The sequence below is a fragment of the Enhydra lutris genome, unplaced genomic scaffold (assembly GCF_002288905.1).
Source record: "Enhydra lutris kenyoni isolate GAN:26980312 unplaced genomic scaffold, ASM228890v2 scaffoldscaffold10, whole genome shotgun sequence".
In the NCBI taxonomy this organism is placed as follows: domain Eukaryota; kingdom Metazoa; phylum Chordata; class Mammalia; order Carnivora; family Mustelidae; genus Enhydra; species Enhydra lutris.
The window spans coordinates 43,477,245-43,579,247 of record NW_019154094.1 but is presented as its reverse complement, the minus strand read 5'-3'; the positions used below and the strand labels follow the sequence as shown (position 1 = coordinate 43,579,247).

General features: G+C 46.1%; 4 protein-coding genes across 13 annotated transcripts in view; 2 read left to right on the top strand and 2 right to left on the bottom strand.

The window, feature by feature from the left end:
- Positions 1–6,235: 6,235 nt before the first annotated feature.
- LOC111144037 (rhodopsin) lies at positions 6,236–11,471 on the bottom strand. Its single transcript, XM_022498107.1, has 5 exons — positions 11,017–11,471; positions 9,111–9,279; positions 7,656–7,821; positions 7,316–7,555; positions 6,236–6,471 (listed from the first exon to the last, which is right to left on the bottom strand). Exons 1-5 carry the CDS (start codon positions 11,375–11,377, stop codon positions 6,361–6,363), a joined length of 1,047 nt encoding a protein of 348 aa, XP_022353815.1. The 5' UTR covers positions 11,378–11,471; the 3' UTR covers positions 6,236–6,360.
- A 6,910-nt stretch (positions 11,472–18,381) lies between these two features.
- On the bottom strand, positions 18,382–88,883 carry LOC111143870 (intraflagellar transport 122). 5 transcript variants are annotated; one of them, XR_002640345.1, is made up of 30 exons: positions 88,782–88,822; positions 81,274–81,340; positions 79,676–79,760; positions 74,981–75,059; positions 73,002–73,078; positions 70,827–70,893; positions 69,727–69,873; positions 68,309–68,485; positions 66,306–66,381; positions 59,278–59,469; positions 58,984–59,122; positions 57,549–57,751; positions 56,480–56,617; positions 54,953–55,117; positions 52,656–52,853; positions 47,981–48,121; positions 44,510–44,563; positions 40,672–40,833; positions 36,379–36,545; positions 33,816–33,987; positions 32,430–32,532; positions 30,377–30,517; positions 29,204–29,298; positions 25,714–25,814; positions 23,580–23,745; positions 22,485–22,596; positions 21,551–21,676; positions 19,799–19,878; positions 19,307–19,467; positions 18,382–18,845 (listed from the first exon to the last, which is right to left on the bottom strand). XR_002640345.1 is itself a non-coding variant. In XM_022497860.1 (30 exons), the coding sequence occupies exons 1-30, from the start codon at positions 88,820–88,822 to the stop codon at positions 18,756–18,758; spliced, it is 3,726 nt and encodes a 1,241-aa protein (XP_022353568.1). In that variant the 3' UTR covers positions 18,382–18,755. The 5 variants fall into 5 exon arrangements, 4 of the variants coding, with proteins under 4 accessions (XP_022353568.1, XP_022353569.1, XP_022353570.1 ...); XM_022497860.1 differs by having other exon boundaries at positions 19,307–19,471; XM_022497861.1 differs by lacking the exon at positions 68,309–68,485 and having other exon boundaries at positions 19,307–19,471; positions 88,782–88,883.
- Positions 88,884–89,140: 257 nt separating this feature from the next.
- LOC111144268 (methyl-CpG binding domain 4, DNA glycosylase) lies at positions 89,141–98,251 on the top strand. 6 transcript variants are annotated; one of them, XM_022498499.1, is made up of 8 exons: positions 89,141–89,396; positions 91,017–91,243; positions 91,655–92,464; positions 94,876–94,958; positions 95,036–95,170; positions 95,750–95,899; positions 96,391–96,494; positions 97,432–98,251. In XM_022498499.1, the coding sequence occupies exons 1-8, from the start codon at positions 89,304–89,306 to the stop codon at positions 97,507–97,509; spliced, it is 1,680 nt and encodes a 559-aa protein (XP_022354207.1). In that variant the 5' UTR covers positions 89,141–89,303; the 3' UTR covers positions 97,510–98,251. The 6 variants fall into 6 exon arrangements, with proteins under 6 accessions (XP_022354207.1, XP_022354206.1, XP_022354204.1 ...); XM_022498498.1 differs by having other exon boundaries at positions 91,655–92,484; positions 94,884–94,958; XM_022498497.1 differs by having other exon boundaries at positions 89,184–89,392; positions 91,013–91,243; positions 91,655–92,484; positions 94,884–94,958.
- Positions 98,252–101,017: 2,766 nt separating this feature from the next.
- The window catches only part of LOC111144103 (EF-hand calcium binding domain 12), a 17,305-nt gene continuing 16,319 nt past the window's right edge, over positions 101,018–102,003 (top strand). Inside the window, 2 exon segments of the mRNA XM_022498233.1 lie at positions 101,018–101,038; positions 101,040–101,084. Coding sequence (XP_022353941.1) covers positions 101,018–101,038; positions 101,040–101,084 — 66 coding nt within the window.

Below are 102,003 nucleotides of genomic sequence, written 5' to 3'. Positions count from 1 at the left end.
GGGGAAGTGAGGACGCTTAAGCCAGAGTCCACTCACTTGGTAGAGGAGTGCATGGCAGAGACAATAAGTGAACCAGGGGGCCACCTGGCTGCCTCAGGTGGTGGAGCATGCGGCTCTCAGTCTCACGGTTGGGAGTTCGAGCCCCACATCGGGTGTAGAGCTCGGGGCTCGATCCCAGGACCCTGAGATCATGACCTGAGCCGAAGGCAGTGGCTCAACCCACTGACCCACCCAGGCACCCCTAGATAGATAAATTTTTAAGATGAAAACTAATGAACCGGAATGAGTCTGTGGAATACGCTCCCCTGCCACCTATGTGTGTGAGCGTATGAGTGTGTGTGTATCTGTGTGTGTGTGTAAGTGAAGGTACGAAAGAAGGTCTGAAAGGATTCACACCAAGGTAATAGTAGTGCTTTCCTTTGAGGAGGGTGTAGAATTTGCAGGACACAGGTTTATTTAGTTATTTCAGAGAGAAAGGAGGGAGATTCAGAGAACAAGTGGGAGGAGGGGCAGAGGGAGAAGCAGACTCTCCAGCGAGCAAGGAGCCTGATGCAGGGATTGATCCCAGGACCCTGAGATCAAGACCCGAACTGAAGGCAGACACTTAACCGACTGAGCCACCCAGGCACCCAGAGGATTCAGGTTTAAAACACCACTTGCATTCTTCTCCCTATAGTTCTTTATTGTTGGGATTTTTCCAGACCAGATGTCTGAATTGAGAGAGGCAGTGGCCCATCAAAGTGCTCTAAAGTGAAATTAGGAAGCACTCCGTCGCCTAGCACCCTTCATCGTTCTCCACTGCCCGTAAAGGGAAGCTTGACCTCTTGAGTCTGGCTCACGGAGCCTGTTTCCCCTGGAGCCCTGCAGCCCCAACCACTGTGGCTCTTGGAATGGGCTAGATTGTTAAGAGCTGGCCTTTCTCCTTTGTGTTCCTTTTGTGTGTATGTTGGATGGATGCAGAAATGGCCCCAATTTTTCACCCTTGCCTGTGTCCATGTCTATTTGCATGTAACTTTGCAGCTCTTCTCATACTCCTTAAGTCTGAGCTGGTCTTGTGACTTGCTTTGACCAACAGAATACAGTGGAAGTGATGCCATGCCAGTACCAATCCCATGTGAATAGGCCCTGGCTAGTTTGCTGGATGCTCAGAGGCCCACAGCTTAGGCACCCCTGTCACCCAGCCCATAGCTGGCCCACCAGCCAAACCTTCAGTTGACCAAAGATGCTTTAAGGAGCCCAGCAGGGATTGATCAAGCTGAGTCCAGATCAGCAGAACAACCTGGCTGACCCACAGAGTCACAGGCAACAATACATGGTGTATTGTTTTCAGCCACGAGGTTTGGGGGTTGTTTGTCATGCACATGAGCTAACTGATACAGTCTGCCTAGAGGGCCTTTCTTCATCCCCACCCACCTTCTCTGGATTGTTTCCCGTTCATCCTTTCAGCCTCAGTGTAGCTCAGAAAAGCCCTCCTTGACCCCTTAGGAGGTTAGGATCCCCTCGTCTGGTTCCAGCAGTCCCTGGAACCTCCAGCACTCTGAGGCACAACTCTCCCACACTAGCCCCTGGAGGGCACGGGGTGGGGGTGGGCAGGGTTGTGTTTGTCTTGTTCCTGGTGGTATCCCTGGTGCCTAGAACAGTGCCTGGCACACAGTAGGCACTCAGAAACCACTGCTATGGAACCCCAGTGCCAGAGCCCAGCCTGGCTGAGTGGAGGGAGGCCTGAGAACCATCTGCAGGAACCATGTTAGAGCAGGAGGCGAGATGAGGCAAAGAGGCACATGGTGCTGGCACAAACAGGGGCCGCAATTTTGATCACATTGTGGGGAATTTCCAAGAATTGAGAAATAGAGAAAGACTCAAGAGATACAAACATTCCCACAAGCTTCAGATGAAACCCTGCTCCTGGGCTGTGCCAGAATAGAGTTTTGCATTTGGAGGGAAGAAGTTCTAAAATGCGCTGCAGATCTAAAAATTCTTCTAGAGGATTGCCTTTTTCCAGGGAAATGATAACTGTAAGGTTCAGGCTGCTGTAGAGAGGAAGGCTGCTCCGTGTACTTACGTGACTCCTACTGAGGCTGGTGTGGGATTTAAGTCAGGCTGACAACTGTTTTACCATTTTCGAACCCTGAGTGGGGGCCTCCTACATGTGAACCCTCTCATAAGCCTGAAGATTACAGTTCCAGACTTTTAGAAGCAGCAGCAGAGTGTTAGTTTTGTGTAACTCTAGCCCCTGTGGCATCAAGGAATTGGTGACTTTAGTCAATGAATGCATAGAGGGCAGGGTGGAAATAGTAATAGCTACCATGTTCTATGTCCACGTACATTTTTATATTCACTATTTTATTTATACATGAAGAAGCTAAAGTTCAGAGAGGACCTGCACTAGATCTTCCCGAGTCCAGAGGGTGGGCTGGAACCTGGAAGCTCTCTGTTTTAGTGACGAAACCAGCTATAACTCCAGAATACAGTTGTTTAAACAAAAAAACATGAAATCATTGTCTCATGAGACTCTTCAAGAGTGAGTTGTGCAGGGCTGAAAGGCAACATGGGACACCCAGCCAGGCTCCTTTTTGCTTGCTGCTGTGCTATTCTCTGACCACAGATTCTTCCTCATGAAACAAGATAGCTGTTGCAGTTCTGGTCATCATGACAACATTCCAGCCATCAGACAGGAAACGAGAGAAGGGGAGGATGCCTCCATTCTCTGAAATGTGCAACCCAGAACTGCACATACCATTTCTGGTTATACGCCATTGGCCAGACCTTAATGTCATGCCACTGCAGACGCAAGGGAAGCTGGGAGATGCTGTCCCGTGCTGGGTCGCTAGGTGCCCAGCTAGAACTTGGGGTGATATCACTAAAAGAAAGCAAAGGGAATGAGTATCGGGGGCAGTTAGCATTTGCTTCTGCCTTTCCCGACACCCCTCCGTTATATTAATCTCTTGACTACCACCCCAGGGGCTGCTCCTTTGAACTTGGTTCACATCTCTGGGAAGGAACCTCGCGTTTATACAGTGTCTACCGTGCATTGCAGTTTTTACAGCAATCATCTCGTTAGTCTCTATAGACAATTCTACCAATTGGGATGAGTCTCCTCTTTAAAGTGAGGGGCCTGGAACCGAACGAGGTTTGAGGTAATGGTCCGAGGTTGCATGACTGGGAAGGGCACCCACTGTCTCTCTGGGGGCACCCTGGGGTGTCAGGAGTGCAAGTCTCTACTGAGGGGGCATAGGGTAGGCTGCCATCAGGCTTTGCTGCCTTGGTGGTGGTACCCAGGTGGGAGGATCGGTTCATGCTCTCTGCTCCCAGAAACAAGATCAGGGGTGAGAGAGCTCTGTGTCCTTGAGGCTGGCCAGGTCACAGCCCAGACACTTGCTCCCTCCAATCCATCTCTGAGTCCCCAGGACATCCTGGCCCAGGGTCAGCTTCCTTAGGCCGGGTTGAATGAAGATATGATTGTATACAACAGGCGTTCCATAAACCAGTTTGCCACCTTGAGCCTGGAGATAAGGTAACACCCTCAACCCAAGCTAAGCCAGCAGCTGTCGGCCTTGGTATATAGCAGGTGACTGTCGAATCAATGATAAATGAAAGAGAGAAAGAGGACTTCCTCTCTACCAGGAAAAAAACAGAGACTTTTCTGGTTTGAGAGTAAATTTTTTTCTCTGGATGTGGGACTGAAACAAGCATACCACTCGTCAGAATAAGTACAGAGATGGGGTGGTGAGGAAACAGGGCTGTCCACAAGGCAGGGCAGCAGAAATGCCTCTGTCTCTCCCACTGCCTAACACATCGGAAATGGAGTGAGACCTGTAGGACCAGCCACGGGAATCTTTTTTCTCGTGTCTACAGTGTGGGAAAGAGGCCTGGTATAGCGGGCCATCACCACTTAAACAGAGGCCAACCCCTCTGGGCCACTGTTAGTTCTGCCCACCCTGTCTCTGGACCTCCTCCGTCTGGTAACGACACCCCCCAGGTATCCCTTGGGCTCCTTCCTGTCCCCACCCTCACTCAGACCGTTTGGTTTATGTAGGGATGGATGGGCGATGGGGGGGTGGGGGGGGGGAGGGTGTGCTCAGGTGACCCAGGTCTGGCCAATCAGAGGATGGTGTAGGGGTGATTAGGTGACCCTGGCCTGGCCAATGAGAGCCTTACCCAGGACCTTTGCTGGAACTGTCAGGGAAAAAGCAGCTCACTTTCTGCAGGGCTTGCTGGTAGGTGTTTGTGCTACCTCTTGGAAATAGTGAGCTTGTGAGTGGGGCCAACACAGGGAAAAGTGTAGCCAGAAGGAGAGATACAGAAGTCTGAGCACATCTGAGCCCCTGCATCCAGCTGTGCCTGAAGCCCTGGGCGTTTCATTTATGGGAGCCAACCCTGAAGAAATCCTGACTGACATCACTGAGGGAGGCAGAGTAAAGAGGGGCCACAGTAGGGATCCCAGCTATCACCTGCTCCAGCCCCACCGTGGCCCTGAGGACCTTTCATCTCAGGATCCAGCCATCCTTTCCCACCTTGGAGGTTGCAAGTAACTCTTGGGACTATATCTCCATTCTTGTTCCCCCTTGTGGATGATGTTCTCAGTAAGGCCAGCTCTGAACTGAAGGCCCAGTAATATCAAATCTCCCACCGGCTGCAGTGTGCCAGGAAGTAGGCTGGCCACATGAAGTTTGCAGTCCTCTTAAGCTCGGTTTAAGATTCCCTTTGGCATATAAGGAGACGCAGAGAGATGACAAAACTTGCCTGCAGTTTCACAGGCCACCTGGGTCTCTGTGACTCCAGAGTTGGGGCTTTTCTTGTTTCCAGGCCTGCTCCCTCTACCCCCACACCCCTAAGGGGCTCTGCTGGTTGCCCAAACCCGGCATCGTGGGGGTGAAGGGTGGGTGTGGGGTGGGTGCAGCCCAGTTTCAATCCACTCTGCAGATAAAGAGCTGGAGAGCAACAAAACCACCACCATTAACCCCGAGTGTAGGAGCTGAGCTTTCAACGTCCCAGTTTGCCCAGGGTCCAGCAGAGCTGTGGTGAGCTAGAGCTTCCGGCTTCCGTTACGTGGAGCAGGGGCAGCTATGGAGGAAACTCAGTTCTGATGCAAAGAGTTCTGGTCAGCTTCGCAGCAAGAACTCTCCAGAATGGAGAATGGACTGGAGCTACTAAAGACAGGCTCACCCAGCAAGGGAGCTGGAATCTGGGACCGATGAACATCCCCAGGGAAGGTGGGCCCATCGGAATTTCCAACTTTTTGTTTGTTTTTTAAGCTCCTTGAGACAAGGGTAACTCAACTCTTCATTAAGTGTGGGCAAGTGAATGAATATATACGGCCTCCAGAAGCTCCAAGCTGGCCCACAGTTGCTGTGGCCTAGTTGCTGGACAAGAGAGTGGGTGGTTTGCAGAAACTGAAAGAAAGGCCCAGCTCTCCCTCAGCTGTATTGGGAAGGGGAAGCACCAGGCCTGGGGCTCTAGGCCAGAGGTGAGACCCTGGGCCTTGGCCCTAGACTCCACAGTCCCCTGACGTTTTTTCAGTCTTGATGACTGCATTCTGCGTTCACTTGACTCTCCCCCTTTGCAGCCCAGCCATCAGCCCTGGTCTGGCCTTCACGCCTGGCTAATTTTAAGAAACCTGCTGAGGCTGGATGCTTAAGACTTTGCCCAATCTCAAAACGGTCACTATCAAGAGGAGATGATCATATTAATTAATTAATTATATTAATTTATATTATTCGTAATGTTAACTACAATCTGTACAGCCCTTTACCATTTACAAAGTGCTTACATGCTCTCACACACACAGGCACCTGCACACACAAAATCCTATTTGATTTCACAGCAGCCATGCGTTGGCAGAGCCAGGGATCTGGGATTTCCAGAAAGAAAGTGAGGCCCCAGGGAGGGAAACCAGTGCTCAAGGTCATCAGCTGAGGGCCAGCTGCTGCTAAGGTGGTTTCGAGAGGATAGATGTGCTCTCCCAGCCCATTCATTCCTTCACTCATTCCTCCATTCATTCCTTCCTTCATCCATCTAGCATTTATTAAGCACCTACTGTGTGCCCCACTCTGTGCTAGACAATTATCCCTAAGCCGGAACACTTTTCCAGAGAGCAAGAGTTCTTTTGTTCTTGAGAGATGAGTTGGGGGGAGGAGGGACAGCGATCCCATGACCCCTGGGAACTCAGGACTCCAGATGGGGCGTTCTGGCCAAGTGGGGAACCTCATCTTTCTCTCCATAATAATAATAATAATTTTAATTCAGGGAGCCTGCACAGCCTGATTCCGACAGGCCTGGCTCCTGTGGGGCAGCTGTGGCTGGGGCTAGGTGTGGGGAATGGGAGACTTCTACAGTCGGCCGTAGAGTCCTTGGCAGGGCTTAGGCCGGTGCCACCTGGCTGGTCTCCGTCTTGGAGGTGCTGGTGGAGGCCTCGTCATCACCCAGTGGGTTCTTGCCGCAGCACAGGGTAGTGATCATGCAGTTCCGGAACTAAAAGGCAAAAGACACGAGTCAGGGTCAGGGTCCGCTGGAAGTGTATGTAGCAGACTGTGGTGGTTGGCAAGATTTGCCTCCAACCCCTTCCCTGCTTCTGGCCCTCCCAGGATCCACGCCCCTCTCAAATCTGGCTCCCTGGAGGGAACTTCGTAAGCACACGTGGCCCCGCCCCAGAGATGCCAGGGACCAAATCCAACAGGGTTTTGCTACTCATGACCTTCTCTGGTGTCCTCTGTGTGCCAAGGGTTATTTGTAAGTTATCTTATTTAACCCTAGAGTTTAGGAGTTCGCCCTTTCTAGGAATGAAGACACTGAGGGCCAGAAAAGGGCATGACTTGCCTAAGTCACACAGCTAGAATATGAAAGCTGAGATTTGAAACGGATATGCGTAACTCCAGAGACCACGTTTTCCCCCACTGGATCATGGATTCTGCAGAGAAGTCACTGGTCGATGTTTAAATAACTGCTTTATCCATTCATCCCTCAGCATAAGACTTAGCTCTGTGTTCAGCTTTGTGGAGACTGGCACCATCGCATTCCCAGGCTTGGGACTTACACTCTTTGACTTTTAAAGTGGGTCTCCAGAACTATCTGGACTGGCACCTCTCATGCATCAGAGACACCAGGAGGGCTTGTTAGAAATGCGAGTTCCTGGGCCCACCCCAAGCTTCTGATTGTGTATTTCTCCCAGATGACGCTGATGCCCTGGGAGATACCAGTCTCCCTGCCTGGTTTTGCAGGTGGAGTGACTGAGGCCCAGTCCGGGCTGTGGCTTGTCCTCTGCAGGCAGTGCCTGCAGCCTGGGGCCCCTGGACCCTCTTGCCCCACCATTAGGCACCTGCTTGTTCATCATGATATAGATGACAGGGTTGTAGATGGAGGAGGACTTGGCAAAGAATGCTGGGATGGTCATGAAGATGGGGCCAAAGTTGGAGCCCTGATGGGTGAAGATGTAGAATGCGACGCTGGCGTAGGGCACCCAGCAGATCAGGAATGCGATGACCATGATGATGACCATGCGTGTGACCTCCTTCTCAGCCTTCTGTGTGGTGGCCGACTCCTGCTGCTGGGCAGCTGCCTGCAGGGACACAGGGCCTCCTATCCAGAATCCCTTGGGACAGGGGCCGGGCTCATCCCAACCAATGCATGCATCCCCAGCGCCCGACATGGGACCATACCTCCTTGACTGTAAAGACGAGTTGGCCATAGCAGAAGAATATGACGATCATAGGGATGGTGAAGTGGACCACGAACATGTAGATGACAAAGGACTCGTTGTTGACCTCTGGGTTGAGTGTGTAGTAGTCAATCCCGCATGAGCACTGCATGCCCTCTGGGATGTACCTGAGCACCAGGGGTGTGCGGGGCAGGGGGAACAGGAGAGGGCATAAGGGACACCCACGTGTGAGGGACTTGGGCATAGGCTGCAGCCGGTCAGGGCCCTGGCTCGGCCAACACACCTGCTATGTGGCTGGTCTTGCTCTGGGCCTTGCTTTCCCTCTCTATAAAATGGATGTGATGAAATACCTGCTTGGCTTGGCTGCGTGACTGTGGGGATCAAATCAACTGAGATGAGGGGTTCAAATGCACCTGGTGAAAACTGTGGTTTGGTTGTACAGCAGCCATGGTATCCGGAGATGGCCTAGTCTCTTGCCTAGCAGAGCCCGTATACCGCTGACCTGCGCTGGGTTTCCTCACCAGACCTGCTGCTCCCCATGGCTGGAGGCCGGGCCTCAGGCTGTGCAGGGCAGAGGTTGGTGGGGAGAAGGGAAAAGCTCCCAAACTCTGTATCTGAAGCAGTTTGTATAAACCAGGGTCTTACTGACAGCGTAAGGGTGTCTTCTAGGCCAAAGATGGGCACACAGGTTAACTAAGGGATCTTTGCACATTTTGTAGAAACAAGAGGTCCCGGGGCCATGTGATTTTAGAGGATGGTGACAATGGAGTGGCCCGAGTGGCTGTTGGCTGTGCCTGGGGGGATGGGACTGGGCAGGACTGGAGAAGACAAGGGAAGATGCTGGAGGGGGCGGGCTCAGACCCAACAAGGAACAAAAAATTGACCCCAGGAGGATGAGAGAGGAGGGAAGGGAAGAGAGATTTGGAATTTCCTAGAAGCAGAGGGACGCGAGGCCTCTGGGAACCCACAGCCCAGTTTCCCAAACCACTGTCCTCCCGTCTCTCATCTGAGCCCCATTTGGAGATGATGGACTAGAGGCTGCAGAGGACCAAGTTCCCAGGGGCTACCATGTCACCACGGGCACTAGAAAGACTTGGCCTCCCCAGGTGCTGAGGCCCAAGGTCAGAGGGAACTGCCTATGGGGCAAAGAGGATTGGAATCTGGCCCTGGCTTAGTTGAGGATTAGGGGCAGAGCCAAGGTGAAGGGTTGAGGCATCTTGGATTCTCCTTGACATGGGGGCTCAAAAGATGGGACCAGCCCCCATAGCAGCATTAGGGTCTGTTTCTCTCTTTCCCTGCCCTAAACCCCTCCCTTGGGAGAGCTAGCAGGGTGGGCATGGGGGGTAGGGGGCATATAAACTGGATGCCCAGAGCAGACAGTGCCAGCTTTGAGTCCTGGCTGGGAGACCCTACAAAGACCCCCTGGGGACCCTTCTTTTCTACTCAGTGTCATTACCTGGACCAGCCAACGAGGGGGGGTGCAGCACAGGCCAGGGCCATGACCCAGGTGAAGGCGACGCCCATGATGGCATGGTTCTCCCCGAAGCGGAAGTTGCTCATGGGCTTACACACCACCACATACCGCTCAATAGCCAAAACCACCAAAGACCACAGGGCAATTTCACCTGCAAGGCAGTCAGGGATCAGTCAGCACACCACCCACCTGGACCCTGCTGTCTGTCTAAGCAGGAAGCGCTCTTCCTGGAATGGAGAGGGCAGCCAGGAAGGCAAACTAGGGCAGGGCTGGAGCCAGGACCAGGGATGGAGAGGCGAAGGGGCTGTGGAGCAGAAGGACCCAGATGCAGAAGGAGAGTGAGCAGAGCGTCCCCTAGGAAGAGGAGTTAGTTCAGTAAGGGCTCTGGGTTCGTGAGGAATGGAAAATCGGATCCCAGGGTCATTGTTACACTGGGAACCCCGTAGGGAGTTTTTACAGAAGAACATGTGCTTTTTGGGGTGACAGGCAGAGTGCCTGTTGGAGTTGGAAGTCCTTCCCTCCCTTGGAGAATGAAATAACCTGGGTCTGTGGGTCCACATAGGTAAAATCAGGACAGAATGGGGGGATTCAGATATCACCCCTTAGAAACTCAATAGGGAGGTTGGCCATAGAATTTATCAACCAAACCGGGATGTTTCTGAGAGAGAAAGCGAACACGACTAATTATTACTCCAGTATAATAATCGTAAGCTGGCACCAACCCTACAGAGATGTGCCTGTACGTGGCACCTGCCTCACCCTTGCCTTCTAGCCAGAGACTTCCCAGCCCACTTCCAGCCTTTCTGTGTGGGGAAGCTCCTTCCCTTCAAAGAAACCCCATCCACAGGAAGGCATTACACTGTGTGGTGATCTGTAACTTTGAAGGATGCTTTTGAATAGTTTCTTTGACTGGAAAACCGATGGGAGTACTGCAAGAGATAACAGACCCCATTTAGCAGCTGAGCAAAGAGAGACCCGGAGAAGGGAAGAGACACATGCAGGGATGTGGGAGGGCAGTGACCAGGGCCTAGGTCTTCTGGCTCAGACCAGGAATGGGCCCCCTTCTCTGGGACACACAGCCTCTTAGGCAAGCAGGAGAGAGCCGAGGGCAGCTGGCAGAGCCTAGCACCAGCCACAAGGACTGCTCGGCCTCCTCGCCTCCTCTCTCCTTTACGTGTCCCCGACGCTGTTTCAGCCCCATTCCCAGGGAATCTCTAGCCATCACTGGGTGTTTGTTACCTTTGATGACCACAGATCACCCAGCGGCAGGCCACAGGCAGGGGTGAAACAGGGGTCCCATATACAGACAGACCCTTCTCTGCAGGTCGGAGAGATGCCAGTGGGGAGAGACTGAGCCCACTGGCCAGCACAGGCGGATTCCAGTGGCTGGAGGACTGATCATCTGGGATGATGATCATCATCCCATCTGGTGGGACAGGACTGTCCCACCCTGGGCTGAGAGCCCTGAGAACAGGGATCTGTCCTGCCCATCTCTCTTCCCAGTGCTCGACATGGGTCTGACCCAGCACAGGTGCTCTGAGGGGAACAGAACAAGGCCTGAGGGGCCATTGTGATGTGGGCTGGAAACTCAGCTCTAGCCCCACCATAGTGAGACCCCAGCAAGGCCCTTGACATCTCTCATGCTCAGTTTCCCTGATATAAAGTAAGACAGCAGCACCACTCTACACGAGATCAACTGTGCCCAGGGCTGCCCTCCATAAACAGCCTAGTGTATCATCACTGATGCTGTTTTCAGATCAAGCAGATAATGCTGACAGATGTAGGGGGGAGAAGGCCTCTTAGCCACCATCCCCGGGCTGTCTCCAGATCCCTCTGCTCCCTCTGGCTCCTGCATCCCCCACCCCGTCACCCCTACCCTGGCTCATACCGCCCAGCGTGGCAAAGAAGCCCTCCAGATTGCATCCCGTGGGCCCGAAGACAAAGTATCCGTGTAGCGAGGTGTAGACGGTGGTGGTGAAGCCCCCAAGGACCATGAAGAGGTCGGCCACGGCCAGGTTGAGCAGGATGTAGTTGAGTGGCGTGCGCAGCTTCTTGTGCTGGATGGTGACGTAGAGCGTGAGGAAGTTGATGGGGAAGCCGAGCACGATCAGCAGGAACATGTAGGCAGCCAGCATGGAGAACTGCCATGGCTCGGCCAGGTAGTACTGCGGGTACTCGAAGGGGCTGCGCACCACGCCCGTCTTGTTGGAGAAGGGCACGTAGAAGTTCGGGCCCTCTGTCCCGTTCATGGCTGCGGTCCTGGTGGCTGCCCCGAGGGCGGCTCAGACCCAAGAGTGCTGCGGAGGCCTGAGCTCGGCCACCCAGGGCTCTGGCTGGACAACTCCGTGCGCTGACCACCCCCCCAGCCCTTTATAAAGTGACCTCCCCTCCCTAAGCTCCTGGCTGAATCAGCACCTGGGAGATTGGGGGCGTTATTAATCATATTAATCCCCACTGCTGCAACTGGGGGACCTAATTGGCTTCCAAGAGGGGCCAAGGTGACTCTAGACAGAAGCCTGGGGCCAGAGATGGGAGGAGCTAGGGGCCCTGGGAAAGAGCAGGAGGTCCGCCCCCAACTCTTCTGGTCCCCAGGAATCTCTGCTCCTATCAATCTGGTGGCCATGGCCTGGCATTGGGACCACTGGCTCCATGCCATGTCTCTCTCACTTCATGTGAGCTGGCTTTGTCTCCCCGCTGGACCACAAGCTCCCTGAGGGTGGAGGCCCTGGTAGTTCTCTCAAGTCTCGCAACCCCTCACCCAGCTCCCTACCTATTTCTTCCCCACCTGTCACCTCCTGGCTCACTCAGGTGCCGGGCCCTGACCCTAGCCCATCTCACCAGATTATGAGCTCCGTGAGGGCAGGGGCCATGTCCTGCCGGCTCTGCACTCTCCAGGCCAGACATACAGCCCGGCACAGCCCAGGAGCTCAATAGGTATTCGGGTTGGAATTCACTCACTCTCTCGTTCATTAAATATTTATGTACAGACCACTGGGGATACAAAGATCCAGAAAGGAGGAGGTGATGGGGTGGGGAGGACTCTGGCGTGGGAGGAACAGATACAGGGTGGGGAGACTGTCTATAAAGGAGAGGCGTCTGTGGAGGGGAAGTTTGGGTGTTTGCGGAAGGGGAGTATTTTGCTAGGTTGCCAAGTGGGTGAGGCTGAAGTCAAGGGCTGGCGGAGGCTTGAGGCCTGTCTGGGCTGAGGCTGCACCTGGACTGCAGGGCCAGCTGTGGTGGGTCTCGATGCCAAGCTGAAGAGCCTGGGCAGCGGACAGTGGCTTGGGCAGATCTCAGGGGTAGAAACATGGCTCAAATGCACCCAAAGATATATTGGAGGAAGTGAGGACAGAACAGGGGAGCAGGGAGAGGGTGACTGGAGCAGGAAGGGGACAGAGGCTCTCAAGGCTCCTGAAGCAAGGCCTTGCATCCAGGAGGTGGCTATGTGCCAGGTGCTGTGCTGGGCACCAGATTGCTGTCGTGAGCAAGGCCGGCTTGGTCCCAGCCTCCTGGGAACTCCAGTGTGAAGGCTAGGCTGAGCCTGGAAACAGACCTGGTTGGACACTGTAGCACACAGGGCACACCCAGGGACATCTGGTCAGTCTGGGCTGGGTCAGTGGGTCTTGGAAGCTGTGTGACAGGTAACTCCAGGAGGGCAGGTTCTGGGGGCAAATGGAGGCTTGGCATGGACAGGTCCACCCCATCAGTGAAGGGAGCACAGCCATGCTTCTGAGGAATGATGTGAGGCAGATGGGAGTGCCCAGCACAGGGGTGCTTGAGGACCACCCTCCAGCCACAGATGTGTATGGAGCACCTACTGTGCTCCCCAGACAGTGCTCAGCTCTGACAAATGCCGTGGAGAGGGATGATATCTGCAAGAAGTATCGTTCTGTGGGGTTGTCAGGGCTTGCAAACAAACACATCCTGAAACCAATGGAATAGGAAAAGTTCCGATTGCCACCCCCTCCAACACACTGTCATTTGGAGCAGCCCGGGAAGGTGAAGTTTGCACAGTGAACTTGGTGATGGAAGGAGCCAGTAGGGGATGTGTCCCTGTCTCCAAGACTTCCTTCTCTAAGATTCTCTTTTGAGTAGTCCCTTCCCACCAGACCTATTCACTCAGGAGAGTACCCCCTTCCCTCCAGCCCGCCTGGGGCTCCAGATCCTGCCTGTCCCAGGTGGTGTCAAGGCTTGCATATGGGGGGTGCTGATGAAATGTGTGCCGGTGGAATGAATGAGTGCAGGGAAGGCATGGGGGTGCGGTGTGACCTCTCGAAGTTTAAGGTGCTGGCTCAGGGATTAGGCCCAATGCTAATGAGGTCAAGGTGGAGGGTTTGATTCTGACGTGGGCCCCAGTAGCCACATGGAGGGAGGAGCCCTGATTCCCTGGGCCAAGACCAGCCCAAAGACCAGCCCACACACAGCCCTGTGAGCCCCCAACCCTAGACCTTAATGCCTTGCCTTCACCTCCTCCTAATGCTTAGAACACCCTGGAAACTTCTATGTTCTGTTCACATGTTTTTTTGTCCATCTCGCAGGCTGTCATCTGAGTAGGCAGGGGTGGAGGGGGTCTGCCCAGCTCTCAACAGGGTTCCTGGAGCCGAGCGTGGTCGCTGTAAATCATTTCCCCATGCACTGGAGAGAGCTGGGATTTCTGTCTGTTCTGTTCACTGGAGTATCATCCTCAGAGGCTGGCACATAGTAGGTGCTTAGTATTTGTGGATCAAGTGAGTAGATCTAGGTTATCTCAGTCAGTGCTTCCCTCTCTAAGTCTCAGAGTTTAATGACCCTCCCTCACAGGACCATGGCCATGGGGAATTAAAGGCCTCACAGGGTGACATTGCACTGTATTCTGTGAGGGACGACAAAGAACCTTTTTTTAAACTAAAAATACTCCTTGTTCAGAGCAACTGGCTCACAGTGAGCAGTTAGTCATTAGAAGTCACCTCCTCTGATCCTCCCTACTACATTGCACAGGTGGAGAGACTGAGGCAGTGGGTCCGTGGCCCAGGTCATGTGACAAATCTGGGCTGTCACCTGCCTGGCCTTGCCTCCCTCCCCACACCAAAGACAGCTCTCAGGAAAGATCTGCTGCCATTCATACCATGGTATAAATGACCAAAAAAGGGTTGTGCCGGGCTGATGGGAAAGCCACTAGCCTGACTCACATGGGCCTAGGGCAGCAGTGGTGGCCCAGAGGGCAGAGGGTGGCACTGGATTCTAGCCTGGGGAGGCTTCTGGCCTTTCTGGCCTCAGTTTGTTTGAACTAGGAAACCTTGGGAGATCCATGCCCACCTGCTGGGTAGACATGACCTGCTTTCCCACCAAGGCCCAGTCACAGACCTCCTGACTTTACAATTTAGGTGTCATGGTCCCCCTCAGTTGGGCATGGTCCCTTTACACTTACCCTTACATCTGGACCAAGACTCTGTAGGCACATAGCCTGGGTGCAACCCAGCCCCCTCCCTTCCCTATGCCTCAGTTTCCTACTCTGTTGCCTATAAGTGATCAGTGACCGACAGTGTTAGCCTCTTAGAGTCTAAGTCAGTTTACAAAGGTCGGTCTCAGTTTGCAATGCACTCCTTGGTGAGGACCCCAAGTCTACAGACGAGGGCCCCCACTCCATCCCACTGGTTTTCTACTCAGAAGTGATCACTATCAGCGATGGTCTTATTTGTCCCCTTACGACTCACTGCCCACCTCTCCAGAGTCCAGGGCTGGCCTCGCCTGTACTTTGCTGCATCTGAGCAGGCAGCTTGGGGTAGCGGCTCAATAAATAGTTGTCAAATGAATGGATGACTCCTGGCCCCTCGTTAGGAGGTCTCACTCCATACCCTCTGACCACTGAGGAAATGGGGTCGGAGGGTTAATGTTCCTCAGCAGAGCCAGAAGTGAACCGGCTGTCTGACTCCCCAGTCCGAGCTTTCTTCTCCCATGCCAGGTGCTCCAGAGAGGGCCCAGGAGCACACCAAGGGACAAGTCCCCAAGTGGGTGACTTTCTGAGCCATTGGCCCCTCAGTCAGGCTTGGGGATGATCTGTGGAAGTGGGCAGCTGGGGGTGGCTCTCTCTGAAGATGGTGGCACCTATCTCTAGGTTTCTTGAGCCCGGCCCCCTTGGAGCCCAGGTGCAGGGCTCTGACTTGGCCATGGAGGATTAGGGGCTTAGCAGGTAGCACACAAATAGCTCTTAAGCCTCCGCATAGAGGTGCTGCTGCTTCAGCAGCTTCCTCCTCACCCCCCATCCTCCCCCACTCCTCCTCCCCATCTCTGCTCCCTGGCTTAGCCCCACCTGGCTGCATCACCATGGCTGAGTGAGGCCTTGGACTGAGTTGAGAATGTCAAACGGAAGAAAGGAAGGAGACAAACTGACTCTCCTCCCCTTCCTTCCTCTTCTCCTCCAATCCCACTTCTTCCCTCCTCCCTCCCTGCAATTCCCTCTCTCTCTCTCTCTCTCTCTCTCTATATATATATATATATATATAATTTATTTATTTGACAGAGATCACAAGTAGGCAGAGAGGCAGGCAGAGAGAGAGGAGGAAGCAGGCTGCCCTCGGAGCAGAGAGCCCGATGTGGGGCTCGATCCCAGGACTCTGGGACAATGACCTGAGCCGAAGGCAGAGGCTTAACCCACTGAGCCACCCAGGCGCCCCATTTCCCTCTTACCCCGACATTTGCCAAACACCGTCTATGTGCCAGGCTCGGGGCTAGGTGCTGGGGACACTCAGATAAATCCTATATATTCCCTGCCCTCAAGGAGCTCCCAGTTTTGGGGGCCAGCTAACAAGGAGATAATAACCATGGGAGGCAAGGCTCTGCTCCCAGGCCCAGTGCTGTGGGATCCCAGAGGAGCAAGGTGTGGAGCAGGACGGAGGCAGGAGGCTTAGGCCGGGGGACAACTGTCCAAGGCACAGGGAGCAAAGGGCCAGCTGGCCTGGGGCCTAGGGCCAGGGAGGGCAGGCCTAGGAGTCTGGATGCTAGCTGCCTGTCAGTGGAGAGGGTTATAAGCAGGAGAGGGGTATGATCAGATTCCCATTCTAGGAAGATGTTCTGGAGTCTGGGTGGAGTGTTGGGATAAGTGCTTGACCCAGGATGAGAGCTCTGCCCAGTGCAGACCTCTTTGCTGAGGCTCCCACTGGCCCTGAGGCTGGCACAAGTGGAAGGTTGCCTGGTATCTGCCATAGGCAGATGGGGCCTTGGAGATGGGACATCTCTGTACCTGTGTGAGAGCCATGAGGGGCTCCTGGCTTCAGTAGCCTCACTGTGGGTGCATGGGGGACACCCAGCTGGTTGAGGCCAGGCTAGGGCCAGGCCCACCTAAGGCCTGGCCTGGGGCTCTATCTGGGCCACACAATCCCTCTCTTCCTATTTCCTTTTTCCAGGGATGTGGGCAGTGCTGGGGACTTGGGAGGATCAAGTCCCAGCCTGAACAAGCAAGCTGTGCAGTCTCCAGCAGCCATGTCTCTCTCCAGGCCTCAGTGTCGTCTTAGTGAAAGGGGCATTTCAACATCCCACGGTGCCTTCCTTGTAGCATGTGAAGGGTCGTCAGGCTCCTCAGATGGAGACTGAGGCTCGAGCCTCAAGGTCAGAGCGGGAGTACACCCTTTTGCACACATGAGGAAACTGAGCCTTGGAGAGAGAACAGGCCTGGTCAAGACCCCATCTAGTCTGGGACAGGGGAGATGCAGAACAGAATGCTTAGGTGTAAAGGCTGTGCCTGGGTATGAATCCTGTCTTGGCTCAGTAAGTATTTGTTGAAGGAAAGGAGAGAATGTTGCTGAGCCTCAGTTTCATCATCTGCATAATGGGCACCCTGGAGGCTGTGGAGGATTAAATGCCTGGTGTCTGGTACTCAGTGAGCATTTGACTTAAAGGCAGCTACAGGGATTGTTTCTCAGACTCAGACCTTGAGAGCTCAGCTTCTCGGGGGCAACAGAACTTGGCATGGCACAAACTGGTTTTTGTGTTATTCAGCTGAGATGATGCATGCTGGAGTCTCAGGCTGGGCCCCTCCCCCTGCTTCTAGCCACGGACCATCTGATCTGTCACTGTGATTGACGCCTGTTGGGTGGCTGGGGCTGTTTTCTCTCTCTCCCCTCTTCTTCCCAGCCATATGCAAATGATTTTAGTTCAAGTAATGCGCTAATGGAAATCCTAACACATTAATAAATGTTTAGCAAGAGAGAGAGCATGCATGATCGTAAGTAATTAGACACTCAACGGAGGAGTTCTGTTGGCACAACTGTCTGGCTCTCTTTATTTTCCTCCATCATCTCCAAAGAAGTGCAGAAGGAGGCAGGGGAAAGAGGTAGGGCAGGGCCAGCTTCAGGACTCACCGCTGGGTGGTCTCTGTAGCCGCTCCCTTCTCGAGGTCTGTCTTCATCCCCCCAGTGGGGACATTTGTCCCACTCTGCCCACTTCACAGATGAGCTGTAAAGTATCAATATCTGATCACCAGGGTGGGTTTCTTATCTGACAGCCCAGTTCTCTTTCCCTGCTGTCAGGACTTTGCACAAAGCTCTGGATCATTGATACCTCTGGGGCAGGTAGAGTGGAGGGCAAAGGGAACAGGGGTCTCAGGGCAGGACAGATCAGGGGCTTCCATTCCACCCAGGGCTGGGTGAGCCCTTGGGCCCCGTACCTCCACCCAACCCCATGGCTGCAAAATGGAAATCATAACCCTTCCATCACAAGGCTGGTATGAGAACGGAGACAATATATGAAACTTGGCTGGCACAGAGAAGGTCCCCAATAAATGTCAGCTCTCCCTCCCCAGCTTCCCATGTGCTACTCACTCTTGCCCTTGAGCTGCTGAATCAGACATTGTTGATGCTCAGGGGCAGGGACCTTAGCAAAACCTCAAACAGATCCACTAGCTTCAGGACCTGGAGGGAAGGGGAAAGCCTCAGTGGGGTTGCGGCCTCTGTGGAGCTGGGGGAATGGGGTGAAGGAGGGGGGCCTGGCCATAGCCAGAAAGCAGAGGGTAGGCTCCAGAACCTCTGAGGAGAGGCCCTCTTTGCCATCTTCTTTGGAGCCAGGAACCTCATTTTCTGGTCAAGACGGAGCCCCACTAAACCAAAATAAATAAATACCCATTCCCCTACCCATTCCCATATTGCCATTTCGATTAGATTACATTTTAAGAGCAGGCAAACGTAATGTTCCTCTCAGATCAAATTAGAAACAGGTGCACTTTTGCATAAGGAAATTAAGTTGCAGACAATATGAAGATTTGCTAAAATGCAGACACTGATGAAAATAAGTAGCCCTTTTATTTGTAATTATTGAGGCAATCTGTTCGCAAAGTGTACATGTTAATGGTCTGACAGATCTGTGGACTCCAGCAGGCTGCCACGAACAACTCAGAGCCTTTCAGAAAGTAACAGATTTTTTTCTTAGAAAATATATGTACATTCTCTTCTCCATCTCCTGGTGCTATTTACAAGGCCTGAAATGCCATAAATAGGAATTCCGTGGTTACACAAGGCCCCTCCCTAAAATACACACTTGATCTGGGCAGAAGACACATTCTGACAGTTTAACTGTTTCAGCTTAACTCTTCTTCCTTTGACAGCCCAGCCAAGTGCGAGGTGGCCCTGGTGGGAGCGCTGGTTCTGAGGGGGCCAGTCAGGGGCTAGGGTCGTCAATGCGCCTCCGACAGTAGGGGCAACAGGTATGCTGAAGCACCAGCAGCTCGTAGTCCTCCGAGTGGAACATCTGAGGGGAAAAGGTCATGACCCAGGGCCAAGGCCTGAGCCTGGCAAGGACTCCCACCCTTCCAAGGGGAGGAGGCTTGGCAGTGAGTCAGGGCTAGAAACACCAGATCTAGAACACCTTTGTCTGAGGAGTGAAAGGGAGGGGGAGAAGGGTCTGGGGTCTGAGGCCCCTTTTTTCTAAGTGAAATTCCAAGGTATATCACACTTGCCTGGGCCTTCCTGGTTAGGGGCAGGTACAGAGAGCACAGGGTCAGGGGTAAGCCCACTCCAGACAGCATTCAGAACAGAAGTGAGAAGAGGGAGGGCCTAAGGATGGCCGAGTCTCTTCCCAGCTCGGAGCCCTGGCCTTGGGATCACTTGTGCTCCTCCCAGATGCCAGGTGTCTCCAAGGGGACACTTGGGAAATGGAAAAGCAGCAGAAAGAAGAAACTGGTAGCCACGCAGGAGCTGTAGGCACGGTACCTGGAAGCAGGAGGGGCACATGGTGATGGAGGCATCCGGCAGGAGCGAGCGGAAGTACTGCCACTGCAGGGGTGGGGGCCAGCGTTTGATGAGGACGTCCCGTCGACTCATGGAGCGCAGCACCGACCGGTTCACCACCACAGGCACAAACTCGGAGCCACCTTGCTGTAGGATGGGCAGGTGGAAAGCAGGGGACACCCGTGCTCTCAGCCAGGGTGACATGTTTATATGAGTCACGATCCCAGAATCTTTGGGGCAACCAGGGAGGACCCCAGAGACTTCCCCTGCTGGGTACCTTCACAGAACCCTGCCAGGTCATGTAGCTCCTGCTAGCCATCTCTAGTGATGGGGTCCCCGCCACGACGACTCCACTGCGGCCCAGACAAGGAACAAGTCCGCTTCATGCCCAAGTGTGTACAGGAGAAGGGACCTCTGAACCCCCACCCAATAGGCCTCATGCACCTCCATAGCTCATCAGAGAGGTACCCTCACCTCAAAGCTCAGCTTTGCCGTGAATGGGTCATCATCTCCCATGGAGTCCACAGTCTCATCCAGCCTCAGAGTTTGGGAATCTGGAAGGGTCTGGTCAAGGACAGAACCTGAGGCTGAGTGGGAAATAGGCCCCACCCTGCACCCAATGCTTTTCACAGGAGCTTTCTGTGGGCCTGGTGTGTTTCTCCATGACTCTGTCTATGGAATAGGTTTCTAGATGGAGGAATGGAGGGAGTGCAAGCCAGGGAGGAGACAGCTCTGGACACACAGAGGCTGGGACCAAGCCCCAGTGCCCAGGAGGGAAAGGTGCTCTGATGGGACCTTTGCTGCCCCACACAGACCACACCATGGCCCACAGGGGCCTGACCAGAAGCATCAAGTGAGCAGAGACTTTGGGCCTGCTGTGGGTGGGAGTAGAAATAATGGGCCAGCTGGAAACCAATGCCAACAAACTTGGCAATTCCTGGAGAAACACTTAGTAATCACCGGGTTGCCTGTAGGCACTTGAGATGGACTTGCAGGTCCTATTTCACGGAGAAGGAGGTGAGTGCTCCTGCAAATCCTAAGGCCAGCTAGACCAGGTTGAAGGTGCTAAGGAGCTGCCTCCTCTGCCAGGTGGTGTCAGAAGAGCTGATATGAGGCCAGGGCGGCTGGGGCTCCCACAAGGAAGAGTCCCAGGGGAATGGAGGCTGCTGGTGCCGAATCAGGTATGAGATGCGGTCCCACCAGGCAGCAACAGCCCAGGCAGAGCATCTGATTTCTGTCTCCCATCTTTGGCAAACAACTCCCTGGCTTTTCCTTTCTCCTCTGCTCCTCAAAATGTAAAATGTGGCCCACAGACCAGCGTCATTGGCATTACCTGGAAGCTAATGGAAAGTCAGGCTCCCATGCACCCAGACCTGCTGATCCAGCTGCTGTGTGCTAGCAAGGTCTGCAGGTGCTGAGTGAGCACAGTCACATGTAGAAGCCCCATCCTGTGTCCAGGTGGGACAGTGAACATGGTCCTAGCCAGAGGGAAGAGCTGAGGTGTGGCCTTTGACCCAAGCTGTCCCAGCAAGGATGTGCCTTGTGGTTTTGCTGTCATTCTGGGAGGAATGTCAGCCCTTTCCACGGACTTTAAGGCTGATAGGATGCAGGGTTGGTACTGCTGGTGGGATGGGGTGGGTGCTGCCAGAGAATGAAGCCACTCGAAGGACAACAGAGCCGACAGGCCAGGAGACAGCCTCCCACCAGTGCCAACTGAGCACCTGGATCCGGCTGAGTGTCCAAATATGGCTAGGCTTCTTTACAGCCTTTTGTTTGCTCAGCTCGATCATGGTTTTTCTGTCTCTTGTACACAAACGTGACCTGACTAGAAAAGATGATACAGACATCATATGCTGTGTTGGTTGCTCATGAGCTTTGTGTTGCCAGAAGGACAGACAGTACCTTCTAGGAGCCAGGTGGGTGGGAGGCCCACCTGGCAATGAAGCGAAGGTGACTATCAAGGCACCATCTCCTCTTCCACATGCCTCTTCTGGGCCTGTGGGCATGTACTGTCCCCTTGGTGCCTCTGTGCACTGGCCAGCTCTCAGCCTATTGCCAGCCCCTGTCCCTGCCACCATGCAGGCCTCTCCAATCACTCAGCAGTGGCCTGTCATGCCCATGCCTCCACTGGGCCAGCCATCCCCAAGCCCCTCCTGCCTCCTGTCTTACACCCAGGCCTCATGCTCAGTTGGCACACACAGGAGTCCAGCTGAGCATCCAGGATACTGTTGCTTGTGATCTCTTGCCATTTGTTCTCACGCTTGTGTCTTGGTGCTTCCAGGTCAATAAGGGAAACAGCTTCTTCATCAGTGATCCCCTCTTCCAGGTAGAATTCAACCAGGTGCAGCACTTCTAGAGGGCACAGGGCATGGGGAAGGCCATGGGATGGCTGCCTCAGGGGGAGCCAGGGCCTGGGATGCTCTCGCCAGGCAGCATGAGGGGAGGTGGGAGCAGGCTTCTCACCCAGCAGCAGGCTTCTCTGTAAGCAAGGAGACACAGTAGGGCCTCTTTCTGCCCACTGCACGTCTGGAGGAAGCAGGCATGTATGCATGTGTGTGCATGTGTACATGTGTACATGGGTGAAAACCAGTGGCCTTTAGCACCCCTTCTTCCCACTAATAGCCAGATGGGCTCCTCTACAAGGGAGGAGGAACGGCCTCTGCCTAGCTACCTGGAAGGGGTTTCTGATTCTTTGTCAACGTAGAAAGAAGTGGGACTTAAGAGCCCATCTTATGAAGGGTTTAAAGGGGCGGGGGGTGGGAGGTTGGGGGAACCAGGTGGTAGGTATTAGAGAGGGCATGGATTACATGGAGCACTGGGTGTGGTGCAAAAACAATGAATACTGTTATGCTGAAAATAAATTAAAAAAAAAAAAATAATTACTAAAAAAAAAAAAAAAAAAAAAGAGCCCATCTTAGCCTTCCAGACCAAATGCCCAACCAGTGCCATCTAGGGCATTTATGTCATGCAAAGCCCCATACCAGGCTCTGAGGGGTGGGTGCTTCAAATTTGGGCAGCACTGGGTCCTATTTCTGGGAATCCTTTGTGACTGTGCATCTGGTGGGGTGGGTGTCACACTGTCCCCAGTTTACAAATGAGGACACGTGTGGCCAATCAGCAGCAGAGAGAGCCCAGCCATCCATCTGCACGTCAGACTCACCATAGGAAGAGGCAGAGAAGACGAAGGGCTGGCGGCAGTTGATGCAAACGTTGCCCAGGTTGTTCAGCAGCGGGTTGTTGGTGGAGCAGCGGTAGCACAAGGGCACCAGCTCCTAAAAAAGCACAAGACCCACAACTGCCTGAGAGCCAAACCCAGAGTGAGGAAATGCTCCCTACTCTGATTTGTCTCCTGGGGCCTGGCTGCCAAGCAGCAAGGCTACCTGTGTGGGTGGGAAAGGGGCACCGGGCTTAGGACTCTATGCGTGGTGACTCAGGATAAGGGCCTACAGAGGCATCTGAGGCCCTGTGACCTGGGTCCCACTGCCCTGGACTCCTTCACAGGCAGGGCTCAGCAGCACATTTCTCCAGCAGGAATGACAACACCACAGCCACCACACACAGGATGCTTAACACACACCATGTACCCTGCCGCGCACATTATCTGGGCTGGCTATTTATCCTGTGGGAAAACTATTATGTATGTCCCCTTTGATAAAGGGGGAAACTGAGGCTCAGAGAGATGGGAGACAAGGCTAGGAAATGGTGGAGCTGGGATCAAAACCCAGGTCAGTTTGATGCCAAGTCTCTGCTCTGAGCTTGAAGGAGACAATTGTGAGAGACAACAGGTTAAATTGGAAGAAAGGTGGCTGGGGCACAGCTGGGCTACAGGTACCTAGAAGAGTGATAACCTGGTTCCAGAAGAAAGAGGGGATGAGGTAGAAGCTCCTAGGATGAGGAGAAAGCAGAGCCATCTGGGCATTCAGGAGCAGAGGGAGGTTAAGGGCAGAGCAGCATGGGCTGGGCTGTAGCCGACTCAGAGTCTGATGGGAGGGCTAGGCAGCAAGGGAAGGCAGGGCTCTGGAGCCCACAGGGGACAGGGGCTGTGGCTGGAGCAGAGTTGGCTGAGTAGAGAATAGAGGTGGCAGAGAGGGAAAAGCAGGAGTCAGCAAACCAGGGCTTGGGAAAGGGAGGAGGGCACAGGATCCTGAGACCATTGTAGCCATCTTTCAGATAGAACCCGGCCGGGAAAGAAGGCATCAGGGGATGTCCAGGAAGAGGAGTGGAAGCCTCTTGCCTGAGAGAGCTGTGCCCTCACCTCGCTGTCATGGAAGGGCTTGGAGCGGATGGTCAGGCTGCCCAGCTCAATGGACTTCTGGAACCTGGTGGGGATCTGCAGACCCTGCAGCTTGTCATAGGCATGTCGGGCCAGCTTGTAGGCACCCAGGGCTTTGCTTTGCTTGGCCAGAGTGAAGAGCGTGTTCCTGAGGATGATAGGGTTAAGGACAGCAGAGGCCACACTGGGCCCGAGAGCTGGCACTGCCTATCCTCAGGGTGAGCCCTGTGTTGGCGTGCAGCTGGTGCTAGTGCCAGGAGGGCACAGGTAGGAGCCTGAGGAGTGCTTTGCTCACTTGTGGGATGTAAGTGTACTTCTCAGATATCACAGCATAGGGATTTTTCCAGAGATAAAGACAGTGCAGTTTCCATTAATATTTTAACCTTGCTTAGGTTAGATGAGCAAGCTGATGGCTCATCTTGTACCCTGAGTAGGCCAAAATGGCTCTCCCCACCTCACTCAGCCTGCCAGCCAGGTCCTAGAATGCCCAGCACCAAGTGCCATCCTGCTCTAGGCTTGCCAGGTGGGGCTGGTCCCAGACTCCCTGTGGAGCTCACTCAGATCCAGCTCAGAGGCCACTGGCTGCAGGGCACTTCTCTCTGACTGCACTTCACCAAGAGCCACAGTGATTTCTGAGTGGCAACCTCCCCTATTCTCTGAGACTTTCCCCTGAGCTCCTCAATCTGAGGCCCCAGGCCTTTGTGCTGGATCCCAAGTCACCTTAAATGCTGTCTGCACCCAGGCCAGGCCTGTCCTTCCTTCCGTGTCCCGCCTGTGGACCCCCTTCCCCACTTCTTCCTGGCAAGCCTCAAGTACCATGTCTCCTTCCCACTCTCCTTCTTCCTGATGCTCCTGCTCCCCACAAGCCCAGTGTGGCTCCTTCCACTCCAGAAGTTACATGGCAGTAAGCTTTCTTGTCTATGTCTCCACGGTCACTCCTCAAAGCCAGGGACCATGTCAGGAGCCACTTCCAGGTCCCCAATGAACAGTATAGGGTGCAACTTAGGGCAGGGGTTCAATCAAACAGAACTTGCTGGAAAGACTGGGCACAGGTTCTCAGGCTCCAGCAGGTGTGGCCTTGGCCACACCTCTGCAAAGTTCTCAGTCAACAACGTACTTCTTGGTTCCCCTGGAATGTAAATGATGGGCCTGGAACCTTTAGAGAAGCCACTTCTCACCGATCAGTACCTCTGAGGCCTCTCCTGGGAGGGTCTTTTCCTTACAGAGAGAAGGTAGGGTTGGGGCTGGGAGGGGGCTGAGAGAATATAAGATTTAGAAGAGGATGGGGAAAATTATGACTTTTATGACCTTAAAAGATTTTGGTCATTTCCTGGTAGCTTCTAGAAGCATGGGTCCTCAGCCTCCTTCTTTAATGGCCCTTACAGTTCCAAAGAAGGTGAGGCCAACTCACATGGAGGCCCTCAGGCCACTACCTCTCCAGCCTGACTCCCACCTAGGGTGGGCTTCAGCTCCTCCCGTATGCCATGCTTACTTCACCTCTGTGCCTTTCCATGTGCGGGGTGCTCCCCCGGAATATCTACTCTACCATCTTCCCTGGTGCCTCATGGGATAGATGTCAGCTCTTCCAGGCAGCCCTCCCTGACCATGGCCCCAGCCTTAGCTACATTCCACACGTGGACATAGCACACATCCCACTGAACTAAGCCCTGACACTTGTCACCTCCTCTACTAGATAACAGCTTTGTCACCTACCACCTGCCCGATGTCTAGGGCACAGCAGGTGCACCATCCCCCAGGCTGAACAAACACCCTCTAACCTGCCCCCCAGGAAAATGCCCAAGAATCCAAGAGCTTCCTATATTTCTGTTATACCCTTATTTATGGGTTCCAGAAGGGCTCGGGCAGTGGACTGGTTAGAGACCCACAGCTGGGCTAAGCCCAGAGAGCCCTGGAAACTAATCTTCTCTTGGCAGGGGCCCCCTGGCCTCCCTGGCAAGCTGCTTCTACAGTAAAACAGTAGCAGCAGGACAAACTCTCTCTCTTCCCTGAGGGCTATGGGAGATAGGGAAGGTTCTGCCAGTAAAGTGCTCTGGAAAGAGCTTCACAGGGGCCATTAGACAAGAGAGATGGGACAGAGGGTGGGGTGAAAGGATACACTTTAGAGATGCCCAAAGGGGTGTCTTTGGTCAGGCTGTGTAGCAGGAACCTGGAGATGTTGAAGAGGGTTTCGGGAAGATGGAAACTGAAGGGCTCCTCCTGCAGTGAGAAAAGCAAATAGGGATTGAATTCCTCAACGAAACAGCTGCTGGGACAGGTCAAAAGGCAGACAACCAAAAATTCTGAAATATTTCAGTAAAAGAGCAGCTTCCCTTAATGAGCATCTACTATGTACTGGGCGCTTTACAGCTGTCTCATGTGGTCTTTAACAAAATTCTGTAAAGACGCACTTTCATCCTCACTGTACTGATGAGAAAACAGGCCCAGAGAGATGACTTGCCCAAGTCACCCAGCTAGAAAAGAGCCGAGCTAGGATTCAAACCCAGGTCTGATTCCAAAGCCCAAGAATGCCTCTCCTTGGCTGTGTTGCCTCTGGGGTGGGTTATGATTCCATTTCCCTGAGCACTTCAAGTTGTCTCCAATGAGTTCTGAGAGAGAAGACTTTTTAGGCAATTTAGGACATGACCAGACCCTAAGCATGTCTTTAAATGGAGGCAGTTAACTCTTCGGAACATGAAATCGTGTGCCTCTTCTCCACTCTCCAGCAGTAGTCTGGCTGCCCAATGCCCACCAGATGTGCACATGTGCCGGAGCTCTTCAATTACTCATCCCTGCACCCCCAGCACCCGGCACAGGCCCTCACAAACCAGGCACTAACACACACAAACAGGTCTTCTGTACCTAGAGGCTGCCAGAAGCTCCACACAGTAGACCATGGGGAATTTTCTATCATGAGGGGGTCCATAAAAGGTTAAGAATACCATTTTGAAGGGATCTGGCACATTGTATGCAAACTGAGACGACTGGAGATGACCAGATGAAAGCAGGCCAGCTCTCCCTCCCCTTTGAGCACTTACATGACAATAAACTGACATTTCCTGAAGGGTCTTACTAGGCTGTACTCCTCACCATGCCAGCAGGACTCAGGCCCTAATTGGTCTAAATTTGTGAGGACTTACTTTACACTACTACTTGGTTTGGGAGCCCAAGCATTCTCTCTTTAGCTCTCATTTACATTTCTACAGCCTCTGTTAGTTCCAAGAACCCAAGAAAACCTGAGACTGCATCCTTTTCTGGGTGAGAGCCAGGGTGAAGCCTGCCTCTGGTTATATCGTGGTAGGTATGGAAGCTAAGAACCATCCCAGGAAGAATAGAATTGGCTGGTGGCAGAAGGGTCCTCAGAACTAGCGCCTCTCCTCTGGGAAGGAAGCCATTATCTTATGAAAGGTCTGGTGCTTCCCTTTGCAGTCTGCTCTGCCTCAGAGCTGCTCTGCTGGGCCCCAATGCCAAACGCTGAAGTACCACCCACCTCCATGCCTCTGCACATGTTGTGACCTCTGCCAGGAATGCTGTTTCTTCTCCTCCTCTTCCCTTGCCCCATTCTTACTAATCTCCCTCCTCTTGGCTTAGGTTCACTTCCTCTAGGAAGTCCTCTTGGTCCTCTTAGTTTTTCCCTTAAGACAACTGGGCTACACCTGCTTGTTCATTGACTATGAGCTCTTCAGGGGCAGGGATAACATCTTGCTCACCACTATGTCCCAAGGTCTCAGCAGAGGGCCTGACACACAGAAGGGATTTGTTGAATGAAGGAATGGCCCAATAAAGTCTCAGCTGGGATGAACAGCCAGATACCCCAGCTGGTGTGAAGCTGCTACAAGCTCACAACTGCACAAAGGTCCTGGAGCAGAACTCAGTTGTTACAGAAAAGAAACAAACAGCCCAGCTCCAAAGTGGTTCAGACAAACTGACACTGAGCTGTGGCCCTGACTTTCCAGCTGGAGCTGAGTATGGGGTCTTTCCCAGTGAGCACCTGATAGAAATAAGAGGCCCTAAAAAGACTGTAAGGGACGATGAGTTCCCTTGAAACCACTGACCATGGTATGGGGAAGAGATGAGATGAAGGATTGATAGCTGCAGAGCCTAGCAGAGGAGTCTTTCTTACCAGACTTTCCTCAGAGACAAAGAATGTGCCGAGCACTCAGCACAAATGTGGGGGAAAGAGGTGCCCAGTGTGGAACGCAGGGCTCTTGAGATGGTCAAAGAACTGCGAAATGTTCTGCCCATGGAAAATTGGTTGGAAGCCTCCATGCAGGGCAGGAAAACAGCTGACACTCATCTGTGTCAAGTGCTTTTCCAATATTAACTCATTTAATCCTCACAACCCCACTGAGTAGGTACTATTATCACCCCTACTTTAAGAGAAGGAAGCTGAAGCACAGAGGCAAGTAAACAACTCGCCAAGGTCACACAGTAGAGCTGTGTGGCTAGTGGTCTGCCTTCTCCAAGTTAGAGGGTGTGGGGGATCAGAGGCTAAGAGCACAGGCTCTGGAGCCAGCCCATCTGGTCTGGTCCTGGTCTTATTTAGTATTTGTGGGATCTCTGTGTTTAGTGCCTCAGTTTCCTTATCTGTAAAATGGGGAGTAAATAAATGAGTAAATAAATTGATACAATAAAGCCTTCAGCACATTTCCTGGTAAACAGTAAGTCCTCAATAAAGGTTGTTATTGGTATTATCCTCCTGGCTTATCAGCACAGGATAAGCTCACCCTGTAGGTGCTTAATCAACATTTGTTGATTGATTGAGGATACACAAAATGAGGAGGCTGATAACAAGCTACCACCTGTTCCCCATTGTCAGGAGATAGATTTAAAATGCCTTAATCAAAAAAATCAGGGAGTGACTAAAAAGAACTATTTGGGTCTCTGGAGATCAAGCCCATGCTCCTTCTTTTTGGTAGAGAAGGAAATTGAGAGCCAGCGAGAGAAAGTAAATAGCTCAAGGTCACATAGCAATTCAGTGGCAGGGCCAAGAATAGACCTCAGGCCTTTGGTTAGAGATGGGGCTTCACCCACCTAGAATGGAACATCCACCCTTGATCACTTTATTTTTATATTTTGTAAGATTTTGTTTATTCATTTGAGAGAATGAGAGAGAGAGAGAGAGAGCGAAAGCCCGGGGGACGAGCAGAGGGAGAGGGAGAAGCAGGCTCCCTACTGAGCAGGGAGCCCAATGCGGGCTTGTTTCTTTGACTCTGGGAATCATGACCTAAGCCAAAAGCAGACACTTAACAGAGTGAGCCACCCAGGCGCCCCCACCCCTGATCATTTTAGAGATAACTCTTTGTCTGGCTAACCTAGAATCTGCCTGAATTTTACAAACATAAAGCCGGCACCTAGAAAGTCCCATTCTAGCTCTGGCTCACTAATTCAGAAGCCCACAGCTTACAACAGGTCAAAGGGTAACTAATTGAGGAAAATCAAAGTCCCAAACTTTATCTCCAAGGAGGAGACCTGAATTTCTTGGCAAGTCATCCTGTCCAGTGGGTTTACTTTCCATCCAGAGGTCTGCTGCTCTGTAAGATGTGCCCAGGGCCCTTAGCTCAGTAGGCAGGCACCCCCACCTGGCCCCCATATCCGGACCACCTTACCGTGTACCGCTGAATGGCATGGTAGCCATGGTATAGCTCGGCCAAGTGCTGGAAGTGGCGAAACTTGTCAAGCATCACGTCCTTCTGGGCAGGGTCTGGGGTATGCAGTGTCGGGGGGGAGGGTGGCAAGAGGGGGAAGATGGGTCAAGCCATGTCTACAAGGGAAAGGCAATGGCAACACTGCCAGTGTCAGCTCTCCCCCAGTATCAAGACCTGTGCCAGGGAGACTGACAGAGACGCAGTGATGGGAAAGGTGCTGCTTAGGAGCTGGGACTGCCCCAGAACAGGGAAAGTCTCAGATGGGCAGAGCATGTGGCCATGAAAAGTCTGAGTACATTTCTTGCAGGCTCTCCCAGATGTGACACTACAGCCTATCAGGTCATTCCAGTGGGGAGCACCAGCATGAAAAGGGTGATCACTGGTGTGCAGACATACCAGAGGAGCCTGGCATGGAGGATGAGCACATGTCAGCTCTACTCATCTCACCTCCAGCCTCTTCCCTCTGTGCCAGGCCTTATCCAAAGCACAGACCACTGGCCAGAACAGAAATATGACACCTTACACCTGGATCTAACAGTTTCCAAATCATAACCACAGCTTCTGTGAGGCTCACAGCAGCCTTATGAAGAAAGTAGGATAGGATTACCTCCAATGCCACATATGGGGAGGTAGAGTTTAGGAAGAAATTGTGACTCGTTACAAGTCACCTAGCTGCCTCCAATTCCAGTGTTTTTCCCTCAGTGCATCATGGGAAGTCTCAAGAAAGCAACATCGAAACTATTTTCCTGCCTGGAATGAGTGAGAATCTGGAGTGTGTTACTATAAAGTGATCTCTTTCTCATCTTTCCATTTAATTAAATTTTTTAAAAAAGTGCTCACCTGGGTCTGGTTATAGGCTCCCAGGTAGCAGGGGAGAGAGATGTTTTGAATTAGCAACACAGGGCAGGACATCCCAACCATAACCCCAGGATGGCCCTCATCCTATCATTAAACTTATGGGCAAACTGGAAAAAGATGACACACCAGATTATGCTGCTGCAAGACAGGGTTACGGACAATACACCCAATAAACAAGCCCAGGGCTTTAATTAAAACGTCCCAGGTCCTTCGATGTTTATCTTGGTGCCAGAGCAGGGCTGGGGAAAACAAGCAGCCTGGCTGATGTTTACTTACCTTGAGCTATATCGAGGCACTGCATGGACAGCATCCAGTAATAATAGGCAGCGTCATTAAATCTGCTCTCTACCACGGCATTGTGTGTGAGCTGCTCTAGCACCCGGACCGCTTCCCGCTGCCGCCCGGCCTTGTGGAACGCTGCAGGGGCACAAAAACACACAGTTTAGGGACTGGGATGGAAATGTGTAGGGCTTGCAAGGGGCTGCTGTAGAAGTAGGACACTCACTGGGAGCATCTGCAGCACTTCGTTGCTGGGATGCGCCTCTCAGGCCGAAGGCTATAAATAACAGAGGCTACATCCTGAAAAAAGTGCAGTGAGACACATTCCTTTCTGGCTGGGAAAAGGCAACTGACTTTGGAAAAGCACGGCAGAAAGAAAAACCTCAGGGCCAAATTGCAGGGTAAAATCTGAGGATGGCACCAGTGAGGTCTTACCCTCACCCCATTCCGGGCTGGGACAAAGTTTTGTGACATCCAGCGTGACACTAGTAGCACCTGACAATTGAACAGGTTTGGTGGCTTACAAAGTGTTTTTATTGTTGATTCCTGTTGGATGGTCACAACAGACTTATGAAGGTGGAAGTAAAGTGGCATACCCAAGGTTACTGAACCTAGCCCCATTCAAGTCCTCCATCAGTCTTCAACTGTGTGCTTTTTAATGACAACCTTGAAAAATATGGCTCGGTTCTAGCAACCAAACATTTGTGAACACAGGCAAAAAAAAAAAAAAAACCCCTCTCAATAATTCTTATAACCATTTAACAGAAATTTCCTGAATCTTGACTATGTGGCCAGACCCTCAGGAAGTTGGGGGCTGCCAGGGAGGCATGTCTAGCTGTGACACTTGCTCACATGTGAGCACTCAGATGATCCAAATCCTCTGCTTTAGAGAAGGAAAAGGTCTGGCCTTTGTTCCAAATCTCATCTCCAATCTCTTGTCTGAGTACCAAGTTACTATGGCGATGGAATCTTGGAAGGGCAGACACAGACAGATGGATAGGTTGATGTGTTTTGCCCAAACATGCACATACTTCAGCAACTGGGTGCTCTGGAAATGCTAATGCAGAAGAGAACATGCTGCCTTTCAATGGGGGCTTTTAGCAGAGGAGCTCCAACAGGGAGACATTTGTTCCGCAATGTGTCCGGAGGTGGCAACTGTTACCATATAGAAGTGTAAATGAGATGCTATGGAATACGACACACCCAGCTTCAATTAGAAGACTTCCTAAGGAGGCAGTAAGACCTAGTCACAAGAATCAGGTTCCCAGGCAGACAGAGCCTGGTCCAATCCTGGCTCTGCCATTCTCTCTGGCTTTGTGACTTTGCAGGGCACAGTTAGCCTCGGTGTCTCTGCAGGGCTGCTGGCAAGGTTCTGGGTTATGGAGTTAAGTGCCCAGCTACTGCCTGACACAGAGAAGGCAGTCACATTTTAAAATTGCTATTACCAGTTAAAGCTCTATGCTTCCTTTTGCTCCTATCTCAGATATTGCCATATGTGGGGTACACCCCCCTTAACCGGTAGAAATGCCAAGGAGCAGAGGACACTTGTTTATCTGAGCCAAATTACTGTTTGCGGTAAAGGAAAGTGGCAGGTAACACCATGCCGGACACTCTGTGGGAGTTCTCATATTTTGTCCCCAGCCCAGCCTGGCTCAAATTCCCACTTGCTTGCTGTGGGACTTCAGGCAAATCCCTTTACCTCCTCCAACCTCAGCTTTCTCATCTAGAAAACAGTACCAACATCACAGGCCTACTGTGAGAATTAAGTGGGAATCTACATCTGAGTGTACAGGGCTTTGCTCAGAGAAGAGACAGGACCTGCCTGAGGTCCGGAGGCAAGTGAGTGATGGACCCAGGTGTGTCCAACTCCAAAGCTCATGTTCTTTCCTTTGCTCCCTAGTCTTTCACCAGGAAACACATCACATTCACCAGGATGAAGTCATCCATCTTCAGACCTGTGATGGGAGGGGCTTGGCAGCCTTTCTAAAATGTGGGTCTTGGCAATACCATCTCCTGCTCCTTCTGCAACGTGCCAGTCTGGGTGGCCTACCTTTCTGGGCTTCCTCAAAACGATCATTCTCTGCTAGCCACTGAGCATAGGGCACATAGATGTCATCCTTAAATTCGGGATGCTTCTCACCCAAAGCAAAGGCCTGGAGGAAGGAACAAATGCATTCTTAAAAAAGCAGCCCCCACAGCCCCCATGAAAACATGGCACTTGGCTGAATCCATTAGGGATGTGTCATATTTTGCCAGGCTGACAACTCAGAGGGAGAGAGTGCCTCCCCCTACCACCACCCCCAGAAACGCAAAAACAAATCAGCTCTTTGAAAACAAAAGGCAATTAACAGCAATATGCAAGCGACTGGATTCAATAACAACACAGTCTGTTTCTGGACCACAGAAGCAGCCCAGAATCGGAAACATTTTATTTTGAGGGTTTGCGTAGGCTCCTGTAGCACTGCAAACAGATTTCTTTTAATTGCAGATGACACCTAAGGAAACAGAATTGACATTATCATCATCACTGCTTATCAGCTGTCAAAGATGACTGTGGACTTGGTGCTGTATGGGACCCAGTCACTGCTTTATCTAAGCCCCAAGAACCACCTGTCAGGCCAGGAGAAGTGGAAATGAGTCACGGGGGACAGTATGTGGCAACAGGGAGAAAGTCTGCCTGATGCATGGTAAGGACTGAGTGTTTCTAAGATGCTCTAATTTATGCTGCTTCACAAATCTCCTAATAAATTTATCCTGAGAAGCCATTATTGCCTCTGTCCTTGGCCCCACCTCTTCTCATCAGTAACCTTGTCACCTCACCAAATGGAGCCACTCAGAGGGCAGAGAAGAGTCAGACAGCTTTATTCAGAAAAGGTCTTGCTGTGGCTCAGTGGGTGGATGGGTGGGTGAGGTGGGGTGAGGACCATGGGTGCAGCCCCTGATCCTCTCAGGAATGAGTCCAGGTTAGAGGGAAGAAGGAAGAGAAATAGCTGTCCTTGAAATGGCTCTGGCAGCCTGCACCTGGAGAGTATGGGTGACATTTTCTGTCAAACAGCACCCAGCAGGTTTTGAATGTTACACAAGTGTGTCTCCATATCAGAGATCTATCAGCCTGTAGTGCTGGTCACAAGCAGCTCAGACCAACAGCAGGTACAGGGCTGTCCTGCTAACTCTCACATCCCTGGTGTCTATCACAGGGCCAGCATGAAGCCAGCAGTGCATATTTTCTGAATGAATGAATGAATGAATGAATGAACGAATGAATAAATGGGCCTCTAACACCCTGGCTCAGAGAATTCAAGTGTTAATCTCCTAATTGCCAGGCCAATGTTCATTCTCACGGGGGCAGCTGCTCTCCATCCAAAGCCCAAAAAGCACCCTGTGGTCCAGGGCTCACGTGGGGCCCTCTACCCCATGAGGCATGCTCTGCCCTCACCTCATCCCAGCGCTGGGTCTCCACATGCAGCTGAACCAAGGACTTCAGGTCACCGATCTTCAAGTAGGTTTCAGCAGCATAGCCAGGGTTATCCAGCTTCTTGAAATAGTAAGCACACATCAGGAGGGGTTCCCGCTCGGCCTTGTCCAGTTTCCGGGCAATGTCAATTAACCTGGAGAGGTAAAAGCACGGGGAGGAGATAGACTCCTATAACAGGAACCTGATGGAAGAAAGCAGCGTGGGCTTTTGGGTCTTCTTGAGGGCAGGCTCCATGTTGATTCACATTGATGTCCTCAAAGCTCAATATGGTGCCATGGACCCTGGTGGTTATTAAATGAGTGAATATATAATCCAGAGACATTGCCCAGTGACCAAGAGTAGTTGCCTGCTAAAGGACACTGTCTCCCCCACTTTGTGTGTGCCTTTCACAGAGTCACTATCTATCCAGCAGTATCTGGGGATAGAAACAAACATCTACTGATCACCTACTGGTACCAAGCACAGCACCAGGAGCTTTCACATGTGTGATCTCATTGAATCTTCATTGCCCTAACAGGCACTATTATTCTCATTTTACAGATGAGAGGGCTAAAGGCTAGGTAGAGGTAAAGTAGCTGCTCAAGATTTTGCGGCCAGGAAGTGGCAGAATGCTCTTTCCACACCGTTTCAGGAATTCTCATAGGAAAGCACAGGTAGAGGCGTGAGAATTCTTCAGATGACAGGACTTTAGAGGAAGAGGCATGTGTGGAGCCTGCTCTGACCTCTGGAAGAAAGGCCTCTTGGAAATCTTGGCTGTGCCTCTCTTGCTGGTCAAGGTGCTGACCACATGGGAGGTGGGGTGGTGCCACAGGGACCTCTGGGGCTCACCACTTCTTCCCAGTGGTAACTGGCCCTCCCACTACTCGTAGGGACATGGGATGGGAGTGGATGAAACATGCTTGTTCCCTCTGGTCAGGATGGGTTTTTAGAGTAAAACCAGCTCTCGGGGGAAAGGGGCTCTACCCAGCTTGCTCTTTGTGAAAAAAGAAGGGGAAGCAGCTGTAACAGATCCCTGTCTCAGACACAGGCAAGCTCAGGGAGGCCTGTCAATCTGCACTTAGAATAATAATGGCGTCTAAAAATAACATTTCTCAGCAGAGAAAGAATACATTTTTAGGGAAAGGTGGCACGTCAACCCCTTATAGCACCCCCCCAGCCCCACCCATCAAACCAAATGTCCCTGGAGAGGAGGCACCTTTTATAGCTAGACCTGAGAAAAGGACGAACATGCTTAAATATCTCTTTCCTGAACTAGTTAGGTATCTCCAGGGTAACCTGATACATGTCAGTTGCAAATGAAAGTGACATGAAAAACCAGAGGGGAGAGAGCAGGGCCACAAATCTGCCTGGCTCTCTTCTGTACCACTCCTTTCGTGAAAAGAATAATTGGGGGGGGGGGGGGGGGGGGCAAGATCTGTATCTTCAAGAACCTTCATTCTTGTACAAGAGAAAGATGGGGTGGTAGGTCACATACATATGGCATGTATATGAAGGGCATACATGGCATCTACATGGTGGGGTTCAGGGAAGTGACTTAGTTATTAACCAGCCCTCTCCTTCCCCAGGTCCTGCCTAGGCCACCACTACCTACAGACCACAGTGTGGCTTCCAGAATGACCAACAGCCTGTAGGGCTCAGACTGAGCCACCCTCAGGAGCTGTTCCCTCATCTGTTCTTTGCTGGCTATGGCAGTGTGCACCTGTATGTGTACACACACATACTCACACACACGTGCACATGTGCATGTGTGTGAAGTCTACTTTCCTTGACTGTGGGAGGAGGAGGCCCTCCCCCTGGAGGTCTGATGCTCTAAGAGTCTCAAAACTGAATCCATCGTCTCTCTGGGCAGCCCCACTGCATGCCCGCCTCTCTTCTGGGCAACTCCTGGTTTGTGCTGTCCTTTTGGCTTCATGCCCGACTCCTTCCTTACCACCCTCTACTTCTTAAAATTCAAGGCTCTTCATGCAAAGACCACATCCACGGTACCTCCCATGAGAATTCTTGTCTCCTTCCCTGGTGTGCTTTAGAAGCATTCTTTTTCTTTTTTAGTTCCTACTATTACACATATTAGGGGCGCTGGAATCAGCCAAGTCAGTTTGAAGCTCAGCTCCATGGTTTCCCAGCTGTTTTGCCCTGTGTGATCACCTGGTTCTTGAGCCTTGGTTTCCTCATTTGGAAGCTGGACATGGAAACACCACAAGCTTAGGGTGTGGGGGAGAATCAAATGCCTATAAGATATTGCAATGTCTGGCTCCTACGGAAGGATCAGTGAATGGCAGCTCTAATGCCTGGGTACCTCCCCCTATTTTTCCCCAACCCCTGACCCTTTCCCCAGGGATTCACTAAGCTACTCAAAGGCAGTGACTGCCTTGTTTGATCTCTGTGTCTCCCAAAAACCTAGTTACTATTACATTTGGATTATGTATTTAGAGAAACATTTTTCCCCCCTTGTCAGTCAAAACCAAGAGCTGACATGACATGACATGCTGCCAAATGCTTCCTGGGGCAGGGACTGAAAACCCACGTGTCAACCCAGCCATGGTCGCCGCTGATCTCTATGGCCTTGACGTGCTCTCCTGCTGAGATATACATCTCCACGGCAGCTTTAGGCTCATTGATATTTCTAGCCCAGTCAGCCTGTTTGGTGATTAGCATCTTTGTTTCTTTGGGGTCTCCAGATCCAAGGAAATCCTGAGGAAGCACAACAAACAAAAACACTCCGGATTAGAACTTCCTGCTGCCAGCATTACGTCAGACTGCCGAAAGCTAGAGCAAGGAAGGGCTCTGTTTGGCTGAAGTAGGCATTCAGGATGCAGGAGTGAGCCCATCGCTGTATGGTTGACTGGGGGGCAGTCCCAGGTGTCAGGGAGGAGTGCTCATAGGCTGCCCCACAGGTGCTCCTTGGGAGTATGGGACAGTGTCAAGGACTACAGCCCTGAACGTTTCCTGCCCCTCCCACTAACAGACATTTGTTCTTCAGCTAAACAATACTTTCCGGATTCTTTGGAGTACTGTACACAAACTCTGCAGTGTTGAGATTTTATGATCAGGTTACTTTGTCTCTCTCTCTCATACAGTCAGATATATGAGTGACTATTCCCATATAGTGACTCTACAATCTGGCTGCCTAATTTTGAATATCCAGACCTACAATCTTTATTCAGATAATAGGGATGATACCCACATGCCTTGGAGTGAGGCTAAGCATGTGGTCCCATAAACCTAAATGGACAAAATGAGGTACAGAGTTCTAGGGGAGCCCCTCTGTGCCCTCTCCTCAACTACCACCACACTAGAAGTACTGTTCACATCTGTTTTCTGATTCTGTTCACATTCTGTTGCCTGAACTTAGGGCATCTTCCCATTTGCTTCTCCCCCCATTATGTGCCTAGAGCAGATAAGGACCACAAGTGTTCTTGGTTAGTTACTTTCCAACTGGATGATATCAAATCCTGTTCTGATATCGGGTCTGTAGAGGTGGGGCAGCAGGATGCCATGGGGGTGGTGGGGAGATGGGGGGAAGAGGCCCAGAGGGAACCTGGGAAGGAAGAGGTAACAGGGGGCTTCCCTGACTGGCATCCCATGGCTGGCATCCCTGGGTTAGCCCTTGCATGCGTGAGAAACAGCTTCAGAAAATCACCTCTTTTCAGGATATAGTTACCCCAAATAAATACATGGGAGTTTGCCATAGTTGAGGAAGCTTTGGTGCTGCCATTTTTAAAGGTGGGGCTTTTCAAAAAGGGAAATTAAGAGTGCTTAGAGCCCAGATCTGCATTACTAGTTAGAAGTGGTTTGTCTTAGGAATAATGTACCCTGCAGAGAGTGCACTGTGTCAGCCTCACAAAGTATAAAAAAAGCATTCCTTTCCCCATGATTAGCACTCATTTGTCAGGAAAGTACAGTCAATGTATGCTAAAAACCCACTTGAACAATTAGCTCTCTCTTTTTCCATTTGCTTTCAGGGTAATTGTGTAGCCCCTAAAATAATATATTAGATGGCCTAAGACAACCAACTGTTGTAAGGGGAGGAAAGGGCATCATTTACCCTGATGCTGGGGAGCCAATAAAAGACAGGCCCATCTCGCTGGTCTCTGGTCTCCCTGGAGTTCACACAGGGGAAGAAGCTTAGAAAGCATGCACTGGCAATCTGAAGATGCCTAGTTTAGACCATTATAGACACAGCCTTTACTCTTTTGGCAACTAGTACAACATATACTGTTTATGCAAGTGCAAAGCTGGAAACTCTGCTAACCTGGTTGGTTAAATGAGGCTAGCAGCCAGAGAAAACAGGCATCATAAGAGAACAGAAATGTCCTTCACAGTGAGTGCTCAATGGACTTGGGGTGACTATAGTGAGAAGGGTCAGAGGCCGCGAGCAAGCCATAAATTTGGGTCATCAACAAGGAGATCAGCCAGACACACAGCTCACAGGCTAGAAGGAACCACCTCCAGCCCAATAGCCCAACTCAAGGAGGTCTGACCTAATTGAAGCTGAGTCTAAATGATTCCTTCGAGGCTCAGCAAACTGGGTTTTCAAGGGTTCTTTGGTTCCATGAAGCTAATTTACATGTTATCTGGGGCCACGGCAAAGACTATGTCCTGGAGTGGACAGAAAGAGGCTGTGCTGAGTGATGAATGAGACTAAACAGTGTTCTCATGCTTGGTGATTTTGATAAGGACATACTACATAAGAGTTAAGAGCATTATAATTCCCTTTATCACCATATAAACATGTCACTTATCCGGAAAGCATACAATTTATTTGTACGTGGGAATGTAATTTAAAAATTTTCTGAAAACCAGATTGAATCTTGGGAAGCAATTTTCAAGTAAACAAAAACATGCCATGTTAATAAGCACTGTATTCCACTCCCCCCCGCCCCCCAACATAATGTGTATGTACACATTTCCTCAAAGTCAGACTATTGGGGGGGATTGAAACAGAACCAAATTATTTGGAATTGCGATCAAAAATTAAAACCAAAACAACCCCCAGAATATTTACCTTCATAGAGAAGCAGACCAGATGGAGTGTGTAAGTGGGCTGCATTTCTGGATGGGAGACTGCGGATGCACAAAGCCCACCCAAGGTGTGAGGAGGGGCCTCAGTGTAGGGAGAGGAGTGGGGATCACTGGGGAGAAGCCTGAAGACTAGCCACTCTGTGGTCACACTTAGCTCCTCTCATTTTCCCAGGCTTTCTATAGTTTGGCCTTTGCAAAGGGCTTCCTCATACATTATTTTGTGCAATTCTCAGAAATGAGCTGAGCTATAGCTATGTCACCCTGAGAAGAAAATGGAAGCTCAATAAAGTGAAGAGGCCAGGAAGGACCCACAGGAAGGACCAGGACTCACACCAGCTCACCAAATGTGAAGGTGAGCACCACAGCTGCCTACTGGGAGGTTTCAGAGGCTCCAGGAAAGGCTGCTGGTTCTGAAGAACCACCACATCCTGCCATTCCTAATGCCCAAATTCCACTCCTAGGGATTCAATCCTTTAGTTAGGTTTTGTCCTTAGTTTAAATGTTGTTATTCCCAGGAAAAGACATACTGGTTTAGCTGTTCTCAGTATGAATGCAGTGTTAAATAGTGCGTGTGCGTGTGCATGCGCATGCGCACAGTGGGAGTATCAGGGGAGGGTAAAAAAGTGGAAGAGGACAAAGTGGGGGAACCTCAAGCACTTGGATCTGGGGGATGGGGTGAAGGAACCATCAAGGTGAAGACATAGGCTAGGACCAAGGTGCTCATTTAGATATTAATGACCAGAAACTCTGTATCACATCACAGTCACAGAGATGCAACCTTCAGCCCCATGATCTCACAGGTGGAAGATAAAAGAGCATAACCATCTTTGGGAACAAAAAAGGAGAAGAAAAAATGGGGAAGATTTTCCATCTTGAACTTGTGAGCTAGATAATTACCATTAATAGCCACTAATTGGTTGTGGCTGATGACTCACTTAATAACATTCTGAAGCCTATCCTGACAGTACCGGGAAAGGCAGTTTAACAAAGGCATCTCTGCGGAAGGAAGAGCCTGGTTGCTCAGTGCACCCAAGACTCTTTTCACCTTTCATTAGTCTGAACTACAAATGGCTTGATGGCTGGGCTCCCTAGTGGGACTTGTTCTCCCACAAACCATCAGGAGCCTGCTCTAGGCAAACCCCTGTCATGTACCCAGATCTGCTGGGGACTAACCTTAACAGAAGATCTGCAAATGCAAGGGAAATCACCACCACCACCCATACAGATGCACCCCCGGGGTGACAGGAAGCACACTGTGCTAGTACTGGAAGGAAGGGACTTTGTCATGGTGTCTCCAAAGCACAGTCAAGAGCCTAGTACCAATAAGAGAGCCGGCCCTTAGGAAACCTTGGGTGAAGTGAACCATACTGTCCCGTATAACAATGATAGAACCAACTTGTACCTGAGAATACTGAATCTCAATGGCTTCTACAAAGGTTTGAGAGAATTTGTGGGAGAAAGACCTGAAGCCCTGAACCCTGAACACTTAATGAAAGGATCATGCTGGTTCAGGTTCACTCTTCAGATAGTCCATCCAGCTCTGTCACTGACAAAGGTCTGAACTGTCATACTCTCTTGTCCCTCTGATGTCAGCCTAACAGCTGAGTTTTAGGCCAGCTTAAACCAGTGGCCATTGATGGTTCCTTTGTTTGCCAGTTTGCCCAAACCCTTTCTAACAAGGCAGTTGCTATTTTCCATCCATATCACTTCTTGGGGTAAACACCTTGGGCAGCACAGTGTTAGAACACTGGTGGGTTCCATGTTGCAGCTTGGGCCCAGGATGTGGCTGGATTACCTTGGCATACTCAAACATGCGGAGGTCGGTGTACATGTCGAGTGCGAGGTTCTCGTGTCCACTCCTCTTATACAGTTTGGCGGCTTCATGGAACTTCCCCTGGTAGGAAAACACATCTGCCAGAAACAGGTCATTGTTGGTCTCTCCCCGCTTCTTCCTCTCCTGGAAAAATTAGAAGCACAGGAAATAGCCTCTGCAGCCATGGCAGGAAGCAGCCTTTACAAAGGTTAGATGTTGCTATTTCAAGTTAAGCCCCTGGGCCTTTCTGCTGGAATCTCCATTTGGCTCCTGGGCTGTTGTGTCTCTCACCTAGGTTTCTGGTGGGAATGCCTGACAACAAAAGCAGATTTTTTTCCCAGATGAATGAAGATCAAAAGTAATGCAAACTTTTGTTTGTTTAATGGAAATTCCTCAGGGCTGCTTTCTTGTATATTCTTCCAAGGAAACAACTGTATAGTTAGGATTGTGTGTATTTTTTGGTAAGATTTATTTATTTTAGAGAGCAGGAGTGTGCATGCATGCAAGTGGGGAGGGGCGGAGAGGGAGAGAGACATAAAGAGAATCTCAAGCAGACTCCTTGATGAGCACAGAGCCAGATGCAGGGCTCTATCTCACTGTCCATGAGATCATGACCTGAGCTGAAATCAGAAGTTGGGCGCTTAACCAACTGAGCCACCCAGGTGCCCTTACATGGTGTGTATTATCCACTTGTTGGTGGCTCCTAAGCTCCCAAGATCTCTCATGTCCCCAGGCCTGCTTTAGCCGAGCTGTGACCCATGATAATGCAGACAAGCAAAAGTTTAGGGTCTCTTCCCAAGAGGGAGACTAACAAAACAGGATAATGAGCCTTCATACGCCCCTGTCTCTAAAGAGAAGGTGAGTCACATGCTGAGCATCCACTAGGTGCTGGTTATTTACCTCCCACAAGGACCCAAGTGTGAGTGGTACCACCCAAGTGTCACACTGAAGGAAGCTGAGATTCAGAAGAGAAGCAGGTCAGGATCATACAGAGCCGGCATTTGGATTCAGTCTGTCTGACTCTAGATGCTCTTTGTACCACATAATACCACCTTCGGAAACAAGTGACAGTCCCCAACAACATACCTGCATACACACACACACACAGATGAGCTGCACTGAAGATGAAGAGAAGGAACTGGCATACTCCTTCCTTCCATGTTAGGGAACATTCATTAGTCTACAGCTCAAGTATTTGTAAACACTCAATAGCACCCAATCTCTCATCCCCAGCAGTTTCCTTTTGCTCGTTTTCTAGCAAGTGTATCACAGTGAAGGAAGATGAGACATTTAATCAAACTCCCAGACAAGCTGGTGACGTTTTAACAGCTGGAGGCAACATGCTTTCCCACTGACAGAAATAATTTTTTAAAAACCCAAAAAATCCCAAAAAAAGCAATAACACCCCCCCCATAGTTTGGACTAATCAGTCAAAAACACCTAACTCCTAATTACAAGGAGTGAATCAAAATCTTGCAGTGAAATTAAAAAAAATAGGTTTCACTAGGCATGGAATTTAGGCGTAGGCCACAGAATACCACCATGATCAGTAGAAATGATTTACATATATTCAATATGTATGTAGCCATATGGGCAGATTCTCTTCCTCCTGCTATCAGTATAGTTATATCTCCCCTACCCCCAAGGAGCCTAGCAAGGAACCTTGGTTCTCTGGAATAATGCCAAATGCCCAGAAGCTACTAAGGCCTCAGCGCAGCCAAAATGGATCATCACTTGAAAGCAGTTTGCTCTTTTTCAAAAGACAATTCTTACAAGTTTAACCAACTACCTAGCTCATAGCACACCAGAAGAACTAGTAAGACAGGACCTCAGTTAAGACATGATAAATGGTGAGCAGTGGTCTTCACAGAGGTCAGTTACTTTTACATAGAGAACATGTCCCATGGCTTCAGGTTAAGGCCCCTAAAACCAGACCAGTGAATTTCCAAATGCCAGCCCCTGAGAGTAAGCAGTACTGGGCATGACTAGTAGACGGCTCTTCACACATGCATTTAAGTAAGCAACTGAAGTTACAGATGCTCCCTATGACAGTACTGGGGGAGAGGGCAGGTGGGGAGGGTGTGCATCAGAAGCAACTTCTTAGATAGCAATATGGCGTCAAGTAAAGATAGCTTGAGCTTGGGAATTAGACAGAAGTGGCTTTGAGTTCCAACCAAGCTTTTGCCTATGGACCCTTGGGGACGTGACATAGCCTTTCTAAGCCTTAATTTCATTATTTATCAAATAGGAATAAGACAGTATTTGTGCTTCATTAAGTCAGTGTGAGGATTTAAAATACAGCTGACCCTTGAGCAACACGAGTTTTAGGGGCACTGACACCCACACAGTTGAAAATCGAGGCATAACTTTGGGCTCCCCAAAATTTAACTACTAATAGCCTGCTGTTGAATAGAAGCCTTACTGATAACATAACCAGTTGAGTAACACAGATTTTGTGTTGCATGTATTATATATATCACATTCTTACAATAAAGTAAGCTAGAGAAAAGAAGATATGTATTTTTTAAAAGATTTTATTTTAAAGTAATTTCTACTCCCAATGTGAGGCTCAAACTTACAACCCCAACATCAAGAGTCACCTGCTCTACTGACTGAGCCAGCCAGGTGCCCCAAGAAAATATTATTAAGAAAATCAAATAGGATGCCTGGGTAGCTCAGTCAGTTAAGCATCTGCCTTCGGCTCAGGTCATGATCCCAGGGTCCTGGGATGGAGCCCCATATCCGGCTCCCTGCTCTACGGCCAGGGGCGGGGGCGGTTGCTTCTCCCTCTCCCTCTGCCTGCTGCTCTCCCTCCTTGTGTGCTCTCTCTCTCTCTCTATGTCAAATAAATAAATAAAATCTTTAAAAAGAAAAGAAAATCATATAGAAGAGAAAATACATTTACAGTACTGCTGTATTTATCAAAAACAATCCGCAAATTAGGTGGACCTATGCAGTTCAAACCCATGTTGTTCCAGGGTTAACTGCAGTGTATGCACTGATCATGCATGGCGCAGAGAGCAGGCACTCAACAAGTGGTGACTATTCCTCAGCTGAGCAGTCTGTGAGCTCCTGCAGTCCTCTCTTCCACTCATCTCTGCCCACAAGACTCAGTACAAGGCTTGGCCCATGACAGGTGTTTATTATTCTGAACTGAATTACAGGGACAAGACATTTGCTGATTTCCTCCCTGATTCCATATGGGAATTCAAATGTATCTCGCATTCTCTTAGCCTCACAATAAATCTGCTCAGGAGAAAAAATATGTACGCCTTTTTACAGACAGTCACAGGAATTAAGAGTATTATCTACAGTTACCCAGCAAATGGTGCTCACAGAGCCAGCCTCTTTAGCCCACTCCAATCCACATGCGCCCTCCCCAGGTCCCACTGCCGTGGGCAGGGAGCAGATCATGTGCATTTGGGAAATGCTTCCTACACTGGCATATTGTTAGAGCCCTAGAGGATGGTAACCACCTAAAAACCACTGCAGGTATGAAAACCAGTTGTTGATTTAGTCCTCTCAGCAACCCTGGGAAATCGACCCATTTCAGATAGAAAACAAAACTCGGAGAAATTAGGGACCCAACTGCCTCGCCCGCCCCACTACCAAGTGACAAACTGCACTCCTTGCTTCCATGTGCTATCTCCCTGACCCACAGCATTTTGTATCCCCAGAGCAAGGCTGTGGCCCAAATGCCCAGACTCCAGTGGGCTCTAGTTATGTGCCTTCAAGGCTCTCATCTGCTAGAAGAGCTCCCTATAAGCCACTGATAGTGAGTCTGCACTTTCTTGAGAAAGAACAACATTTTGTCTTTTACCTCAATGCTGTTGATGAGCTCTAAATATCGGAGGTCTTGTACTCTGGTGAAAGCCTACAGGGGAAGAAATAAAAGAATGAAGTCAGCTGCTTTCTGGGCTTCAAAAGTGGGTGATTGGCTGGGGGTGGGAAGTCAAGCTTTAGAAAGTAAGCCAGTGAAGAGGGAAAAGAAGCAAGCATTGATTAATTGCCATGTGTTCAGGAGGGTTATACCACCCAGTGAGGCACGGCTTTATCCCTGGGATTAGTCCACACAAAGAATAGCAAAGAAGTCCTGGTTGCATCAATCACTTTGGGATTAGGTAAAACAAAACTATGATACTGCAGTCTGTGATGTGGCCTGCTTGGAGCACTCTCTATGCAAAAGAGAAGAACAGGGCAGTCTGATGCTCTGAGGCAGTGTCATCAGAGTGGGAGTGGGGAAGATGTACTGACTGAGCAGAGACTGCTATACATCTTGGTGACTGGGACGGAAAGCAGGAGACAGCTATGCTTACCAACAGTGCATAAATACAAGGCACCGAGAGCCCACAGTACCAGCACAGAGGAAGAGGAGGAGGGGAAAGCTGAGAAGGAATAAAGATGGTTTCTGGAAGGGAGGGGGAGGTTAGGGAATAAATCACTCCACGTCCCTGGAAGGCAAACTCTTACGTAAATCTTAAAAGTATGGCTCTTGCCTTGGACTCACAGTAAAGCTAAAGACTTTAACCCATGGGCTGCTAGAAGTTTCTAGGCAGCCTTTCTCAGGAAGATTGGTGTTAGTTAAATCTCTTTTGGTGCTTTCTAACTCTGCAAGGGGTTTAGAGGAATAAAACCCACAATGTCAGGCTGATCTTCACGTAGCTTTGCTGTCAATGTTTCTACCCAGGTGTGCTGCTTTACAATGTCCTATTTGAAATGGGCTGACACACACCTAGAGGAAGCAGCAGGTCTAGGAGTCCCTGAATATGAAATGTTGAAGAACCACCCTGGCCACTTGCAGCCTCTACATCGCTGCATGACATCCCCCATCCCCAAAAGACTTGAGGAAATGAGCAGGTCATCTGGCCTCCGGCTACCTCACAGATGACCCAATTCACAGATGAACCCAATGGTTCATGCTGCAGAGCAGCCATCCTGTCAGGGACTGGGGATCCAGAGGTGAATATGACCTATCCCCCGCCCCATTCAGGGGTCCATGTTCTCAGAGGGGAGGCAGATAGATTAAACAGATCACTGAATCTCCATGAGCTAAGAGTATGAACTAGATACCCCAAGAACACCAATTCACTCTCTGAGCACAGGTAGTGGCAGAAGCCAGATTAAGAAGAGCATCACAGAGTAGGAACGGGCAAATGGGTATTCCTGAAGAGGGATTTTGAAAGGGTAAGGTAGGCATCACATGAGCAAAGGAAGGCCAAAAGCACTTGTGTTCCCTGATGGAGGTCTTATAAGCTATTTTCTAGATCTGGGCTTCCTTAAAGCAAAAGGAAAGGGGAAACCTGGAATATCTGGCAAAGGGGCAAAGAGGAAAGGAGCATTCCAGGTGTCATTCCTAGCTCTGAGATTTTCCAACTAAGGGCCCCTGAACCTATTTCTTCCCTGTCTCTAGGCTCCCGATGTCTGCCTTATGGAAAGGGGCAAACTAGCTATGCCTTCTCCAAGTTCTTTCTAGTTCTGCTCTGCTAGGATTCTAGGATTTGACACTTTAAGAAATCTGTTTCTGAGTTCCTTCGACCCTCACACATTCTGCAGAGTCAGGGGTGCCCTGGTCAGCGTGGTCAGAGTCACGAGGCCCATGAATAACCTCAGCAGAGGGAAGTGTGGGAACAGGGAAGCATCTGCAGTTCCGTTCACCATGGCCATCCTGGGCGCTAAGCAGCGCTCCCCTGCCATCTAGTGGGAACACCAGTTTATTGTTGGAACCACTATACCTCTCGTGTGCCTGAGTGACTTGGCAAAGCAGAAAAAGAAAGGCTGGGGATTTGGAATTTGGATAAAATAATCAAGCTCTAGTCTATGGTCAAAATCTTGTGGCTTTAATACAATAATTTCTATTCTCAGGGAGTGTTTGGGGAATACATGCTGCGAATTAGTGTTAAACAAATGAAGGGTTATTCCAGTTTTGATCCATTCAAACATTTGCTGAGTAGTCAACCCCATGCTGGCTGAAATAAGCTCAGATAGGTGTTTAGTTCTTGGGTGTGAGGATATGACAATCTCTAAGGAAGACTTTACATTTCATTCCAGGCTGAAAACAAATAAAACATAGTCAAGAAATACTTTGTTATTCTTCATTCCTCCTGACATTTTGGTAGGGGAGGGGGCAGGAGAGGGAAGCTCCCTCCCTAGAATGCTTCCTCCCACCTCTGAATTCTTACAGCCCTCCTCTATGACCAGTTTTCTGATGCGTAGTTGACATAAGAATATAATTAAATAACAGCAATTTTACTTGTTTTAATAACAGCTAGCATTTGTATAACCATTGCTAGTTCTGGAAGCCCTTTTACAATGTGGTAGTTGAGCTTAATGACCCTGTGTCAGGAAGACAGGGCAGTTAGCATTTTCACCATCTCCACTGCAGACATGGGAGGATGGAGTCTATAAGAGAAGTGGCTGGCATGGGGTCATCCAGCCCATACACAGAAGAGCTGGTATCTGGCCTTGGTTTCTCTCTCATGCCTAAAGTCTTGACCTAGCATAGGGTGGGCATCACATACCCCTGCAATTCCTTCCCTGCATGCTCAGTAATATAAGCAAAAGAGTCTATGATCAACTGGCTCTGGGAGATAAAGAGAGAAGGGAAAAGTAGAGGAAAGAGAGTTGAAGGCCATTCCTTTCCTCCACCTCAGGTTCTAGATGAAAACCCAATTAAGAGCTGGGCTTTTTCTGATGTGTGGCAAGGGGTCCAATGTTGTCAGCCTTTCTGTAGTTTTAATATACTGGCCAGGAAATGACACCATGATCGAAGCCATGAAGGTATGTGGGGAGTGACACTGCTGTCAGAATCAGAGAGCTCGACCATCTCTTTGATCATACCTAGCAGGGTACAAAGAAAAACAGCACTGTGTAATAAATGGCTAATACCAGTAAGTGCTCATACCAATAATAAAAGCTACCCTTTATTGCATCCCTATTATATGCCATGCTTTCAGCTAGGTGCTCTACCTAATGACAGCTAATAAGGGTGACAGCTAGATACTATCAGATGTTTCTCCTGTATCAGGCTTTATAGACATTACCACATTAGACCCTTAGAACTTTGTAAGGATGGGGTCAATCATCACCCTAATTTTATAAATGAGCAACCTTAGAAATGAGTTACTGGCCCAGACTCAGGAGTAGCTGAGCTGACATCTGAATCCAGGCCAGTCTATCTCCAGAGCTCACTACAGTATGCGTCTGCCTCTTCGTATGTCACCTGGAGTCCCTTTTGCCTCCTCATGGGACCCTCTAAGGGTCAGATTCCAGCTCAGGCTGACTAGATGCTTACCTTCTTTGCTGTTTCAAACTCTAATCCTTCTAAAGCTTCCATAGCCAACTCACGCCAGTCAGTGTCTGTCACCCCCAAGCAAGCAATCTGGTAGGCTTCTTTGAACATTTTCCTATCCAGGTACTGGTACATCGGAGCAGACTGCAGGATTTCATCAAAAGGAAAGAATTGTTTTCAGAGCAATGGAAAGAACCAGATTCACGCAAAGCCTGACTCCAGATGTGTGTCACTGACTCAATTATAAATGCCCACAGAGAAACACCATAAAGATTAATCAGTGCTCTTCTCACGCCACACACACCACGTGCCTTCCAGTCACAAGCCCCTTTCATAACCAAAACATAGTGTTCAGCAGCACAAACGTTCCGTCCTTCACTCTACCACCAACTTTCCCCACCGCCAGGTCTGCTTTACCACAAGATATCACCCGTGTCTAGAATGCCCTTGCTCCTCCTCACCCTCTGGGAAATACCTATTGGGCTCTGAAGGCCCTGTTAAAATGTCACTTCCTCTGGAAAGTCTTCACTGACCCCTCAAGGAAAGGAGTCTGAGTTTTCTCTGCCTTTTATCCAGATCTCAGTTGTGCTCTAATTAAAGCCCCTCTCCCCAAGTATGGGAACAACCTGAGGGTAGTGGTGGGGTTGTACTAACCTCCCCCAGCAGGCCCTCAGTCTAAGTTTGCTGGAGGAAGGAACAACCTTACTGTGAGGAAGGGATTTAAGGATGGCCTCTTACAAAGGGCTGAGAAACCATCTTACCCAAGAAACCTAAGTGATTTGCTTCAGGTTACCCGGAAAGGCACACCTGTCTGAGTTCCCTGGAGCTGGGAACCTTCCTGCTTCCAGATGGGGCTGCCTCACTGTGATACCTGTGAATGGTTCCTAATAAATTCTCTTCTTAGGTTTACACACTCCTTTTGGATCTGTCCCAACAGGTCTGTGTGGCAGGTTATCAGTCCCTGACTATAGTCTGAGGACTGAGAAGTAGCACAGGGAAGACCTGGGGCTGGAGCCTGGGGTCAGCTGACTCTGGGTTCTGAGCACTTTCCTGGCACTTGGGTATGGGGTATGTGTATGTGCGTATACATGAGAACAAGTCTGATCTGTGTCTGCCATCCTGAATAACCCAAGGCCCTACCCTTGTTTTAGGCCAGTGTGCTGAAGGGAAGAACTGAATCTCTCCCAGACAGTAGAGATCAATCAACCAGTACCTCATGCTAATGGTTCCCAAATGTGAAGCTGGGAGTGCTGTTTTCTCCATTCGGGGCCTTTATCTTTGAACTTTCCTGTCTCATTTTTTAGCTTTTGAGTTGAAGGATTTCTTCTTCTTTCTTAGGCCATTCTGCCCTCTTACAGCAAGATGTGGCTGCTTTGGAGTGCTCATCTTTTCTCCCATACCATTCCACCTACCCTTCCTCTATTTAGTGGGATTGCAGGGTATGGACAGGGGAAAAGCTGAGCCAGAACCCAGGCCTAAGCTCAGCCACATCCTAGCTGTGTACTTTTTTGGGGGGTAAACTGATTAACTTCTGTTTAAATGCCCTGACCAGCTCGTAGGATACCTGAGGCAAACAAGAGACATGCTCAGTACCTCCACTGTATTTTCTCAGTACCAACTCCTTGCATCTCCCCAACTCTCCAGACTTGTTCCTACCCCTAACTTTCCCCTGTCTCAAACAACCTCCCTGCTCCTCTCTGACTTCCCAGACCTTTCAGGGCTCAGATCAAGTGTCACCATCTCCTGGAAGCTTTCTCAAACTCCCCATGCATAATGAACTCTCCTTTCTGAACTCTTTTAGTGAGCACCCTCAGTTCCAATTTAGTTCTGTTTTGTAGTGTTTACTGCTTTACGATGGTTAATAACAGTAGGAATTGGGCCAGACAAAACCTGAAAGATAGGTTTATTTAACTGCACAGAAAAGAAGTAAGTCCCCAAAGAGTGAAAGGAGTTGCTCAAGATCACAGCTGGTTCAGGCGGCAGAGTCAGAACTCAAAGCCAGTGTTCTTTTCCCTAAACTGCACAACTTCTTGCCATGCTGAATGCCCTGTGAGACTGGAATGGGGACTTGGACAGGCACATCAGAATCGAGGATACGATGAATGGTTAACATTTGGGCTTGCTTGGGAGGCACAATCTGAGAGTGGGAGTTTTAAAAATATCCTAACTGAACAAATGCCCTCTGAGTTCTACTTTATCTCACTGTTGCATTCCAAGCATGAAGTCACCAACCGCCCGAGAAGCCTGACTAGGGCTTGCCGCCCTACTTGGCAGCTCTGACAAACCAGTTCTTGCACAAGATGATGTAAATTTCAAAAGGAAACCAGAAATCCCCAGAGTGGTTCTGATGCTTTCTCCCTCCTCTCTAGGCCAAAACCACAGGATGGCTGGAGGCAGAGGCAACAGATAAATAGCCTTTGTCTTAGGCTGCCTCTCCTAACCCTTGGCAGTTCTGACCCTGCTGCATCAGCAGGATGGGCTTGGTGAAGCCATGAGGATGGGGGGGACTGGACGGGGACTCTGGCTTCTGAATTGTAAAGGCTTGTCAGTGGAAGCCCCAGGCCACCCCTCTGGCTCCTCTTGGCCTGCCAAAGTCAGGAACAGCAAACTGCATTTATCTTTGAGGTCAGGATGGCAGTCTTGGGAGAAAAACTTTTAATCAGCATAGCCTGTTTGGCATGATTAAGGAAGACTGGATTTCTGGTGGATGTGGTGCATGGGTTTGGGATGGGGAGCAGATGAGGACTACAAGGAAACAGTCCAGCAAGGGCTGTTCTTGCCCCTCCTCCTCCTGCCACTTCCACCCACCTCTCTCCCTTCTTTCTTTCTGTTTCTTTTTCCTCAGGTCTGAATTCCACTAACATTTATTGAATAACTGCTCTGTGTCAGGCACTAATGATTTCTTCACAAATGAATAACAAGTACCATCAGCTTAGAGGAAAAAGCGGACCCCAGCCCCAGCCTTTACAAGAAGCCAACTCAGGCTTTCAATGACTGTGAAGGTGGGGAGATCCTGGCTGGGCTGAGGACAGAGGATCTCACTGTCCTCCCAGCCCTTCGAACCTTCTCTGAAGCCCCTCAATAAAATGCCCTCCACCCACATCCAGAAAAATGAAGTTCAAGGGCAATCTAGAAACATGTCTAAAAATATCTCAAATGTACATAACCTTTTATCCAACAATTTCACTTCAAGGAATTCACACCAAGACGCTAAGGTGGGCTAGGTACAAAGACTTGGCAAGAAAGATGCTATCTACAACAGCAAAAAAGCAGTAAGTAGCGAAAATGTCCAATGAAAGGTACTGGTTGAGTAAGCTGTGGAACATCTATGTGATAAGATAAAAAGCAGTCATTAAAAACAATGTGGAGGTGGGGACAGCAGGGAGGCGGGTGTGGTTATAATAAAAGGGCAACCCAACATCAGAGATCTCATGGGTTGGTGGCGGTAGTGACAAGAACCTACGCAGGTGAAACATTTGTTCTGTAGTTTTGCATACTGTTAGCAATGGGTAAGCTGGGCAAGTTGTACAAAGGATCTCTGTATGATTTCTTACAACTATAGGTCAATCTACAGTCATCTTAGTATTTTTAAAATGCTAGAAGTACATTTACTGAGGTGGAGTCATGCTTCCAGTAGACCGCCGAGAGAAAAAGCCACACTGCTAGCTGATGGCCAATAATTCATACAAAGTGATGGGTCTGCAATATGTACATGTTAGGTGAAATTGGAAATGGCAATAAAGGACAGTGATTAAAAATCCCTCTTGTTTGTGGTCCACATTCAGTAAAGGAAGTACAGTAAATCAGGTTTCATTTATAGGAGCAATATTTATAGATAAGAATCACAAAACAATTATTTACAGTAGATTCCACTTTTGTTTAAAATGTTCATATAAAATTGTGTACTTGTAATTGTATATTCTGTATATATTACATATACATACAGAAAAGGCCTGGGCGGGTATGTTCTAAATGTTTAAGACCAATTCCCTCTTGAGGTTGGGATTCTGAGGGCTAAGCCTCTCCTTCGTGCTTGTCTCCACTTTATGGCAGTTCCACAGTGAGAATGATTCACTTGGGGAGCAGACAGGCAGCTGGGACAGCTGGGACTAGGCCAGCCCTGACTTGGGTTGCTAATCTCTGCCCTCCCATCTATGTTTCTGCCCTCCCGTTTGTGGTTCCAGGCCCCCATTACTGTTCTGGCCTCCTACTTGAGGTACTTGTGGTTCCTAAGACCTCAGGCCCCTTCCCCATCCCACCCATATCCTCTTTCTCTCACACACACCACCCCCGCTCTTGCACCTGTACATACACCCAGCCACACTCCCAGCTTTGCTGGCTTACTCCACTCTGCCCCATGCACAGCTCTCAGTGAAACACACTCTGAAGACAGACAACCCTGAATACCCTCCCTGTCCCAACCAGGAAAGGGGGATCAGAAAGAAATGGAGGCTCAGTGAGGTGGAGCTGTTTGGCCAAAAACATACAGGTTGTACAGGGTGGACACAGGGTTTCAGGTTCTAGTCCAGAGTACCTTCCATGACATCATAGCTGCAATTCATCTCTCTTCCCTCTCCCCTCACCATTCATCCCCCAACCCAATGCATCTGTGAGGGGCCTGGCTTTCCTGGTCTTGCCCTGCCACTCACTGCTGACAGCTGACAAGCGCTCCGGTTACCTGTGGCACCTCCACAGCCGACATGGAGAAGACATGGAGGCAGAAGATCTTGGAGCCATTGTAGCCCACCACAAAGCCCTGTAGCTTCTGCTGGTGCACGGGGAAGGTGCTGGCTTTGATGTTGAGGTAGCCTCCTCCTGAGAAGCAGAGCATGTCCTCACACTGGGTATTCCAGGCCACGCTGTTAGCATTTGGTTCCTGAGGGACAGGGATAGTGAGGACCCTGTGACAACCCCCTGGCTTTTGATACCATTCCTGCACTCAGTCAAGCACTCTTTCTAAAGCCTGAATCACACTAAATCGCTAACAGTGGGAGGGGGGAAGCGAGGAAATGGGAACTAGAAGAAAAGGATAGAAGCACAGAGGCAAAATCCTCTATGCACTTGTTTATGTTAGAAATGTTTTAAATAAACATTACTTTCAAAAAAATTATTATCCCAAATATTAATTAATATTTAGTGAGAAAATGAGGGTATACACAACTATGTATAGAAGATTTAAAGGGATATGTTCCAAAAAATTAACAGTGATTGTTTAGGGGTGGGTGGAATTGTGGATGCTTTTTATTTTTTAGGTTTTTTTTTTTTGCCTGAAATTTCTTTTGGTCATGAACATCTATTTTTTTTTTTATAATAAGAAAAAAAGTGCTATTTTTATATTAGAAAATAATGCATTATCTCTGCATTTTAAATTCTCACACTGTAGAAATACAGTCACCCTGGGAGGCACCCCCTTCCCCCTACCTTCTTTCAAAGTTTTCTGCTTAGCTCTGGAACCCCAGGGACCAGCAGGTGTTCATACCTTTCTGCCTAGAATCTTTTACAATGTGTGAATCTTTTATAATGAGCCTGGATTGCTTTTATAATGAGAAAAAACAATATAGCTGTTTTCTTTTGCAGAGGGCAGGAGCAGCAGAGAGAAGAAAAAGACAGCTGGGAATGTTTATGTCTCCTGGCAAAGTCTGAGAATCACCTTCCCTAGCCTATGACAGAACCCTCAGTGGGAATGGGGAAGGACACATGCCCTTCCATTCCTACATGGTTCTAGGCTCAGGCACAGATTCACAACTGGGGGCCTGCTAACCTACCTACAGGAGGTGGCTGTGAGGCTGCAAGAAGTTAACAGTTCGGGCCCTGTTTTGTACCAGGCACTGAGCTAGGTACTGTGGTACATTATTCTGTCCTATAGCATTCTGTGAGGGGGCATTTACTAGTTCCATTTCAGAAGTGAAGAAAAATTTAGGCTCAGAGAACTGTACTGACTTGCTGGGTATCACACAGTAAGTGGTGAGGGCAGAACTGGAGCCCAGGTCTGTCTAAAGACAAAACCTGTACTCTTGTTTCCCCCTTAAGCCCTCTGCCCTGACAGAGGTGTAAGCAAGCTGTTATTTACTAGAGTCAGCTTAGGCTAGCATTAGCCAGGTAGCCCCTTCCAACTGACCGAGGCAGCTCCCTACCCTCCAGCATCCCTCTGCCCTGCTAATTCTGCTCCCAAGGACAAAGAGGAGCCCTGAGAAGGGTATCTTGATCTACCCATTAAAACTGGGAGACCTGTTGTGGTTGAGGAAGCCAGACAGGGGAAGTTTCAACTTCAGTGGGGGAGCTTGCTTCAGCCAAATGGGCCCTGACCTCTTACAAAAATCCTAAAGAGGCAAAGAATGGCACTGAGTATGGCAGAAAGCCAGCCAGGAGCTGGGCATAAAGCCTTTGGGCTCTCTTCTCCAGTGACACACTTCTACCAGACATAGGACCAAACAGTGTGTAAACAATGCTTATCTCCTAAAACAGTTCACATTCTGTTGTCTCTGAGAGCATCCTTGTGAAACAACTAGAAGAGTGGGCTTCCCCTCATCCTTTCCCTTCTTTCAGATGACAAAACTGGTTCTTTTTCTTTACTGTGTCTTAGGTCACTTACAGATACAGGCAGACCTCCAACTGGCAGGAAATACTTTTGCAAAAGAATCATCCTCACGTTAACCAATGCACTGACAGCCTATCAAGTGCCCCACTTAGATTTCTTTCTGTTCACAGGAAGAAAGGTGTTACTTGCCCATCTCACCTACGAGGAAAGCGAAGTTCAAAAAGGCTTACCCAGCTCCTGCAGCTCATGTGTGGGAGGAGTGGGCTGTGCCCTGGGACCTCTTGGGCTCTGTGCCCATGTTCAAAGCCTATACTCCTACACATCACTGCTCCTCCCAGAGACCTGCCTGGGAACCAGAGGGTGAGTGCCTCCTGCAGGGACTGGGAAATAGAGGAGGCGTCAAAGGACTTCGTCCTAGAAACTCTCTGGGATTTCACCTGAAAAAGCAGCTCCTTGGTGTGGATGTCATACACCAGGCATGTGTCATTTTCATCCACCACAGCCAGCTTGTTACGGGAAGCACTCATGTCCAAGCAGCGCACGGCTGTGGCTTGCTTTAGCAGGACAATGGCAAAGAGATTGTCCACAAAGATCTTCAGGATCTGGTGAAATTTCAGAGAAAAAAAAAAGTGTGAGTCACCATGGCAACAAGACCCTGGAACTGCACCAGGCTGTTGGAATCCCATGTGTTCTATAAGAACAACTCCCACTAACTTCAACAGAGGCTCCATGCAGAGAAAAGGACTTATCGAAAGAATGGGAGCAGGGGCTTATCCTTAGGAGACCAGAAATGTGGTTCATCAGAGGTTGCCAAAGTAATGATCGGCTCAAGATGTGACAAATTCACTTGAATGCCTGCTTGACTGGGGATTTGTTAACAACATTACCCAAGCTGTGGGATTAGGAGACACCATCTAGTGAGATATGAGTCGCAAACTAACATAAGAAGAGGCTACTTTAAACACTGATAAGACATCTGGTATAACCATAGCAAAATAATGATGATGATGAGAAGGATGATGACAGCTATCAGTTATTGACTATTTCTGACAGCCCTCTGAAACATAAGATATTATCCTCATTTGTAAAACCTGAGCCTCAGAAAGGCAAAGTGACCTGCCCAGGGTCACACAGCCAGTGAGTAGCTAAGCACTAACATGACTGCAGGTCGACCTGTCCCCAAAGTCCATGTTCTCAAGCCTCACACTGGAAGTGACAGCGGACAATGAGAAAGATACAGACTTTCTATCCCTTTGGTATTGCTATCCTGCAGCCCCCACTAATTTCATACTCCATGACTTCTGTCCCCAGGAAAGGCCTGATAAGCTTTAGCCATAAGCCATCTGCTAGACAGCTTGGCTCTCAGGCTAATGCAGTTATATTTTCACTTTCATATTTCCATGAAGCCCACTTAGAACTTTTCTTATTTTGAGCAAAGAACACATACACAAATCTGTTTAACTTTGTATAACCTAGATTTTTCACATCTATATGAGCAAAGGGCCCATTTTTCTTAAAACACCTAGTAATAGCCTGAGGACCAGCACCTTCTAAAACACAAGCTAGAACACATTGCCTTAATCCATTCATTGCCCTAATAGGGATGTGACCTAAGAATAAGCTCTGCCTCCCTCCCTAGCAAGCCACTGAAACTGATCTCTAAAAAACATCCCATCTTCTGGGTGCCCTTAAACTCACTGATCCACACTATAGGCAGCCCAAAAGCCACAGTGCCAACCCTGCCAGAATGCAGCATGCTCTAAGTCTAAAGTCCACTGCATCTTCGGCTTGAAGCTGTCCTCAAAAAATAAAATTCTGGGCTGCCCTCCAATGTGCCTACAGTGAATGTGGGGTGGGAAGCTCTTTTCCTGTCCCCAGGAAACCACCTTGGGGTCATAATGAGTCTGGTCCCTATATCTGTATACAGATAATCAGCCTAATGGGAGACATATGGGAGCACTCACCTGTCCATTCTTCAGGCCTACTAACAGACCTTCCCTTCCGGGAGGGCCACCAATCACCTTGATGTAGCGAATGAGAGACTCCATCTGCCACTCCCGCTCCTTCACTCCACTGAAGGATAAGCACTGTAGCCGTTTCTCCTAGAAAGCAAACCTAGCTCTGCATGGATATTCAACAGGGTAAGTGTTCCCAGAGCTGCCAAGGAGGTCTTCCTGCATGTGAGGGATGAAAAATACCTGCACATTCATTGTCTGTTGAACCCCATCTAGTCCCCATGATTGGCACTGTTCATTAATCCTTCACATAAGTCCTCACCACAGAGCACAGCTTAGCTTCACATCTTCTGTGCAGACCTCTGGGAAGCCACAGAGGCAGCATCCAAAAGCACACTTTTTTGTCACATCTGTAACTTGTGATACCTCTAAATTGCTTGAGTTCTAGACTTTCAGGGAGATTTTAATTGTATTTTACATATAGTGATTTCTAAAGGATTTCTTCCACTTTATCACTTTCAATAGTCCTACTTTTGTGAAACTAAATCAACCTCTACTTTCAAGAAAGATGCCAGGCTGGCCTTCCCTGAAAGTATTTCCAAACTTCTCTTGACATCGCCCTTGACATTTTGTAGGAAGCTCTAAGTTGAGAAATTTTTTTCTGTGAAAAAAAATCTTTCAGAAAGTAAAACTTCCTTTACTCTTTTTGAGTTATTATATATTTTTTGTTGTTTAACAAGAAAGATATCACAAATTTTTACGTGTGTATGTTCACCAAAAAAAAAAAAATGACCTTCATTTCCATCAATTTATGCTTTAAGTCATTCAAACATGTATAATTATAGGATAATAAAGTAACTTGCAATACCAAAAGTTATTCTCCAGGTATGGTCCATGACCTTCTAGTAGAGTCTAACTCCTCTAGATGTCAATACAATTAAAGCAATGAACAGCTACTGAATTTGATGGAAAGAGACTTGTTTCTTGGTGCTCAATTTTTAAACCCATGATTTGGGTAACCTACTCTTGGAGGAAACATGAAGAGGATTAAGCCCGACCCCTCCAACCTGCTGCCTACCTGGCAGAGGATGATGTGATCGGCACACACCACCAAGAGGTTGCATTCAAACTTCTTGATGATCTTCTCCTTCACCCGGTAATGCATATCTGATGAGTCGTCTGAATACAACTCATAGATGAGGATTTTCTCTGGCAGTTGGATAGCTAATCGATTTTTGTAGATGGCAATCTTCTTGACAAGCTCTTTGCATTTAATCCGAACTGTCAAAGGAAAAAAATCCAGCTCTAGCAAGAGATTATTAAGTAAGGTAGAAGGCAGAAAAATTAAAAGCTATCATTTACTTAATGTTACTGGCAATTAAAGGAGACACTCTCATCAAAAAATCTTTGCAGAATGTCTAATACGTACAATCAGCTCTACTAAACATTGGGATCCAAAATCATATACAATCTTTGTGGCCCAAAGCTTAAAACTGAGTATGGAAAGTAAAATTTTTAGTGCTACCCTCACTTGCTGAATTTAAGTTCAAACTCCTCTGCCAGCATTAATATATTGCCCCTGATGATCAGAAGTCCATTTGGATGACCACCCATGCCTCTAGCTACTCCCCACCCACCACCCTTGACAATATGGAACTGCATGTAGTTTCTGGTATATACTAGGCTCTCACACTCTAACTGCAGACCAGATAGAGGAAATGTCCCCAGAAGAGAAGCTGGGGAGCTGCCCAAGTGGCTATACCTTCACCAGCACAATTGGAATCTTCAACCAGAGGTGCTCCCAGATGAGAACAAAAGGATGCCAGCTGAATCTCTAAGACAACCCTCAATGTGTATTCCTACACACAGGCACTGGGCAGGAGGCTGTGGCTGGTACATCTGTGTATAATTACTCTTGAAATAAGTGGATCCTTAGCCCATTGAACCAGCATGGCAACTTAAGTGGATAGTGGATGAAACTGAGGTTCAGACTGACCGTGCTAGGCCTAGAACTTGAATCTTCTGACTAAACTTGTGGTTACTGTCCCTGCTTACCCCTGGGGTAGGGACCCATCAGGAGGCAAGTGGAGATGAAGATGAAGTCGAGAAAGAAGCCCTCCAGTATCCATACCAGAGAGGATATAGGTCCACAGAGACCCATGCAGCTCAGCCACCCTGGCTCTGAAATGCTATACATTATCCTCCCTTAGTCAGAGGGTCCGTGTTCCCCTTAGAATTACCTGCTGCAAAATTATGTGAGCCTTTGCCTCCCCCTACCTTTTTTTTGAAGAGAGGGTTTATTGCTCTCCTTAGATTCTCAAAGACATCTATATTCTCCCCTTACCCTCCAAAAAATAAAAAAATTTTAAAAAAAGCAAACACCAGTGGTCCAACGAGTTTCTGAAAGATGAGGAGGTCCATTCCCTCTCATTTCACTTGCCCTATCAGTAGCCCTCTCAACCTACCCCTCCTCCCAAAGGTTGGAGGGCAGAGGGGCCATACCTGCCTTTTACCTTTCTGCTCTGTGATCAGGTGCTGCACGATGACATCAGTCATGCTATCCCTGTAAGCATACCGGTCCTTGTAGAGCCCATGGACAGTACTGAAAATAAGCTGGTAGAAGGAAATGGTGCCATCTTGGCAGCCTACCACCTGCAGGGAAAGAGAGCTGTTAATTCCTAGCTCTCTGTGGAGAGTCTACCCTCCCAGTTGCCAGGAACAAATGTCAATCATCTGACTGGCTACACATGGCTGATGTCTGTGCCTGCTCAGACAATGGCCCAACAGAATGAACTTCCCCTCCTTACCACATAGTTGGAGTCAGGTTTCACTTTACACGTCCACACCCAGGAGTTCTGCTCCCCAACAGTCCCAAGCCGCACTCCATCCTTGGTGAAAAGGGATACTTGCTTGTCTGACCCTCCCAGCAAAATGTACTCCCCTTTAGTAAAGTAGCTCAGGCAGCAGGGGTCAAAGTTCAGTGACCGATCCTTCCCAATCTGAGGAAAGAAAACACACACCAAGGGAAAAAACACTCCTGAATCCATAATATTCACAACACAATTTAGGGCTTTTCCTACCAATTTTAATGAGGGGAGTCAAGAAGACAAGGGCAAGCTAGGCATTACCCCCTGTGGGATTCCATCATGAACACAAGCTAGTCTCCTCTGGAGCACCTTACTCCATCCCTCCACATAGTTGAATCCTCCACTGCTGGGGTCGCCAGCATCTCCCCCAGTCCCACTAGCTGCTCCAGGTGTATGTCTTAGCTCCTCAACCAACCCAGACGCAGAGATTGGGCTTTCTCCCATAGGCCTTGCTTCACACACAGCCCTTGCAAGGGTTCCATTGGTTCCCCTCAGCTTCTTTCTTCTTCCTTTTTTTTAAAAAGTATTTCATAAAGCCAAATATATCTAATGTTAAAAACTGTCCTCTATTCTGAAACAACAACCTTTCTACTTCTTTTTATTTAGATATAATTCACATATCATACAATTCACCCATTTAAAGTATATAATTAATTGTGCAAACATCATCACTAATTCAGAACTAATTCTATCACCCCCAAAAGAAACCTTGTACCGATTAGCTGTAGATCCCAATTCTCCTCTCTTTTCCTCCCCCTGGCAACCACTAATATACTTTCTCTGTCTATAGATTTGCCTACTTTGGAGATTTCACATAAATGGGACCACACAATTTGTGGCCTTTTGGGACCAATTCATCCATATTGTAGCATATATCACTACTTCACTCCTCTTCATTGCTGAATAATATTCTATTACATGGATATACCACATTTTGTTATCCATTCATCAATTAATAGCCATGCCTACTTTTTTGATTATTATCAATAATGCCACTATGGATATATGTGTACAAGTTTTTATGTGGACATATATTCATCTCTCTTGGATATATATATATCTGGGAGTGGAATCACTGGATCTATAGTAACTTTATGTATAACCTTTTTAGGAACTGCCATATTTTTTCAAAGTGACTGTTCCATTTTATATTTGTACCAGTAGTATATGAGGGTTGCAATTTCTCCATCCAAGTGGGATGATTTTGATTTGCATTGCCCTGGTACCTAATAATGTTGAGGATCTTTTTATGTAGTTACTGGCCACATGTATGTCTTGTTTGGAGAAATGTCTATTCAGATCTTTTCTCCAATTTTTAATTGGTTGTCTTTTTATTATTGAGTTGTAAGAGTTCTTTATATATTCCAGATACATGGCCCTTATCAGATACATGATTTGCAAAAATTTCTCCAATTCTGTGAGTTGTCTTTTCAGTTTTGGTATTCTTCCCTTAGTTGTGAGGGTCAAGGTCAAACTCCTGAGCTCAGCTCCCAAGAGCCTTCTCTCACTCAAAATGAACATCTTGTATTTGCCAAGCAGACCATGCTCTTTTAGACCTCCATGTCCTCACAAGTGCTATTCTTTATACGACCCAAGCCCTGGCCAGGAGTGTCCTCACTCTCTCTCTCTCTACCAGGTGTCAACTCCTACGGAAAACATTCCCCAATCTGTCCCACCCAAGGCCTGATTTAGTGCCCCTTCCTCTGTGCTCCCATTGCTCTGTGCTCACCTCCCCCACAGTACTTCTCTCACTGCTCTGATAAATAATAGGGTTAATTTGATGTACCCCCACTCCTCTTACCACCCATTAAAGTCCAAGCTCCTTATTGTCACTGGAGTTTTTTGCTACCCCTAAGGGAACTTTTTGTGAATAAAAAGATTATTTATAATTGCCATTATTAAACTATTAGTTTAGAAAGAAATAATTCTAAAAACCTGGTTTCTCAATAAGTTTTTAAGTTCAATTTATAAATATTTTCCTATTTATTAGTATAACAAAAGTAAACAACTAATTGAAAGGGGACCTTGATGATCATTTACTGAATTAAATTTTGAATAGACTTTAAAATCCCTTAGTGTTGGGGTGCCTGGGTTGCACAGTTGATTAAGCATCAGAATCTCGGTTTCGGCTCAGGCTTGATTTCAGGGTCACTGGGCTCCACACTCAGCCTGGAGTCTGCTTGGGTTTCCCTTTCCCTCCCTCTGACCCTACCCACCCACCCCATGCTTGTTCACTCTCTCTTGCAAATAAGGAAATAAATCTTTAAAAAAAAAAAAAAAAGAAAAGAAAATCTCTTAGTGTCATTTACAACTTAGTTGATTCCCTTAAACTAATTTAAACTGCAATTATTCATTTTTTATATTCAATTTTCCTTTATAAGAATTTCAAATGCCTGGGGCATCCGGGTGGCTCAGTAGGTTAAGTGTCTGCCTTAGGCTCAGGACATGATCTTGGGGTCCTGAGATCAAGTTCCACATCAGGCTCCCTGCTCAGTGGGGAGCCTGCTTCTCCCTCTGCCTCTCCCTCCCTCCTGCTTGTGTATGAGCACTCCCTCTCTCTCAAATGAATACATAAAATAAAATAAAATAAAATAATGTCAAATGCCTAACAGTCAAACTGCCCCTATTTCTGATATAATGATAGTAAATCTAGTAAGAAAACTAAAAAAATATTTTTAAAAGATTTTATTTATTTATTTGTCAGAAAGAGAGACAGCATAAGCAGGGGAAGTGGCAGGCAGAGGGAGAAACAGGCTTCTTGCTAAGCAAAGAGCCTGATGTGGGGACTCGATCCCAGGACCCTGGGATCATGACCTGAACCAAAGGCAGATGCTTAAGTGACTGAGCCATCCAGGTGCCCTAAAAAAATCTTTTTAAAAAGATTTTATTTATTGGGGCACCTGGGTGGCTCAGTGGATTAAGCCTTTGCCTTCAGTTCAGGTCATGGTCTCAGGGTCCTGGGATCAAGCCCTGCATTGGGCTCTCTGTTCAGCAGGGAGCCTGCTTCCCCCTCTCTCTCTGCCTGCCTCTCTGCCTACTTGTGATCTCTCTCTCTCAAATAAATAAGTAAAATCTTTAAAAAAGAGAGAGATTTTATTTTTGCAAGAGAGAAGGAGAGCAGGAGCAGGGGTGGAGGGTGGAGTTGGGCAGAGGAAGAAGCAGACTCCTCAGCAAGCAGGGAGCCCAATGCAGGACTCAATCCTAGGACCCTGGGATCATGACCTGGGCCAAAGGCAGACACTTAACTGAGACACTCAGGTGCCTGAAAGTTAAAAAAAAAAAAAAAAAAAATCTTATGAGTCATGAGATGGAAGGCTTGCAGCTTCTGGTAATGGCTCACTAGTTCCCATTGGGCTAACTCTCCTGCAGGTAACAACTATAAACGCTGGACCAACTATAAATTACAACCACCTGAAGGCACTAAAGAGCAATCAGAAGCAGACAAAAACTGAAGACACATGGACATTTGGAAGAAAAGACTGCACCAAGTGAGTTTCTCACTTTTTTAATGGCTTTTTGCCTAAAGGCAGGTCCTATCAGCACCCTGCCAGATGAGCACATGATTTGGAGTGGCTATAACAGCTTGAAAATGAGGGGAATCCCAGAAAGAGACAGATGAGAGAGGGAGGGAGAGCCAAAATTCCGCACATACACTACTGAATATCTGAACTCTTTGAACTACACACATGTGGGGCAGATGCCAGGCAGCCTAGCAAGGCTAAAGAACTCAATAGAGACTTCAGGGCTGCTTACACTGGAAAGATGGGACTTTAAATGTTGAATCCAGCAAAGTTAACTACTTGTTTTTTAAAAAAACCAACTATAGGGAAGCCAAGGTGGATCAGTCGGTTAAGCAACTGCCTTCAGCTCAGGTCACGGTCTTGGGGTCCTGGGATCAAGCCCCGCATCAGGCTCTCTGCTTAGGGGTGAGTCTGTTTCTCCCTCATCCTCTGTGACCTCTCTTGCTCTCACTCTCTCTCAAATAAATAAAATCTTTAAAAAATTAATTAATTAAAACCCCAACTACAGTGCTCCTTCAGCAGCACAAATACTAAAACTGGAACACTGTAGAGAAGATTAGCATGGCCCCGGTGCAAGGATAACAAACCCGTAAGCGTTCCATATTAAAACAAAACAAAACAAAACAAAACAAAACTACACAATAATCCTCAGAGGAACATGACAGAAATGAATCCCTATGATGCATCATTTACAATGTTCAGGATATAACCCAAAATTCCAAAAAGCAAAAATGTGAACCATATTCAAGAGAAAAGATAATTAGTAGAAATTAACCCCAAGGTAACTCAGATACGAAGTAGCAGATGAAAATTTTAAAATAGCTATTATAACTATGGTCAAGGATATAAAGGAAAATATTCCTATAATGAATGGACAAATAGGAAAAAAGAACCAAATGGAAATCTAGAACTGAAAAATGCAGTAAATGAAACAAAAATTCACTGGATGGGTTTAACAGAAATATTATAGATTACAGAAGAGTCAATGAAGTTGAAGATTGAGCAACAGATCAGAGCAGGGTGTTAAAAGATTTAAGAAATGAATAGGGCCTCAATTATCTGAAGAACAATATCAAGAGGTCTAACATGTAACTGGAGACCCAGAAGGAAAAGGAGAGAATGAAGATGAAGAAATAACAAAAAATTATTCCACATTAGGTGAAAGAATAAAGACATAAGTATATAGATTCAAGAAGATCAGTAAATAGCCGCACCCCACCGCAAGCCAGAAAATATAATGAGTCTTTTTAACATTCCAATATTACTTAGGTACTTGACTAAAAATTTCTTACACCTTTCAATTTAAAATCAGATGTATAAAATTGATTACTCAATTATAACTCTTAAATGGTCATCACAAGACAGATCTGATAGATATTCTAATATGGATTTCTAGCACCAGTCTGCCTGGGTTCCAAACCCGACTTGGCCACTACTACCCTGTATGGCTTTGGCTGGTTATTGAACCTCCCTATACCTCAATTTTCTAACATGTAAAGTGGTAATAATACATACATACCTCACAGAGTTGTTACAAAGATTAAAAGTTAAACTTGTAAAGAGTTTATACAATGCCTAAAATTCAATAAATGTTAGCTATTATAATCATTAATCCAGATACCCTTAAACATTACAAACACTTAAAAATGCCAAAAATATACAAAATATACCTAACACAAAAGTATAGGCTTGATTTACTTCATCATCCTATATTTAATTCTAAATCTTCCCAGATTTCAAAGATACCTAACTAAGGAAACAATTTTACTGTCCCTAGTCAACTGGGTTATCTCAGCAGAACGAGGTTGCTTATCATTCAAAAAACTCTGAGCCACAGGATGAACTCTAGTGCTACATACATGCAAGATATTGCCCATGGCTGTGACCACCAAGTCAGGTTCTTTATAGCAACAAGACCCTATTCCTTCCCTGTGTAGTGTGGTTATTTGTTCCCAAGAACTTCCAATACCCATGACCAGGGCCTCATACACAATAGATATGCCAGTAAATATTTGTTGAATAATGATATACACACATATTAAGTGAATGAACAGACAGGACACGGCTAGATGCAAGATAATTAAAAATGAGGGTTTGGGGAAATCAGCCAAGGCAAACTCAGAAGACACTTCACTATCTACCTTTATCTTTTCTCTACTCAGCCACAAAAAACAAAAACAAACAAACAAACAAACAAAAACAAACAACAACAAAAAAACAACTAATGGCAAGATGAGGAAGAAAAGAAATGGCCTCAAAGCTGTAGCAGTTAGGGCTACACCTAACTGAAACCCCTCCTTTCTAGCAGGACATGTTTTGAGGAGTAAGGATACTGTTAAACAAAGGCTCCATTGAACAGGCTGTATTTCTCACCTGCTTGGCTGTGGTACCTAAGCCACCCTGTACTACCTTCACTCTAATCCTTGGTGTCTCCAGCCTAATAGGTTTTTCTACCACCAGGTTCTATTTTAATCCAGCCCTCCACAGAAACAAGGAATTCTTCTGAAACAAGAATCTGATCAAGTCACTCCCTACCTAAATTGATGGTTCCTAAATGCTTATACGAAGTTCAAACTCCTAATTCACATGACTCAGGTCCTTTAGACTCATATCCCCATCTTCCTTTCTAGTTCCATCTTTATCCACAATTCTTGGGATCCAATCACTCTGGATCCCTGAGTGGGGATCCAGAACCCTCTGGAATCCTCTGTTCCCTGAGTTGACATATATCTTCATTCTTCCCTGCCTTTGCAGATGCTATTTCCTCTGCCTGAAACACTAGTCCCAATGTCCTCTGCTTAGCAAATTCCTGTTTATCTTGCTCAAAGTTCACCTCTACAAAATCCATTTCCATCAAGCAATGATGTTATCTTTTGTGTCCCTGTAACAGCCTATCTATACATCTCTCTAAGATACCATGTACCATGCTGCACTGGGAATAGTGGCTATCAACTGTGCCCCTACCAGCCTTAAAGCAGAGGCATTAACAGCTCTGTCAGTAGCTCCTAGCACAGGTGAAGTGCTGGTCTAAGTGGGTGCTCGTTAATGTTTGTAGAATGCATAAAGCAAATAAAGGAAGATAGATATATAACTAAGACCAAGGCTTTGAATCAAAACAATCTGGGTTTCAATCTCAGATGCCACCCATTTACTAGCAGTGTAGCACCTTAGGCATAATTTTTATTTCACTGCTCTGAGTCTTGCCTACTCATTTCTACAAAGTTGATAACCAACTGTACCTACTTCACAGGGTTTTGTGATAATTAAAGGAGATAAAATACGTAAAACACTGAGCACAGTACCAGGTATTAAAGTAAATGCTCAAAAAACAGGAGCTAACAATAATAAAGCATAATTACTAATAATATAATCTTTGAAAGTAAAAAGAGCATATAATAGGCATGACCAAAACTGTATTTCCCACTGGGTTTGTATAGTGCTACATACCTGTTTCCCACTTAGTTGGTAGAAGGAGAGTTTCTGTCCCCAGTCAGCTACAGCCAGAATGTCATTATGTTCCTCTCTAATCAACAGAAGACAAAGAGGTTATGTGGGGCCATGACCCACTGATAACTGTAGCCCTAAGGGTTTAACAAACAACAGGAAAAAGTGCTGGCCAGACTGTCAGATTGCCAAATGTTATACAGCAATACTGAGGCCAAAAGTTGTAATGTGGGCCAACCCATCAGTCCACTGGGATGAGGCAAGGTGAATCTCCTGGGACCCATTATTTCATTGAATACCCTACTATGTGGCTCTGCCACAGTGAAGAGGTTAAATCCCTCATTTCAAATCTTCCTGAGAGTAGTGCTAAGAAAGAGCAAGGTGATAGAGCCAAAAGTGCTTTTTACTCATGTACTATAAAATGTGGGTAGACAGTGAAGAAACAAGTCTAATTGCAGTGGAAAGGCATGGGCTGTCTGATTTTTTAATGGACAAAGGGGAAGCTGGCTTGCTCTTCCTGAAGAAGGAAAATTAACATGTAAAGCTACGTTTTCTCACAGTTGGGGTTCTCGAACAAGTGAAATGGTTTCTGACTGGATCTAATAAAATATAGTGGGTTCTCTGAAGACCAACAATTGTCTTTGAAACTGAGTATCTATCACTATCAGTGCCTTGGGACTAGGGCTGTAGGACCAGCACACAGGAGAAATCTTTTCAGCTGAGGCTGGAGATCAAGCTACTTGGGAATCTAGTTCAAGAAAGAGATATTCCCAGCTCTTGAGAGCTGGTCTTACTCTACCTAATGTTGCCTCCTCTGTTTATTAATTCAAGCTTTTCAAGCCCAGGGCCTGCAGTCATCTGGGAGCACCATTAAATATGCAGGCAAGGAATGGTGCAGCCTCATCTGCAAAACCCAGCCATCATATTGGCAAATATAGGCACTAATTCACAACTAAGGAAAAAAGACAAAGAGGGAGAGGGATCTTAACAGGAAAAGACCTGTAGGGGAACTCTGTATGAAATCATACACTGAGGTCCAAACACAATCTAGGAACCCAGCCCATGGTGAGCCTTCTTATGGAAGCCATATCATGAGCTGGATTGGTGGTTTTCGATCTCCCTTTTCCCTTTTCTCTTTTTTATTCCTGGCAGTGGGACTCTTCACCAAAACAAAAACTCATGTCAAGCAATAAAAGGGGCTGTTCTGGTTGAAGCAGAGATAGGGATCTGAAGCCCACCCTTTCCTCCTTTCCTTGTCCTCCACCTCCACCTATTTCTTCTAAGGAACGCAGGTACCATAAAGCAGTTTGGAAAGTCCCAAGCTAGATCATTTTTGCCCAGTCAGAACATCCTGGCTCCCCCAGGTCTCCCCACTCCAGGCTGCCAATGTTTTCCTTATAGGTAAACTCAGTTGAAAAGAAGAAAGAATGCCTAGACAGCCAGGAATTGGGTGTGAGGATTGTGGGTAAGGCAAGGGCTTCCTCTCTGATATATGTCCTATTGAATGCAAGGTAAGGTACAGGGGAATAGGCCAGGAAAAGTGTCCAGTAATAGAGGAAGTGTTTAATGAACTATGGTGTTTCTACACAGCATATCCTATGCAGGTATTAAAAATCTGTTTTTAAAAGGACCACTAATGTTACCAGAAAGAGTTCACTTTATGATGGTCAAGTAGAAGAAAAGAAGGTTAGATATGACTTAATCATATGGACACACTAAAAGACCGAGGGAAAATACACTAAAATACTAACAATGGTTCCCTCACAGGATAGGGATTTATAGAAAAGTTGTTCTCCTTTAGATTTTTCAGTAGTTCTTAAGTTTCCCAAAGAATAATTTTGTAACACAAGTTATAAGGGTGTGTTCCCCCTTGTTGGAGGACTTTTCACCAACAATTCCCCCAACCCAAATTAGAATGGAGCTTCAGAACAGTGTCTGGCCAGGCAGGTCTTCACTGGGGACTGGACCCCTCCTAAGAGGGGTCTCATTCTTCAGGACACACTCACGAGTTGTCGTCCCTGGGACTGTCGTCCTCTTCCTCTGGCTCTTCCTCCTCTGCCTCACTACCCTGACTACTGTACACTGCTGACTTCAGAGTGGAAGGGATTTCCTGAAAATATCTGTTGACATTGACTTCCTCGGCATCCTCGCTTTCTCTGTTCATCCAGAAACTCTCCCATCGGCTGTAGACAGTAAGTGGTTGTTCACAATCACATTGCCTAGAACTGCACTAAAGCTATAATTTCAAAACCTGTCAAGGAGTCCCTGAACCCTGCCCGGAAGAGGACAGCAACCAGGTATACTGGGCATCCTGCTTCTCATGAATTAAAAGTGGTACCCTGAAGCCACAAAGTCATCTGTGGCCACAAAATCAAACAGCAGGAACTCTGGGGTAGGCTAATGGCCTTTGAAGGCATTATACATGCATGGTGCAGCCCTGGGCTGGACACAATTATTCAGGAAGAAGCATAATAATCTGGTATGAGAAAGGCAATGGAATCAAACAACCTTCCAAATCAAGTAGGTACCACCTGTAAAATCACATTGGGCTGGCAAACAATTAAGTCCTTTACCTTCAGAAGATTCTTTGAGGGATACTGGGAATTTAATATTAGAGGATTATACAAAGAACACCTAAAGCTATTAATCTACCTTTAAATTCACCTAGGCAGAAGAAGGAAAATGTGTATAAGGTTTGAGAATGTAGATGCCAATCGTTTGTGGAGCTACAAGCTTTGGGGGCATTTCTAGACTCAATTTTTATTTTTTTGGCAAGGGGCAGCAAAAAAAGGCTCATGAAATAGCTATTTATTATTCAGTGGGCACATGTTCTGCCCAGATTTGGAGGGAAGAAATTAAAAGGGGAAAAGACCAAAATGAAGCCAAAGCAAAGAGGTGAGTTATTAATTCATAAAGAAATGGGCTTTCTGGGGCACCCGGGTTGCTCAGTGGGTTAAGCCTCTGCCTTCAACTCCAGTCATGATTTCAGGGTCCTGGGATCGGACCCCACATTGGGCTCTCTGCTCGGCGGCAAGCCTGCTTCCCCCTCTCTCTCTGCCTGCCTCTCTGCCTACTTGTAATCTCTCTCTCTGTCAAATAAATGAATAAAACCTTTAAAAAAAAAAAGAAATGGGCTTTCTGTAGCATGCATGCACACAAACATACACACATATATACACACACGTTAGGCTGGCCTACATAATTCATCTGCTTTGCTAAAATCTCTGGGATTCATTCCAAAACTCAAAATGGGCTCTTAAAAAATTCCATTCAAGTGGAATGGCTTCCAAAACAGATTGGTCAAATAGAGTGAGAAGGTTTTGAATGGATGCAGACCTTAGGAAGAAATAAGGAACTCAGCCTGTGGAGAAAGCCCTTTTTCTTAATAGTATTTGTTCTAGGAGGAGAATAGCTATAAGATCACCTTGAAGGGTTCCAACAGATGGACCATATGGGGGAGAGAGAGCCCCCTGGCCGCTCAATCTTCACTTTCTCCTCGCCATTTTTATTCCGTATGCTGATGATCCCATTGAACATCCCGAGAGCCAGGTACTGACCATCATTTGTCCAGCTGTTCATACAACCAACGAAGGGCATGGGAAGATGGAAAGGAATACACAGAAGATAAAACTAATGAGGATGATGCCTTGGTTGAAATACAGTCTGAGGAGGCAGACACAACAGGGCTCATCCTGGTCCCGATGTAAAAATCAGGGGACCAAACTTCAAAACCCATTTATTTTTAGAATCAACAGTGAGGTGTGAAGGCAATAGCACCATTTTCTGAGCTCCCACAGCTTTCTGCACTTACCTCCAATGACAGCTCTTAGCTTGTGCCCCCATCACTGGGCCAGCCGCCATTCCCCACTCACCATTTCAACCTCCTCCCCCTTCAAGAACGCCTAAAAACAGAATCTATATCTTGGTGTATGCCTAGCCTCTCAAATAGATAGGCAGGTGCTTAACAGATGATGAATGAGAGAAAAGCTACCCTCAGAAGCCGCACAGCCAGAATAGCTATCATTTATAATTTCTACTGTACGTCAGGCACTGTGCTGCTTATTTTATACTCCTTAGTTTGTGTCCATTTCACAGCAGCCCTATCAAGTCAGTTATCCCCATTTGTCAAATGAAGAACCTCCTAAGGTCACAGAGCCTGTTAGTGACTAAATCTGGACTCAAATCCAGGTCTAGTATCAAAACCTGTGCTTTCTCTAGCATAGGTGCTACCTGGACATGAGGACAGCTGTGCACCTCCAGAAAACCTCCACTGAGCACAGCTTCTGGATGAGGAGGCTTGTTGCTAGAAAACTGCAGGAAGGCAAGTTGCTGTTCTCTTTTGCTTGATGACCAAAGGCACAGGTCCTTCCCATCAAGAGGACCACGAAAGAAAAGAGAAAATACAGAGGCCCAAACCACCTAGGTCACACAAGACCTTTTCCACTGTGTAAATGAACTGGAGTTTGAGAGTCTGTTTGGGAGAAGGGAATGTGAAACCTACCTTCAGAGCTGCCTTTAACTCACCTGCAGCAGGTGATCTTGCTACTGGATTTGTGCTTGGAGACAGACTTCTGTTCAGGAGACCACAAACCTTCAACATAAAATAATTTAAAGAAGAGAGATTGGATGGAGTATTACTCAGCAATAAAAAAGGAACAAGCTATTGATACACCTCCAGGGCTTTACGTTAAGTGAAAAAAGCCAATCTCATAAAGTCAAGTACTGCATGATTCCATTTTATAACATTCTCAAAATGGTAAAATTCTATAAAGACTGAGACCAGCTTAATGGTTACCAGGTGCCAGTTAGGGAAGAATAGGAGGAGGATGACAACAAAGGAATGTCTTTGTGGCAATGGTAATCTAACCAGGTGATGAAAGGACAGAACTATATATACACATTGTGCCAGGCCCCATTTCCTGGTAGACTTCTCCCTACTATCTTTGAAACTGACAGAGAATCTATAATTATTTCAAAAAAAAAAAAAAAAAAAAGGAGGGTATATTGGTGAATTTCTAGCCAACTTTTCAGAGCCTTAACTCAAAGAAATGGCAGCTTCACAGTTCGTAACTATTACACTGCAACCAGCGTACAACTTAGCATTTGAAGTAATGAACAATGCTTCCTGAAAATCAGTTTCCTCTTCTAGGCCTCACCCACAGCACATGATCCTGCTTGTCCAAGGCACACTGGCCACTTTTGGCTGGCTCCCTCCTGCTAGTGGCTCACTGCTCTGCAACAGGTATATGTCTAGGCAACATGAGCAAATTCCTCTCTTTGCCTGAGCCATGAAGTATGATCAAGAAGGTAAATCTAGGGCAATAATGTATTTACGTAGCATACTGCAACATCAAGCAAGCTATTTGTTTCTCCCTCCCCCTGGTCGAGAATGCCTCCCCCAAATATTTCAACCTGTGCATATCTTATCTATGCTCCACTGAGCCTGTCTGGAGCCTCCAGCAGAGGAAACCTCTCCCTTCTGTGTCTCCCATAGCACTGTTTGCCAGATCATACTCTAGATGAAATCCCATGGCCTAGGTCCAAGCCCTGGTTCCACCACTTATTGGCTGGGCAACCTCAAGTGAGTCACCAAACCACTCTAAGCTCCAGTTCTTTTTTATCAGTGGTGTGAAAATGAGAATAATACCTGACCTCATGGGTGATCATAGAGCTCAAATAGGAATTCATTTTAACTCTCAGCACAGTGCCTAGTACATCTCAAACATTCAACAAATATTATTATTATTATTATTACTTGATGTTACATTTTTACAAATTCTACTTCCCCACCTGCCCCAAACCGTAAACTCTTTGAAGACAGGGATTCTATTTTGTCTTTTTAATCATAAAAGTAAGCACACAGACCAATGCCTTACATGGAGAAAATGCTAAAATTTTTAATGAATGACAGTCCCTTTCCCATTTACACAATGTGATTTCCATTATATTCTCTCTTTTGAACCTCAGAACTCCATCAGTGAGGTAGACAGGGTAGGAATGTGTTCATCTGAGATAGGAAGAGTGAAACACTGAGAGGGATTACATGGGTCTCTCATTCCTCAATAATGCCTGTTCTGTTGTACTCAGCAAGGAAGAATGGATGAGCTGAAAACCATCATTAAACAGAGATAACCTACATGCCTCTGCTCCTTCCCTCCCTGCCTCAATGGACATTTCACTGGCCTCTCCTCTGTGCCAGCACCATTGCCAATGCCATAAATGGGGCCACAGTGAGCTCCTCCGGGCATCCAGCCCCTCAGAAAGGACAGCTATAGCCACGGAACAAGTAACGGTGGCTACACAAGAAGCACAGTTGAAACAGTTTCCCACACACATGGATGATGGATGTTTGGGAACACAGAGGTGCAGGGATAATGACCTAATCATGCCAGATGAGACAGGAAGGCTTCCCAGAGGTGGCAACACCAAGTTATGCCTGTGCTCTCCAACCCTTCTTACCATCTTCCTCCCTGGGGCCCTTCCTGCTGTCGCCCAATTGCTTACCAGACTTTGTTACCATTTACTCTCTTGGTTTCCACACAATTTAAAGAATAACTGTTAGCCTCCCCTTAGCCATCGAGGGGAGGGAAGTAGCATTAACTCTCTTAGGATGAAACAACCACATTGTGGATGGGTTTCAGGATTTTTTGCCCAGATTTTCAGTAATTCCAGGACAAGACACTGGGAATCAGAACTTACCAAAGTCACTGGAGGAACAAGATGCCAGTTGGTGGGTAACAGGGTTGTAGGAGACACACTGGATAGAATCATTGTGTCTAAGAAGTAAACAACTATAGATTATTATGCAGCAAACCACAAATGTTTCAGTGGCTACAACTGAAGATTTTATGATAAGCCCACAGTCTCTCTGACTACACACCACAAGCTCTTATGCAAGTGACCAACAAAAAGCACAAGGATGAATTCTCCTGCCATGGATTGCTCCTCACCCACCATTTCATCTCTTAGACCTTACCCACAAAACTGGCCCAGTCTAAATGCTACCTCCTCCAAGACCAGCATGGTAGCTTTCTCCCATTTGTGAACTGATAAGATAATGAAGTAAAGCACGTAGCCCAGCACCAGGTGCATAGGTGATGGCTGTTATTTATTGCTTTGTGGAGGCCTGGAAATACAGGATGGAGGTGCAATGAAGATATTATAGGTCAAGATCTGGGAACGTGGCAAATCCTGAGACAGCAATGAAAGATGTGTGAGTCATGTACACACATGGCATCTCAGCCTCTGTTTTATTACTTCACTTCTGGGTAACACTTCACTTATAGCCTCATTCATCATTCATTCATTTATTCACTCATTCAAAGCTGTTGATCTGTATACCCACATTCATAACAGCAATCAAAATAGCCAAGAATTGGAAGCAACTCAATGTCCATCAAGGATGGATAAGTGGAAAAACAAAATGTGCTACATACATACACTAGAATATAACTCAGCCATAAAAAGAAAGGGAATTCTGGGGTGCCTGGGTGGCTCAGTTGGCTAAGTGGCTAACTCTTTATTTTGGCTCAGGTCATGATCTTGGGGTCCTGGAATTGAGCCCCACATTGGGCTTCATGCTCAGCAGGGTGTCTATTTGAGGTTCTTTCCCTCTGACCTCTCCCCCACTCTCTCTCTAAAATAAATAAACAAATCTTAAAAAAAAAAAAAAAAAAGGAAGGGAATGCAGACACATGCTATAAAATGGATGAACCTAGAGGACATTATGCTAAGTGAAATAAATTAGTCATCAAAGGACAAATACTGCAAGATTCCACTTATATAAGATGCCCAGAGAAGTCAAATTCATAGAGACAGAAAGTAAAATAGTGACTGCCAGGGGCCAACGGCCCAGGGAATAGTTGTCATTGAATGGGTATGGAATTTTAGTTTTGTAAGACGAAAAGAGCTATGGAGGTTTTGTACAACAATATGAATGTACTTAACACTACTGAACTGTATACTTAAAAGATGATTAAGATGATAAATTTGTTATATGTATTTTACCACAATTAAAAAGAAAAAAAAATCATTTTCTAAGTACCAGTTATGGGCCAGGCATTGTACTAGGCACCAGGAACACAAGGGTGAGCAAAAACAAATGCCATGTTTGCTTTCATGGAGTTTATAGGCTGATGGGAGATATCTCAATCACCAGAAAAACTGTAAAACTACAACTGGAAGAAACGCCAGAAAGAAGACCTGACTGAGTCTAGAGGACCAGGAACAGCTTCCCAGAAGAAGCAACATCTGAACCTGAAATCTGCAGAGCAAGTAGGGGTTAACTTGGAGAAGGAACAGGGACGAACATGAGCAGAGCCCTTACAGAGAGGAAGCTGGGAGCACAGTGACCCTGGGTTTCTGGCTGTTGAAACTGGGTGAATGCGAGGCCAATCCCCAAAATGGGGACATTAAAAGGGGACTGGTTTGGGTGGGGTGGAATCTATGGTGTCAGATTAACTCAACTGAGCTATATGAAAATACCTAGCTCAATGTTGGCCAGGCTAGACATGCTCAAGAAATTTTCATTCATGTATTCATTACCCAACTTTCCTATACCCACCATATACTCCTTCAAGTTCAATTGCAGAGAAAAAAGTTCTTCCTAAAGGGGCTTTTGCTGGAGTAGCTCAGTATGAGTCAAACCAACAATACTGTACATCTAAATGGTTACTTACGTGTACTTCAGAATGCCTTCCAATTTTGAGGTCCAGATAATAACGCTTTTGTCAGCTGATCCAGAAGCAAAGCGTTTGCCTAAAAGTATTTTAAAAAGAAAACTGTCACATTTATTTTAAACCAGCATTTCCCAAGGAGTATTTCTTAGAAAACTAGCTCTTTGAGGTAACTAATAAGTGTCAGCTGTTTCTCTACTTCTTTTTCTTATTAGTACTAGATGGCAGTCAGGAAGTTTGGATTCAAATTTTGCTTTGTCCGGCACTGAGTAAACAATGATGTATTGAGGGCCTACCACATGCTAGGTATCATATTCTATGCTAAGGATTAAGCAGTGATTAAAGCACACATGATCCCTACCTTCATAGAGTTTAGTCTATTAGTAAAAGAAGGCATTAAATGAAATTAATCCAACACAAATATAATGTGATAAGAAGTGAGTCCTAGGAAACAGAATAACTGGGGGACCTAATTTAGATGAGGTAAAGGATTCTCAGGAGGAGAACCTTCAGTTGAGACCTAAAGGATAAGCAAAGCTTAGCCAGGTACAAAGAGAAGCTAAAGACCCATTCGCAAGGATAGAAAAGATATGCAAAGGCCCTGAGGAAGGAAAAGCCTGTTAGGTCTGAGGGGCTGACAGGCACCAGCATGGAATACCAAGGCCCAGGGGGTAGGTGGGTGGAGGATAGATCTCTAGGAGCTTCAGGGTCATAGTCAAGAACTTGCTCTTTATCCCAAAGAAAGGATTTAAGCAAGAGCAACAAATGAGATTTTCATTTCCATACTAGTTGGGCTTTATGAAAGAATGGGACTAGAGAGAGGCAACATATAACAAGTAATTACTTCTTTTTTTTTTTTTTTAAGGATTTTTATTTATTTGTCAGAGAGAGAGAGAGAGAGAGAGTCAGCACAAGCGCACAAGCAGGCAGAGGCAGAGAGAGAAGCAGGCTTCCTGCCAAGCAAGGAGCCCGATACGGGACTCGATCCCAGGACCCTAGGATTATGACCTGAGCCGAAGGCAGTGGCTTAACCGACTGAGCCACCCAGGCATCCCAAGTAATTACTTCTTAATGACATTGTTGCAAGTTTACAAGTGCTTAGAAGTAGAGCAGGGTATCATGGCAGCAAACAACAGGGAGCCTTCACCTACTCTGCTGAGAGATGACCTCTGAGAAGTAACCATGGGCCAGATTTTATAAACCTTGTTAAGGAATTTTAGACTTTGTTCTTAAGGCCCGTGGAAGTTGACCATGGGCAAGTAACTGTTTTCTGAGCTTCTACATCTGAAACATAAAGGAATAATAACATCTTCCTCAAAGGCTCTGTATAGGGAACAACTAAGATAATATTTGTAAAACACATTTCATGATGGCTGGAATAGCAGATATTTGGGTGAGTCATAGGACACTGCTGCATCTATTAAATACACAGAAGCTGCTTTTATTTGTTATTATTTCTATCACTCCTCCCTCCACAATGGCAGACAGCAGGTAATGAAGAGTGTGGGCTATGGCCTCAGAGTCTGAGTTGGAATTCCTAGTGATAGTACTAGCTGCAGGACCCAGAACAAGTTTCTGAACATCTTATGCTTCATTTCCTCATCTGAAAAATGGATGCAACAGTATTTACCTTATAGTTGTTGTGAAGATTAAAGGAGATTATTTTGGACAGTGTCTGGAATAGAATCAGTACTAAAAAAAAAAAAAAAAAAATAGGGACACCTGGGTGGCTGAGTCAGTTAAGTGTCTGCCTTTGGCTCAGGTCGTGATCCCAAGGTCCTGGGATTGTATCCTGAAACAGGGTCCTTGCTTTAGCGGGGAGCCTGCTTCTCCCTCTGCTTATCACGGCCCCCTACTTGTGTGCTCTCTCTCTCTCTGACAAATAAATAAAATCTTTTTAAAAAATTTGTTCTTATTATTACAATTATTTCTTCATATTGTCTTATTTTTCTTGAACCAAAAACTAGTTCTTTCATACCTTTGTATCATGATTGTTCATTAAATATTAATTAAACTAGGTGAGACACTGGAAACAAGCAAGCTTTAAGAGCAATACCATAATTCAGAGTATTTCCATTTCTAGAGCCAGGAGGAAAAGACCAGTTTAGAGGAATTAAAAGACTTCTGAATCATGATGTAATGTCCTGGAGAAGCAGCATGATCTATTAGAAGGAATGAGGGCTCTGTCGTCAGAGGACCTGGGGCAGGTCTGGCTTTGTCACCCTCCTGTAATTTCTCCAAGTCTGTTTTCTCATCTATGCAAGGAGCTGAGAATCCCTCCCTGCCTGGTTGAAAGAGTTGATGGGAAGGTCAAATTTGATGATGTGTGGGTCAGGACTCTGCAAAGTGCTGACAATTGCCACTAATCATAGGCCACACTCTGACCCCTCAAGGGACTTAATGGCATAGTAAGCCAAAGAACCCCTAGGTGTATAACTCCAGAGACACCAAAGCCCTCCCTACAGTATTACTTTGAATTTGAACTCAAGCATGCACATAAAAAAACAGAAAACAAAACAACCCATGGCTACTGTGACACAGCACAGCTGACTATGAGGCAAGAAAGAAGTGTTTTTGCCACTAACTTGCTACATGATCTTAGCGAGTCACTTGACTTCTCCAGGTCTTTACATAGGACTAAACTGAAGACACTGGGCTAGATCCAATTAAAGCTATACTTACAAAATTTTGTGTATACATGAAGAATGTGCACTTTTCTACAAAGAGGTCTGCAGCTTTCATTAGATTCTCGAAGAGGTTCATCATCCAAAAGAAGTTAAAAACCTGGAACCTGAATGATTTCCAAGGTTCATTCAAGCACTGTAACATTCTGATTCTGGGCCTTCTCAGCAGTGGTCACAGAATGTTACCTCTCATCCTATATCCATTTGACATATAAGGAAACTGAGACTCAGAGAGACTCAATAACTACCTTAGGATTGGAACTTGGAGCCATCTCATGCCAAAGCCCATGTTCTTCTCAGTAACCCCACACAAAGAATAGCAGAGATTTATTTTTAATTCTCAGTATCGATTTCAAGCATCCATTCTCTTACTACCACCTCTCCTCTTCGTCACCTCACCATAGCCAGTAGCCCTTCAAATCTACCAGGACCTAGAACTTCTCCACTGCCCCACCCCCTGTGGTCCTCTAATCTTCCCCCCAGCCATTACACAGCTTACACAGCCAGCAGTTCAAAGTCAATGTATATAAGCACTCCTTTGCATACATCCTCCACTCCCTTGCCCTCTTATTTCCTCTTCAGAGGTGCTTGCAAACCTACCAAATTGGTTAAACCCAACTCTCTTCAACCCTGCATCTATGCAGCCCAAAGTAGTGGGGGGGAAAAGACATAATCACACCAACTGCTCTCACTTTCTATTGATGCTCAGCTTCAAGTGGGCCCTTCACGTTGCTTGGGATTTCACTGTACATCCACTCAGCCATTCTCCTAAGTGGCAACTTTCCATTCTTTCCTTTCTTCTCAACTCTCTGACACCTCCCTCCCCATCCTCACTCTGAGGTGATGTAGATTCCTATTTCACTGAAAGAATGGAAGAGACTTCCCGTTAGACTCCTAATACAACATGCCTCATTCTGCCAGTCCCTGTGTGACATCCTCTACCTTCCACCATGCCCCATCTAGGTCCTAGATCCCATCTCCTCTTGCCCACTCAATGATTCTGTTCTGACAAGTCCTTCCCCTCTCTCCTATAGCATCAACGTTTCTCAAATTCAGCATGTCCAAAACTGAACTCCTGATCTTCCACTTTAAGTATATTATCTGCAGCCTTTCCCATCTTAGAAATAAGCCACTCCAAACTTTTCAGTAGCTCAGGTCAGAATCTTTGCAGTCACCCCTGCCTCCTTTCTTCACACCACATACACCATCTGTCTGGTACCCAGAATCTGACCACTCCTTACTACTTCCTCTACTCTCACCTCTCTCGGAGGTCTGAGCCACCATCACTAGTGTTATAAAACTTGCCTGGATGATGCTTCTTCACTGGTCTCCCTGCCCCAACCCTCACCCCTTGCAGGCTGTTTCCAAAATATCAGCTAGAGGAATCCTTTTAAAATATAAATCAGATCAGATTCCTCCTCTGCTCAGAAGTCTTTAGTGGTTCCCCATATTCACTGAGAATCTAAGTCAAAGTCCTTATGACAGCCAACATGATCTGGCCACCCCAACCATACCTGTTACCTCTCTACCCATATCCTCTACTGCTCCCCCTGATTCTCTCTGCCAAAGCCCCTGGAAGGTACATTCTCACCTCAGGGTCTTTGCAATGTTTTTTTCCCTCTGTGAGAAGCTCTCTTCCCCTAGATGCCCACTATCCGAATCTCACTGGCTCCCCACCTTCAAGTCTTTGCTCATCTGTTCCTATCTCAATAAACCCACCCTCACCACCTCCCTCATTCCTGTACCTAATCTCCTGCCCCACCCAACACTCCAATTCCCCTTATTCTGCCTTATTTCCAGCATACTATTTAATTTACTTATTTCAAGCATCTAGAATAGTGCCTGGCACATAGATGACCCTCAGTAAGTACTTGTCGACTTGAATGATTGAATTGAAGCTTAAGAAACTTAACTATCTTCTGCAACCACAAGTCATATTCAGGAGTGACTAAGGAGAAAAAATGAGCAGCTATGATGCCATTGCAGAGAGTGTAAAATCAGAATAGACTCTTACCATCCTTTGCATATGCCACACAGTACACAGTATCTTTGTGTCCCTTTAGGGGCTGAAGTAAGGTGCCATCAGAGGTATCATAAACCTGGCAAAAAAGAGACAGAAGTACAGGGGCGCCTTGATGGCTCAGCCGGTTAAGTGTTCGACTCTTAATTTTAGCTCAGGTCATGATCTCAGGGTTGTGAGATCAAGCCCTGCCTGCTACAGGCTTAAGATTCTCTCTCCTTCTCCCTCTGCGCCTCCCCCCGTGGGGGGGGGGGGGAAGACAAAGTACAGAGTATCCATGTGATATCCATTAGTTAGAATTCCTGCAGGTTGCTCCTGTTTTTGTTTATATAACAAAATATTTGTCACTTTGTCGATATTTGTCAATATTCTAAATTTTATCAAGTAAAAACTACACTGAGAAACCAGAAAGAATATGACGTAAAGTGGAACAACCCAAAAAGTAGAAGTCCCAACTCAGTGAATTACATGGCCAGGAACATGCTATTAATCCTTAAGAAATAGAAGTTCACTCCGTGGAACTTTACAAAATTCACTCAACTTGTGTGAATTTGGATATATACTCAATCAAGCTAGACCCTCCCAAGTTAAGCTAGCACCCACAAAGAGCCAGCTACAACATGATTAAATTTTAGTGCTGGCCCCTTCCCTAGTATGAACATCATAGAGAGATGTTTCATACCTGCTATCAAGAGTTTGAAAGTCATAGACCTGAACTCTGGGTTTGCAAATCAAAGGAAATATTATAAAACCTAGCTGTAATTTGGATTTAGGATATTTTGTAGCACTGTAACACCTATAAATATGTGGAAATTTTAAAAACACACTGAGTAATCAAGGCAAAACCCTCCAGAAATGGTTAGTGTTGGAGAAGATAACCTTTGGAAAAAAAAAAAAAAAGTAAAAGGAATTGGATTGTTTACCCTGGCGAGAAGAAGTCTGCAGAACAATTTAACCAAGGTTTTAAGATTATGTAATTATCATACAGAGAATGGAGATCAGTCAGTCTGCATATCTCGAGACAACAGAGCGAGGGGAAGTGGACTTACGTAGAAGGAAAGAGAGATCATACAAAGGTTTTTAGGTCAAACATAAAGAGTTCTCTGAAAATTACTTTTATACACTGGGATAGGTTCCAGAGGGAGCTTATATTCTTTGAAAATATGAAAAAAGGACAGCATCCATATGGAATTATTTAGGTAGGCCAATGCCTGAAAGTTGGGGTCAGGCTATCTGGCTTCTCCGGGAGGGGGCTGCTTCAGTCTTATTGCTTGAATTTTTCAGGGGGACAAAATGTCAGCTGACACCAGTCCAGTTTCAAAGGCATTTTGATTGTTTTCAACTCTTTCATGGATGTCTCAAAGTAAAAAGGGAAAGATTAATGACTCCAAAGGAGGTATTGTTCACAGGTTCCTATCTGATAGACAGTTTACTTACCTGTTTTAAATAGCCCATTTCCTTCCCTAATAAAAAATGACTGGTTTTTCCGCCCTTGCCTTTTTTATCTTAAAAAAAGGGAGTCAAATTTCAGAGCATTTACAAGAGGGAGAGGGAAAAAAGCACCTAAAAAGGAAGCTCAAACACAATCCTACCAGTAATCTGTTTCCTGCAGCCAAAATCAGTTGCGTTCCATCGGGCTTAAATGCAAGGTCATATATACTAAACAGGAGACAAGAAAAGACAAAAGGACAATTAGGAACCAAAATGATGAGGTCTGCTAATGGCCAGGAAAGCAAACTTTATTTCCATTATGAAACACTGCTTATGTATGAGGGTGAAAAGTAATGGCTAAGAATTGCATTTGGTTGCAAATTCCGTTCAACCACCATACCTCGGCAGCCCATTCAATCACGATTTTCTCGGCAGTTAGCTTTATGTTCCAATTTCCACTTGTCCGGCAGCCAGACACCAGAGATGATTCAGAGGGTCAACAGTCGAAGGCACTAACTCTTCTATAAAGGCTAGACAAACTGAGGGCTACTAAATCCACATGTTTCTGAAAATTGGTCATTTATTAAAATATCATTATTATTTCCAACCAATCAGATACTTAATGAATGCCTCTTGGGTGCGAGGCAGTAACAGATACAAAATGAGTAAATCACAGTAAATCCAGTAATTATAGCAGCAAATGCCTGCCCTCAGGGAAACTACCATCCAGTTAGGAAAAGTGACTCAGAGACATTCACAAAGAACTACCATATGTCATCAACTCTGAAGCATACATTTTTTCACATTTTAACATCTCTGAGGTGGGGATGTGTCTTGTAGTTGATGATATGTCAGCCTAACTGAAAGCCTTTTTTGCTTTCTTAGTGGTATGTAAAATAATGGTATTTTACAATCAGTGACCTCTTAGATGAAATACAGAACAATACTGAGTAAAGGTTTTAGGCAGAATTCAAAGGAAGAAGACTCAATGTTCTGATCTGGAGAACAGATAAGAAAAAGCTTCATGGAAAAAAATAGTACATGAAAAAAGTAGGGCTTTTGAGACATGCAGTAGGAGATCTGGAGGGGGCAGCATTTCAGGCAGAGAAAACAGAATAAGCAAAGAAAGGAAGGTGGGGAATAGAAAATAGTCTAAACAATCGAATTGACTGAAACAGTTTATCACGCCAAGGCAGTAGGGAGAGATCAGGCTAGAAAAACAGACTAGAGCCATATTACAATGCTTCTTGAATGCCCTAGGCAGATTTCCTTAGTTCAGTGACTCTAGTAAGAATGTGCTAGATAGCACTGCCAGGGCAGCCTATTTGTAAAACTGTGGTATAAATATAAATAAATAAATATATTTTTTAAAAGCATGGTATAAATTTACCTGATACCTGTAGTAATCTAGACGTATATTACAGTCCCTGGGGAAGAGTACTTGGAGTGTATTCCAGAGATACTCCTGCTGAGCTCTTCAAATTATTATTATTATTATATTATTTTAAATTTATTATTATTATTATTATTATTATATTTTAATTTATTTTATTCATTTTTGTTTATTTATTTTAATATATATATATTTATTATTATTATATATATTATTTATTTTATTTCATCCTCACAATTCCATGAGGTAAGAATTATTACTCAGTTTTGTAGTTGAGGACACCATAGCTCAGAGAAGTCAAGTAACTCACCCAACATCATACTACCAGCAAATGGCGGAGCCAGAATTTCAGTTCAGATAAGACTTCTGGAGTCTGTGCTATGTTGCCTTCCACTTTCTTGAAGAATTCTCAAATATGACAAACCTCTGTTATCCTTAGTACTTGAACAGTAACAGTGGCTAACATTTATTAAGCACATCTATTTACAGTGTATGCTAAGTACAGTTTAAATGCTTTATATGTATTAGTTTACTTAATCCTCATAACCCTATACCCATTCAGCAGATGAGAAAAATTAAGGCCCAGAGAAGTTAAGTAACTTGTCCGAAAATAAACTGCTACTGAGTGGAGGCAGCACCAGAATTCAAACCCAGGCAGTCTGGCTCCAAAGCCCAAGATATAATCACTCTGATTTGTGGCCCTCATTTTCATTATTATTAGCATATGCCATAGTTGATAAAATAATTAGCAATAGTTTCCACACTTTATCAATATGAAAAAAAGGCATTACATGTAGAATTCAGAAAGCTTTTTATATAGGCTCTGTTGGCCTCAGAAGCTTCCTTTAAAAAATAATTCTTTTTTCTTTTTTTAAAAAGATTTTATTTATTTATTTGAAGACAGAGATCATAAGTAGGCAGAGAGGCAGGCAGAGAGAGGAGGAAGCAGGCTCCCTGCTGAGAAGAGAGCCCGATGGGCTCGATCCCAGGACCCCGGGATCATGACCTGAGCCGAAGGCAGAGGCTTTAACCCACTGAGCCACCTAGGCACCCCTAAAAAAATAATTCTTAAAATAATAACAATAATAACTCTTCACATATATTCAACAGCTGGCTGATGGAGAAGCTGGAACAAGGGTGGGCATCCCTCTTGATAGAAGCAAACAAAGACACTGAGTTCTTCAGCTTCCTCCCTATTACATGGTAACATATCTGGGCCTTACTGTTTTCTGCACTTTCTCTGAGTCTAGAGGAAAATATACTTGGTGCGTATCACAACCTGAGGCAGTAAAGTGAAACTTAGAGGGGACCTGGATTCAGAAGAACTTACGTCCTGTTTGAGCTTTTGTCCTCACCTACAAAACAAGGCTAGAGAGCTGCCCTCCCACCTCGGGGTGCATGGCCAGCCTTGTGCAAGCACCTGACACCTGTGGGTTGCTGTGATGAGGTACCAGATTTTGGAGAGGATCTGTACCTCTCTTTTATAGTCATCCTTGGTCATGTGGCTTCCTTTCTGCATTGTAGACAATCTAAGCTCATTAAAGTGGTTCCTGTGGGGAGCTTCTTCATAAGGATCATTTTGGGTTGAATTCTCAGAAAATCATTTAGGTGTCTGATTTGGGCCAAGCCTTAAACTATTTTACTCTCAGATGTGAAAATTCATTTTCTCAAAATATCTTGAAATTTGCCTTCCTAAAGTATAACGTAATGTTCAATTTACCCCAATCTAAACTGTTAATCCACTTAGGATCTGTATAATTCATTGTAGCTCTGAATTATATTGCCTTCTATATTTCACAGTTTCAAATACTATCTTAATTATAGCCATGTGCGGTTTAAGGGCAAGGACCCTATTTTAGACAGTTGTGGGCCCACCGTGCATGGCATTGTCCTAGACACAAAATGAATATAATCGACAAACTATTTTATCTTAAACCCCTCAGACTTTACATCATGAGACTGAAACCAAATAAAGAAAACCTTATTTAAAATGGAGTCCAGGGGCACCTGGGTGGCTCAGTGGGTTAAGCCTTTGGCTCAGGTCAGGATCTCGGGGTCCTGGGATCAAGCCCCACATCAGGTTCTCTGCTCAGCAGGGAGCCTGCTTCTCTCTCTCTCTCTGCCTGCCTCTCTGCCTGCTTGTGATCTCTGTCAAATAAATAAATAAATAATCTTTTTAAAAAATTACATTATAAAAAAATATAATAAAATGGAGTCCAGAAGCCAGAAGCGGAAGCTCTCATGGTGTACTACTTGTTGGCAGCCCTTTGAAGAACCAACAGGAAGAAGCCTATACCTTACCCTAGATAAAGATTTTTCTCCTGGCCCAGCAACATGAGAGACTGTCACAACTCAACCAATGAAAAGCCACTACACTCTGAACTCCCAGTTTACTTTAATGGACTTTTTGCTTATAATGGCCCCTCCCAACTTCCTTCCCCCTTTCCTCTACAAAAGTGTTCCTCTCCTTTGTTTCCAGAACTTGCCTGTGTTTCACCATAGCTTTCTTCTCCTGAATCGTAATTCCTCTCCTATTCCTGAATAAACCCACTTTGCTGGTAAAAATGAACAAACAAACAAACAAAAACAACTGGTTGTTTTATTTTCAAGATCGACAAGATCACAGAAACTCAGAATTGGGAAAGACCCTAAAATTTGTCAGGTAGTCCAGCTCCCACACACAGCAGGGCATTCCCTAGGAATTCCCTAGAGATAGCCATCCAACCTCTGAACACTTCCAGGATTGGGGCGCTCACCAGGCTGCAGGCAGTTTATTGTACTAAAGGATGGCTCTCTCCCCCCATCCACCCTCTTTTAAAAGAAGGATTCACTGTCAGAAAGACAGAGGGCAAATCTTGCAAATTGTCCTCAGCCAACCTTGTGCCCACTGCACTGTAAACTGAAGTCCCAAGGTGCCCCTCCAAATCCTGCACAATCGGACCCAGCCCCAGTTATTTGCTTTGAATCTTAGGCAAATTATGTCATCTTGTTAAGTCTGTTTCTTCATCTGTAAATGGGGTAACAATTCCAACCACACTGGTTGCTGTGGTGATTAAATAAAATAATGAATGTAAACACTGTCTGGCCTATAGCAAGTACTCAGTAAATACTAGCTGGTGTAACGGGAGGGTAATAACAGATGTTGTCCTGACTGGAATAAGGCAGGCTAACCAGATAAGGCATCTTGGTTGAGATAAACCTGGAGCAGTGCTTTTAAGGAAGGAGGGAGTTCAGGGACACCTGGGTAGCTCAATCAGTTAAGTGTCTGCCTTCAGCTCAGGTCATGATTCCCGGGTCCTGGGATGGAGCCCTGCTCAGCAGGAAGCCTACTTCTCCCTCTGCCTGCTGCTCCCTCTGCTTGTGCTCGCTCTCTCTCACTCTCTAACAAATAAATAAATACAATCTTTAAAAAAAAAAAAAAAGGAAAGAAAAGAAAGGAGGGAGTTTAGAGAAGAATAAGAGCATTTGGGAAGGAGTTTGGGATAGGAAAATTGAATTTTCAGCTGAAGTGGAAAGCATATATTTAAACATTAGCAAGCAGAGGGTGAAGGGGGAGGATGAACAGGACCACCTAGCAAAGTGCACAATCTGATGATCACAGCAGAATTCAAGAAATAGAAATCCTGTTACCACGTGAAGTTTGGACTGGAAGTCAAAGAACAGTGGCTGGTTCTGTTGTGGATGACTAATTTTAGACATCTAAGATCTCTTAGTTCCACTATTTATTTTTTAATAGTTTTTGTTTTATCGTATTCTGGGCTTCCAGCTGGCATATGTAGCTGCCATCAGGATTGCTGGTCTATATAAGCCCTACAGTCCCTAATCTAATAAGTAGTTTCAAACCTAAAATGGGCCAAAACCCAAATAATCAATCTAAACTCAGCATTCATTCATTCACTTATTAATTTATTCATGAATACACCTATCCATCAAACAGTCACACCCACCACTGATTTGTCTAGGCTCTGGAATATGCCTTAGAAATGAATAAGAAGTAGCCATTGCTTTTAAGGGATTTATAGACTTCTGGGATAAACAGATGCAAAAATAACTCTTTACACTAGACAGATTTTAAGTACCATAGAGAGGAATGAACAAAATTCTATGCCAGGGGTTGAAAACGGAGCAAATCAGGCTGTATCTGGCCAGCAAATGTTTTGTTTGGCCCACATGGTGTTTTATTTCAGTTTCAGATTAGTTGCCAGCATTAGAAATTAGGGCATTTCAAATAAAAACCCAAATTCATAGCTTCTGGTAAAAACAGGAAGATCTGAGCACACTAGGCCAAATTTCTGCAGGGTGGGAATTGGCAGGAGCTGAGCAGCAGCTGCCCTTTTTAGGCAGAGCATGAGATCTCTAGTTTGCCACACTCCTTGCCACTCCCTTTTACTCTCTGACATGAAAGTCAAATTTGTTCAAGCTGCTAGTTATCAGCAGTTGGGTGGTACTTTCATAATAGAATTAAGAAAAAAGTAATTTTTAAATTTATCTTTTATTATTTTTTTAAGTAGGCTCCACTCCCAGCATGGAGTCTAACGTGGGGCTTGAACTGAGGACCCTGAGATTAAGAACTAAGCTGAAATCAAGAGTTGGACACCTAGGGGGCACCTGGGTGGCTCAGTGGGTTAAGCCTCTGCCTTCAACTCAGGTCATGATCTCAGGGTCCTGGGATCGAGCCCCATATCAGGCTCTCTGCTTGGTGGGGAGCCTGCTTCCCCCTCTCTCTGCCTGCCTCTCTGCCTACTTGTGATCTGTCAAATAAATAAATAAAATATTAAAAAAAAAAAAAAAGAGCTGGACACCTAACCAACTGAGCCACCTAGGCACCCCAAAAGAATTTTTTAAACTCAAATTTCTATTAAAAGTAAAAGTGAAAGATATACTGGTAGGGCTATGTGTTTCAAGAAAAGTGGGGGTGTAGAATAGCAAAATACTCTTAGGAAAGACGATTCCTTGAGTTTAAGATACAAATAAACATCTCCCATTATATTGCCTGCCTGACTTCTGTAGGCATTTGGGTTTGCAACCTCTGTAACATAAGAAAAAACTAATTTAGTAGCTAAGAGTATTGGCTTTGGAGTGAGGAAAAAAGCTGGCTCTACCACTTACTTGCTGTGTGACTGTGGCAAATTAGTTACCCTCTCTGTGCTTCAGTTTCCTTTTAAGTAAAAGAGAGGTAATTACAATACATAGTTCAGAGGGCTGTTGTGAAGTGACAATGAGATAAAAAGACATGAAGTTCTTAGCCAGGGTCTGGTGCGTAGTAAGCATTAGCTATTACCAGTGCAGAGTACAGAAGAGAGAGAAACCATATCTGAAGGGAACATTACAGAATGTTTACAACTCCAATGTAAGGAGATGAAGAAAAAAGGCATGCCTTCTGCACACCTTCAAGAGAGGGAATGTTAAAGGTCCTGTTCCAGTGGCCAAAACAGAGGCTGCACCACGAAGGTGAAAAGATTAGCTAGGAAGATTAAGGTCAGGCTGAGGGGAACTATCCAATAAGTCAGTATTTCCCAAATGTTTCCTTGTATGACGGATTTAGCTGATAAAAATGGAATAGGACATTAACATCGACTCATAAGGTGAGAAAGTCATTCTCTTGATTCTCTTTCCAACCTTCTAATTAACCATAGGAGAAAGTCTTGCTCTGGGCAATTCACCTCAAGCACCTCTCAAACCACACCTGCTAAACTTCCAGTTCTCCAGGACAGCAGACCAGAGGCTTAAAGGGATCCTAGCAACAGTATCTAGCTACAACTTACTAACACCGTTTTGTTTCTCCCAACTTTGAGTTTTTCATTTATCTCACGGCAAGTGATACTGACTTTCAAATATGGAGCAAGAAAGCTTCCTTGTAGAATCATAGAGTGTAAAATCATATTTGGGTGATAATCAGTGAGGCAATTCTGAGAAAAACGCCAAGATTTTGTACATGTGGCAAAATCTGTGACCTTTTTGAAAGACATTGTCACAGGTAGTAAGATGAAGCCAGGACGGATTCTGACAGGCCCAGGCTGATTCTGTGTAAAACCACCTCGCTAGGACACTACCTCACGCGTGGTACACCCCTTGGCTTCCTCTCCAGGCCTCAGTTTCTCCATCTGCAAAAGGGTGGCGGAAGGCGACCCTGCAGTTGCTCAGACCCGGGGTTCAGTGCCCTCAGCCCCGGCCGCAGGCCCGTTGCCCCTGGCAACCACGGGGGTTCCAGTCATGGTTCCCGCCATCCCCGCCAGGGCTCGGCCTCCCGTTCCTCCCGGATGCCCCACTCCTCACCACTGCTCGGCTTTATCTCTCCACGTCAACACGGCCCTCATCGCGGCTTCCCTCACGCCTCAGGCCCCTCCTCCCGCCTCAGCAACGGGCCCCGCTCCGCCAGCCACTTTGGTTACCTGCGCTACCCCTGGCAACACACATGCGCAGTGAGCCTTGTGCGCGCGGCAGAATTCCGAGTGCGCAGGCTTAAAAGGCAGGGCTGGGAACGGAGCAGAAGATGGGACGGAGCCTAGGAGTCTGCGCAACTAGGACGCGTGCGACTGGCCGGAATGGGCGGAGGGCGGTATGTCTTTCTCGATGAAGGATTTGATTGGCTGAGCCGTGGAAATGGCGGCTGTGGCCGAGTGGGCGGCCGGAAAGCGGCTGTGGAGTCTGACAGGCTTTTACCGCCTTCGGCTCTAGGATTCAGCCTAGCGCACTGAGCTGAAGAAGTTTTCGCATCTGATTCTGCTCCGCTCCTAGAGTGTCGCACACTCTCGGCCGGTTGCTGCTGTTGAAGCCCACCTTAAGGGCGTGGCTGGGATGGAGAGTCCGAGCCTGGGAGACTGCGGAGCTGCCCCCTCGGTCACGTCCAGTGAGCGCTCAGCCGCAGACCGGCACTGTGACCTCCGGCAAGTTGTAGTCCCCTTTCGGGACTCATTTTCGCCATCTGTAATGGGAGCGGGGGTGGGGTGGGTAGAAGACGGATTGGCCTTTCTAACCTAGGATCGACAGCTCTCGAGACCCACAGGGTTAGGTACTCGGAGCTGTGGCTGTATTTGGCTCAGGAACTCTTCCAGTGGGTTCAGCCCTGGAGTGCATCTTGCTTCTTTAGCCGGAATGACGAAGGAGCTGGAAGGAGCAGAGAGGTTTTGTGCAGGGGGTGCAAGGAGAGGTCAGTTTGGGCTGGAGTACCCTAGGAAGACCTTGGAGGAGATGTCATGTTAAGCAGCCAATGGTGCCCCCAAAATGGGTCCTATAAGAAATTAAAGAGGCAGCCACGGGCATGTATTCAGTACAGTACTTGTGTATGTGGGATAAGGGGCTAAGATGATTTATCTACTTTTTTCCCCCAAAAATTTAATCCCCAGAACTACCTTAGTAGAAGTATTACCTCCTTTTTAAAGATGAAGAAAGGAGGCTTTGAGAGGTTAGGTAATTTGCTCTTGGAGATGGATATATATCTATATCTATATCTATATACATACATATGAAATATACATATATACAAATACATATGTATACTGAAATAAATATATATATATATATATATATATATATATATATATATATAGTAAGTGACAGAGCTGTGATTTGAACCTAGTCTGTTGACTTTAAAGTTTGTGCTATTTTCACCAGGCTTCAGTTTCCTTGTTCCTAAAATGTGAACCATATAATTTCTTAAGATCCTCTTAGCTCCGCAAAATTATTAACCCCAAATTACTGCAGAAGAGCTTGATTCTAATTCTAGATACTAGCTCTTGCTTAGTTTCCCTAAAGAAGTTGGGTTAGATAGCTCTATAGACCCATCCGACTTTTTAAATGTGTAATTTAGTGATTAGGATACACTTTATTGGAGTTTTTCAATGATAATGCAGGGGGAGAGGTAATAGACCAAGATTTAGTGGACCTAGGTTCTGTATCAGTTTTGCAAGTAACTTAAATCTTCCCTGTCACTTAATTTTCTCAGTAAAATTAGAGTAATCTTTGTCCTACCTACCTCACAAGATTCTCATGAGGATGAAAGAGATTTGAAAATTCTTAACAAAAATTATTTACCTTTTGGAGGGTTACAACCTCTGAAGAAAGCAATAGACACTCTCCCCCAGAAAACTGCAGATATGTATAAAATTTTTACCTCACTTATTTGGGGAGAAGGACGGTGTCTCACTGACTCTTTTAAGCAGCTCTGTTGATCCCAGTTTAAGAGCTCACATACTGGTTCATATTTTTAAATTTATGCCAAGTGTCAACCAGACACTCAATAGCCCCATTCAGTAATTAACAACAACATAAAGTTTCTAGTGAATAGCTTGAACTTTACATTGTGCAGACACTTCCAACCCTTTGTAACCCATGTTGGAGGACAGGAAGATATTCACATAGCATAAGACTGGTCCATACTGATTTTAATCTTTCTTGTAGTCTAAATTTTAGTCCATAGGGTTCCTGCTCTGTCATGGATTGAAATTGAATAAGCAGAGGAAAATAAATTTTAAATGAGCTGATCACTTATACTTTGTATTTTTCAGCCAGGAAGATGGTGCTCTGGGATTGGAAAGCATGGGAGAAAATGAGAAACAAGTGATGATAAAAAACAGCAGTGAGTGTAATCCCCTGCTGCAAGAATCCATTGCTTCTGCTCAGACTAGTGATACTACTATGACAGAATGCCATAAGTCTGTCCCATGTGGATGGGAAAGAGTTGTGAAGCAGAGGTTATCAGGGAAAACAGCAGGAAGATATGATATATATTTTATCAGGTGAGCATGCAAGGTGGTACAGATAGTACAGCCAAATCATTTTATCTAGACAGGTATCAGGAAAACATCACAGAAATCTTGGCTTTTTCCTGTTTTTACTAGAAACCGTTGTAGATTTTATTCCTTGAGTGTCACTAGTTAGTTATATCAAGTGATCTGGGGACAAGCACATAAATCTTCTGCTGCAAATTGTTGCCCTTAAATTTGTAAATTTGTAAGTAATTGTAAAATTATACTATCATAGAGCAAACTATTTAAAAGTACCACTTTATTACTTTTTTTAAAAATTTTAAATGACAGATACCCATGGTAACATTGGAAATGATTAATTAAAAATCTGAAATGTGGTCCAGGTCTTTTTAAGTCACTTTTATTGACTAGCAATAAGTTTTCTTTAATATCATTTTCTAGCCCACAAGGACTGAAGTTCAGATCCAAAAGTTCACTTGTTAAGTATCTTCACAAAAATGAAGAAACTTCTCTCACACCAGAAGATTTCGATTTTACCGTACTTTCTAAAAAAGGCATCAAGTCGGGATATAAGAACTGCAACATAGCACCTCTGACATCCCAAATGCAAAGTGAAAGTAATAGTTCAAACTGGAACCTCAGGACACGAAGCTGGTGGAAAAAAGATGTCTTTCCTCTACCAAGCAGTTGTCTGGAATTGCCAAGTAGCAAAGGACTATCTAACTTTAAAGATAAGGGTGTTAATGATGTGGACTCCAGAAAGGTTAGAAAGTCCAAAGAAAAGGTGCCTATTTTGAAAGGAATTCAAATTAAGAGAACTAAAACAAGGTGCCAGAAGGGTCTTCCAGATTCTGCTCAAAGTAATAAGAAAAGAAAATCTGAGTATAAAAAGGCAGATGATGAAAGTGAATCTGTTGTGCAAGAAAGTCAGCTTGATAAAACACTCTCCATTGCTGGTGCTGGGACAAGCAACAAGACCCTCAGTGCAACCAGTGAAGAAAAGAAACTTGTGAAAGAACAATCATTGAGTTTGGTATCAAATTTTTGTTCTGAACAAATAACTTCTGGCATCATAAACAAATTATGTTCAACTGAAGAAGCAGAACACAGCAAGAAGTGTGAGGAAACCTTTTTAGAATCTGAGGAAATAAAATCAAAAGTACAAGTTGGGGAGAGGAAGGAACATTTGCATACTGACATTTTAAAATGTGGCTCTGAAATGGACAACAACTGCTCACAAACTGAGAAAGACTCTGTGGAAATGTGTCAAGGTACTCAGAGCATTAAAGCTGCTAATAAACACATGATGAGTTTATGCTTCCAGACACTATATTTCATGCCTGTACCCAGTTAGGATATGGAAATAGAACAAAGAAATAGGACCAAATATCAGCTACATTGTACCTGTTGATCCTAGTACCTTATTTAACCGATCTTCAAACGCTTGGCTATGGCATGGAGGGAATTGGCTGACTTCTGCCTTGATAACCCCGGCTAAAGAGAATTGTGTCATTTACAGCTGCTACCATCTCTTCTTGGTGCAATAGCTGGGACTTTCCTCAGCAGTGCTTTCCCTTCCCATCTTCTTTCCAGCCAGTAATATTACAACTTTAGGGAAAATGAAAGGCTTCATTTGTGAAAAGGTTTGGGGAAGACTCCTTTTAATGCATAAGCTGGTCGAAAATAGTCCATGTCTACTCTTTTGCACCCCTCCTGTTATTTATTCCTGATGTGTGACTTCCAATTTCAGTTTGTACAGATCATAGTCATTTTTATCTTCTATTATAATGTAATGCTTCTCTAAAATGCTTTAGAGCTCTAAATAATTCAAAACTGTAATCACACAGTTCATTTATTATTTGTAATATGCTCTTAATACAGAGTTCAGAGCTTAGCAGTACCTGCCTTTATAGTACCTCAGTGAATAAAAAATAAAAAGAAGACCTTTTGAGCAGCCCTGTATTAGTTATTCATTATGCCATTATGGTATAATGAATAACTCCTTTAAAGGAGAAGACTAATTTTACTTAAAGTCCTGCTGGGAGACAGCCTGGACAAATTGGTGGAGCAGGGGCTTAGACTGATTCTGTTCTCAGCCCCACTCATGATTTTATGTTTTTGCTGTGCCTGGAATTCCGTTACCTTTAATAGCAAATGACCATATATACCTAGGAACTGCTTAAGAATTCAAGTCTGCCCTTTAAAGACTTTAAGCTTCTTAGAGCTTTGAGGTTTATGTAGCTTTGTTGCTAGTATAATGGACAAATAAAATATTTTAAAATCCTTTTGTGACCAAAACGGAAGATCCTATTCATCCTATACATAAAGAAGTCTAGTTCTTAGCACAAGATGAAGTACCCTGAGTTTAAGAAGTGTCTGATGGAATTGTAAAGACTTTCCCATTGGCTTAATTGGAAATTGCAAAGTAAACTGAGCTTCATTCTCCTACTAATAAAGGATGCTAGTTAATAATTATTTATAGGAACCCACAGAAGAAATCATGTAACTAGTAAGAGTAGTTTCCTTTGTCCTCTTTTTTTTTACTTTCTACTAGGCTTTGCCTATCTGCTTCTGAGCCTTTTGACTAAGATCAAGTGTGAAGTGTAGAATAACAAAAAACAGTAGTAATTATCTGGAGAGCTGGATACCTCTCCCAATCTGCAGTCAGTCCCACTCTCATTTTGACATTGTTGTTTAATTTCTACGCCTTCATTTGTTTATCTGTAAAATGGAGGTAATAATACTCACCAGTCCAGTTTTTTACATCAAGAATACTGCAGAGTAAAATGAGAAGTGAAAAAGATGGCTTCACACTCTACAGCTGCAAGTTATTATTAACTGACATTCAAATTGAGGGGGTAAGACTATGGAGAGTATTAAATATGATGATTTTAGAAACTTGGGAAGCCCAGTAATGCTGGTCAGGTAGTCTTTGTTACGTTAACTGAGCTTCCCAGTAGATAGTGATCCAGTATTCCAAGGTCCCAATCTTGGGTTTTTCAGTAGGTTTTGTTTTATCTTTATCCTTTTCTGTTTTTTAAGTGTAAAAGTGTTCACTGCAGAAATTTTGGAAAATATAAAAAAAATCAAGGGAGAAGAGAAAAACTAGCAACAACCATTATACCATTTTGGTTTATTTCATTCTAATTTCTGTATTTTTTTTCTTCATTAAATTGGGATCATATGTAGAATATTGCATTTTCACTTAAAAAGTTAAGGACATGGGAGAAAATATTCATGATGTAGTCCAAAATGTTTAATGACCACATTGTACAAATGTGTCATAATTTAAAATATCCCATATTATTTCTAATTTTTCAGTACTATGAACTCTGAACATAAATCGTAGAGTACTAGTATAACACAGTGGTTAAGTTACTCAGGAGTTGGACTGCCTGGATTTGAATTTCAGCTCTGACGTTAGCTGTGGGACCCTGGCCATGTTACTTAATTTATTTTTACTCAATTTTCTATCTGTGAGGTTAAAGTAAATAGTACCTAGCTTGTCGTTCATTTGTGGGATTAAGTTGGTTAATTTTTGTAAAGTGCTTAGAATAGCCTGATATGTACTAAATGCTTTATAATAGTAGTGTGTTGTTATTTGCACCCCTGAATATTTCTCTAGGCTAAGCCATAGCTTCTGTAAACAATGTTCACTCTTCCTTTTCAGAAGATACCATTCTACGGACACAAATAGAAAAAAGGAAAACAAGCCTGTATTTTTCCAGCAAATATAACAGAGAAGGTATCCCTTTCCCAATCAGAAAATTAGATTTTAAATCTGTTTCAGGTGTTCAGCTCTGATGCCCTGTGTTTGTTTAGCTCTTAGTCCCCCTCGACGCAAAGCCTTTAAGAAGTGGACCCCTCCTCGGTCACCTTTTAATCTCGTCCAAGAGACACTTTTCCACGATCCATGGAAGCTCCTCATTGCTACCATATTTCTCAACCGGACCTCAGGTTTGTGGATTATATCTTAGAGAGAGTGTGATAAGGAGAAAGGGCACTGGATTCATTAGGAGGTCTGAGTTCAAATTTAACTTTGAGTCTGTGTGACCTCAGGCAAGGACTTTCCCTTCCAACCCTAGATGACATCCAAAGCCTTTTTCGCACTACAGAACAAATTGTCATTTATTTTCTACTTCCAAACTAGTTTTGGTCAGCAGTGAAAATCAATTACCTAACATTCCTCCACCCTCTGTCATGTGTAAAAGCATTTCTTTTTCATTGAATGCTTTCTTTAATGTCATTGGCGCTTTGTATTCTGTATGTTTTTATACTAGTTATCTGATGACTGGATTATTTGAAAACTAATAATCAGGCAAGTCCAGGTATCAGTATGATTGAGACTGTTAGCCCAATAGCTGATAGTGTTGACTTTCGATTCTGAAGGTGGTGCCAATTCAGGTAATAGCTTCTCACCAGGGGTTTAAAAAAACAAAACAAAAACATTTTATATGAGATTTCTCGACGAGGAAGTACCTGAACTTAAAAACAACCCATCTGGAGGCTTGTAATCACAGTTACTTTTACTTCCAGGCAAAATGGCAATCCCTGTGCTCTGGGAGTTTCTAGAGAAGTACCCTTCGGCTGAGGTAGCAAGAACCGCAGACTGGAGAGATGTGTCAGAACTTCTTAAACCTCTTGGTCTCTATGATCTTCGAGCAAAAACCATTATCAAGTTCTCAGGTACTTTCTTGTATACCCAAAAGAAGGAACATAAACTGCCTACTTAAGAGAGCCACACCTTAAACTTTAATGTCCTTGGATGCTACATTAATCGAGGTCATTCAGCTGAAGCCCTAAAGGCATTTAAAAACATTCCGCTTGCCCCAAACTACAGTCTCTCACCCAAGCAATAAGTCTTTGCCCAGTATTGGGGCAAGCCATCTGGGCAGGATTAGAGGAAAGTCAGTGAAGCAGAATACCCTCTTGACCTTAAGGACTTTGCCTCTGCATAGTTAGCACAGCACAAAATAATAACGGTTAGTAAGTGGCATGTGAGAGGTTTAGACAGGGTCCTGGGGGAATTCAGAAGAAAGTCATCAGAACTGGGGTTGTTAGAAGAGACTTTTTGCTGTTCCTTTCTGCCGTACTCACCATCTGGCTCTGCATCGCTACGTATTTAGAGAAAGTGTCTTTCTGAGGCTGACCTGATCTGTGGGGTGTTGTATTTTCAGATGAATATCTGACAAAGCAGTGGAGGTATCCAATTGAGCTTCATGGGATTGGCAAATATGGCAACGACTCTTACCGAATTTTTTGCGTCAATGAGTGGAAGCAGGTGAGACCCACTCCCAGCCGTAACATGTCCAGCACATTTTGTCTCTGGGGCAAAATAAGTCCATCCTTAGAGCCAAAACTATTTCTTGGGCACATGTGCTATCACTCTCACAACCAGTTTTGTTCTAGGCTTGAGGGGCAAGTGGTGGCATGGGGCTACAGGCAGCAGGGAGAGGATCCATAGATACTCCCAACTCCATAAAGATTCCTTGGTGTGGCCTCTGACTGACCTCCAGCAGTTTGTCACTTCTGGCCCCGTGCTGTCATTCTCATTCACGTGTGGTCTCTAAGCCTAATGTGGTTCTCCTCCTGTCACAGCCATACTAGCCTTCAGAAATATACCACTGAAGGAAAGCAGACAGGTTTGGGCTTGGAAGGAATGCTTGTTGGGTTTCTCCTACTGGTCTCAGACTACTTTTGTGGTAACTGGGCCCTACCTCAGCTACCCAGTCAGTTGAGTATGCCCTGCCCACAGATATCCAGGGGGTGTCCTGGCAGCTGGTGGTACTACCAGGTGGCCCGGTACACTGCCATCTTGGTCTGTGACTCACCTTAAAGCGTTTAGCCAGTAGGTCTGCCCAAGCCTATCCCTGTTCCTATCATTTACTGTGACCTGAGCAGTCCATGTAACTCTCAGGGTCTATAACCTCCTTCTGGAAAATGGTATATTAGTACTTGACTCATATTATCACTACCCCACATGGTAGGTCATGGTGAAGATCAGTACTAAATTGGAAAGTACTTTGTGAAGAATTACCTTAATGTAAGGTATAGTTTTAAGCATTCATGAATCCAGTTAGGTTAAAGGTTATAATTTTCAGGTATGCTGTCATAATGTATTGTTCTCCTACCATCCCTTTAAAAAGCCCATTTTAAAAATGTATTTCTGACAAAGTTATATAAGACCTCTTTCTCCTAATGTGTTTTATTTCTTCCAGGTACACCCTGAAGACCATAAGTTAAATAAATATCATGACTGGCTTTGGGAAAATCATGAAAAATTAAGTCTGTCTTAAAATCTTTTTCAAACTCATTTTTTTATACATTACTTTGCACTTGATTCTTAAGAGCTCCATTAAGCACAACCAACTGCCTTTACAGGTATATAGATTTTAATTAGTCCAACTAGAAATGCAATGTAAGTTTTCTTAATGTGTGTAACACTGGTAGAACTTTGCTACTGAACATACTAGAACATGTTTTGAGATTTTTAAAAGTAAATTGTTATTTGACAAGAATCCTAAAAACGTAAATGACTTTTCCAATAATAAAATGTGATTTGAAGTTGAAAAAAAACTTTCATAAGCTCTCAGTAATACAAAGCAGATTTCTGTCAATGTTGCTTAAGGAGAGTTTGGATTGTCTGTTCTCTTTCTATAAAAATGGAATTACACAGTTGTTATATAAGACATAGAGTTTGCAGCCAAATATGTAGGAAAATACATTACAGGGTATGTTAGGCAGTTAATTTGTATTTTTACTAAAAAAAAAAAAAAAAAGTAACAGTAAGGTTCTTTTGTCATCATGTATACTTGCCGACTCTGTGCTAGCTTAGGAATTAGAGATTTGGCCCTAGCATCCATCTGATAGCCTGTGAATATCTGCCTGCAGCTTTGTTTCAGAATGTCAGCTTCTGGCTCATGCATTTTACCTTGACCTCCTTGTGAAAGGTTGAACATTTACCCATCTCTCATCTCCCAGATGGGGGACAGGACCTTTTAAGTTTTGTAACCTTTTTTTTTAAGATTTTATTCATTTGTTGGTGAGGGAGAAGCAGGCTCCCTGCCGAGTAGGGAGCCCAACACCAGGGCTGGACCCCAGGGCCCTAGGACCTTGACCGGAGCCAAAGGCAGACACTTAACTAACTGAGCCACCTAGGTGCCCTTTGTGCCATTTTTAATACAGGTATTATAATGTTGTAGTTCATATACTGAAACATTTACCTTAGAAGGAACTCGTCAAACAACAATAACAAAAAAATCCCAAGTTGTTAACTCTACCAATTTTCATTTTAAGGTATGATTTCAAAATTAAATTGATTGAATAAATAAAAAATAAATTGTTGGGAAACTACCTTTGTTGTCGGGTAGAGTGTGCTGTAAGACAAGTTGGTTGTTTCCACTTTAGTGAGCTAGTTTCAATTTTTAGTGAGAGAGATGGATTTTGACCAGAGAATGGGAAAACTGGCCATATCCCCCAACAAGGCAGACATCCACTTTATAACATCCCATCACATCTTTATTTAACAATCCTCAAAATAGCATTTACTAAATGCAAACCCTGTGCTGGAGAGAGACACAAAGACGAAAGCATTCTGTAGGGCGTCTGGGTGGCTCAGTTGGTTAAGCGACTGCCTTTGGCTCACGTTGTGATCCTGGAGTTCCAGGATTGAGTCCCGCATTGGGCTCCCTGCTCAGCAGGGAGTCTCCTTCTCCTTTGACCCTCCCTCCTCTCATGTTCTCTCTCTCTCTCAAATAAATAAAATCTTAGAAAAGAAGAGGTTCTGTAAAGGGGCGCCTGGTTGGCTCAGTCAGTAGAGCATATAACTCTTGATCTTAGGGTTGTGAGCTGGAGTCCCATGTTGGGTGTAGAGTTTACTTAAAATAAGATCTTAAAAAGTTCTGTAGAGACATGTGATCACAGGGAGAGAGAAAGGCACACAGAATAATGGAAGAGAACAAAAGGAGTAAGCTGTAAGGACAAGATGCCCAAACCCTGCAGCTAAGAGTATAGAAGCCCTCTGAAACGCTGGGCCCCAGCTGGGGTTGGAGGCTAAAGCAAGCTCACCAAGCCTAGGACATCAGGTGTGGCTGGATGGCCGGGCCTGTGGTCAGATACCCTGGGGAGAATGGGTCTGTGTAGACACAGCAAGAGAGCTCCAGCCATGGCCATATCTGGCTTTTCCCATTTGCTGCAGGTGAGGTCGCCTGCCCTCTGTAACTGTTTCCTCATCTCTTTCAAAAGTGATAGGCTATCACCACTCACAATACTTCACACGGTTATGATGATTATTGAGGTAAGGCATGTAATTGCTTAACCAGAGCCTGGCTTATGAAAGTGGTATGTTAATGTGACTCATAGGGATGGTCTGAGTGACTACCTCAGGTTGAGAGGGTCACAAAGATAATGCAATTCATTGAAGATGGTGCCTTATGCAGAGTGAGCACTCAAGTGTTTTTTTTCTTTTTAACTTTTTATTGAGACAAAATTCACATAATATAAAATTCATCATTTAATCATTTTTAAAGTATACAATTAAATTATTTTTAGTACACTCAGCAATGTTCTGCAACCATCATCACTAACTCTAAAACATTCCCAACACGTTGAAAAGAAACCCTGTGCCCGTTAGCAGTCAAACCCAAAGCCACACACCTCACCTCCAGCCTCTGGCAATTACCAGTCCGCTTTCTGTGTCTATAAATTTGCTTGTTCTGTGCATATCTTATAAGTAAAATAATATGTGACCTTTTGTGTCTGGCTTCTTTCGCTTAACATAATGTTTTGAAGGTTCATCTGTATTGCAGTATGTATCAGTACTTAACTTTATGACATTCCATTGTGTGAACAGAGCACATTTTGTTTATCCATTTATCAGTTGATGGGCATTTCAAGTGTTTATTATTAATATTCCCGTTATCAGTTCTGTATTTCCAAGCCATATATACTGCCTCTATTTGGCCAAGACTCTTGGGGTTTCTACAACACCTATGAAGGAGGCAGGGTCAGTTCCTTGGATGAAAAGGAAAGACGTGGAGGCCGGCTCAAGATTCTACTGCTTTCGGGAAAAACACGGATTTATTATCTATTCAGGGGCCACTGGGCCATACTAAGAAACCCTGTCTTTCGCCAACCCAGGAATTCTGAACGGCTGCGATTGCCTCTTAGGATCCACGAAAGGAGCAGCACTAGGCGTTGGGAGCGGGAGGGCCGGGAGGGCCAGGAGGGCCCGCCCCCACAACCCTCTTCCTCCCGCGGACTTCGCGAGCGTGGCCTCTCTCAGCCAATCAGCGCAGGGCGTCTGTAGTCCTGGCAACAGTAGCTTCTAAGCTTGCTACTTCAGAGTCTCTTGCAAAATTTGGTGTTACTGTTTTTTGGTGCTCCGACGCAAGCAAGCAAGCGCGTGCACATACGCATGCACACACACTTCAGCGCCCGCTTCTGACGCTGCGACCATGAATGACGATTCCTATGAAACGTATGAGGCTCTGTTCCGGTCGGCGGTCGGTAAGCTCCCGGAAAGCAGTGCGGTGCACATGCGTACAAGTGGGGTGAGGGCAAGGACAGGGGTAAATATCTCATTATGCCGTCCCCGCTCTGGGTGAGGGGTTGCCAGGGAGTCGGCGTCAGGTCAGGCACATTTCTCAGATTTCCATGCCCAAGCTGGAGGAGTGGGCCAACTTGCCTTGGTCTGAAATCAGAGGTCCAATCTTTGAGCCTGGGAAAGACATTCACAGCCCTCTGGCTCGTCCTCTGCCCCATTTCTCCACTGGATATTAATATATTGGGTACTGGAGAAGAAGCATGGAGAAAACTCAGTCCTCAAACCTTCTACCATAGCCTGCTGCAGCAAAGCCCTGCAACTTCAGAGGTGAAGGACAGGCAGATAAACAGCTAATTACAGAAGAAAGGGTGGATGCCAGGCCAGGGGATGACACCCAGGAGTAAGAGTTCTGCTAAGTATAAAGGATGGGGAGGAACAGTTCCAAGGTTCTGGAAGAGAGACTTACACTGGGGTCTAAATTAAGGATACAAGGAGTTCTCCATGCCAAAATGGGGAGGAAAGGCATTCCAGTCCAACAGAACCACATGCAAAGGGGCTCAAACATATGGTGTCTTCAGGAAACTGCTGTTCATTTGAGTGTTACTGGGGATGAGAGGTGAGAGAGGTCAGAAGGGACAAGATCATGAAAGAGCTTGTGAGCCAGGAAATGGAGAAGCCACTGGGAATGACAGTGTTAGACTGGGAGCATTAGCAAATGCAGAGTGAACTGGCAGACTCAGAATGCTGGAGGCACAGATTGATAAGATCTGGGGCTGTCCAAAACATCCAGATCAAAGATACTGAGAGGTGAGGGGGAGTGGCCAGGCTAGAGGGGCTAGAATACTTGGGGGGCTGATTCAATAAAGCATGGAAAGAACAATCCAAGATGATGGTCAGGTTGGTAGCTAGGGTGACCTGGAGATGGAGGTGCCTTTCACAGAAATCAGGAACCTAACAGAAACAGATTCAGTGGGGACAGTACATGGAGATCAGTGAAGTCTTCATTGGTTGAGTCTGAGATACTTGTAGGTCGTCCAAGTGGAGATGCTTTAGGAGAAATTGTATGTAGAAAGTTGGAGGCAATTTCAAGTCATAAATATTGGCATGGGTGTCCTCAGCATGCAGAAGGTCACAGAAACATAAGAGTAGAGGAGATTGGAAAACAAACAAGAAAGCCCAATGTAGACTTGGCACCAATTTTAAGGGGTGGGCAGGAAGAGAGGGGCCAAACATCACCTGGCTTGAG

Coding starts and splice junctions, on each gene's coding strand:
- LOC111144037 (XM_022498107.1), bottom strand. CDS start 11,377: ATGAACGGGACAGAGGGCCCGAACTTCTACGTGCCCTTCTCCAACAAG. Junction 9,280..11,016: donor CTTCTTTGCCACGCTGGGCG/GTATGAGCCAGG, acceptor ACTGCCTTGCAG/GTGAAATTGCCCTGTGGTCT. Junction 6,472..7,315: donor ATATCATGATGAACAAGCAG/GTGCCTAATGGT, acceptor TTTGCCTTTTAG/TTCCGGAACTGCATGATCAC.
- LOC111143870 (XM_022497860.1), bottom strand. CDS start 88,822: ATGAGGGCCGTGTTGACGTGGAGAGATAAAGCCGAGCAGTG. Junction 55,118..56,479: donor TAGGCCTGAAGAATGGACAG/GTGAGTGCTCCC, acceptor AAATTTCACCAG/ATCCTGAAGATCTTTGTGGA. Junction 22,597..23,579: donor AGCCCTTCCATGACAGCGAG/GTGAGGGCACAG, acceptor GTGCTTTTTTAG/GAGCTGGTGCCCTTGTGCTA.
- LOC111144268 (XM_022498495.1), top strand. CDS start 89,304: ATGGAGAGTCCGAGCCTGGGAGACTGCGGAGCTGCCCCCTCGGTCACG. Junction 92,485..94,883: donor CTCTGTGGAAATGTGTCAAG/GTACTCAGAGCA, acceptor CTTCCTTTTCAG/AAGATACCATTCTACGGACA. Junction 95,900..96,390: donor AACCATTATCAAGTTCTCAG/GTACTTTCTTGT, acceptor TTGTATTTTCAG/ATGAATATCTGACAAAGCAG.